At 37.9% G+C, this 121,896-nt stretch overlaps 4 protein-coding genes across 7 annotated transcripts; 1 reads left to right on the top strand and 3 right to left on the bottom strand.

The window, feature by feature from the left end:
* Positions 1-3,826: 3,826 nt before the first annotated feature.
* MSMO1 (methylsterol monooxygenase 1) lies at positions 3,827-14,837 on the bottom strand. Its single transcript, XM_087724685.1, has 6 exons — positions 14,701-14,837; positions 12,615-12,922; positions 9,144-9,292; positions 8,575-8,701; positions 7,721-7,875; positions 3,827-4,633 (listed from the first exon to the last, which is right to left on the bottom strand). Exons 2-6 carry the CDS (start codon positions 12,867-12,869, stop codon positions 4,426-4,428), a joined length of 894 nt encoding a protein of 297 aa, XP_087580811.1. The 5' UTR covers positions 12,870-12,922; positions 14,701-14,837; the 3' UTR covers positions 3,827-4,425.
* A 5,084-nt stretch (positions 14,838-19,921) lies between these two features.
* KLHL2 (kelch like family member 2) lies at positions 19,922-61,976 on the bottom strand. Of its 3 annotated transcripts, XM_087724684.1 has the most exons (16): positions 61,635-61,976; positions 61,341-61,429; positions 57,152-57,277; positions 53,471-53,577; positions 49,709-49,830; positions 41,753-41,915; positions 36,641-36,750; positions 33,965-34,081; positions 31,058-31,207; positions 30,262-30,379; positions 29,460-29,657; positions 28,639-28,740; positions 25,487-25,615; positions 24,726-24,866; positions 21,376-21,519; positions 19,922-20,869 (listed from the first exon to the last, which is right to left on the bottom strand). In XM_087724684.1, the coding sequence occupies exons 1-16, from the start codon at positions 61,728-61,730 to the stop codon at positions 20,841-20,843; spliced, it is 1,941 nt and encodes a 646-aa protein (XP_087580810.1). In that variant the 5' UTR covers positions 61,731-61,976; the 3' UTR covers positions 19,922-20,840. The 3 variants fall into 3 exon arrangements, with proteins under 3 accessions (XP_087580810.1, XP_087580808.1, XP_087580809.1); XM_087724682.1 differs by lacking the exon at positions 61,341-61,429 and having other exon boundaries at positions 61,635-61,974; XM_087724683.1 differs by lacking the exons at positions 29,460-29,657; positions 61,341-61,429 and having other exon boundaries at positions 61,635-61,974.
* An 8,588-nt stretch (positions 61,977-70,564) lies between these two features.
* TMEM192 (transmembrane protein 192) lies at positions 70,565-87,205 on the top strand. Of its 2 annotated transcripts, none has more exons than XM_087724679.1 (6): positions 70,565-70,693; positions 74,807-74,953; positions 76,851-77,115; positions 80,437-80,571; positions 85,457-85,559; positions 86,390-87,205. In XM_087724679.1, exons 1-6 carry the CDS (start codon positions 70,640-70,642, stop codon positions 86,511-86,513), a joined length of 828 nt encoding a protein of 275 aa, XP_087580805.1. In that variant the 5' UTR covers positions 70,565-70,639; the 3' UTR covers positions 86,514-87,205. The 2 variants fall into 2 exon arrangements, with proteins under 2 accessions (XP_087580805.1, XP_087580806.1); XM_087724680.1 differs by lacking the exon at positions 70,565-70,693 and adding an exon at positions 74,421-74,475.
* Positions 87,206-92,798: 5,593 nt separating this feature from the next.
* APELA (apelin receptor early endogenous ligand) lies at positions 92,799-106,752 on the bottom strand. The gene is made up of 3 exons (XM_014064488.2): positions 106,411-106,752; positions 101,873-101,962; positions 92,799-94,001 (listed from the first exon to the last, which is right to left on the bottom strand). The coding sequence occupies exons 1-2, from the start codon at positions 106,484-106,486 to the stop codon at positions 101,874-101,876; spliced, it is 165 nt and encodes a 54-aa protein (XP_013919963.1). The 5' UTR covers positions 106,487-106,752; the 3' UTR covers positions 92,799-94,001; position 101,873.
* Between the last annotated feature and the right edge of the window lie 15,144 nt (positions 106,753-121,896).

Below are 121,896 nucleotides of genomic sequence, written 5' to 3'. Positions count from 1 at the left end.
CAGCACACAAATGAAACCAGTGGCTCATTTTTATAATGCCTCGGTAAGGTCACACTTGGAATACTGCATTCAGTTCTGGTCACCACAATGTAGAAAGCAGGATGTGGAGACTCTAGAAAGAGTGCAGAAAACAGCAACAAAGAGGAGTAGGGGACTGGAGACTAAAACATATGAAGAACGGTTGCAGGAACTGGGTATGTCTAGCTTAATGAAAAGAAGGACTAGGGGAGACATGATAGCAGTGGTTAGGGTGCAGTACTGCAGGCCACTTCAGCTGACTGTTATCTGCAGTTCAGCGGTTCAAATCTCACCGGCTCAAGGTTGACTCAGCCTTCCATCCTTCCGAGGTGGGTGAAACGAGGACCCAGACTGTGGGGGCGATATGCTGACTCTGACTCTGTAAACCGCTTAGAGAGGGCTCAAAGCCCTATGAAGCGGTATATAAGTCTAACTGCTATTGCTATTGCTATAGCAGTGTTCCAATATCTCAGGGGTTGCCACAAAGAAGAGGGAGTCAAACTATTCTCCAAGGCACCTGAGGGTAGAACAAGAAGCAGTGGGTGGAAACTAATCAAGGAGAGAAGCAACTTAGAACTGAGAAGAAATTTCCTGACCGTTAGAACAATTAATCAGTGGAACAGCTTGCCTCCAGAAGTCGTGAATGCCCCAACACTACAAGTCTTTAAGAAGATGTTGGATAACCATCTGTCTGAAATGGTATAGAGTTTCCTGCCTAGGCAGGGGGTTGGACTAGAAGACCTCCAAGGTCCCTCCCAACTCTGCTATTGTATTGTATTGTAAACTTGTATGAGCTTGTTCTATGAAGACAGAATACTGCTATTCATTTGAAATTCAAGCCTGACCATTTCCAACAGCTGTTAATATTCTGCCTGCATCCTAAGTGCAGCTTTAGAAAGGAGTTGGCAAAAATCACTCTTAATGATTTAGTATGGACCAGAATATCCAAGCAAGCTAACCCTATTCCCAAAGCATACCACACACTGAACAGAAAGTGAAGGAGACTGAATTTTATTTAACTGAATTTATCTGAGTTGAAATTCATTATTTCTTTCAATACTGGGAATGTTTATCCTTATTTCTGTGAATTTTACATTGGTCCAGTCAACAAGAGTTTGTACACTTGGATTAAAATCTAACCAAATAATCAGCTGGTTATTTAACTTGGCCTGGAATTCTTCAAAGACTCAAGGTTCCCTGAGTCTAAACATTGCATTGCAACATTGACGATTGAAGATTGGTTGAAATTCATTTCATTTTAAGGGTGCCCAATTCCAAATGACCAAACTGTCAGTCCTAGAGGAGATCAACCCTATCTGCTCCTTAGAAGGCCAGATCCCGAAGATGAAACTCAAATACTTTGGCCACCTAATGAGAAGGAAGGACTCCCTGGAGAAGAGCCTAATGCTGGGAAAGATTGAGGGCAAAAGAAGAAGGGGACGACAGAGAATGAGGTGGCTGGATGGAGTCACTGAAGCAGTCGGCATGAGCTTAAATTGATGACAAAAGATGGTAGAGGACAGGAAGGACTGGAGGAACATTGTCATGGAGTCGCGATGGGTCGGACACGACTTCACAACTAATAACAAATTCCAAATGGCTCTGGGGACTTACACTTTAAAAAGTGAAGAATTATAAAATAAAGATCATACCCTATGAAAAAAAAACACAATGCACCAAAGAAAAAACTAACAGAGCTCAACAACCACCCACTCCCTGAGGTATCACGATTTTCAGAACATCATCAGAATGGGTGACATCCAGATTGCTGTGGGAGAGCCATTACCAATCTCTTGTTATATGAAACTGGCTTCCTCATTGACTTTGCTTGTCAGGAGGTCACAAAAGGTGATCACGTGATGCCGGGACACTCCAACTGCCATAAATATGAGTCAGTTGCCAAGCGTCTGAATTGTGATCACATGACCATTGGGATGCTGTCAGTTGTGTGAAAATTGCTCATAAGTTACTTCTTTCAGTGCCACTGTAACTTTGAATCAATGGTGGCCAGTTCGCACCTATTTGAGAGAACCGGTTCTTAACTTTCTAAGAGGTTCAGAGAACCGGTTGTTGGAAGAAATCTTCTTTTGGTTTTTTTTCCGCTTTACAGGGCTAATCCTGTAAGGAAGGCTGGAAGGAAACATTCTGGTGTTGTTTCTAGCTTAATCTTGATTGCCCTGCTTACAGAAACTGCCTCTCCGCTTAACCCTTATTACATTGTCACAGCTAAGGCAAGGTGCTCATCGACCTGAGTGATGTTGGGTTGGCCATGCCCACACGGTCACATGATCACTAAGCCCCGCCTACCTACCTGGTCATTAGGACAGAGAACCGTTTGTTAAATTATTTGAATCCCCCCACTGCTTTGAATGGTCACTAAATGAACTGTTGCAAATTGAGGATCACCTGTAGTGGCACAGAGGATTCATCTCAGTGAAATAAATTGGGTTACTCCTCCTATCTGACTAAATAGTCAAAGAAAAAATTAAAGAAAATTTAAATTAAAGAAAAAAAAGTCTAAAAGTTATGGTGGGATGGGCAGGAAGAGATAAGGAGGCTTGCAGCGGCATACTGCCATCGGGGGGGGGGGGGGGTGAGGTGGGGGGAGAGACATCTGTAAAAATAAATGACTCCTGCAAGGAAATAAGAGTTACCTCAGCCAATCCTTTTGTATTCAAAATATTCAGATTTAGATTTCTTTTTCCTTTGCTTTATTAGTGTAAACAAAATGCTTTTCCCAGCAGCTTTTTCCATATGCATATTATTTTAAACTATAAATCACATTTATTACATTCACGTAAAAAAAATAGAATAAGCATTGTTTTTGAGGGGACATCAGAAGGGGAAAACATAGGCACAAAAACACTGTTCAGTGCCCCCAAACCATACAGCTATACCCCACCCAATCTCTGCAGATGTAGATGTCTTTAAGGGAAAAAAACCCTCTATGGCTTTCTAAGATAAAATCCCGGTTAAGCAAGTTATACAATTTAGTGTTTTCCATAGTAACTCAGGAAGGCTGAGAAGTATTCAATATAATCTACATGTACATATTTAGGGATAGTTTTGACTGTAATATCTAAGGCATGGGCCCTCAAACTACGGCCCATGGGCCAGATACAGCCCACTGAAGCCATTAAGCCGGCCTACGCAGGATTACGAGGCTTGCCCCGCCCTCATCACCCCCGCCTACCCGCTAGCCCTCACCTGATTTCTGGAGGCTGAGGCAGCCAAAAACGGGACACACGGAGGCCTCTGGGGGAGACACACACACACACACATACAAGTCCCTCATATACATCCCAAGGGAGCCACATCCCTTCACTAATCTGCCTTCCACCCCCAGGAGCGTAACAAATTAAAAGTTTAATTTTTATGTATTGTTTGGACTGTTAAATTGGCCATGCCCACCCAGTCACATGACCACTTACCAACACCCCCCCAGCTTGTCTGCCCCCCCAACAGTCTGAAAGACCATGAATTGGCCCCCTGTTTAAAAAGTAGGAAGACCCCTAATCTAAAGTCTCCACTATCAAATTTCATATTCTGTTCTAATTATCAATACCTGCCATTGTGTATTAACAGAAAGTAAAATTGTTGCTACAAACATAGCACTTTTTCAATCCATGCAACTTTTAAGAAGGCTTGTATATTTACAATTATAGATGATTAAAGTTTAAGAGTAAATACCTGCAAAATTAGTAAGAAATTGTTCTTTTTGTTTTTGTTTTTAGGAACAAACCAAAAGGAACCAAGGAATTCCTTTTATTAGGAAAGGAACCTTTAAAAAAAAGAAACCAGGCAATAATAGCCTGAACCCACATATTATTTTTATTTGCTGTACAGAAAAATGACAAAGAAATCAACCACAGCTATTTTAAGACAAATTAGCTTAATAATCAAATTATCAATTTACAGTTATGTGTAATACAGATTACAATAAAAGTAATTAAAAACGAAGTAAAAAGATTTTTTTTTTTTTTTTTGGAAATTAAGATGGTTTCTTAAATCTTTTTTTTTACACCTAATTGGGAAAGAGGATTCCTGCAAACTTTTAATTGGTGAATTCAATATAGCTGTTCTTTCTAAACTTTAGGATTCCCGTTAATGCAAAAAAACCTCTCTTATTTTAATGTATATCTTTTTTACATAATTTCAATCGTTTGTTCATATTTAACATTTTTTTAAATATATACTGTATTTGTTTGAGATATCTATAAGAAAAAGCGCAATCATTTGGAAACTGAATCAGTGAATGTTTTTCCTGCGGCAAACCTAACCTTGGTTTGTTTGTTAAAAGCCACATTTTGCTTTCAATTGCAATACTTGTTAAGTTTTCTAGTTTTAAGCAAAAATAGGAGGCCTCTTCCCTCTTTGGTGCTCCAAAGAGTGTCGCAAATGGGAAATTTATTCCATCTTTTTTTCCACTGTGTCTTTCTGTTTCTTCATGTTGTCTTTGTAAGAAGTGTATTGTGAATCAGTTCCAAATAATTTATCCCACCATGTGAAGGTTGAAGCGTAGTTTCCAATGAAGTTCATATGATGGAAGTCATGAAAGCGAGACCCAGCATAAAAGGGCAGCAAATGTAAAGGATTCAGAGGAATATCATAGCCACTGAAAGGGAAAACAATGGAATGCACCTTTTAATAATATAATATTTCTCATATTTGATATGTAATTTGTTTAATGCTAAAGGTTTGAAATGGGATCCTGTATCTATTTGGAAATAGGTCCCTCTGAGTTTCATGTATGTATGTATGTATGTATGTATGTATGTGTATATATGTGTGTGTGTGTGTATATATATATATATGTGTGTGTGTGTGTGTGTGTGTGTATGTATGTATGTATGTGTGTATATATATATATATATATATGTGTGTGTGTGTGTGTGTGTGTGTGTGTGTGTTTCTTTTTGTGCTGATAAATAAATAGAGACTAGTATAGATCTATTTCAAGCTATTTAGCTCTCATCAGCTAGCCATACTCTTACTGGGATTCGAACCTGTGCTATATATATTCCAGAAAAATTATGTGTCTATTAAGACTGTTACGCTTATAACATGTAGAAAAAATAAAAAAATAATATACTAGTAAATTCTAATACAAGTTTCTATACGGTTGTTACATTCCATAAACCTAGTCAAGCAAGTTATTCATATTTTTCATTATCTCCCACAGTATCTGACAACCAATCTGATCTCGCAGGATTGGTGCACTTTTGAGTTCCATTGATTAAACGATAACATCTATCAGAACCCTAGAAAAATGCCTTTCTCTGTACCAACAACTGCCCTCTGGAATGTGGTTCCTCACAAGATTTGGATGGCCCAGCCACCTGATGTTTTCAAGGGCCCTGAAAATCTAGCTTTGTCCTGGCTTTTGGTGAGTGTAACTCAAGGCCCCTTTTCTTTGTTCCCATCCATGTCTGTTAACTCTTTGCTCTTTTTTAAAATTTGTTTTAAATGTTTTTAACGATCTGTAATCTGCCTAGATTTGTTGAGTGCCAGTGGCATATAAACTTAATATATCGTTATTATGGTTTGTCACACTATCAGCCAGTTGTTCAGACTGGATTTAGCATTTTTATCTGCCTAATGGTTTTAAAGATAACATCACAGAGTGTTAAGCCGCCCTAAACTAAAGTTGCCTTTTGCAATTGGTTGATTTGGTCATCACAGGGGGGTTAAGCCGCCCTAAACTAAAGTTGTCTTTTGCAATTGGTTGGTTTGGTCATCACAGAGTGTTAAGCCGCCCTAAACTAAAGTTGCCTTTTGCAATTGGTTGGTTTGGTCATGCCAAACCATGGTGCACCAGATGTTTTGGGATTACGCCCAATGGGCTATTATTATTGGTACTGTCATTACTTTATTTTGCCACAGTCCTTTGATTCTGATGTCTCTCAGTCTTTTTGTCTTTCTTATTAACAATTGTTAGATTTGGGGAGTTATATGGCAGATTCCCATCTGTTTGAAATCTAATGTTCTAGCGCAGGGATGTCAAACACATGGCTCGCGGGCTGCATACGGCCTGCACAGGCCACACCCATCTCAGCTCCGCAAATGCAAACACCACCCTGATATGGTCTGTGATGCAATCAGATTTGACACCCCTGTTCTAAAGCAATTTAGCTTCTTCATTATCTATTATTTTTTCTATTTTTTTCTATTCCCACCAATTCTTGCCTGCAAGCAAATAATATTTCTTGGAGATCTTCCAATTCACCATTGTTGCTCTTTTGTCATGCCATGACTTGTAATCAGTTTGGGCAAATTTTCTGCAGCAAACTAGGTGATCCACTGTTTCTACAGCTTCTTTGAAGAGGCAGCATTTGCTGACTGTTGGTGTCTCCTCCATTCCTGCTTTCTATGTGTTGAGAACCCAGATTGTTGGGGCAATATGCTGACTCTGTAAACTGCTTAGAGGGCTGTAAAGCACTATGAAGCGGTATATAAGTCTAAGTGCTGTTGCTATTGTTCTTAAGGTTAGGTCTTCTGCAACCAGAATTAGTTTCCCTCTGTCTCTTTCTTCAACTTTCTTGCTCTCAGCCATTGTCAGGTCTCTCTAATACTTAATAACCTTTCATAGTATACTAGCATCAATGCATCTTCTTCAGTCCAGATATACATCCAATAGTTTTGTTTTTTTTCAACTATCTTGCAACATTCTACATCTACCTATTTTCCTTGGTAAGTAGTCTGTCAACATTGCTGTTTGGATGAAGGGCATGGTTCATTGTCATTATTTTTCTGGTCTTCCTATCTAGGACATTTAGTTCTGCTTGACTCCAGTATGCCATTCCAGCTGTGTATCTAATAAGTACTAACTGCCTTTATGGTATCTCCTCCACTGAATTGGGACTTTAAAATTGTCTTCACTCTCATGATATAGTCACTTCTGACCTTTTTCTTGTTATCAAAGTGCTTGATGTTGTCAGCTTGAAGGATGCCCAGGTTTTAGTAGTGATCGTCTTCATCCAGACTCTTGATGGCATTTCCATAGAGCATCTTGATTGCTTCCCTTTTCACTATTTCCCCCTCCCCCCCCCCGCCCCCAGTTGATGGTGAGGCTGGCATGTTTACCCAGTTCAAATTCCATTGCAATATCTTGGCTGTATATAGGGACTGTCTTGAGAAGGAATTCTGTTTCAGATGGTGTTTTTTCATGCAGCCTCAGTTCATCTATGTAAAATAGGATAGCCTGGCAGAAGTCTTTGATGTTTGATAGCCATGACTTGATTTATTCAGTACTGTTGACAATAACAAGCAGTAGTGGCAATAGTGAATCTCCTTGAAATCTCTTTTAATATTAACGTCTCCTAGTCTATCACCACTGGACAAAATTGTATAACCTCAAATATTTACCAGTAACTATGTCTTCCATTGTGCATCTTTACACAAAACCTCTGGTGTTTGTCCTTGTTATTTCTAGGCTCCTGATTTTTCTTGTCTATTTCTATTTTTATTGCAAGTTCTTTCATTTCATCTTATGTTTTATTCTAATCCACTTTCTTTATCTAGGCTGCATTTTTGTATTTCTTTATGTAAAATACTTTTTTTGTATCTTTCATACTTCTTTCTCCTATTGGCATCTTAACTATTTGAAAAAATAACTATTTTTTTTCCAAATAGTTATGTTTATATAATGTTAAAATTTCTAAATCTGAACATAAAAAAGAATCATAAATAAGTAACAGATTACCTGTGAACATCAATGGTTTCTATCAAACGACAAATTAACCATGCCCATAGCAAAATTAGGTGATTGCATAAGATAATTATTCCAATGAAGAATCCAGCTCCAAGGACTACAGTTTCTAAAGGATGTGCATACTCAGCTTGCATCCCAAATGGTGCCTGAAGAAAAGTATACAGAAAAGGTTTGTGCATCTGTATCCATACTGAAGAAAAAATTTCATATATATGCTTTAATATGGCTATTTCAGGACATTTTCTTCCTTCATGTGCTAACCTTGAACTCAAACATTTTCAGGAAATTTAAGACTGAATAAATTGATCACATTTCTAAATGTAAGAATATTTGCTATTGCTAACTCCATTCAGCTCCTTAAAACAGCAGTCCCTTATATAACTGTGTGGATACTGTATGACTTAAAGACACACAAATAAGATTCTATAGATCAGTACACTTATGTATTCTATGAAGTTTTCCTCAATATTTTAAAAATATCATGCTAAAGAGGTTGCTTGAAACTAAATTTATTATTATTTTAGAAACAAAAATTAGTTATTCGAGTAAAATTGACAAATGTACAAATGTTGTACAAAAATATTGTTGGTTTACTGAAATGCAAACTCTTCACCTCTTGTAATCTTTCTGGCTCATATAGTAGGAAGAAGAGTAAATCAATCATATAGGTAAATAATAAACCTGCTGGTTTCTTCTCCCTATTTCTAAAAATAATAGCTAACACATGAAATTTTAAGGCTGCAATCATGTACTGAAACAGGTCCAGTGAGTTGCATGGAATGTTCTTATTGGTAACTGCATATACAACTAAACCATGTAAACCAAAAACTTAAGAAATTACATACAATAAATTCATGATGTACTTTGTGGATGTATTTATACAATCTCTTATGATGAAGTAGTCGATGCAGGAAATAATGCCAGGCATCTTCAATCACAGCACATCCAAAACACCGAGCAAGTATCTCAAACCTTTAAAAGAAAATGAGCTTTTGAGATGTATGCATATATGTATGTGCAATCTATCTAATGACCAATGCTAGAAACCTGACATATCAGACACAGAAATTTTAATAAAACATTTTTCCCTCTTGGAGCAACAAGCACAGCAAAATAAATTGCTGTTTGAGATAGTACATAGTTGTTACATAGATGTAGAATGTATAGAGATTAACAGACAATTAGGAATAACAGGCATTGCTTCCCTGCAACTAGTCTATGAAATTAAGGTTTCACTCTATTGTCATTTTTAATAAATTTGAAATTACTGAACCATAGATTCAAAAACATTTTTGGTCAAGCTTCTAGAAATTTCTCCAAAACCCAGTTCTTTATCAGCATACCAATATTTTTAATGTGTGGAAATATGTATTTTTAAGAAACAAATAATGAAAAATAGTTGAATATTGCTTACCATCTTGGCATCCTTTCCCAGTCATAAGGAATATTAAAATATTCTGTGAAATAAAAGGTACCACATATGAGAGGCAGCTGAATAAAAAATTGATTGAACAAAATTGTTCTGAAACATTTCCATTGTCCTGTCCATGTTTCTGGTTTATCCTATAACAGCAGCAAATAAACAAAAATAATTAAAATAGTGCATGTAGGAAACTGATTACATCTTACCCACTGGCTCTCTTTCCAACTACAATGCCAACATCAAAAAAGATCCTCATGTTCTGTACTTCTGTTGAAATGTCTCCTATTGGCACATATAAATATTTGAGGTTATACAATTTTGTCCTTGCCATCTACCCCATATGCATATATTTATTCCAAGTATTGAGACAGGAAAATTACTGCCCATTCATAGTGATTCAAGAGCCAAGGTGGCGCAGTGGTTAAATGCAGCACTGCAGGCTACTGCTAGATCAGCAGTTCAGCGGTTCAAATCTCACCGGCTCAGGGTTGACTCAGCCTTCCATCCTTCCGAGGTGGGTAAAATGAGGACCCAGATTGTTGGGGGCAATATGCTGACTCTCTGTAAACCGCTTAGAGAGGGCTGAAAGCCCTATGAAGCGGTATATAAGTCCACTGCTATTGCTATTGCTATTCTCTTAATTAAGAATACAATATTAGGCAAGTTTACTTACAGAGATAGCTGTCATTATGTTCAATGGTATTTTCTCCATAAATATGGATAGGACTGCAGCAAAGTAAGCTGCTTAACTTGAGTTCAAATATTGCACTGCAAAATGTGCATTCATGCGGTGATTTGAATATAAACCATCTGATTTTTTAAAAAATTAGAGAGGTTTTCTCTGATTATTTTTAATTTTGATTTTATTTGTCCTGCACTAAGATGTTGGCTAATAATTTCAGGTGAGATTTCTTCTGATGCACTTTAGTCAATGCAAATATTAGCGAGGATTCAATGAATAATTCACACATTATATGTTATAAATCAATTGGTATCATTTATAAACCTAGTTAAATCTCTGCTTCAAATAAAGTTTTCTGTAGGCAAGTATATGGCTGCCAATTAAAGGGCTGCCCGTAATTTCATGATAGTTTATGAATTTCATAAAGACTTCAGTCTTCTTCCATCAAATAATTTGCAGACACATTAACAACATGTTCTTCAACAGTGACTAGCTCCAAGCCTGACAGAAAAGCTGTTTGTTCTCATGATTTTTTTTTAAAGTTATATTTTCACAACTTGTTGAGTGTAATTATTGAAGCTTAGCATTTATTGCATCTCAGGCATATCTTTGAATAGATCATTGTGGTTAAGAGTAGCCAAATAATATCCCAGTAGGTAAATTTAATTTAATTTAATCATCAGAGTTTCAAGTCCTTTTTATTCATTTCTTTCAATACTACCAGACAGAACTGAAACTGGATACCATTTTTTTTTTGCAAAAGAACAAATGGACACAAATTTGACATTAGGACAACTCATAACAAGGATAAAGTAGTATCAGATCACTTTAACCTCCCAGGACACACTATGGTGGTCCGCGAAGTGACATCCAAAGGTTTCAGGCAATCACAGAAAATCTCAACAACCACAAAGGCTTTTAACACACTATAAATGTAATTACCATATAAGATGCACTTTTTCCTTCAAAAAAGAGGGTGAAAATCTGGATACGTCTTATACACTGAATACAGCATTTTTTGCCTCCCGAAACTCCGCCTCCTTCACTCTGTAAGCCTCCTAAAGGCTATTCATGCCTTTTGGGGGGGGGGGGGAAACAGGCTCATTTTTGCGCAAAATGGGCCGTTTTCAGGTTTGCAGAGTGCAAAAAATATATATTTTTTTAATTTGCCCGTTCAAAACCTTGGTGTCTTATACTCCTGTGCATCTTATACTCTGAAAAATATGGTATATGTAATTTATTTTATACGTAGTTTGTATTTGTATAACAATATTTCCTCTCCCTTCACTCCAATTTAAATCCTAAATGTAACCACTCTGTGCATCTAAAGAAATGAACTTCAATGGCATTTGATAATGACACAAAAACTGATACTTGACTAACAAAGATTAACCCAATGTCGTCAATATTTGCAATAGCAATAGCAATAGCAGTTAGACTTATATACCGCTTCATAGGGCTTTCAGCCCTCTCTAAGCGGTTTACAGAGTCAGCATATTGCCCCCAACAACAATCTGGGTCCTCATTTCACCCACCTCGGAAGGATGGAAGGCTGAGTCAACCCTGAGCCGGTGAGATTTGAACAGCTGAACTGCTGAACTAGCAGTCAGCTGAAGTGGCCTGCAGTACTGCACCCTAACCACTGCGCCACCTCGGCTCTCTATGAGAACACAGTGGTTCAGTCAGGTGGAATAGGAATCTTATCAAGAAACGGGCACAGGATGCATATCTTTTCTAATCCAATACAAACAACATATCATTCCTAATGGAATGAAATAACCTCTACAGTCTGAATACCAGAGTTGAAGGTCTTCTAGCTCAAACTGGAGACCCTATGCCATTTCAGACACATGGTTGCCCAATCTCCTCTTAAAAACTTCCAGTGTTGAAGCATTCACAACTTCGGGAGGCAAGTTGTTCCACTGGTTAATTGCTCTCACTGTCAGGAAATTTCTCCTTAGTTCTAGGTGGCTTCTCTACATTATTAGTTTCCACCCATTGCTTCTTGTCTTACCCTCAGGTTCTTTGGAGAATAGCTTGACTCCCTCTTCTTCATGGCAACCCCTAAGATATTGGAACACTGCTATCATGCCACCCCTAGTCCTTTCTTTTCATTAAACTCAAGAAAGCCAATTCCAGCAACCATTCTTTATGTTTTAGCCTCACGTCACCTAATCATTTTTGTTGCTCTTCTCTGCACTCTTGCTACGAGTCTCAACATCTTTTTTACATTGTGCCGACCAAAGCTAGATGCAGTATACTCAGTGTGGTCTTACCGAGGCATTATAAACAGGACTTTAAGTCCATCACTGAATGAGAGGTTGCTGAACATAAATGTTATTTATTTTTATCCTCCTTTTTTATAAGTAGCTCAAGACAGCAAACATACTTAAATGTTCTTCCTCCTATTCTCCCCACAACCCTGGGAGATGGTTGGGTTGAGAGACGACAAGCTCAAAGTAACTCGGATGGATGAACATATCTCTCAAAAATTTTAGCAATCTCAACAAACACGTTTTTAACATAATACAAATTCTGATATAATAGTAATCTATCTTACACATAAACTGCATTTCCCTAACCAATGGTCTTGCCCTCCTTACTCCCATCTCACCCCAATTTAAATCCTACATTAGTATGATAAAGTGAGTTGCATATCTAGTAAACATTTATACGTTTTAATGAATCCTTAGCTAAACAAAGTGCTACCAAATTCCTGCTAATGTTTTAGCACTATAAATTAAAACATAGCTCTCTACACGGTTAAAATTCCATCTTACCTTCTGTATTTTATATTTTTGCATATAAGGTATAAACTGAAATACAAAGCTAGGTAAGCATATTAAAAAATATAAAAGCTCATGAGCAAGAAGTGAACCCCAAGTCGCAATCTGGAATTTAGTGTAATTGTCCAGCATATAGTTCCAAGCATTTTTAAGTGGTTGCTGTACTGGATTCTCAGGCAGGAAAGAGTCAATGTATTCTACAGCAAAGTAGGCCGAATGCAGTATCTCAAAACTATTGTTATTCATCATCGTTCAGTTCTGGCACATCACACTGATAATTTCTTAACAAAGTTTCTATGAATCTGTAAAATGTCAAATTGAGAGAATTCGATTATTGGTAAACAGCAGTACAATATTAATATTTTTATTCTATATATCAACTCTTCAACCAGCACATATTACACAAACAGGTTTGTGATTGCTAGAACTTAAATTTGCAGATAGGTACGTTTTGAGAGTGGTTTCATCTAGAGCCCATGTAAAAATTCCACAAAGAATGAGATTCATAATTGTCCCCATTCTGAGCATACTGATTTGATTTGTATTTTGACTATGGTCTCATACCAGGTACCTGTAAAAACATACATGAAGAAGTCAAAACATACATGGCTCAGGGTCTTAGCCACCGCATCTCTATTATTTAATATAATTACCAGTAAAGGCATTTTGCATGATACAGCTGACCATAGAGCTGGAACAGCTCTCTACTTATTCTACCTGTTGCTTTCCAGAGGTGTGATACATCCTAATTGCTAACTGCTACACCTAAAAAATAACATCAGGTTGGGCAATGTTTGTCTAGAATATTTGATAAGGAACGGAAAACAAACATTTTAATCTCCACTCAAAAATCTTAAGCCATTGAATAACTCTGATCTGCACTGGAACTTTGGGGAAATATCATGGGGGACAGATACATTGCCTTGAGTGCCTTGGAAAAAAGTCCAGGACCAAGTTAGCTTTATTCAGATGTTTCCTTATTTTGCCACAACAGGCAATCATTATGAGTAAACCTACCCATCTGTTGGGAAATTATCAATTATCACCTCCCTTGCAGAAAACAAATCTTCCCTCCCTAATTCAGAAATCTGCTTTGTTTCTTGACAAAGAAATTTTATTTATTATTTTATTTGGTTTGTTAAGCATGTATAATAAAACAAGTATAAATATGAATATAACATAAACATATTAGTATACGCAGATGGATACAAATACATGGGAATATTAGGACAGGGAGAGAGCCAAGGTGGCGCAGTGGTTAAATGCAGCACTGCAGGCTACTGCTAGATCAGCAGTTCAAATCTCACCGGCTCAGGGTTGACTCAGCCTTCCATCCTTCCGAGGTGGGTAAAATGAGGACCCAGATTTTTGGGGGCAATATGCTGACTCTCGGTAAACCGCTTAGAGAGGGCTGAAAGCCCTATGAAGCGGTATATAAGTCTACTGCTATTGCTGGTGCGCTTATGGACGCCCTCTTAGGAATGTGGTGAGGTCCTTGGTAGACAGTTTAAGGTTAAAGTTTTGGGGGTTAGTTAAAAGATAATGCATTACAGCATTATTTTATTTATTACATGCCTACCGCCCGTGTCCTAATATTCTCTTGTATTCGTATTCATTTCATGTATTCATAATCATGTCTATACTAGGTATCTGTTACCTAATTCATACTTGACGAAATAAAAATTAAAAAAAAATGCTACCCTCCATCCCGCCCCGGCAAACACACACATTAATAAAACGGGGAAGAAATCACGCGCACGCAGACCAACAAACAAACATGCGGAGGGCATTTGTCATTCTTTGGGGATGTTTAATATGATAACATACTGAAAGGCAATGAAATTCATTTCGAAAGTGCCTGTGCCTGCATTACTATTAGGAATATAATGCAACGGTTGGGTTGGCAGTATATAAATCGTATAGCTGTACCCGATTTCAACGGGGAGCTTACTTGACCCTTTCCATCCTCCGCATGATGAGACCGGTTAATTTCGCTGCAAAAAAAAAACAAAAACGCGAAAAGGCACAGGGTCCACACAACCACGCAGTCACCCTAAAGCGAGGGACCCGGTTCACTTACCTGGCGCAGCTCTCTCCGCCAAGCAGAAGAAGAAGAAAAAACACATTCACCCTCAAGGAAATCAGAGACGCTCAAAGACGCTCCCCGGGAGAGCTAGGAAGGCTGCGCTGCTCCGATTGGCTAAAGCGCGAGGTGCCGTCACGATCAGGCGTGCGCTCGCTCGACAACACAGGAAGGGTTACGATTGGTGGGAGGAATGGAGTGAGATGGGTAGGTTTCTGGGGACAGCCTATAGGGAGCATCCCGTCAACAGTGAGGATAGGCGGGCTGTTATAGAAGATGTAGTTACCATGGAAACCGCAAGAGTTCCCTGTTCTGTTGTAGGTTTTGTGTGTTATTTGATAGAGGCCGGTTAAGGGAATGCAGGCTTTCAAGCCAATCCCGTCACGCAGGATTTCACTGCCATATCGAATAAAGTTACCTAAATAGCTTAAGCTACCTGGGCAAACGAAACATTTTGATTTTCTACACACGTAAAAAAACGAGGCTCCGTTACTGCTCTTTGTACTCCCAATCTGGGCTGCAAAACTAGCCTAAAGCAGTGTTTTTCAACCTTTTTTGTGCAAAGGCACACTTTTTTCATGAAAAAAATCACGAGGCACACCACCATTAGAAAATGTTAAAAAAATTTTAACTCTGTGCCTATATTGACTATATATAAAGTGTTTTTCCCACGGCACACCTTACACTATGTCACGGCACACTAGTGTGCCATGGCACAGTGGTTGAAAAACACTGGCCTAAAGACACACAATTCTCCCGAGTTTTGCAGCCCAGATGCGGCCAGTCAGTTATGAAATCTTACTGGCCAAGTTCTAACCTTTTTCCTACTTGAAGTGTGCTTTATTCAGCTAGCTAATTGTTCTTGTATCATATTTTCAAGGCGAAGGAGTGTATGAATCAATATTGGCGTCTGCTTATATTATTGCATTACTGTCAGAAATTAGTTTTTTTTCTAGCCTAGCAAACTGTAACCTTAATACTGGACTGCAAATGTTACCTCACTGCTGCATCTCGCTTTTATTCTTGGCTTCAAAGCTAGAGACATTCTTGAAAGCTAGTAGAAGAAATTGTTACACAGACAGCACAGATAAAGGAACCAAACTAGGGAGTTTTCCCGGCTCGTAAATCCTTAAAGCATTCTGCCAAAAAACAACTTGGCAAAGGAGGGGCAGCCACCCCCTACACAAGGCCATAGGAATACTCCATAGATAAAGTAGACAGAGACAGGAGCTTGAAGAAAAGAAAGCTTTAAAGATCACGGTTGGTAATGAATCTTTGTTTCTGATTGGTTTACCTTTGTTTCTATCTGCCTAAAATGTATACAATACTCTGAGCCACTCTTCCAGGGTGCGGCTATTCCTTACATGCATTTGTTCGTATGCTTTGAATATAGTTTTGTCACCCAGCTTTTGCTATGGCCATAAATACAAGCTGATACTTTTTTTGCAAATCTCGTCTCGAATCTTACTCTCTTTGGCATTTCAGTGCCTCAGGGAAACTGCTGGAACCTTACAAAGGATTGTAGGAAGTTATCACCCAGCCCTCTCCCAGAAAATGAAATATCCTAGGAAATATTGAAAAGGCAGAATATTTCTCTGGATATGAAAGGGAAGAAATATGTTTTAAAAGACAGAATAGCTCCCTGTAGCTTCCTGCCCATCCCTACTTTGTCAATGGGCCATTAAGAAGGCCAAGCCAATCTACTTTACATAATAAAGAGTTCTCCCCTTCAGCTCCAGGGAGATGGGATTAAGGCATGATAATATTGGCCCTTTACCCAACTCGCCACATGGCATCTGAGAACTCAACCATACCTGGATTCAAAACACCGCCTAGAGAGTTGCCCCTGCATGGCCCCATGGAAGTCTGACAGCCAATCAGAATACAAGCTCAAGATCAAAGGCCAGAGAGGGGATAAAACCAGGGACTCAGCATCTAAGTCGGCCCTTCTCTTTTCTCCACCAACATTGAAGCATGTGATCACCTTTTCTGTTCAGGACTCAAGCCATGTGGTCCTGTCCACCAATAAACCATCTTTCCAAGCAGCCTCCATGTCTCCAGTGTCTTTTTCCCGACTTGGAGCATTTCTTTCATCAATTGGAGACCCACAGATGGGACTCCAAGCTAGCCTAACCAATGGGTATGGCCCAGGTAAGCCTCCCATGCTGGCACAGACCCCATTAAGTCCGTGGGTGGCCTTAATCATTTGGATCTAGGTTTTAAAGGGGTTTTGAGTTTGAGCTCAAAGGCTGCCTGGAAAGAAAGTGAGTACCTCTAAATTTTAATTCTCTAAACTTTAATTTTAAAGCATGGCAAAGCATGGGAAATGTGTGTATGCCTGCATGCGTATGACTGATGGGATCCGTCTCCTGATCACAGCTGGATCTTGGTTCCTCTGTGTGTTTTATCAAGAGAGCCTGGAAAGTATTAGGGTCAGGCCAGAGCACAGGACCTTTTGTTAGGGAAAGGAGAGTGTGTGTGAAAATGGATGGAAAAGTGAATGGAAATTTTGTTGTTGTTGTTGCTTTTGTCCTGTGAAAGCAAAAAACCAAAGGCCCAAAAGAGTGGAAAACAGTAGAGGTGCCTGGTACTAACTGCAGAGGGTGCAGAGGTCCTTAAGGATTACGTTTTTGATCCTCAAAACCAGGTGATTCCCTGAGAGGAAGGGCCGAATACTTTGTGGGGGAATCAAAGTCCTTCCTAGAATTTTTTTCCCCTGAAACTTACGGTGTGTGGTCACCCGGCTTGGCCAAAGTGAGCCCTACATGTAAAGGGTCATGGGAAGCATTAGCCCTACATGTAAAGGGTCATGGGAAGCATTAGCCCTATATGTAAAGGGTCATGGTATGCATTAAGTACGGAGATTTCCTTAGATGCCAAGATTTTGGCTGAAAAAGAGAGCAAGGAAATTGTGTGAGAAATTGGCTTTGCTGAAAGATGATACAGGAAAAGTATTTTGGCTACATAAAGGTACATAAAAGAAAAGGGAAAATGTTGGGGTTTCTTTTTCTCTCTCTTGTCTGTCTGTCTTTCTCTGTCTTCTATACAACCATGTGGTTTGTTAAGATTTGTGCCTTCCCTAATTTAACAGATTTGTGCTGGGAATGACTAGGGTGTGTAACCCATAGACATCTCCCCCCCCCCAATCTTATTTTCTCCTTGTCCTCGTATAAATGTGTGTCTAAGTCTTTGTGCACCCTCGAGGTAATTGTAACTATAAAATGTCTCCAATCCACAAAAACAAGAATTTTAAAGTGTTCAAAGAAAGAAGAGAGTACTCTGGCAGAAATTGCCTTCGCTCAGTTTGTCGGGCCCAGAAAACTGAGTGAAGGGGAGGGGAGTTTTTACTGTATGTTTGTTTGGCCAACAAGAACAGAGTAAAGAGAAGTATTCTTCCTTCCTTATTTCCCTGTACCTTAAAGCAGTGTTTTTCAACCACTGTACCGCGGCACACTAGTGTGCCGTGACATAGTATAAAGTGTGCCATGGGAAAATTACTTTATATATAGTCAATATAGGCACAGAGTTACATTTTTTTAACATTTTCTAATGGTGGTGTGCCTCGTGATTTTTTTCATGAAAAAAGTGTGCCTTTGCACAAAAAAGGTTGAAAAACACTGCCTTAAAGTAACCACCCAGGAAATGTTTTCAGTTCATTTACCAGAAAAGTTTCATCCTTGCATTTATTGTGTTTAAATGATTTTACCTGTTTCTTTCTTTCCTGAAGCATGTGAATCCAGATCCCATTTCTCATCTGTGATATACCCATAATGTTACCAGTTTATCTGTTTAGTAACTGATGGCTTTATTTTTCAAATTCTGCCTGCAAGCTATCTACCCCCCCCCCACACCCCTCCCTTACCTCTAATCCCCCAACAATGCCTTTTCTGTGGGGGAGGGAACCTTGTTCTCATGTTTTTCAGCCCTGGAAGATTGTACTCTTCAGAAACAAAGGACTGCTAGCTCAAACCATAACTCTCGAATTGGCTGCTGGTGATTGCATCCTAATAAAACCTGACATGAGGAAAAAACTTAGCCAAGCCTGGGACAGACTCTGCCAAGCCTAACTGACCACTGTTACCAGCAAGCTAAACATAATGCCATCCAGCAGCAGTGATATCTCCCTTTTAATCCCATGGGGAAGGGTTAATTCTCCTCAGGCAATTCCCCCACTTGAAGAGTAGCAGAAAGGATCTTCAAAATCTGAGCCCTGACTGACTCAAAAATGATGCTGCCCCATTGCCCAGTAAAGCAGGATATGTTGCACTGGTGGTCTCATGAGTAGGAGTCCCCGGGCTCATTGTGTGTTATTTTAAAAATACTAAATAACCTGGATTGCATGCTAGCTAAACTCAATTTGGCCTCACTAAAATAAGAGCTAGGGCAGGTTCAAGAACCATCCCTCGAAATGGGCAGCCTGTAACTTAAAAGGGAAAGCATGGTTGTGAAGAATTTTGGGATTTCTGCTTGCTTCAAACCTGTCTGGAAGCTCACAGAAAGTGATATCTGATACTAATTGGCATGGAAAATTGGATACTGTAAATTTCTTTCCAGAAATTGTGCCCTGGTTGCTAGATCTTCATGGTTGAAAGCTCTCTGGGAGCCACTGAAAATATCCTTCTGCTGTCTCTCTCAATGCCTTTCCATTAGAAGAAGTAAGTTTCCCTGATCTGACCAATTTTAATCTTTTGTCAAGAACATGTGCGTTCCACTCATGTTTTGAAAAAAAAAGAGGAGGGATTGTAGGAAGTTATCACCATCTTTCCAAGCAGCCTCCATGTCTCCAGTGTCTTTTTCCACACTTGGAGCTGAACCCAGAAGGACATTTCTTTCATCAGGATAATGGTGTGTAAAGGTTCATTGCCTGTTTTACAATGTTTTAATTGACTGTAGTTAATTGACACTTCCCAGAATATAAACCTGAAACTTGGTACCATTTTAAAAGCAAGCAGTTATTCATTTAATTGAAGAATGCCTCTTCCCTAACATTCACTAACTTCTCAGTATTTTTTCCCCAAAATTAAGGAGTACAGCACTTCAGTGTAGTCCAAAGGTTCAAATACTATCACAGTACCAAATCATGCACTAGAAATAATATCAGCATATTATATTAACTAGTTAAATAATCTGTTTTTGGCATTGTTTCATGAGCTGATGAGACCGAAGCTATCTACCAATGAACAAGTAACCAGATAAAAAGCAACCCCAAACTTGAAAAAAACAAGTATGTAAATTTTTATTAAAGAAAGCAGATCAAAGTGACAATACTTTGGGTCAAATTTAACACATCCAGAGTTTAATACATTTCTTGTACAAATATGTTCACATACAATACAGTAATTAATAGTAGCTTACAGTTTTAAATAGTTACACAAATTTTTAAAATAGTTACACAGGAAGAGTTTTAAATGCCATGCAAGTAAAATAACCTCATACATTCATGTTATTCTATAATTATTACCATGCCCAATTACAATTAAGATAAATACATCAAAACATAACAAAGGGATCTTGTTGAATATGAACCACCAATATAAGTTAAAACACTTTTTAATTGAAAGGAATCAGTTTCATGGCATTAGGAAATATCAAAATATACACCTCTGTTTTACCAGGTAGTACTGGAATACCATGCTAGTTATAAATAAAATCAGTAAGTCCCTAACAAATATGAAGACAATTTATAAATGTGCAAACATTTGTAATGTAACCAAAGAGGAGTAAGAAAAATTAACGTGGGCATAAAACCTACTATTCATGGACATTTTACCCCCCCAAATCTTTATTTTTTAACTTTCACCAGAACACATTACTTTATGTTCTACTAGGGGAAAAATCTATAGTCAACCATATGGGAGACATGATTGGCTCTTAAGAAAATGAGGTTTGTCTAGAAATCCAGCAAATAAGATCCATACAGTTTTGTACATCTTCAGTAGATGCAGCCTACTGTGGAATAATGCTACACTTTGCTTCAACCTGGAATAATCTTCATTTTAAACCTTAATTGCAGTTTCCAACATGTCTCAGTGCACAGCTACAAGTTGAGAAGTGCTTGGATGCTTAATCACTTCAACACTACTTGTTAAAGCTTGCTTTTTAGGTGCAGAATCAAGAGGAAAAATATCTGCACCAATTCACAATGGTTTGTCAATAACAGTCACACCTAGAAAGAGAGATGCAAGAAATCAATTCTTTGTATGGGAACATTCCTAAATAATATTGGAAAAGGTTTGTTCACAAATGCTTCATATGCATGTAATACTTGTCATGAGTATCACCTTGCTGAGGGCAGGACACTGAACCTGTAAAAATACAAGCTAGCCAAAATCCACAGACTTCTCAACAAAATCTGATTGTGTCAAAATGAAAAATATGCACTGTGATATCACAATATGCCTTTTGTCATTTATCTCTCTCCTTGCCTGACCACAAGATCAATGGTTCCACAATTATTAACTTATTTTGCACCATATGCTACAACTAGTACTACAACTACTACAACTACATTTAAAAAGTAAAAATGTTGCTACCAGACTTCCGTCCATTCCCCAGATACTCAAAATAGTGGTGACGATTATGCTGCTGATGATAAAGTAATTCCTAAGCTGGAAAATATACCAATTTTTCTTTTAGAAGGGAACAGTATTTTCCACATTTATTTTTCAATACCTGCATAACTTCTTCCTGTACTCATACATGATGATCCAACTGTCCATTTATCTGTTGTCGGGTTATAATATTCCACTGTGGCCAAGTTACAGGAGCCGTCATCCCCTCCAATTACATATAAAAGTCCATTCACAGCAGCAACTCCTAATATGAAAAAAGAAATAAAACATCACTTGGTTGCTCACTAGCCAGGCAATATTTGCTACCGCAGTTTGGTTTTGGAAGAAAAACTGGAGGACCAAACAACAACTACAACAACAATAGAAATTCATTAAATTTATATTTCACCTCATTCCCAGCACCTTAGGGTGGTTTACAGTTTACAGCACAAAAACAGCACAAAATAACAATGATGACAAAGAAAACTAACCCAGAGGGAACTAGAAAAGAAAGAAAGGGGCATCAACTGTGCTAGCTAAATAATAATCTCTGCTGGGCTGATGATACTTCTTTGATAGCCAAAAATACAAAGGTTCTGGAAGTTTTAGTAATAAAAATTAAGGAGCAAGTAGGAACATTAATCTAAAAATAAATACAAAGATGAAATTATGATAACATGTACAACAAGTACCCTGCCTTAGAATTGAGACTGATAGCTTCCGCCTTTTAAGATCAACCAAAACCAGTAAAGGAACAGACATACAAACAAATGGATCATTGAACAAATTAACTCAGACTTCTCATAAGAGCCATAAATAATCAGGTTCAAATTATAGAGGGGTTAAAATTCTGTTAGGTTGATGGGTAAGATTAACAGTGCTAAAATGGTTACCATCCCATGCTCCCAATTGATTTGATATTTAATAGCATTCTCATATTAATTTCAAGTAGATATTTTATTAAGATTGATAAATTATTAGACATTTATATTTATACGAAATTATATGAAGAATTTCATTAGCTAAACTGGGATCATCTTTCAATGAAAGACAATCTTGGTTTGATTTTAACTGAATTTTAAATTTCAGATCCTTATTTACAGTTTTAATATTTTATAGTGCATTTTATTCAATGCCTGTAAGCTGCCTACGGTCACCTTTGGCGAGATGGGCGAGATGGGCAGCATGAAATTTGACTGACAAACAAACAAACAAATGGAAAGTTTATATTACCATCTATATTTATGCAAAATCAAAATTGAAGTTATAGGCTTCATTGGAATGCTTTTTTTCTTGTTAGATTTTTGGGTCAACATATAGCAAAAAGTGACCTTCATTTCCTAATTTGAGAGCAGCTACATATATTTGGGTCTTACTCTGAGACAGATTTCAATGGTGTATTCCAAAATTGGAAATTGTGACTAGATAATTATACTAAACTGGAAAAATACTATTACTTTAGATATTAAGAGTTCAAAAATAGGTCAGCATCAATTTTTAAGAAGGCCTTTTTTTCTACTAATCAAAATAAAACCTACAATACAATCTGTTTGGCCGAATACATAATACTTTACAAGAATAGATAAATCTTTGAGTAATTTTACAGATTATTATTAAACATGTGATATATTTAGAAAACTGTTATTAATTTAACATAATTTTTAGTTTTTTATTTTTATTTTCTTTTTTGCCATGGTGGCAGAATGGTTAGAATGCAGTACTGCAGGCTACTTCTATTGACCATCAATGGCCAATTGCCAGTAGTTTAGCTATTGTAATCTGTTTGTCAGGCCTGCAGTCATGTTATTCTGTTATTCAGTACTGGAGTCTATTTTTGCTGACTGCCGGCTGCCAGCAGTTCAGCAGTTTGATCCTTACTGGCTCAAGGTTGACTCAGCCTTCGATCCTTCCAAGGTCGGTAAAATGAGGATCCAGATTGTTAGGGGCAATAGGCTGTCTCTGTAAACCTCTTACAGAGAGTATAAAGCGGTATATGAATCTAAGTGCTATTGTTATTTTGGTAATGTAATTTAACAATTAATTAGGTTAGCTATTGGGCAAGTATCTATTATTGTTTTTCAATCTGCTTTGTTCATTGCTTTTTGTGTGTTTTTTGTAAAGAAAATTAAATTAAAAATATTCCATGAATACATTTAAGAAGTGCTTGAGTTCATGTTTGAAAGCCTCTCTGGGAGTAATTTTAATGGAAAATGCTTAAGCAAACAAATATGCAGATTACTTGAACAGTGTGCATATGCTTATTAAATTTATATAGTGTCACTTCTCACATACATGACACTGAGCAGCTAACAATTAAGACAAAATAAAAACAAATAAACATGACAAAAAAACAAGGGGTCAAAATTTACACCCCTCAGACAGGGTTCGCAACTTGGGAGTCCTCCTGGATCCACAGCTGACCTTTGATCACCACCTGTCGGCTGTGACCAGGGGGGCATTTGCCCAGGTTCGCCTGGTGCGCCAGTTGCGACCCTACCTGAATCGGGAGGCTCTCACAACAGTCACTCGCGCCCTCGTGACCTCTAGGCTGGAATACTGCAACGTGCTCTACATGGGACTGCCCTTGAAGAGCATCCGGCGGCTTCAGCTAGTCCAGAATGCGGCCGCGCGAGTGATCGTGGGTGCACCTCGGTTCGCCCACATAACACCTATCCTCCGCGAGCTGCACTGGCTACCTGTTGATCTCCGTGTGCGCTTCAAGGTGCTTCTTACTACCTATAAAGCCCTTCATGGTAGTGGATCTGCGTACTTGGGAGACCGCCTCCTGCCAATTACCTCCTCTCAACCCATAAGATCCCACAGATTAGGCCTCCTCCGAGTGCCATCTGCCAGCCAGTGCCGGCTGGCAACTACGCGGAGGAGAGCCTTTTCTGTAGCAGCTCCGACCCTCTGGAACGATCTCCCCGTGGAGATTCGTACCCTCACCACCCTTCAGACCTTCCGCACAGCCCTCAAGATCTGGCTATCCCGCTAGGCCTGGGGGTAAAGACTATAGTTTGCCCCCGCCCGAATGTTGAATGAATGTTGTTTGATCTTAGCTACATACTGTATTTTTATGTTATTGTACGTCTTCCCCTCCCATAAGTTGTTAGCCGCCCTGAGTCCCCTCAGGGAAAAGGGCGGCCTATAAATAAACGCAACTGAAACTGAAACTGACTAGTTTAGTCTTGATAGAACTATATCGTAACTGTTTTATTTTGTTTTCTGTCTTGTTTATGCGCTAATCTTGAAACAGTAGAAAGTATTCTATTCTTAAAATTGCTGCAAACTGCTGTAATATTGTCTGAGTGTATATCCATTAAGAAAATGAATCGATCCTATAACAAGCTACTCTTAACAGATTCCCTTGCCTTATTTATCATTGTATTGATGACTTTTTAAAATGGCATGAAAAGCAATGCTTTTTCAAATTGACTATTAAAAACTGCTTTATGACTTCAAATAATTTACCTGCATTTCTCCTACACATGTTCATATCTGCAACTTGTCTCCACAGATTGATGGTAGGATCATAAACTTCAACACTTTTTCTAACTAAAGGACCATCATGTCCTCCAACTGCATAGAGTAAGTTATTCAAAACCCCAACACCTGCAAAGAGAAAATAAAAAAGATTCAGAAATCAGTGAAAAGGGTCTATTGTTTTCTCAAATGCCATCAATTTTTTTAAAAAGTTAATGAATAATGGAGTGAATTGTTTCAATAAGATTTTGTTAAAAAGCCAGAGATCACATGACACAAATAGTTTTAAATATGAGAACATCATTTGTAAGCTATCCTCCAAGATCTTAAGTATAAAAATCCCAAAATTGCTGTCACATTGTGATGTTTAAATGCAAAATATATTAAATAGACTTAATAATTTTATATATTATGGATAAGCAGTCTGGTGGTATCTTTTCAGCCTAAGAAATGTTATGAAAAGGCTTAAGTTTTCATGAGCTACAAAGCTTATCCCTTGAAATAGAAAAATGCACTGCACATTTTAGCCTTTGGAATGCAAGGACTATGACTTTTATCTCTAAGTTGATATTATAAAACCGCAAGCCACCTTCAAGAGAAAAAAGGGGAGAGGTCTTCCTAATTTATGGTTAAGACAACATAACATTGATGACCAAAGCAGACTTCTGAAGTTAAAAGTGATTCAAAGGCAGAGAGAGGGGGAGGAGGGATTTTTTGTCACAAATATAATTTAAGTTCTGAATGCTTACCAGCTCCACTACGTCGAGTACTCATCTCTGCAACATAGGTCCACTCATTTGAATTATAATTATAGCATTCTACTTTACTAAGGCACTGACGCGATGCACCATCATAGCCACCAACTGCATACAACATACCTGGAAATAGGTTTAGAAGATGTGTATAAAATTTGCACATATTACATAGCTATACACACACAAACATATAGTGACAACCTATCAACTCACTAGATAGCATATTTAAAATATAAATATTTGTTTGGGAAGATTATTTGCATGGTTAATTTTATTTTATTTTTAAAAAGTTGGATTTCCTTTGTAAAATACCTAGGCAAGGAGCAATGAAATTGTATTTCTGTATCACAGCACATGGATACTGTGAAAACGATTTACAGTTCTAATCATCATTCATAATTCTATGGAATTTTAATTTTCATACAGGTTCCAGAGCTTTCATCATTTAGATCAGGGGCATCATAACATATTGTGACTTTTCCCCCTTCGCTAAACCAAGTATGGGAATGGCCAACACATGGCACATCCGGCCTGCAGACTGTGAGTTTGATAGCCCTGATCTAGATTAAACTGATGTACAACCACAGTGGTGCAGTGGCTAGAATGCAGTTCTGTAGACTACTTCTGCTGCCTGCCGACTGTCTGAAATTTGGTACTTCGAATCTCACCAGACTCAAGGTTGGCTCAGCCTTCCGTTCTTCTGAGGTTGGTAAAATAAGGACCCAGATTGTTGGGGGCAATATGCTGACTTTATAAATTGCTTAGAGAGGGCTGTAAAGCACTCTAAGTGCTATTGCTACCATGCCAGTAGAACCTAGTAAAAGGTTTAGGATAGAAAGATATAGATGTCTGTGTGTGTGTGTGTGTGTGTGTGTGTGTGTGTGTGTGTGTGTGTGTATGAATCTATGTATATTTTATTTATATATATAATCTTTTATATTGCTTTAATTGAAGGAATCACTGTGTTCCAAAAGCTAAGTAAAGCAATAATACCAACAAAATAGATATCGATATAATATTTAGTTATTCATTCATTCCATTCAATTTATATAGCCACCCATCTCATATTCATGACTCTCGACAGCTTACAATTAAAGCATAAACATCTCAGATGAATACTTGAAACAGTTTCAATCACTCTAAATCAGGGGTGTCAACTCGCTTCTCATGGGCTAGATGCATCATGTGCTGGCCACGTTAAGCATAGGGGAAAAGGTGCTGTGACAATGCGAGTTTGATACCCCTGCTCTAGATGAACAAATTCAGTTAAGGAATCTGGAACCAAACATAGTACCCAAATAGTCTCCTTGGATAAGTTGGGAGGCTATATAAATTTGATTAATAAAATAAATTAACAAATAACTCCTTTTATCTCTACTGAACAGATGGATATCACATTTGCATGTCATGTTGGGAACTTATGTGCTCCAGAGAGTTAAAATTGGTTTAGTTCCATCTCAAAATTAGCCAGAGACCCCAACATAAAATGAAACTTCAGCAGAAAAGTTTGCTCCCAGCTTGAGCAAAGTATTTATGAACAAATGAAAAGGTATGAACTTTAATTAAATCATCCTGATTTCAGTTTAATCAACCTTCCCTGCTGGGTGCTCCATTTATTTTCTCTCTGCAAGTGTTGCTAGTGGGAAGATGGCAAGGAGCACCAGCACCAGCAATCACATCCATTCCTTTTGGCTTCCCCATTGACTTTTGGGAAGCTACCAGGGAACACTGAAAATGAGGATCACATGACCACGGTGCCCTACCCCTAACACTGAAACGTAGCAGGGCAATAGTGCTGAAATGGTGGCAGCTTCCTTACATTCCATTCTCACAAGAGTCATAGGTCCCAACATCCTTTGAGTTACCTTGGTTCAATAATTGTTGCTTTACAACTTTCAATTTTGTCCAATTGAATATTACAAACAATCAAACAGACACAAGAGTTTTAGTGATATAGAGATTACCCATTCCTCAAACTGCAACTGAAAACATTGGCCCAGTTATGATGGCATGATGGGAAAGCATGTAAAGAAAAATGGGATTCCTCTATAATAAATTGGTAACAAAAGCTCAGTATACTCTAACAATGCTTTTTAATTTTGCAACGTTAAGATGTCTGGATATCAACTACCAGAATACTGGAATTCTGGGAATCCACATATTTTAAAATTGTCACGGTTGAAAAGCTTTGCTCTAAGAATATAGAACTTATTGCATGCCTAGTTTCCTTCAACAACTGGAATGTGGTGGTATCTCTGTGTTCTAGAATCAAAACATAAAGCTTAATTTTCTTTTATCCTTCCTTCAATTTCAAACAAAAGGAAGCCCAAATTCTGTTTTTTCCCTTCTTTTTAATACACAAATATAGAAAATGGTTAAGCTGTATTGCTAAACAATCCTATAATTATTATAATTGTACATTAACATTCAAATATATAGGGCAATTTCATAGGAGTTGTTAGAGAATTAACACTATTTTGTATCAACAAACTTGTTTCTTCCAATTTATTTGCTATAGCCTTGAATGAAAGTAAATGCTTCTTTAAATTGTAAGGACAAATGTACTCTTTTTACGTTAATAATTCAGCTGTAAACATTTTGAAAATTACAAGTACAACATTTATTCATTTAAAAAAAAATAGAAAAAGTACTGTGTTGTTTTAACGGCTTTTCAAATATATGGATTAAAGTATATATTATTCTGTTCATTCTATAAACTCACTTCCCTATTTTATGGGTCAAATATTTTTATGAATGAAAATAAAAATCTTTATCAGGCTGTTCACTCAAGAAGGAAGGAGTATTTATAATGTAAATCATTATCACATTTCAAATTCTTTTAGGTTTTTTTTTTTTTCAATAAAGCCTTCTATCTGAATAGGCAATTTCATAAAAGGAATAATTTTACTTTCTAGAATAAGCCAAGCAAATAGTGTCAGAGCCACAGCACAAAAAAAGGATAGGAGCTGACATAGTAGAGCAGAAATAGTGAAGCAGCATTCCTGGGTCTTCCATTCAGAATAAAGTTCCACTCTGCCTTCCTAACATTCTTAATGTGGTTTAAACAGTGTTTTTTCTTTGAATAGGCAGGGTCTTTGGGATTAGATGTCTTAAAAGATGAGTCATGCACAGAGAAAGTCAATTACCTCCAATTACACCTACTCCAACGCTACTTCTCCTTGTGTTCATTGGAGCTACATGAAACCATTCATCAGTATTCATATTATAAGCTTCTACTGAAGATAAACCTGTAATTAAGCATAAAGAAACCTAATCAAAATGAAGTATTATTAAATCTAGGGGTGGGGTTTCTTTTTGTTTTTGCAGTAAGTACCGGTAATAAACATATAAAAGCATACTTTTTTGCTACCCTTACAGATAACTGGCTAAAATACACTTCATAAATAAAAGTTCCTTTGGGCAGATTTTTCCTTCTGCCTTCTTTTAGGATCACTTTTTCGATTTCCCAAATTAAGCCTGCAGAATTCCCCCAATGATCTTGTATCCAGATCTTTAAACCAGATCCAATCTGACTTGGCCTGAAGCCCAAACTAAATCAGCTGGTAATGCTGCCACCTGCTGAAATAGCACATATAAGTGTTTGTGTGTGTGTGTGTATGTGTGTGTGCGCGTGCACGCCTGCTTGTCCCTCCCCCAAGATAGATTTAGCTCAAGTACGACTCTTCAGATGAAATGACACAAATGAGAAACAAGATATACTCAAGTCTAGAAAATAAAATTTCAAAAACTTTCTAAAGTATTCTACTACTAATGATATACATTTAAGATTTCAGTATGTTTGATAATGTTCTGTTTGGAATTTAAGAAAAGAGATGCCAAAATGTGTTTCAAAGAGGGAGGGGTGTAAAAAAGATGGTGAGAATGATTGCAACAAAAACACTCCACAATCTAGATGCCCTATACAAAGAAGGGCTGTATGGTGATGTCACTATATAAAATGATATACCTGTACTCCCATCAAAACCTCCTACAGCATATAGAAGCCCGTTCAATACAGCAGCGCCCAAAGTGCTTCTTCTTTCTTGCATACAAGCAATGCTTCTCCACTGGTCTTTTACTGGATCATAAGAATCCACAGTACGAACCCTCAAGGAGCCATTGAAGCCACCAACAGCGAAGACAAGGCCATTCATGTATACAACTCCTGGGGGGAAAAGGGGTTGTTCTAGAAGGGTCTTTTCATATATCATGGATTCCAGACCATGTTTTAAAAAGAGGAAATAGCTCTTCTTCTATTTTACTGTACCCTTTTTTAAAAACCATACTCTTTCATCTTCACCTTATCTTGCCTACCCTGTTTTCCTGAAAAGAAGACCTCCCTGGATAATAAGCCCAATCGGGCTTTTGAGCGCATGCGCTAAAATAAGCCCTCCCCTGAAAATAAGCCCTCCCAGAAAATAGTGCAACACAGCAGCAGCCATGAGGTGACCATGCTCGCCATCTCCTGCACCTCAAAAATAACAAGACCTCCCCGAAAATAAGACCACGTGCTTATTTGGGGGGTCAAAAGAAAATAAGACCCTTTTCTTATTTTGGGGGATCACAGTACTATGTTTTACTCTATTTTATCTCATTTTGCTGTATCATATCTCATTTTATTGCATTTTGCAGTGGCTGATGCTCCTGTTTGACATGGTCAATTGACTACTCAATCAAATACATTATATTATATCATAGAATAAAAAGGAAATAGCCGGCATAAATTTAAGCTTGCATGCAGGAAGCATCAATTTAAAGTGTTGGAGTACCTGCCCTGCATCTTCTGGAAGGCAGGTCAGCAACCTGGTACCATCTCTGTTCTTTAAAATCATAACACTCCACACTGCGGATAGCCTTTGGTGCTTGCCCTCCTACCACCACCATCACCTTAAACAGAAGCAACATCATAAATTTAGAGACACATTAAATGGGTGTGTGTGTGTGTGTGTTGGGGGGCAAACTGAACAGTCTTTGACAATGAACAAAAAAATCCTATCCACAGTACTATTCCATTTCTCAGAATGGCATTACTCAGGATGGGTTAAAAAGATTCAAGATATGAATACGGTGTAGCCTTTTTTGACTTGTCCCTGGGGGAAAAAACATGCTATACCCAAACAATTCCCACTAATGAAAAAATGAGAGGGTATCTTCCTTTGCCTACATAGGCTAACTTGGCTTAGTTAAGAGAGTTGTTTCTTTATGAATTGTAACTCTATTTAATGCCACACAATAGTTTTCAAATTTTCTTAAATAAAAGGTAAAGTCCTAGGTGAACAAGAATGTAGTCACAACTGAACAAGTATGCAGCTGAATACTGACAAGACTCTCTAGCTGCTTTATTAATTTTACTAGCTAGATTTAGGTATGCTTTAATCGAACAGGAAAGTAAGACTTGTTGATATAATGGCTCTTCCAATTCTATAACTTTCTACTTTATTTCAATTATTCCAATCATATACATATTTTAAAATAAAAAAAGCTCATGACTTAAATCACATACATTTTTTTTTCATACAGCGCAAGGCAATTCGAAAAGGAAGCACATATAAGTGACATGTTTACCTTTGGAAGACAGGAAGGTGTTCTTAACCTTGTTCGTGTGGACTTCATCAAAGCTCTTTGTTCAAGTGGCAACAAATGGTACTTCATTGCTTCAATCAGGTAATCTTTGCATGCACTGCTATTTTTAACAAGTATCTCTTCTTCAACTCTCTGTGAATTAGCCATATTGATGCAATCTTAGCAAGAAAGAACACACTGACTAATTGGCATGAATGTAGTTTTGATGTACTTATTAGTTTTGAATGGGTTCAGTGAAAACTTTAAAATAATTGTTTTTTTGCTCTTGCTTGTAATCTTTTGTGGATTGAGTGATTGTAATGCTTCCCTTTTTTCCGCTTGAGGTGAAGGGATCTTTTTTTCCCCCCTATTTACTTTTAACTTTTTTGGCTTAAACTAAAACTCTTTTTACTTTAATAAATTTCTTCTTCTACTTGTTGCAATATTATATTGGAGATACTTAAGGAAAGAGGTTTTAAAAGAATCGAATCTGCCACTTGGAACACAAGTCTGAAGCTTTTTTTCCTTTGCTGTTGTAACAATGTTTTCTTTGTTCACTCTTATCTGACTATACTGACTCTGCAACAAAAGGGTTTGGAACATCTCTTTAAAACCTGATAAAGACCCAAGATCACAAATAGTGGTGTGTGGAAAATATTTTGACAAGAATTGGAAAAGGAAAGAACATTTTTAGAACGCTTCTTCTTTGAAAACCATAAAAGAAAATTTGTCTAAAATAAAAATAGACATATTCTTCAAAATCTATGACAGGCTAAAGTGGTAGATAGTACCAAATTCTTCTTCTTGCTCTTTCTCTATATTTTTCCTTACTCTAAAAAATGGAGCAATACTCAGATGAAGAAAACTTGTTAATTCAAAACATTTTGGCTGGACTTCAAAACATCTCAGAAGGACTTGAGAGATTTGACAAGAAATGGGACAGACTATGGGATATTACAAAAAAAGATGATGGGGTTATAGCCCCATAAATTAAAGAAGTGAATGAAAATACAAAAAACATAAGAACTCAGATGAACTTATAAATGGAGTAAACGTGAGTGAAAGTGGAAAGAAGGGAAGCTGGAAAAGTGACTTTGATAATTTGGTGTTCCACCCCAAACTCCAAGATGTAGGAGAAAAAGAAAGAGCAAAAAAGATGGAGTTAATAAGACAATCTATTCAGAAACAAACCTGACAATCAAAGTTAAGCTTACATTAATAACAACTCAAGGGCAACAAAACCACATGAGAGATTGTTTAAGCTTCAATGTACGGAGATAAGTCTTAAACCCTGGAAAGGTTCTGGATATAGAATTGACACAACAACTGGCGAGAGATGAAAGACCATTTTGTTACTGGAAAGATACTGGTTAATAATGCCAATTGATGGAAAAAAGCTAGTTAATTTTTGATGATTATTAAGTAGAGATTTTAGTACCTTATAGACTGTTTTAAATTACTACTGAATGTTTATCCATTAACATAAATTTACTATGATATTAATAGAGAAATAATAACCCTAGTTAGGATAAATAAGCAGGCCACAGAAATGCTAATATACATTCTGGGTGATTGTCAAGTAGAAATGTTAATATTTCTTAGATTGTCTTAGATGTCTAATGTTTATTTTCTTAGCACGTAATTAACTAATTTGGGATTGAGGGAAAAGTCCTATAAATCTTATTAATAAATCATTGTTTAAAGATGGTTATAAAGTTATAATATTGTGTGGGCCTGGAGAGGAGAGATAATCAGTAAATAACCTTTAGTTAACTACAATAATAACAATGAAATGTTAATGGACAATATTTAACGATACATATGTGTGTGTTACTGGAGGGGGGAGAAATGCTTAGATATCTTAATTTTAGAACATGTCATAAAGGAGCAATGGTATTGGAGATCTATTGAAATTGCAAATGAACGCCAGTAGGTGGTGGTGTCTTCTAATATAAATGATTCTAGATAAAAACATGTTTAAAGAATGGTAACCAAATGAAAATTATGGTACAGGGATAGTAAAATATATAACTTTTCTTTCTTGACTTAAATGTACAACATGATTTGAATGAAGTATATGCAAGGACTGTGGAAGAAACGCACGGAATATATTTGTAACCAATCGATACACTTTCAACAAGATGGAATGAAAGATGATTTTTTTCCTTATTTTTTTTAACTAAAACAATAAAAAAATTTCTCAAAAAAAATTATATGCAATACTCCCATATTCCCTCACAACAACCCTATGAGGTAGATTGGGTCAAGGGAGTTGACTGCAGATGGAGTAGAAACTGAATCTCTCTGGTGTCAGTCAAATACGGGACAATTCAATAAATACACAAGATAAATTTTTGATAGAACTGTGGCCAATAAAAATAAAATGAAGAAAATCAATCAAGAAATACAACAGTATTATCTAGTACAGTGTTTCTCAACCTTGGCGACTTTAAGTCCTGTGGACTTCAATTCCCAGAATCCCCCTGGCTGGGGGATTCTGGGAGTTGAAGTCCACAGGACTTAAAGTCGCCAAGGTTGAGAAACACTGATCTAGTATCAACGAAAATGCAGTCACCAATAGTAAAAGTAACCAAATGAAATGATTAATAGAACAATTGAATTGTTGTGCGGTGAGTTGGCTATGGTGAGTTGGTTGCAGCAAATTGGCCTGGACCAGGGCTGTCAAACTCCCGATATCCACGGGCTGGATGCGTCACGTGCTGGCCACGTCCATGCCAGTTTAGCGAAGGGGGGAAAAAGTCCCGATACATCACATGACGCCGCCATGACGACTGAGTTTGACACCCCTGGCTTAGACCCTTTGCTATGTTTCTTCCATTGCACAAGCTTTTATCTTTCAGTATAACAAGGGGAAAAAAGACCATGAATGAAATGTTTCCAGTTAATTACCTGGAGCAAATATTCCTTTGACAGCAAAGGTAATCGAACATGTTCCATCAGACGTGCCATGAGTTCCTGCCTCACATCTTTGTCATAGTTAACCCAAGTAACCACTGCTTCGAAAACCTTATGTGAAGTAAAGACACATTATGAGTTCTGCATATGGTTTTCTTGACACCATAGAGATATGACAGAACTTAGAGATATAGAACTCTAAGATTTTGCTCATTTTATAATTCAAATTGAAAGAGAGGAAGAACATTTCCAACAACAGCCAGCTGGAACTGCCTTGTCTAATTCTCTGTTGTCTCCACCCATTCATCTCTTAGAAGTGAAGACATATTGGTTATATAAAGTTTTAACTTATCTAGACCAGATTAATGTGTTTTTTTAAATGTAACAATAACTAGCTAGTTTCGGCATTACAAAGAACACATCTCATTTCCCTTCCCCCTATGTGTTCTGACCTAGGCTTCCTGAGACAGTAAAAACCACATGGTTAGTCCCCAAAACCTCTTTTTATTTCAACGGTTGTGAATTATGTTCATTCACAGCTCATAATGAGTCACAAATAGTTTGTAAAAAGTCTGACAGACATCTGCCACAGTCTTTCGGTATAAGGCTGATAAGCACACACCTTTATCTCCCTTGAAATGCTGCCAAAGACCTAACTGCCAATTAGCTTTGCATGGCTACATGGAGCATAGAGTCAAAACAGAGCTCCAGAATTTAAACCAACCAGAACGAACGAAGTTGCTTCCTGCAAAGGCTCACGTGCCTTTGCTCCTCCTTTGTCTTATGGGAGGGGCCAATCATCTCCAAGCCTTACTCCCAAATTGCCCCTTTTGTCTTAACCCTTCTTGCCCTCTGGCACCTCTGTGCATGTGCACACTGGGAACAGGGGGAGCCTGTTTCTCTGCCTCACTGATGTCCAACTCTGGAGGCTCTAGAGGTAGCACATAACTCCCAGACAGCCCTGGCCCCCTCTCTGTCTCTGACACAGAGCCCTCATCCAAGCCTTCCCCAGACTCCAAGCCTGGCTCATGTTCCCCCCCAACCTCCTCACTGTCCGACTGCTGCCAGCTCCTCAGGCCGCCAGGGGACCACAACACTATGAACTCTTTTTCTGAATTAGCTGGAACTAGGATTTCCTATCAGTATTTATAATTTTAAGATCTTTTACATGTTTAGAAGTATTTGTATCGGTTCCACCACAAAACCGCGATGTCCTTATCCGCGCCGACATAAGTGCGGAGGCAAATCCGCGGCGTCCGAAGCGCTAAGAAAAAAACGACCCTACCGCCGCGATAACAGCGCGGTGACAGAAGGGCGTTCTACATGCTTCGTTCTTTGCCTCCAAAGGTAGCCCTCCTCCTCCAGCTGACAGCGGCAGCGGGCATGGGGCAAAGCGGGCTGCCCAGCAGCAGCAGCCCGTGGGAAGGGTCCAGCTCAGCCGCAGGGGGCAGCAGGAAGTGGAGGAGGACGCGGCAGCGGCGGCGGCTGAGGCTCTCCCGGGCCGGCGAAGCGCGCTTGCCCGGCGGAGGCAGGCTGCCCTCTTCTTCCTCAACAACATCTCCTTGGACGGGCGGCCTCCACCGCCGGCGCCTCCCCCGGAGGAAGAGGCAGGGCGGGCGGGCGGCGGCGGCTGAGGCTCTCCCGGGGCCGGCGAAGCAGGTTGCCCGGTGGCGGCGGCCGCCCATCCAAGGAGATGTTGTTGAGGAAGAAGAGGGCGGCCTGCCTCTGCCGGGCAAGCCCGCTTCGCCAGCCCCGGGAGAGCCTCAGCCGCCGCCGCCGCTGCGTCCTCCTCCGCCGTCGGCGGCCCTGCTCGGGCCCCCCGCGGGCTTCCTGCTGTCCCCCGTGGCTGTGCTGGACTCTTCCCGCAGGCTGCTGCTGCCGCTGTCAGCTGGAGGAGGAGGGCTACCTTTGGAGGCAAAGAACGAAGCATGTAGAACGCCCTTCTGTCACCGCGCTGTTGTCCCCGCGGTGATGACGCGCGATGATGACGTCGCGACTTTAGTGACGCGATTTAATCTCCGCTATTTTGCGTAGCGCGGTTTTGTCGTGCCACGATTTGTATCATATACAGTTTGACTCAGATTATATTTTCACAATTGGTTTTCCTTGAGGAGATAAATATTAGAACCTTCTACCAGTTTATTAATAGTTGGAGTTAACGTAGGAGACCCTGTTCTTCTTCTAAGCAAGAAAAGGGTCTCCTACATTATCACCAACTATATAATAATGTAGGTAAAAGAGTTTTCTTTGAGTTTCATAAATTCTTGCTTTGTTAATCACAATTGGAGAAAAAAATCTGAACGGACTAGAGTGAAAGTGAAAACACATTCAAAGATCTTTCTCCTATATCCTCCTATGAAGGTATATATTGTAAATGGATAAATATTTCAACAATGTTGTTCTAATCTAGTTCCCTGATTTTAAAGGTGGGCAAAAACTTTTGCATTACAAATATTTCAAAGCCAAATTTAGACACTTCTGACCTTACTGTGACCGTTCTTATATTGGAATATTTTTGGCAAAAAAAGACACAGCATCTGAGTATCAAATCAAAAAAGAACAGAACACTCCATTTCAAACTCTAATTTTAAACATTAGAATCTAAAACAGATTGCACAACTCTACTTTATTACATATCATAACATCTAAATAAGGAAGACATTACCTTACCTTTTCTTCTGATGCTACTGTTAATTTGTCACTGGATATTAAGCTGCACACCTGTTCTACACCAAGACTGAGAAATTCCTCACCTAGTACAACCTCAGTAAAGTTCTGTTCTATTTCAAGAAAAAAATGTAAACATATGGATTGCAGCAACAGAAGCAGCATGAAGGAAACATTTTATCCTTGTAGAGATTCAGGAAACACAACATAGTTTTCTTTCTAGTTATAATAGCTAGAATATACCGCTCATGTCTATGAAAAGAATAATGTCATTTAAAATGTGGAAATCTTATTTATAAAGCCAATTGGACTTTGTATATAACTACCAACATATTTTTAAAATAAGGCCACTACATTTGAAAATAAGACTGACAAGTAGATCTTCCTTTTGAAAGATGTAATACATAATAGGATTCAAAGATTGAAATCATGGCAGGATAAATCCCATTTTATATATAGTGTGTCCCAAAGTCTTATTACAGAACTATATTAAGACTTAGAACACCCTATCATTTTTGTTTCAGTACATTTGAGCATGTTACAAAGTGTGCATGATGTTATATACACCAAGAGCATATACAAACAAATATAAGCAAACATGATAGATGAATTCTACTATTACTAATAGTAAGTGAAACTAACAATTTAACCAGAGATGGGTTCCTACCAGTTCACACCTATTTGGTAGAACTGGTTCGTCAAATCTACCGAACCGGTTAGAAGAGGTTCCACCAGTGGACCCGGAAAGCAGGCCACACCTACAGAAGAGGTTCCAAAAATTTTTGAAACCCACCACTGGTCCTTGGATATGATTATTCTACACTATCATGCTCATATTTATAAAACTCAGTGCCTCTGTGAAAGGTAAGGATGACTACTGTGTTTGTGGTGGAATCAGAACATTGCGTGTGTTGAAGTTGTTTTAACGCAAACCAAAGATGCCTTTTAAAAAACAAGTTTACATCATATTCTTATGCATGCCAATGCTGTTTGGGAGGTAATTTAAGGTGGTACTGACAACTATCGTCGGCATCTTCATATCCGGTCACATGGGCGGCAAGCCATTCCCACAAAGGAGGCCTCACCCACAGAGTAGGTTCGAACAATTTTTGAAAGCCACCACTGAATTTAACCATGGATGCTGTAGGGTTATATTTGATATGTTTCTTTTTGTAAGCCATCCATAATCATCTGCATATAGTAGATAGCTATAAAATCAACTAAAATTATAAAATAAACGAATAAGGCAACATTATTTGAGAGGCAGTTTGGTTTAGTAGTTAAGGCACCAGGCTAGAAACTGGGAGATTGTGAGTTCCAGTCCTGCTTTAGTCATGAAAACCAAATGAGTGACTTTGGGCTAGTCACTCTTTCTTAGCCTAACTCTCTTCACGGGGTTGTTCTGGTGGAGAAAATAGGAGGAGGAAGATGTGTTGGATTAGAATATGGTATACCAAAATAACGACATCCAATTTAAAACAGATCTTCCAAACAAAATAAAGCTGATCACATATGGTAGTGCTTAAAAACTACTTTCCTCAATAAATATTGTAAACTACAGTAGTCTCAGGATCTGTTGAAGTAACAGTTCATGTTTTAGATCATATTTACGCATAAATATTGAAAATTCAAAAATGTTCACAAGCTTATGAGCACCATTCCATAGGTTGCTAGTTGATGTACAAAGATTTCAAATCATTGTTTAAACAAAGAAAGGAAAGGAGCTTGACAGATATCCAGTGGAAAATAATTCTACAATTCACCCTATTTCTGATTCCCCCTATTCCGAGGGAAGCGCTTCAAGCCAGCAGTAAACAGGCATCGCCCAGGCTGATGAAATTGGGATGCTCCGGAAGGAAGGAAGTGAAAAGAGAAAGTGAGTCCATCTGGTGAGGTATTTTTTCTATTTTGCGAAAGACTGCCCAAAGAATTTTTTTTTAAAGCCAAATTAGATCCTTAAGCAAAAGAATTGAGTGGCGAAATTAATCCTAATTGGATTGCTGTGGAAAGCTTTTTTTTTCTTTGTAACTATTCTTTGTGGATTGAAGTGCTCACAACGTTTCTCATTTCTCCTCTTAAAGTGAACAGATTGATTTTTTCTTCTTCTTTTTGTTGCTTTATTTTTTGACTTCTGGATTAAAAACTTCCTTCTTATTTTAACAATTCTTCCATTTACTTGTTATTAAATTTCACTAAAAGAAATCTAAAGAACTTTGTTTCCTATAAGCCAGAGATAAATATTAGAAAGTGAAAAGTAGCCCACTGCCACTCGGTCAGAGGCTGGGGTTTTTGAAACAACGTATCTCTTTTCTTTCCTTCTTTGACTTCACTGACTTTGTAGCTGAACGGTTTGCAACTTGTTTACAGAAACTGATTAAGAGCCAAGGGCATGAATTGTTTTCTCAGGTGCCTTTGAAAACTATTTTGGCAGGGGAAAGAAAGGGGGGGGGACAGAACCCTTCTCCTTTGAAGAGCATAAAATAACTTGTGTTCAAGTCAATCTAAAATAAAAAAATAAAAGAGGCCCTGAAGGCGAGAGTGGCAGGCTATTAGTTTTTCTCTTTCTTTCTTTCCTTTCTTCTTTCTTTCTTCTTTCTTTCTTTCTTTCTTTCTTTCTTTCTTTCTTTCTTTCTTTCTTTCTTTCTTTCTTTCTTTCTTTCTCTCTCTCTCTCTCTCTCTTATTCTCTCTCTCTCTCTTTCTTTCTTTCTTCTGTTTTGGAAACATGGATCAATATCCAGATGAGGAAACCTTAAAATTCCAAAATATCTTGGCTGGAATTCAAAATCTATTGGAAGGATATGGGAGAATTGAGAAGTTGGAAAAACTAGTCTTCCTCACAGCAAAAGATGATGGGGTTGGGGCCCCAAAAATTAAAGGGGAGAATGAAGATATAGAAGAGCTGAGGTGGCGCAATGGTTAGGGTGCAGTACTGCAGGAGACTTCAGCTGACTGTTATCTGCAGTTCAGCAGTTCTAATCTTACCGGCTCAAGGTTGACTCAGCCTTCCATCCTTCCGAGGTGGGTGAAATGAGGACCCAGACTGTGGGGGCGATATGCTGACTCTGTAAAACGCTTAGAGAGGTCTGAAAGCCCTATGAAGCGGTATATAAGTCTAACTGCTATTGCTATTGCTATATAGAAGATAAAGATAAGACTAGATGAATTTATTAATGGAGCAAATGTGGGTGAAAGTAGATAGAAGGGAATATGGAAAAGCAAATTCAACGAATTGGAGCTCTACCCCAGATTCCAGAACACAGAAGAAAAAAAATAGTAATGATGATGGACTTAAGAGAAATTTTTTCAGAAGCAAGATTGATAACCAAAGACAAGCTAATTTTAGTAGCAGCTGGTGGGCAATGAGATTACCTGAGAGATCCTTCAAGCAACAAAGTGCGGAGAGGTCTATAAAAACATTATAAAGGACATAAAAAGAAGACTGACACCACAATTGGCAAGAGAGATAAGACTGTTTTGTTACTGGAAAGATACAGGTTGACAATGAAAGTTGATAATAAACAATTAGTTGATTTTGGTGATTAATAAGTAGGAATTTAGTAACTTTTAGATTGTTATCAAATGTTTATTTGCTACCAATTAATTAACTATAATAACAATAATGAAATGATAATGGATACAGCTTAATGATATATACATGTACTGGCAATCTAGTAAAAGAAATTTGGATATAAATTGCAAATTGTGACTTGGGAAAAAGACCTATAAATTTTATTAACAAATTTTTATTTAGATCTTGTTATAAAGGTGTATGGTTTTTTGGGGGGGGAGGGGTGTCTGACGAGAGGAGATGGAACATAAATGGTAAATGATTTTTAGCCAATTATAATAACAACAAGGAAATGTCAATGGACAGTGTTTAACAATATATACATGCTATAGTATTGGCAAAAGTAATTTGGATATAAATTCTAAACAGTGAGTTGGGGGAAAAAGAGGAGGGGGAAAGGTTTAGAAACTTTATTAATTGGCTTTTACTTAAAAGATGTCATAAAGGTGTAATGTTATTGGAGGAGTTTTTTGAAATAGCTAATGAATGCCATTATGAGGTTGTGTCTTTAAGTATGAATGATTTAATAGCAATAGCAATAGCAGATAGACTTATATACTGCTTCATAGGGCTTTTAGCCCTCTCTAAGCGGTTTACAGATTGCCCCCAACAACAATCCGGGTCCTCATTTTACCCACCTTGGAAGGATGGAAGGCTGAGTCAACCCTGAGCCGGTGAGATTTGAACAGCCGAACTGCAGTCAGCTGAAGTAGCCTGCAGTGCTGCATTTAACCACTGCGCCACCTCGGTAAAAGCATGTTCAAATAATTGTAGTCAAATGAGAATTGCGGTACATTGATAGTAAGATATACAAAGATTTTTGATTCAAAGTGTATAATCTAATATGAACTATAAGTAATGACTGTGGAAGAAATGCACGAAAGTTATCTGTAACCAATCAACATGCTTTCTACAAGTTGTAATGAAGGATGGTTCTTTTTTTGTGTTTTTGTTCAATTAAAATAAAATAAAAACTTTTCAAAAAAAAAAAGAAAAAAAGAAATTGCTTTCCGGAAGGTAAACTCCACAGACGCAAGCATACATGTATGGTTAATACAAGTGGAATAATTCTCAACACAGACCCTTGATGATACAATGCAGAAGAGCATTTCTCAGAAATGGTAGGTGGTCAGATAAAAAACTAGTTGCTTTTGCTATATTATCACTATTATAGCTAAAGTATTCTGGGAAACTGAATTGCTGTCTATTGAATTGGCACATTAACAATAATTCTTTTCTTTATTCTGGCAAATTGAATCCTAGTATTGTATTACCACATTAATTGAGAAAGGGAAAAAGTGCCAGTTTTCAAAGATTTAATACTGCTTTGTTTAAATATATATTTTAATCTTAAAATTTAGTTTTTGAAATTTATTCAACCTCTTGGCTGCTTTGCTAATGTCAAATCATAAAACAATTTTTGTTTGTTATCGGTACAACTTTAATTTCTCTGTTGTAATTTACATTCTTTTTAATGTGAGCAATATGGCTTCTCCAAAGTTAAAAATACCACAATCCTCATATTTAGAATTGAACTTCCACTTACCTACGAATGTGTTGGCCTTGTTCAGAAGCTCAATGCAGGCATGCACATCAGCAAATGCTCGAATACCCAAACAGTTGACAGGATGAAGCTGAGTTTCCAAAAAATCACAGCAACTTTTTTTTACATCCTGCAGCTGCAACAAGCTGGCTGCTGGGAGTAGTACCTACAATAACCAAAATTAAAGGAGTCAGTATCATCAAGAAAAGTAAAAAAGGAATTTCTAAGTCTAAGACTGTCTGTAAGGGGTTAAGTAATTATATAACTAATAGGTAAATTCAATCTTAATTCTGTTTTGAACTTTTACTATTATGGATACTGATGAAGAATTGACAGAACAGGACAGCAGTGACACGGCTATTTAAATTGTACACTGTGTTTCGACAAATGAATCAGAATAGATCAGGATATACATGCTTTGCTTCTCTATAATTTCTTCATTTTAGTGAGTAGGGAGTCAGTCTAGGACAGGGATGTCAAATTGACGGCCCACGGGCGGGATGCATCACACCATGCCCACCCCAGCACCATGAAGGGGGAAAATATCATGAAACGTCATGTGAAGCAACGTAACACAGCAAGTTCGACACCCGTGGTCTAGGAAGTTTCTTCCATACTATATTTAAAACTTGTCAAAGGAGGTTAGGATTTGGAAGTCACATTTCCAGAAAAATATTTTTTATTTTTTGTTCTCTTACATAGCATTTTAAGTATACATTCACATAATTGTTATTCTTCTTTACATTTATCACTCTTATACATTTGTTATTTCATTTAATAGGTTATAATATACAGTTTGGGTTGCTTTATTTACCATCCCTTCCTCCTGTTGTAACACCACCTTATTTTCCCTTTCTTTTCTCCCTCCGTCCCTTCTCTACTTTCTTCCTTCTTCCTCTCTTTCCCCTTCCTTCTTCCCTTACCTTTCTCCTACTCCTACTCTTCCTCTTCCTACCCTCTGTCCTTCTCTTCCTCTCCCTTCCATCCTCCTTTCCTTACCTCTTCCTTCTTTCCCCCATTTTCTTTTCATTTTCTCCTCCTTTCTCTCTTTCTTTTCTGTTATTGTAGGTGTCTCTTTCAGATCTCAATTTATGTTTCCTTGAGATGGTATTTTTGTAAACCCAAATGTAATTTGATATCATTTCTTATTCCATTACCTTCCCTAATCTATCCTAACTATATTCCCCCACTTTTATATCTCGCTTTTGGATGTATACTTATATATTTAATATTTTCTTTTCTGTTTCCCCCTTCTCCCCCCCTCCCCTTTTCCATTTAACAGTGCCTCGTCTGGGTTCTATATCTTCTCCCTATTTTCTTTTCTAGTTTCCTTTCTCTAGCCAATCATAAAATCTTCCCATCTCTTGAAGTACTCAGATTCCTCTTTATCCTTTATTTTCATTGTCAACCTATTCATCACTGCACAATTAATATCTTTTTATTATCTCTTCATCTGTTGGTAGCTTATTTGATTTCCAATTTTGGGCAAATAGAACTCTTGCTGCTGTAATTGCATGTATAATCAAATAAGTATCCTCTTTCTTGGATTTCTCTGGGATAATATCTAATAAGAATATCTCTGGTCTAAATTCTATTTCTTGTTGTAACATTTTCTTTAAACATACTCTCATCTTAGTGCAATATTCCCTTGCTTCTGCACATGTCCACCACATATGATAATAAGAGCCTATTGCTTGTTGACACTTCCAACATTTCGCTGATTTGTCTTTAAACATCTTTGCTAATTTTCCCAGTGACATGTGCCATCTATAAAATATTTTGTATAAGTTTTCTTTATAAGCTGTTGACAGTCACAATTTCATGCTTATTTTGCTTTGTGAATAGCTACTGTAATAGTAAAAAAAAAAGCAACCAGCTATCAAATTTAGCAGTTTTCTCCCCTTAAAACAAGCAGCTATCAAATGTATTTTTTTTTCATTTTATGGCATGATATCCAGTAATGTCACTGACAGTGTCTTTATTACTATATTTGGATCCAATGATATAACTTACTTATCTAGGGGACAGAACAACTACAGATGTTCCAGCAGATTTATAAAAGATTAACATGCCATAGCATCACATATAATTTGCTTGCATTTGCTTAAGACAACTTCATTTTTTCCTTGTATTAAACTCTTTATGGCTTTCTACTGACTGAAGTATTTCTAAACCATATTTGAAAATCTGAATGTAACAAAACATTCTTATTTTAACATAAACACAACTGAGACAAATTGAGCTAGTTACTAAATCAGGATTCTAATTCATTCTTTCCTACATGACTAGATTAAAAAGAAATCAGATTTCCGTATGTTCATTGAACTGATACAAAGATACCGAGATGCTTCAAGAAAAAATACATGTGATTATACTTGTGAATGTCTTTCAAGAACATATGAGTCAGCATAAACTGCTGTAATGGTGGATGAGTGGGTGGCAGTAAAGAAAGCTAAAAATACGAATTGACATCTGTACCACAAAGCAGAAGGCTAATACATTACATTTCACACCAAAAGGCTATTAACATTGTTTTCAGATGTAAATGGTTTTAGAAACAATTTGTTGCACCCTGAGGTTCATTAGAAGATGAAATTTAAATTAACAACTAAACTTAACAGTTGACATTCAAATACAGTGTATAGACCAGTGGTGGGTTTCAAAAATTGTTGGAACCTACTCTGTGGGTGTGGCCTCCTTTGTGGGAGTGGCTTGCCACCCATGTGACCGGATGGGAGTGGCTTGCCACCCATGTGACCGGATATGAAATTATGAATTAGTACTTAGGTCGGTCCAAGTAGCTATTCAGAAACTCTGGCATTGAAGCATGCAAGTCTTAAAACTGTCAAGTTACAAGATCCTTGCCAGTGGTGGGTTTCAAAAATTTTTGGAACCTCTTCTGTAGGTGTGGCCTGCTTTCCGGGTCCACTGGTGGAACCTCTTCTAACCGGTTCAGTAGATTTGACGAACTGGTTCTACCGAATAGGTGTGAACTGGCAGGAACCCACCTCTGGTATAGACATACCGGTAATAGGTAGATTTATTTGAAATGCTCATTGTTCAGCAGCACTGAACCATTAAACGTCCAAGTGCCCATAGTAGCACTATCTAAAACACATACAGAGCACTATTTATTAATGAACCAAACTCTACTCGTAGTTTGAAAATTTTAAGTTGTCAACTTAAACAGACATTGTCTGCCCCTATACCTGTTTTTAAAGCAACCGGCCAATTGCGCATGTGCGCACAGTGTGTGGTGCCTGCACGAGCTCCGATAAGAAGCTGCGTGTCGCAGGGGTGGTGGAGTGTGCATGCATGTGCAGTGCACGTGCACAAACAGGACGTGCGGCCCCATGAGCAGCATACTGGTAGCGTCGCGGAGAGGAACCCACCACTGCAGATGCCATCATTAAATGAGGACTTCATGTGACTGAGGTTTCCCATGTTCTGCCAGCTTCTTTGACTTTGCTTGTCAGAAAGCTTCCTGGGAAGGTCACAAATTGCAACCACAAAACTTCGTGGATGCCGCAATGACTGGAACTCAAAGGACCAGGACTTGTTCAGTGGCATCACAAATCTGAATGGTTCCTGAATGAATGGTTGTTAAGTGAGGATCATCTGTGACAAGATTTCAGTCATATTTCTTTCTTGTAGGATAGTGGAACTAAAGAAGAAATCACATTTCATAGCAATTTTTAATAGGGTCTCATAGCACAGTAAAGTTGCAGTGTGATTTTAACAACCATTTTTGTTTCAAATGCATTTTGTTGATATAATCATGCAACAATTAATCATGGTGAACATAAAGGAACCATAGTTCACTGATCATTTAGCATGTGTTTCTTGCAAGGTTTGATCTCTGACACTTTGAATTAACCAGGCAAAAGGAGGATGTTGTGGAATATCAGCTGCTGGCAAAGTTCCTTCTGCAACCTGTTTTACTCTGGTCAAAGTGAATAAAGAAATTTATACATTGTCACATACCTTCCCTTATTAGTTTCATCTTGAATTTCCAAGACTGGTAGTTCTGGTTTGTCAAATTCACAAATGAAAACTTTGTTTCAGCTGTATTACTGGCCATTAGGTTTTATTCTGTTGCAGTCTTCTTTCTGTTGCTTTATCTTGCACTTATTTTCTGTAGCTGGATATGACTGGCTTGCTCTGTGCTGAACTTTATATTTCTCCTCTAATCTGGTCTTATACTGGGATTATGCTGAGTAAATATCTGGTTTATCTGGGCTGAAGCTGGCTTAATCTGGGTCCATAACTTATTAGAAATTCTGTTTTATTATATAGAAATGGTAGCTGTGGATTATTATACAGTGATACCAATTGGTAACAGACGATGGTTATATAGCCATACAGATCAAATAAATTGTACAGTGTACAGTCACCATGGGCTTTGCTGCTTAATGGTTTCAACTGTCACAGGAAACATAAAGAAACTATAGATTATAACTATAGATACAAACTAAACACTGCCATCTACTAGCTGAATAATTCTGAAGTTGTTGCAATACAAAATACATTCTAACATGTATTCCAACCAGGGGTGGGTTCCTGCCAGTTCTAACCTCTTCTATAGAAGAGGTTCCACAAATCTACTGTGCCATTTAGAACTGGTTCCAGCTCCCTCCCCCTGCCTGTCCACACCACACTTGCCCCACCCACCTTTCAGTGATTGGCTGGCTCACCAATCGCCCCGCCTGCCTCTTAGAATCCTATCTAAACCTTAAAGTCTTAAAGCTGTCAAGTTTGAACATCCCTGGGTTTTTTTTTCTAAAGGGTTAGAGGTGCAAGGGTCTTGTAACTTGACAGCTTTAAGACTTGGACACTTCAATGCCAGAGTTCCTGAGCCAACATTTTGGTTGCTAAGCAAGAGCGTTGTTAAGTGAGTTTCACCACATTTTACAAGTTGGCCACGCCCACCCAGTCACATAACTTCCAAGCCACTCCCACCCGGTCACATGTCTGGCAAGCAACTCCCACAAAGCTGGCCACACCTACAGAAAAGGTTCTAAATTTTTTTTGAAACCCACCACTGATTCCAACATTCTATAATCTCCCAGGACTTGAAATGGACATCTAACACTGGAAACATCATTTTAAAAAGCACAACAAAGAATATTCTTCTTGCGTCAACTCAGAAAGCTCAGACTGCCCAAGAAGTTGCTGATACAGTACTGCAGAGGAATTATTGAATATGTTATTTGCACTTCTATAACTGTCTGGTTTGGTACAGCAACAAAACAAGACAGGTACAGATGGATATAATTAGGACTGCAAAAAAAAAAAAAAAAAAACCCAATTGCAACCATCCTGATTTTCATTGAGGATCTGTATACTACATGAGTCAGAAAGAGAGCTAAGGAAATATCTATGGACCCCTCCCATCCTGGACATAAACGGTTTCAGTTCTCCCTTCAGGATGCCACTATAGGGCATTACATACTAGACAGAAAGACAGTTTCCCTCACCCCGTGCCATCACTCTGCTAAATATCTAATTTCCACACCAATAAACACATTTACCCATGTGGTAGGGCTGTTTTACTATTATCCTTCTCATCTTTCTTTCTCCTATTGATATCTTATATAACTTTGTTGTTTGTATCTACACTAAGAGTTTATGCACAAGAAAAAGGTGTCCAATCATTTTTGGCCAATAAAGAATATTTAGTTTAGGAGGCAATGTCAAACCTCAGTAAACTCTTACATTAGGAACCATCTACATGGTTTGCATTCCAAATAACATCTACTTGCCTCAACTAATGTAAAATAAAAACATTCCAAAAATAATTAAAACCTTGCAGTAACTGAACTTGAGCGACAACTGTTCTTCAAAGATACTCAAGCCAATTATCAACAGCACTCGACATATCTAATTGCTGACAACCAGAAACACATTAGACAAAATACATGCAGTGTGATCAAAGTTCTAAAAAACATAAAATGAATTGTCAAGAGTGAACCTTTGGCAGGCTACGTGCTTCTTTGTTTCAACTTCTTGTTAGCATAAGCGGGGTGGGGGGGGTGTTTGCTTTAGGATGGGTTAGATGGAGAAACGAAACCTCTATGATTCTGCTGAAGAACTTGAGAGCCTAAAACCTTTTCAAGGACATCGTAACATGTGTGGAACAGAAGCAGATAGTTCCCATAATAAAGGGAACTTGTTTATATGGACTGTATGAAGTTGTGGGTTTGGCTAGGGAAATTATTGTTTAATTCTATAAACCAGTATTTGTAACCTCAGAGTTAGTTTTGCTTCGACACTATCACGCAGTGTATTCAATAAACAATAAGATTTTTGTAACTGGAATGAACCTGGAATTTTATTTAGATTCTTGAGCTGGATGTTGACATTAATATTGTTCTAAAAAATTTCTTACTTTGGATTTTGTTTTGGCATCTGTTGTCATGAAAACATATGGCAAAAAATTAAGCCAAAATTACTATGTTGTTTGTCAAACCCAACTCCCATTAGAATAGTAATACAAAGTTGATATAAGATTTTCTCCTTTATATTTTACCACAATATGCATTGTGCTTTTGATTTTTAAGTTGGTGGTAACTGTGAAATTATCATTTTGCAATGTATTATTTGTTCTATACTAAAATTAGTATTTTATTTGATTAGCAACTTTTTCCTGCAAGGGTTCTGGTTGCGAAGATCTTGATTTCATTTTAAACTCTTGCTAAATAATATAGTATTTTAAAATTTACTTGAGTTCTACCACTCATACATTTTTCTCTGTAACTATAATTTCCCTTGAATGAACATATTTTTATGAGCATCTTAAAGATCCAGCTATTAATTTCCTTTCCTGAATATATATATAACTTGACAGTTCTCACAGAGGCTGTGGAGGACAGCATCCTCTACTGTGTTGATTTTAACAGACTATACACTGAGTAATATTTGGAATATGCACCTTATATGCCTTTACTTTGATTCTATGGGAAGAAAGGACTTGGATGAGGTTCCATCATTATATTGGGTGTGGTTTTCAAAAGTTGTTAACAGGTAATTTTAATGTGATAAAAATGAGACATTTTAAAATATGCAATTGCGGAGTACTCAAAAAATAAATTTCAAATGGAACTAAATTACACTTTATTTTTACCTGTTACCACTCACCAGTTTTTCAACTGTAGGACTATAGCTGTCAAAGGTGAATTATGGCTTTGGTCTAGAAAAATTATGCAGCCTGGTCATAGATTTTATTACTTTGTTTTAGTTACTAACAACTCCTAAAAATATTAACTATTACTTAAAATATGATTTTTTCCCAATTGATTGCTTAACCAACATGATTGTGTCCATTCCATTCTTTAAATTAAATCTGCCTAGCAATTTAAATGTTTTCTATGGCAAAAGAGAAATTGTGCTCAGAGGACTCATGATTAAGGACATACTTTTCTACAGTCGATTAAATTTAGAACCTTTTGGGCGCAATGATAAAAAATAAATAATAGGCACAGTAATATATTTTTTTCTGGTTTCACAAAGGATGCATAAGTGTGCACATAAATGTACCGTTTATTTATTTACTATGATATAAAATGTGTTCACTTTTGCACAAGGAAATTCTGTTATTGTAGATATAGGTATAGTCTTAAATGAAAATGACTAATATATATTCTTCAAACAATGGATTTGTTTAATTTTTCCAGGGTTTCTAACCCTAATCTTTTTTGTTACATTTGCTTGATATAATTAAGTGTATTTTGTCAAGGACTGTAAAACTCAGCAGGTCTTTTTAAAATGCAAGTACACGCAAGATGCTTATTGATTATTTTATGCTACAATAGAACAAGAAGACAACAGAAATATTGTTAAAAAGTGCACATTTTTCAGTCATATGCTAAGAAATAAATATTGCCTTCGCCAGAACCACAAAGAACAGGTTTGTCCTGCCATAAGTGTTTTATGATCAATAAATATAATCATCTCACTTACCTGTACATTTTCTTCTGTAACTGTAATTTCCCCTGTGTAAATATATTCAATGATCATCTTGAGGGTCCAACCATCAACTTCTTTGATTCGAACTTTCTTTGCTTGACTTTCACTCATTTCACCTTCAAAACAAATTTAATTCAAACATTGGCAAGTAGAATAAACATGCTACAAAGAGATCTTATAAGGGAGGGGAAAAAAGTAATTCCACAGTAATAAAACAGGATATGGCAATATAATACCACTTATGGGTATCAAAGTATCAGCCACGAAGTACTGAATGCTTTTCAGAATTTTTGACATCTTCCATAATTTCTAATTTTGTACAACCATAATTCAAAAGTACCAGGGACCAAAAAGGAAACTCTTTCTTTTCTTGAGGAAGAGAAATAAGCTGATTCTCAAGCATTATCCTACAAGGATAAACAATCTCAAAATTGAAATACTAAATAAATCTGGAATTAAAAAGCAGTAATCAAACTTAATTTACAACTTTTTCAAATTACATAAATATTTTGAATGGGTATGTTTCACTATTGTTCATAACTTGATTACTTGGAAGCTTAAGCACTGAGTTGGACATACATATTTATTTTATATTATGATATGTATGTATGTATGTATGTATGTATGTATGTATGTATGTATCAATCAATCAATCATATGGCATATCACACATGGACTAGCATTGTTGTCATGCGTTTTGAAAGCCAGGAAAATCTAGAGTAGTCTGGCTCCCAGCAACTGCTAGTTGTGATATATGATATATGATTCCATACAGATTTAGATTTATTTTATTTGTATGCCGCCCTTCTCCGGGAGGGACTCAGGACGGCAAACAACTCAAAAGGGGAAAAGGGGAACATAGAACACAATACAAGTAGTTAAAATAGCCAAGAATCACACAACCACACAAGTCGAGGGGGGAGGTGAGCTCATCAACCCCAGGCCTGCCGGCAAAGCCAGGTTTTGACGGCTTTTCGGAAGGCCTGGAGAGAGGTGAGGGTCCGAATCTCTGCGGAGAGTTCGTTCCAGAGGGCCGGAGCTGCCACAGAGAAGGCCTTCCCCCGGGTAGTAGCCAGGTGGCATTGGCTGGTAGACGGAACCCGGAGAGGCTGACCCTGTGTGATCTAATGGGTCTTTGGGAGGTAATTGGCAGCAGGCGGACTCTCATATATCATACAGTATATGAAAAAAAAACAGATTTTAATAAATAGTAGAATGTATACCAATTTGGTCAATTCATTTTATATGAATTGATTTTTTTTTAAAAAAAGATCAAAATAAGTTGCAAGCATTAATTGAGAGCATTAATAGTATCAGCATTTTGATTTATTGTAATATAAAACAATTTCATCTCTCTGCAAATGTAAAAAGACACATTTTCAATTCGTGAAGATTGGAATAGGACTACCTGTACTGCCAGAATGAATGTTTAGAAAAGAGAATTTAAAGCAAATCTCAGCTCTGAGGAGCATTTCTGATTTATATCCAAAATCTATTGGTTAACAATGGAAAATGCCTGTAATATCTAATGTGTTAAAAAAACAGCTTGAACTTCAAGCAATAATAAAGGAAACAAATCTAACAGATTCCTAACAAACCTAGCAGACAACTTTGTTTCCCAAAAGGTACAGAAGTGAACAAGGGAATCGGTCATATTGGACTTAATTCTCACTAACAGAAAGGAAATGATAGAAGGTGATAAAGCTACAGGAACCTCGGGGGGCAAGCGATCATGCAATAGTGGAATTCAACATTACACAAACACAAATAGTAGAACAAAGTCAAACTACAGTCACTCTCTTTAAGAGAGTGAATTTCAATAAACTTAGAGAGAGCTTGGGAAAGATTCCATGGATGAGAATCCTCAAGAGGAAAACAACTGCAGGGAGTTCTGTGGAAAAGCGGAGCCATTGTTTGTAGATATTTTAACATTCGTCGATAAGAGAGGTGAGATCACCCAAGCAGTTTTTCCTTATGGTTGGCCCTCATGAAAAAACTATACGATGACAGTTTCTGGAAAAGGTATAATTGGGAGACTGGGGGTTTTGCCATAATTACTCCAGCTGCAAACAGCTTTTTTTCAAAAGGACACCAAGTTTGTTCACTTCCTTTGCTAATAACCTCTGAATGTTGTCTATTAAAAGTTTCAAAGCAGTTACGAGTGACAAGGCTAGAAATATGGGTGAATGCAAACCTTAATATAAAAATATAAAGATCTATTTTTATAATCCTTAAGGCCTTTAAAAACAAAGAGCAAAACACAAAACAAAATAGAAATAAGGGCTCATAAAATGTTTAAACATTGGATATCAAGGCTTCAAAAATATTGTTAAAGAATGCATGTTTCTGGGGTGAAATGCTTTTCAGATTTAGGACATAGCAAGAGAAACTTATTATGGTATTTGGCGACATCTTTGAGGAATGCGATTTTCATAAACAATCTGATTCAATTATATCAGCTATGATTCGTCATCTCAGAAACAATCTGTTGCCAGAAGAAAACGTTACAGAACAAGATATGCAGCAAAATCTATCTAAGAAAAATATGAAGGAATCTCTGAATAAGACTGTGTCATGAGATAGAAAGCAAAACAACTATATGGAAAAGTCTTAACTTTTAAAGAAAAAGATAAAAATGATAGTTCCAGAGAGCAATTGGAATAATTTCATTTTGTTGGATTCTCACGAGAGATTGATTAAAGTACTGAAGAAATTTGCAATAAGAACTAATAACTAATAAGAACTACAAAGTCAGTTTATTTGATCAGGGATAAAATGGAACATGTTGTCATTATATGTGGCTTTCTTTGGATTTCCTGGTATCTTAACTAAAAAAATGTGATATCCTGGGTTTGCTTACACTTATACAGTGTTAAACATATATACATGTGGAAAAAACTTTATGTTAATAAATAAACAACACTTTTGTGTATGTTTATGTATATGTATGTTTATGTATCTTAGTTTTAGATAACTCCTTATTCAAAATAAGGAAGTTTGGTAAATTTTTCTCTTTGAAGGAGAAACTATTTTTCTGTTATACTAATTTTTAGATTTTTATATTAGAATGTTAAAATTTACATTTTTGACATGTAAATTTGTTGTAGTTTTGAAAAAGAAATGATGGTATAAATTTGTATTTCGCACAGGATTTTGGAATTGTTGGTGTTTGGAATGGGAACATATTCTGTATTGGAGCTTCTCTTTTGTAATGGAGAAATGGTCTATTTTTGTAATGTTAAACTTTGGTTTTATTTTATTGTATTTATATTAGCATAAAAGGACCATTTTATGCTTCTTAAATGGGATTTTGTTACAGTTAAGAGTCAGGATATGCATGTTTGTTTATGTATGTATGTATGTATGTATGTATGTATGTATGTATGTATGTATGTATGTATGTAATATTTTAGAACGGAAAAATTTACTGGTAATTTTATATTTGTTAACTAAGAGGAAGTGTGTGGTGTATATGTATGTATGTATGTATGTATGTATGTATGTATGTATGTATATGTACACACACACACACACACACACACACACACACACACAAACGGGGGAGGGGTTTTTTTTTTGCTGATAAATAAATGAAGGAAGACTATTTCAAGCTATTTAGCTCTCATCAGCTAGCCATACCCTTGATTTGAACTTGGGTTGGTAGTAATGGTGGAGGAAATAGCCATTATGCTTATGCCTTTCAAAATTGGCTAAGATAATTCAATCACAAGAGACAAGAAGAAGAAAAAAAGGTACCTGTAAACATTGCAAGGAAATATGGACTACAAGCTGCTAATACAACTCGATGAGCTGCAATTTCCATGTCTTCAGCAACTATTGTCACATCACATAATAGGTTTTGACTATAAAGAAAAACAGAACAAAAATCATTTTAGACAACAGGAAAGATAATCATTTCCTTTGTTAGTTAGCTATTGTGCATATTCACCAAGTTTAATAAAATAAGCAATTGATAATCAATATTCAGGTTCTTATCATTCTTCTTGTTAGTAGGACTATTGATCTTTTTTTTTTTTACTAAGGAAAGACCCTGCAATTATTTACAAAAAACCTGATCACACTTGTAAAGACAAAGTTTAAGTGCTATCAAAATTCACTTCAGGTTTGGACCCCCCTTTTTCTGTGCAATCTCCATTAGGTTTAGGAACCCATGATAGAAAGATTAAAATTTAACAATTAAAAGAGGAACATTATTTCTTGCCCAGTCTTATCCCTGATAAAAATAATTTCTTTTAATCATAAAAGGTAAATGTTCCCCTCGCACATATATGCTAGTCATTCCCAACTCTAGGGGGCAGTGCTCATCTCCGTTTCAAAGCCAAACAGCCAGCACTGTCCGAAGACATCTTCATGGTCATGTGGCCATGTTCCCTTCCCACCAAAGATGGTTCCTATTTTTCTACTTGCATTTTTACATGCTTTCGAACTTCTAGGTTGGCAGAAGCTGGGATAAGTAATGGGAGCTAACTCCATTACGCGGCACGAGGGATTCGAACCGCCAAACTGTTGACCTTTCTGATCTTTTAATCATAGGACAGATAAATAAATTTGTTTAGCATTATCAACAATATTAAAAAGCTTGAGAACCTTGCTTCTGTATACAATTCCCTCCCTCACATACTATTTTGACTTAATAAGATTACCACCTATTTACAGTAAATATTTAAGAACAAAAACAAAGACTTTTTCCAGAAATTAAGCAGAGTTTATTCTTGAACTCCATGATTATAAACTTGAATTATAATCTACAATATCTGTAACAAACAGCCACATGGAAATTGTAGTTCAATATTCTAAATAAGGAGTACAGTTTTCTCCACCAATAAAAGCTTCCTTTTGAAATTCTGCTATTTCAAGAGTTTGTGCTTCCTTGAACAGGGAAGAGAGACAGGACCTTACATTTACAGTATCCAAAAAGGAGGTTTACAATTTCATAGAAAACTTTTACTCCTTGATAATATACACTTACTCTTGAAACAATGCAATGCCAGGCCCATTAAGAAAGCCAATTTGCAACAAAATGTTAGGTTGTGAAATCATTTTGCTTAACATCATTTTTCTAATCATGTTCATTAGGAAGTAACTCAAAGAATTAGGGTTATTGATGTGATCAAAACTTGTTATGACTGAATAATAATCAAAAATGAAGTTAAACAGAAAATAGCTAAAATTTAGTTTGGTTTCTAATTGTAAAGCATAAATGGATATTCCATTCAGTATAATGAACAAATAAGACAGTTCCAGAACAGAGTATTTCACCACTGTGTTCTAAATAGTTTTGTGGAAGTAAATCTCTTCAGGATTTTGTACAAGTCCACATCTATTAACTTTGATGAATAGAAGTTCTTGGTATTATGTTTTCAAAAAAGTTATTAAAGACTGGTCAGGCCCCTGTCGGAGTCTGAAGACAGAAGATGAGCTGGCACAAGAAGTGACAGCAAGTGAAGGGCATCTCCATTGGCCTTGGGGGAAACTGGGGAAAGGCAGTCAGTCCAGACAAGGCTTTTCGGAATTAGTAAGGCCTGCAGGCAGGGAGGCAGGATGAACAGGAGAGACAGAGCTCAGACGAGGAGCAAGAACCATCCCCTCCTGATGCAAGAGCTCGGAGAGCGCAGAGAAGGCGTGATCAGTACAGACAGAGCAGGGTACTCGTGAGGAGAGTGCCCTGCCCATCTTCACCAGGCACACTTGGGGAATGAGACTTAAGGAGACCCTATGGGGAGGGGCATTTGTCGCGAACAAATGCTGAGTTCCTGAAGTGTTGTGTGCCGAAGTTTGAACTTTCCAAGTGTCTTTGCATTCCTTTTGGCGTTCTGGACTACTTACCTGGATCTTTTGCTCCTTAACTCCTTGATTTGTTCTTGTTTTACCAAATACATTTGGGATTTATTGCTGTGCAGCCTTAGTGCAGACAGCGCTGGGCTGGACTAATTGCAGCCAGAGACTGCTTAAGCTTTGTGTGGGGGTTTTTTCTCACTCTGCTCTGCTCAGAAATGTGGGAGCATTTGGGGAGATTTGGAGCAATAAAAGGGTGGTTTGAACTGCCAGCTCTGTGCCATGCCCTGGGTCATCACAAGATTACAATAAAAAGAATAAAAGCTAAATAAATTACAAAAATATTAAAAATGTAGAAAAAAAGAAGTCGCTTTCCTCTTCATTCCATCAAGTACATAACTTAAGTACAATGATTTCTGTAGTTTACTTGCAAGGAGCAGCTGTATGGAATCACACTGGCTATTTCAAAGATCCAGAATGAATTTCAACAGCCAGGATTCCGCATCCCTCTCTAATCTCCACTGCAACACCATCCTGCTACAAAACTGATGCCTATCTCACCATGGCTTTCACACAGAAGGTGCAATGTTAATTGGAGCCATTATTCTAATTTTTCAGAGAACCAAGTTGGAAGAATAGCATAAATCTTAACTAGTCAAGATCCAAGCACTCCAAGATTTTCATCCAATGCTCTAGATCCCTCTGAATAGGTTGAGTTGAATTTTCAAAAATCTAGACCAGAATGCCCAATACATTTTTAGAATAAACACTGGACAACAATTTTCAAACAATTTGCTTTCTGAAAAAGGTTTTGTGATTATGATATATATCATATGGGTGTGTACTTTATGCTATACTGCTCATACTTAGGTTTCCCTTCTCAGATATCCACAGCAATATAGGTGAATCTGGTGGCCAGCTCTCAACATATCAAAGCTATCAGCTTATCAATCATTAGGAAGGATTGCTAAAATAAATAGCATAAGAAAAAAATGACTATATTTCTTTCATCATATGCCAAAATAAGTGAAAGAGTGGGGGCAGAGGAGATATGAGAGACACAACGCCTATATTGTTCAAATTATGAAATCACAGGACAGTGAAGAAAAAGTAGGGGACCTAACCCAAAACAGCAGCAACACCAAAGCAGTGAACAGGAGCACAATTAGTGGAGTTATGACCCTATAGTGGTCCAGTAGTATTTTACCACTTTGTCCCTAAAGAAGAGACACCACACTAAAAGAAGAAAATCCTATCCTCAAAACCTAAGCCCCAAGGCACATATGTTATCCTCACAGGAATGCTTTCATAAGAAAGATAATTTTTCAGGTGTGGGGGAATGATATGGCATCCTTAATACACATCATATAACCACTATTAGCATTTGAAAACAGATTTGTCATTATTAATAAAGAGCTGAAATTTTCTGCTGCCCAGAAAAGTTGTATTAAGCAGCTCAAGTTTCCCCTTCAAAATCTTATTGACCAGCTCTGGAGGGGGGAAAAAAACCAATTATATAAAATGCAATGTCCAGACCAGCATCTTATTCAAATAATGCAATTTCATATTCAACATTGTATTCCAATAAGAGTAAAATCTGGAAAACTACCAAAGACACTGTCTGCTTTTCAAGAACAATACCTTCTTAATTCATTCAAAACTTTAAAAGCTTTTATGATGTGCCAAGGATTCACTGTAGCAGGACAGCGTTTTTCAGTATTATCATCTTTCAAATCCAGAGGTTTCTGCTGGCATACTTTGGCACATCTGAAAAAGAAAAAAGATTTCTTAACCATGAGAGTTTGCAACCAACTTAATTACTAATGCTAAACTGATTAGTTTATTTGTGCTTTTATTGTTCCACAACATCATTGTTATATAGCCTTATAAGTTGCTTTAGAGTCCTTGACTGAAGTGACACAAAAGCTTGTAATATTTACATTCACTTACAGTTCTGCAACTCAGCCAAGTAAAATGTGCTTTTAGTTTTGACTTGACTATGCCTTTAAGCTTTGGGATGAACAACCCAACTCCCAAGTGAAATTCAAACTAGGAAAAGCCCTAAATTTAAACATCAACAATAATTAAGTCATTGATAAGAGGCTAAAGTAGCTACAATTAAACACACATTGAAACACACTAAATGGAAGTTAGTGCTAACAGCATACAGGTGAAGCATCATTTGTCATTGCAAAGCTTATTAAAATAGCTTATTTATCAAATGGTTTCTGTAAATGAAACTATTAAGGAAAGAACTTTCCCAACTTGATGTATTCTATGTATTCAACTGTATCTTTCAGAATAGTCAGTTCACGTGATCATTGGCCATCGGCATGATGGGAAATACTGGAAATTTTAATTCAACATGCCTAAAAGTCATGGGTTTGGTGAAGATGTGATTAGAGCAAAAAGCAAACAAAAACATGATGCCCAAATTTGAGACATAAGACAAAAAAATCTCACAAAATAAACAATATCTTTGTATCTTATTAAAATATGTAGTTTCCCCATATATTGACCTTACATCTCTTCTTAAAATAATTCCATGGTTTTTAAAATGAAAACTAAAGCATAATTGGCAACCACTTCTCTATAAACTCACTCTTCTGGCCTGATAAACAAATCAACATTTACAGATTCTTTTTTTAAATAGCCAGCATTTTATCCTACTGATCCTATGTTCAGAATGAGCAAATTCCTTAAAATGAGACTAGAACTAATGCTAGAAGACAGCAACTATACATGTAAGTGGTGGACATGAGAAACATGCAAGAGCTTTACACAATTAGTTATGGGATTGCCCTTTGCTGCACCTCCAGTTCGATAATGCCGAGATACTGCACTAGACTGCCCAAGGTTCTAATACAGAAGTACTATTCTTTCATAATTCTCCAAACATGTTGATTATCCTAAACGTAAAAGATTGATATTATCATATATCACCACCTTTCACAGAAGACACTATGGTTTATGGTTTATGGTTTATTATTTATAGGCCGCCCTTTTCCCTGAGGGGACTCAGGGCGGCTTACAATTTATGGGGAGGGGAGTACAAGACAGTAAGACATAAAACAATACATAAGTAAAAATAGAACACAACATTCATTCATCATTCGGGTGGGGACGGATTACAATCTTTATCCCCAGGCCTGACGGGATAGCCAGGTCTTAAGGGCTGTGCGGAAGGTCTGGACGGTGGTGAGGGTACGAATCTCCACGGGGAGATCATTCCAAAGGGTCGGAGCTACTACTGAAAAGACTCTCCTCCGCGTAGTTGCCAGTCGACACTGACTGGCGGATGGAACTCGGAGGAGGCCTAATCTGTGTGATCTAATAGGTCGTAAGGAGGTAATTGGCAGGAGGCGGTCTCTCAAGTACTCAGATCCACTACCATGGAGGGCTTTATGGGTGGTAAGTAGCACCTTGAAGCGCACCCGGAGATCAACAGGTAGCCAGCGCAGCTCGCGGAGCTCACTACCAAAAACAAAACAAAACACTGGGACTGTTTTATCCCAGTTTAACATTTAATTTCAAATGTAATTTTCATAAACACTTTCAGTTTTCCTAGGAACCAAACTTGGACAGAGTCTTAAAATAAAAAATGAAGATCACAACTTTTTTTGCTAGTACAGGTGAAACTCAAAAAATTAAAATATATGCAAAAGTTCATTTATTTCAGTAATGCATCTTAAAAGGTGAAACTAATATATGAGCTAGACTCATTACATGCAAAGCAAGATAGTTCAAGCCGTGATTTGTCATAATTGTGATGATTATGGCTTACAGCTCATGAAAGCCCCAAATCCACAATCTCAGAAAATTAAAATATTGTGAAAAGGTGCAATATTCTAGGCTCAAAGTGTCCTGCTCTAATCAGCTAATTAAGCCATAACACCTGCAAAGAGTTCCTGACCCTTTAAATAGTCTCTCTGTTTGGTTCAGTAGGAATCACAATCATGGGAAAGTCTGCTGACCTGACAAGTTGTGCAGAAAACCATCATTGACACCCTCCATAAGGAGGGAAAGCCTCAAAAGGTAATTGCAAAAGAACGGATGTTCTCAAAGTGCTCTATCAAAGCACATTAATATAAAGTTATGTTGCAGGGAAAAGTGTGGAAGAAAAAGATGCCCAAGCAGCAGGGATGACTGCAGCCTGGAGAGTATTGTCAGGAAAAGGCCATTCAAAAGTGTTGGGAACTTTCACAAGGAGTGAACTGAGGCTGGAGTCAGTGCATCAAGAGCCACCACACACAGACGGATCCTGGACATGGGCTTCAAATGTCGTATTCCTCGTCAAGCCACTCCTGAACAACAAACAACGTCAGAAGCATTTCTTTCAAGTGAGAAAGGAGTGTCAGCATCTCCTTTCTCTACCTGTCACTGAAATGACCAGAACAATCCCTATTTTTCCCAAGCTTAATGCCTAACTAAGTGCCTATTATTCTAGTGTCACTGGTCATATGCTCCATATCTTATTGGAGTTACAATCTAATCTATTTGAGGAAAACCATGCTAGGGAAGGTTTTCCTAAACTTTTATAAAATTCATGTCATACCTGAAGCCAATAGAAAATGTGATTAGAATCAGAGGAAAAAAATAGTTTTGGAAAGGATTCCATGTAGGAAAAAAATATGACTATTTTATGCTCAATTTATGTCATAAAAATTATATAGCAGCAGAACAGTTACATGCAAATGGAAGACAAATTTGGAAGATTGTAGTAAAAGATTTATATGTTCAAAATTTGTTCTTTTTAAAGTACTGGAGTCTACAATAACTTTAATACATTGCCTCTAAAATGACACATCTTAAATAAGCAGCATTTGCAACAATAAAATATTTAAAAACAGCTTCAGGTTCACCAAATCATTTAACACCTGGACAAATAAGGCAAATTAGGTCAGGTGCTTAAATTTTAATAAGCATCTGAAAGAATTCTAATAAGAATCTGAAAGTATAATAAGTTAAGGTGCCATCACGTGGAAGTTCTTTTCCTTGCCATCCTCATCCAGTTAGTGTTGGCATAGACACCAAGAGAAAGCTTACTTTAAAAAAACTAAGTTAAAAGTAACATTACATGTACATGACTAAAGAGTTCTTTAGTCATGCATCTCCACTTTTTTCTAGAACTTTCTTAAAATTGAAAACTTTCCATGCAGAACTATTCACCTTTACTCTATTTAAAAGAATGGAAACACATCAGGTACTTTTGGCTTATTCGGCCACTGTAATCATTATTATTGGACAAAACCAAGAATGACAGATATTCCAGAGTAAATGACAGAATAAATTCATTTCAGCCAACAATTTTAAGCACAGTGTTAGCATTCCAACTGTCATTATTTGTTATTCAAATTGTGACTAGAATGAAAAAGTATTTTTCTCCATGCAAAGGAAAGTAGTGAACAAGGATTAATCAGCATTCTCTGGAACCTTCTTTTGTCAGCGAGTCTCGAGTTGACCCTTAGATTGCTTAGCACAAGGATAACCAAAGTAAAAACACCCTACCTAAAAGTTGCTCTTACTTAAACTACGTTGACAACTTTGGTTGGAGCAATCCAAAACTTCAACTAAGCCACAACTCACACAGAAGCTGTTTGGAATTTCAAGGCCCTGTTTTGGAATACAGTATGTGAAATGTGAAAGGAGTATCCTGACCGTTTGTTCTGTGGTTTTCTAACTTCAAGCCAACCACAGACAAACCCTAAAGATAACGGGGCTGGAAACAGCCCTTCCAGGCAGAGGGACAAAATTAGCCATCCCCAGAAACAAGATGTTTTATTATAGCTGCCCTAAAATATGAAATGCCCTTTGTAAATGTTCAGAATACGGTTGAATTATTGGGACGTAGGTTCCAATAACAAACGCGATATTCCAGTTTGGCAATAGGAACAAGGCCTGTTCGAAGATAATGATTTTCTGCAAATGGGGCAATTCTCTCCGGAAACCTTACATCAGGAGAGTGCAAGGTCCACATTCACTTATCTAGCAGTCCTCTTCAATTGAGAGTCCTCGGGGTGCTCAGGACTTCAACACCCACCACTTGCAGCAAGCGGGGGGGGGGGGAGCGATGGGCGTTGAATCTAACACATCCGGAAGAGATCAAACGGGGGCCGAGACTCACCCCAGCGGTTGCAGCAGCGGCATTTCCATCGCGGCTCCTCCGCTCGGGCTGCTCCCTCCGAAAAACGCAAGCACCGAACGCCGGCGCCAGCACCATTCCAGCCGCAAACGCTGGGACTCTCCCGGCAGAAAGCCCAGGGAGCGGCAAGACTTTCCTGGATTCAATCAGCCCAGCCTCTCCGTAGAATGCAGCCCCGGCGCAACCTATGATAGTTTCCTTCCTCCGCTCAAACGGAGCCAAATGTTAGCACCTACTCACGCCTCGCGGTCTCCTCCAGCCTGCCAAACCTCTATTTCCGGGGTCTGGACGGGCTTAACCTAATTTATCCTCTTCACCGAAGAATGTGACGTCAACACGTAACTTGGCGGGGGGGGGGTGTAGGACGTCTTCCCCCTCCTCCCGCTCTGCCTGTCTTAAGGGGCGCGCGAAAACAAGGTTTGCAATAGAAGCAGCTGGTGTTGGGGTGGTTACAGGGAGGGCAGAGGAGGGAAACACGGGAACCCTGTTTGATACTAAGCGTGGTTCTCTGCCGTTTTGAAATGACTGTTTGAAGGATGCGTCCTCGTCTTTTCCACATAGCGTCCATAGCTTTCTTCATAGCAGGTCCCTACAGACGTTTTAAGTAATTTCTAGCATTTACAATGACCAGGGATGGGCGTCCTGGAACTAGGGCAGCCAAGGTGATGGAGCATTTTAATTGCTGGGATAGTATCTAGAAAACCAAGCTCAAGTTCACCCTCAAACATGAAAGCTGATTGATTAAATTTGGACCATTTGCCCCCTTACATAAACCCATTGCATGTGTCAGGATTGTTTATAAACTTTCTTGAACTTATTCTTCAGCCATAAGTGGTGTAATGCCTTCATGCAGAAGTGTAGGCACTCCTTATCAAAGTGAATGTGTCAATCCCCAATAAACATAATATCTCAATGGTACCAGGCCATTGTGCCTAACAGTTGGCCGGAGGTTCTTCTTCACCCATTTTCTTCATAGGTACCTTTTCAAAATAGTTTTTTTATTACTTTATACTGTAGCACACAAAGAAAATACAAAAGTAAATAGTAGGGAAAATAGGGAAGGGAAAAGGGGAAGGAAATGTGAGGGGAAGCAAAGGGAAAAAAAGAAAAAAAAAGATTGACTTCCTACTCCCTTTGGTGCAGTGGAATAGGGCATTAACATCAAACCTCAACTTTTTACATAATATTAAGTAGCCATTTCTATAACAACAAATCTATCTAATCGGTAATACGCAAAATCAAAGTTTCTTCATAGGTATCTTAAGTGGTTGTAAATGATTTGAAAGAAAGAATGAAAGATTAGAAAATGACTTTTATGATGAGGTCCCCCATTCAGAGTGTAAGTAATGCTATACTTATCAGCTAAACTTTTCAGTCAACTTAAGTAGTTGCAGTGATCTATGGATTCTGTTATATGTTCCATCTATTGAGATCCACTAAAGGTTCAAATTGTTTTTAAAGATAGTTCCCATAGGAAGCATTGCACATAGTTCAACCAGATTTAAAGCCCTCAAGCTGGATTTGAATGTCTAATTTAGGACTGAACCCTATGAAGAGTAACCACATAATAATAATACTAATGTTATATAATTTACCTGGGATAGTTTGATCATTTTTGTATTCCAACAGAGCAAAGGGGAAATACAAGTAGCATTGATGCTTATCTGTATTAAAGCTGAAAGAAGATCCAGCTGTTAATGTGCCCAGAGGCAAAAAAATTCAAGTTGTTGGTTACTACTTATACCTATGTGGTATAGGAGCTGATTGCTAGAGGGGCCACTGTTGTATTTGCCAGCCAATTCAGTATGAGGATTGGCATGTTCCAGCACCTTTAATTAAACAATGCTATCTATTAGTACCCCAGTAGTTCATCTTCTCTGCAGCACTGTCTGAAATGTTGCATCCCTCCCCCCAATATTCAAACAGCCTCCATTCTGATGTTTTAAAAGGTCCTGAGGACCCAACTCTTCATCCAGCCTTTTTACGTATATGATTGAAGGCCCCTTTTCTTCTTTTTTATCATCTGGATTTGTTATCTATGGCATCTTTGTTTTCTTTCTACTGGTTTCTTGTTTTAAAATGTTTTTAACAATTTGTAAACCACCGGGTTTACAGGGCCAGGTACTATACATCCTAGCAGGCCTGTCTAACTGGTGGTCCGTGAGCCGGATGTGTCACGTGCAGGCCACGCCCACCCTAGCTCCGCAAAGGCAAAAAATATCACAATATGTCACACTACGTCATGTGATGCAGTTGAATTTGACACCCATGCACTAGAGTCAGGTGCTAAATATATTGAATAAATTATTCCTACAACAAAAGCAGGAATTGAAAAGACAGAAAACTGCCAACTGATTTCAATGCATTGTGCTAAGCGGTTAAATAGTTTGTCTGGTTTTGGCCTAATGTGAACCTACCTATTGTAGTTTAAAAATAATGGTTTATAGTTAAGGGTATTATGGCTTGCCTTCCTTGAAACCGCTGATTCCAATGAAACTGTGAGCTCTTTCATTGAAAGAATACTATTCCAAAAGATGGACATTTTGTGGTGTCAAATAAGTGATTAGTTATTTCCCATTAAACCAAAATTCAATAAGAAGCAAGATCAAAGGCAATAGGAAGATTCTGCTGTAACAGTCACTGATAAATAAGGGACAAAGTACATGATCCCAGCTTCCAAGATTCTCAAGCTTGACTAGCAACTTTATGACACTGACAATGTATCAAAACAGATATCGTACTAATTTATAGAAGATAGGAATCTTAAAGTTAGAAATAGCATTTTGAATAATGCGGAAAGTTCTTAGTGTATGAAATGAAGCAGGAGAAAGGTTAATAGAATTCTGAAAAGAAAATTAAATGTAAATATGAAATCTCTTCTTCCAATAATATAAAAGACAGCTATAAACAAAAGATAGGCAACAATGAAATCAAATTGAATATGTATTTTGCAATAAAGATGGAAAAGCTCAGTTCAGTCACCAAAAATAAAACCAGATGCTGAATGCAGATTTTTAGCTATTTTTTAAAATTTTAACTAAATTAATAAAATATTTTTAAAAATCAGACTAACAAGAAATGACCTCATCAATATTCGGTATGGTAAAGAATATATTATACAGATAATTTGTTAAAGTGTTTTAAAAACTCTAAACTGAAATATATTAGCACCATTAGAGATGTAACCAACAAAAATATCCTAAAATTCATCAACAGAAGGTGAAATAGCTTTCTGCCCACACAAAAATAGCTGAAGAAAAGTAGAAAGCAAAAGATAACAAAGGAAAATTTGCTCAATTAAGAACTGAGATGCAAAGAAGAGAAAGATATAAATAATACCAATACACTGAGAACAGTAGTGTATTTGGAAGGACAAAAAGTTCAAGTAAGAAAATGTAATGTGCTGGTACTCCAATTACCAGTCAAGAGCCATTAGGATTCAAAGGCAATAGTCTCAGATCAGATTGAAATGATAATAAGGATTATATTGAGTAAATATTAAAACAATTAATAAGAAAGATATGGCAATCTATATCCCTTCAATATGCTAGAAACCCTCCTGGGATTTTGAGTTTATGCTGAGATTCAAACTTTCTGGGACATTTGTCACTCTTTATATTTTGCTATGGTAGCCATTAAAAAAAGATGTCTTCCACTTGAAAGAAAGATATAGCAGATCTAGACAAATTATTTAAGATTGGAGACATCAAATTGACTATAAAGGTATACACATTATGAAGGCCAGTTTGCCCAATTGTAGCATATGACTGTGAATGGATACTAGAAACGCTGAACAAAGAATAACTATTGTTGAATAATACTGTTGAAAACAATTGTTGAGAATGTGATGGGCTGCAAGAACTAATTATTCAGTATTCAATGAAGTAACACTATTCATGGAAAGCACTAAAAAAGAAGCCAATGCTTAAATATTTTGGACATACTGTATAATTCAATCACTGTGTCTTAAAATTTGGACAAAACTCAGCAACACTTTTTCATGTGTCTGTTGACAAAAATAGGATTGCCAACATGATTGCCAACGTCCGATGACAGATATGGCACAAGAAGAAGTGTCTTAAAACAATTGTCCTTGGAACTGACAGAGAAGAAACAATATTAGATTTAATCTTTAATGGCGCTTGTAAAGTGGTATGAAATGTAAATGTTTGTAAGTGACAGAAAACAGTGGTTGCAATACTACTGTTCCACTTAACATACGTGTTATGTTATTGGGAAATTTCTAGCAGGATCCAACACAATCACATTTCACTATAAAAGAAAATTTCATAAATGAGGTGACTAGTAACAACAAGCTTTAAAGGAGACAAGAGAGCCAAATCTTTTTGTAATACCTAAATATTACATAAAATCTCAGAAATTCAGGCTCAACTCTGTATTCTAATGGCAGAAAAGGTCAACTAAGTCCAGAAGGAAGCCAGCATGGGCATTTTGTAGGTATCCAGTAAATCAAAAAAGTTAAAGCAGACTTCCTTTAGGAAATAAAAAGTCCTTTCTCATGAGAAAAATAAAACATGGCACAAAGCATGGAAGAAAAAAGTGTAAGGAAAGCAATAATGATAAAGACCATGAGGAATATACATTAAGAGGTATAATAAACTTGCTAATCTCTTACCTAACTAATTTATACCTCCATGTAGGCTCAATGCCAGAGAATTATTAACATGATTAACATGATTTCATGGGCTTGGGAGAGATCCGGGAAATTACAAGCCAATCAATGTAATGGCTGTTCCAGACAAATAGGTACAAAGTGATTACTATTACTAAAATATGGACACGAGGAACAAACTTCAATAAAGGTACATTCTGCTTCATTAATTTTATAGAGATTTTGTGAGAGTGCCAACAAGCATGTAAATACAGATGTCTATCAAGACTATATACTTGAATTTCCAAGTACCGGTACTTTTGACAAAATTCCTCATTAGGGTTCTTGAGCAAACTTAATAGTCATGAGATAAGAGGACCTTGCATTTTATGGATTGCTGTTTTTTTTTAAAGGAAACTTTTTTCAATGAAGGAAAGTTAAGAAGATAAATTTCTAGTAAATGTATTGGGATGAATGTTTTTTTAACATTAAATGATTTTGTGCTGCATGTTACATAAATAAGCACCTATGAGCCAATTTTGACCACTAAGATAAATGACAAAAAATAGATAAAGGAAATAATATAAAATAAAATAATGAACATTTATGAAGGCTTGTAGGTGTACCCTGCATCCAGGCCAACTATATTATGAACATTTTTCTTCTAATGGGTTCCTATGTTATTTATTTAGTATTTTAGTGTTTGCATAAGAATACATGGAACAAAGGCTCCTGCCAAATTGAAATTTCTAAAATCTTAACTTGGAGTAAGCAGATAGTCATGATTGGAAGGAGACAAATGGGTGGTAAAAATCAGTGATTGTGAAGCATTGTTTAGAGACAAATTATGCCTAAATTGAATGAATTACATTAAAATTAAACTAAGGGCTCCAGAAACATATCTCTAAATCAGGTATCAAACTCAGGGCCCGTGGGCTGGATCCACCCAGTGATGTGGTTGGACCCAGCCCGCAGGGCCATCCTGGTCTACCCAATGTGAAGAGGAAAGATTGGACCAGCGCGGCTTCGGCCCAGTCTACCCACTGCGAAGAGGAAAGATCAGGCCACTGTAGCTTTGGCCCGGTCTACCCAGTGTGAAGAGGAAACATGCCAGCAATTTGTAGAGTGGCATCAAGCTGGCCACGCCCATCCAGTCGGCCACTCCTGCCCAGCTGCCCAAGGTCAACCACAGCCCTGATGCAGCCCTCAATGAAATTGAGTGACATCCCTGCTCTAAATGGATAAATGATCAAATAAAAGAAAAATGTGATTCAATTTAAATATTATAAAAATGATATATTGTATATTGTGACAAAAAAAATTCCAACTTCATGTATATTAATGGAATCTCAACTGCCTAAAGACATCTTTGGATAGGGCAGACTCAGTATAAAGAAAACTAATTCCATGTCAAGGATCATTAGAAAAGAAACTTGAAAAGTTATTTTTCCTTCATACTATTTCTTTATATTTTTATAGTTGGTGTAGCTTTTATTCTTCTTATAATATTTAATAAAATTATTTGAATGCAGTATTACAGACAAATTCTGCCCATAGCCTAGAGTTCGATCCCAACAGGGCTCAAGGTTGATTTAGCCTTCCATCATTCTGAAGTTGGTAAAATGAGGAGCCAGACTGTTGGGGGCAACATGCGAACATTGTAAACTGCCCAGAGAATGCTGTAAATCACAGTAGGATGGTATATAAGTGTAAGTGCTGTTGCTATTGCTATTTGACAAAAAAGAAACTGAAAATAAATTTGTCAAAATTGTCATGCCCTTGTAAAATCTACTGTGCATTTGCATCTGGAATCACACTTGAAAACAGATATAAATGAAGGAAGAACAGAAAAGTGAAACCAAAATTATCAGAGAGCCCAAAGAATTTTCTTTATGAGAAAAGGATAAAACTTTTGAGACCTTTAGCTTCAAAGAAGAAGAAAAATTATAACTGAGGAACATATGTGGCTTGAAGAAAGTGGATTTTTTTTTTTTTTTTTTGCTGAACAAGACATATAATAGAGCTGATTTGGAAGACAAAAGGGAAATTACACAATTTAATTAGGAAACTCACTGCTACTAAACATAAAGGTGGCCTTTGACTTAAATTAGTTTTCGATTGAGTGCTTAATGATCTGTAAAGCACTTCTGGGCATTGTAAAATGTTTCCCCTCTGCAATTATGTAACTTCTAACTTTTTTTCCAGTTTCCAGCAAAAAAAAATAATGCCCATTTGGAAAAATGGGTTGGTTTAACAACCATGCTGTTTGCTTAGCAACCACTATGAAAAATATGTAAAAACAGGTCTGATCATATGGATGCATCAACATACAACAAATTAGAAATGGATTTCCAGTCCCAATTGTGGTTGTAAGTTGGGGACTACCTGTATTGAGAGCTTTAAAAAAGACTAAAGAAATTAGTGTCTTGATATGTCTATCAAGAATTATCTCAGTTCTATCACTACTCTATCAATTCTGTACATATTTACTTATTGTTAGGAATGTAGGCTAACAGTTGGGTTAGTGTGTGAGTGTGTGTTTGTAGAGGTGGTCTTCAACTTACAAAACTTCACTTAGTGACCATCTGAAATTACAATTGCACTGAAAAAAGTGACAGTTTTTCACAGCAGCATCCCCATGGTCACATGATTAAAGTTCAGACATTTGGCAGCTGACATATATTTATGGCGGTTGCAGTGTCCTGGGATCATGTGATCTCCTTTTGCAACCTTCTGAGAAGCAAAGTCCATGGAGAATCCTGATTCACTTAACAACTGTGTTACTAACTTGACAACTGCAGTGATTCACTTAACAACTCTGCCAAGAATGGTCATAAAATGGGGCTAAATTCACTTACAACTGTCTCGCTTAGCAATAGAAATTTGGGGCTCAATTATGGTCATAAGTCGAGGACTACCTGTATAATATACTTCTTGTTCTTTTTTAAAATTTGTGTAATTTTTCTTTTAATATTTTTTAGTTTAAAAATTGTTTGCATCACATTTTCTTTATCCTGGTCTATTACCATAATGATTAATACTTATAACTAAAGTACAATCAGCTTGGTAAGACTAATTGTGTGCCATATGAATTTGGATTATTTATTTATTTATTAGACTTATATACCGCTTCATAGGGCTTTCAGCCCTCTCTAAGCGTTTTACAAATTTTTTAGCAAATTGAGTCAGCAACTTGCCCCCACAGTCCGGGTCCTCATTTCACCCACCTCGGAAGGATGGAAGGCTGAGTCGACCTTGAGCCGGTGAGATTTGAACCGCTGAACTGCAGATCACAGTCAGCTAAAGTGGCCTGCAGTACTGCCCCCTAACCACTGCGCCACCTCGGCTCAACTCTATAGGACCATTGCTGTAATTAAAACACAACGAAATGCATATTTGTTTCCTAAAAAGCAAAATACCTAAACAAAACCGAAACCATAAAATGGCACTCCAGCATTCCAAACAAAAATCCCTAACCAGACAACTGTATTGTACCAAGCATAGTTTTAATCTTCCAACACCCAAGCATTACTTTATATAACATGCATGTGATTCATATAAACACTGATGACAAAAAGAATCACAAAATGCACATTATAAATAAATGACGTATCCGAGACAACTTCAACCAATGCAAAAACATCCCTAAAGGAATCAATAGAGGCACGCAGTCTTATGACAGCATGCCTGAGTGAAAAGCCACCTCTTGTAGGTAGAGTGGTCTTGCCTATCCAATTCTCAAATGCAATTTTTAAGGGGTCACGTTTGGCCAGATGCATAGGATCAGCAACTGCACTCATTGTGTTGTTCTCTTATCAGTGTTTCCCAACCTTAGCAACTTGAAGATGTCCGGACTTCAACTCCCAGAATTCCCCAGCCAGCGAATGCTGGCTGGGGAATTCTGGGAGTTGAAGTCCGGACATCTTCAGATTGCCAAGGTTGGGAAACACTGCTCTTAGTTATGACAAGACTAAGTTGTTGTGCTTTCAGAAACGCATTTTACCCCTTTCGTCAATTTTACCCTTCTGCCCTCCGTCGCTTCGGGCTTCCGCTGCCTGAAAATCGGAAGGAGCCCGTCCACCTCAAACGCGTAATCGGCAGGTAAAAAGAAGCTGTCCCTGAGGCAAAGCAAACGACCCTCAGGCAGAACAGCGTACTACGTTTGGGGTAGGCGGGTCCCTCGAGAGAGAGGCGGTTTTTTTTTAAGAGCCACGCGCCTCCAATAACAGCGCCAATAGAAAGTGGGCGGGGCTTTGGAGTGGACCCAAAAGTCGAGGTTGCGCAACGTCGCGCACGAGAAGCGAGGAGGCGGGTTGTTTCTTTTATTGCAACAAAGGGGGCGGGGCGCCGGAAGCAGCCGCGGGAACAGCCCACCATGGCGGGAGCTTCGGCTTCAGGTGGGCGGCGGCAGTTGCGTTCTCTGGATAACGTGAGTACCGGTGATGGGGATGCCCCTGGCGTGAATATAGTGTTTGTTAGGTTACTAGGGACGCTCCTATGGACTTGTGTCGGGAAAGAGGCGACGGTGCGGGGTTTGCACACAGTTAAGGGGGTTTAGACTCCCGAGGTTTTAGAGCAGTGTTTCCCAACCTTGGCAACTTGAAGATGTCCGGACTTCAACTCCCAGAATTCCCCAGCCAGCTGGCTGGGGAATTCTGGGAGTTGAAGTCCGGACATCTTCAAGTTGCCAAGATTGGGAAACACTGTCTTGGAACAATCGGCTTAGGCTCGCCCTGACACCCCCTCCCCTCGCTCGGTTATTGCCCTCAGCCCGACGCTCTGCAAACGAATCTGAGTGCGGCCGCTGTCGATGCCAACCAAATATAATGATCCTATTCTAGTTGAGGGATATACCGGGAGGGCTAGTCTCGGGTTTGGAGGCGTCTCGTCATCATCATGTGATGGCGCTGGTTTTCTTTCATTTCTCTTTGGAGGCAGAGAGGGTATATTTTGCTTGGCGAGATCTTGGGGTTAATTTTAGTAGGACTTTCCAGGTATTTTCACACGATCTAGTGAGCCAAACCCTGGACGTGTGAACTGAAGCATGTATGTGACGGGGATGAATTTGTGCCTGGCATAGTCAGGATAGAGCTGGAAGGGGCCTTGGAGGTCTTCTAGTCCAACTCCCCTCTACCATTTCAGACAAGTGACTGTCCTGTTTCTTCTTTAAAAGCCTCCAGTGATGAAGCAAGCACCTACAACCTCTGAAGTCAATCTATTTCATTGATTAATTGTCCTCATTGTTAGTTATAGTTATGCTTAATATCCTAGGTTTTCCTCTTCTGTTTCCTCCTTTCCCTATTTTGGCTTGAAATCCTTTTTACCAAAATGCTGATGTTAAAAGTGCCAGAAGCATTGTTAGGTAAATCAAGCTTTGTTTTATGTTCTACCAACATTTATAAAACTGGTCTTGAGCACACAAATCTAAAAGGTCAGGATTCACCACCACCCTACACACAAACACAAATATGAATTTGCACCTAGTTTGATAGGATTTCAGTAGAATCAATAATTGATTTAGAGACAGAAAGTTGCTTGAGATGATTCTGTTTGCCTATCTGCGATGGCTGATTTTGACATTGAAAATAAGTTCTGTGCAGGATGTTAACCTTTCTGTCAAAATAAGGGCTGCTTTCAGTGTCTTGCGCTAGCTTTCTAAAATTTAATTATGTATTTGAAAAACAATTTTGTACTTAAAAAATTAGAGTGTAATACATTGATTAAAGATACATTAGTCACCAGCTATTAGAATTGACTTTTCTTCATTATTGGTCATGTTGACTAGAACTGATTATCTTTCTTCCTTTGTCTGTCAGGAATGATAATTTGATCCCTTTCTCTATGGAAGGTGAAACATGTGAAATTAAGATGTATTATGTTTGAGCCTACATATAAATTTTATCCAATAGGATATACATTTCAATAAACATCTATACATTACCGTGACCCGTCAAAAGCGCGGAGGACAAAATCGCGCTCGACGAAAGTGCGCATGTGACGTCATCACAGCGCGACAAAAAAAATTAAAAATTGAAATAAAATTAAAATTAAAGCAAGCCGATTCACATAAAGGTAAGGGTTAGGGTTAGGTTAAGGGTTAGGGTTAGGTTTAGAGCGTTAGCATTAGGTTTAGCGTTAGGTTAAGGGTTAGCGTTAGGTTTAGCGTTACGTTAACGGTTAGGTTTAGGGTTAGGTTTAGGGTTAGGTTTAGGGGGGTTAGGGTAAGGTTTTAGCTTTATTTTTACATTTTTCGATCACAGCGCGATGTTTTCGTCGCGCTGTGATGACGTCAAATGCGCGCTTTCGTCAAGCGCGATTTTGTCCTCCGCGATTTTGTGGTGGAACCATACATTACATTCTGTGGTGGGTTCTAGAGCCTGGTGCAACCGGTATGGTGCAACGGGGCCGGGCATCCACCACATAAATGCGTGCAACACATGCGCGCAGCGCGTGCATGCATACTTACTGCCAGCACCTCTCCAGCTGCTCAGCGGAGCATCGCGCAGGTGCCATGCGTGTGCGTGGAAGCCCCAAACAGCTCAAATACAGGAAAGGAGCAAGAGGGGCAGGGGGCCCTCTGGAGCACCATAACGGAACAGTACCTGATGCTCCCAGCCAGGCACTGCTACGCCTGTACAGGTCGTATCCCACCACTGATTACATTGTTAGCACTCTTAAAACTGACTTCTTACTACTTCCCATTATTTTATTTAGTGTACAGCGATAGTACATTAGCTAGGAGACTAATACTGTGTTAATACAGAGTGGTTGTTTGACTGCCTAAGGCTGCTAATCTATTTGTTTCATGCTCATGCGCCATCCATAGTGCACCACAGTGAGCAACAAGCTTGGGGTCAGGCATTGCATTCAGACAAGGGTTGGATTTAGCACATTTAGCACAGTTTTTCCCCCACACCAAAGTGGTACTTATTTATTTGCATTTAGCATGCTTTCAAACTGCTAGGATGGCAGAAGCGGAGGCACATGACCCTGCCACAGGAAACGTTAGGTCTCAAACCATCACAGTCCTTCCCCTTTAAACTACTGAACCACTGTGCCTCCTACTTCCTGTTAATATTGAACTACAGAGTTGGTATATTCTTTTATAAAGTCTGAAATGTAAGGATGCCCCTGAAAACCAGACAGTTTTCCCAAATACTAACTACCTTGATTCTGAAGACCAGGCTGTTTCTCTTCAATAGTGATTGACTTGCTTTATTTGAAAATGTAACTTCCATGATACCTACATTCCAATTCAAAATGTTGTTGTTTTTATTAGAAACAAAATGTATTACTATAGCACAAATAGGAGAAATGGTTAAATGCTAGTAAATACTTTTTGTTTTAAAATCCTAAGATCATGGTTTTGTATTAATAAATTTAGAAAATACCTCCCTGGCCAACAGTATCTAAAATCTTTTTTAGTTTAAATATATTTATTCTGCCCAGAAGGAAATGAATTTGTTTGAGGTGGCTGCATAAAAATTAACAAATAATAAAGTAAATTTATGGGGATTTATTCACAGAAAAGCTTCAGTTATACTCAGCTATCTACTTGACATTTTTGCTTTGACTATTTCTGATCATTACCCATCAAATTGAATGGGAAAACTGAGCATGTTTTAAAGATCTTTTTGCTCCAGTTGAAAGAATATATTGAGAATGAAAAAAAAATGCTTGCAATTGTTAACGGTAAACAAATTTTAAAAAGATTTTATGTTGAAAAATATACACAAAAGTAGCATTTTCAGGTCTGTATTCCATTTAATGTGAAATGTACTGGCTTCCTTGTACAAAGATTATGTAGTTTGTTGTCAGCTGTTTGTTGAGATATTAGTATGTATTAGATGGATTTTTATTTATTTTTTGTCCAAGGTTATAAAACTTAAATTTTAAATAAGTTAATTAGAAGAAAATCCTAATTAGAAACACACCTAATTCTGTGTTTCAAAGGGAGGTTTGCAAAATTCAAAATAAAAGTATCATGAAAAGATGAGTCTCAAAGTTGGGGGGAAATGTATTTAATTAATGTTATACTTGAAGGATCTGAAAATGGTAAACATGCTTCTTAGTAAAAAGTTCCTAGTGTGTTAAAATATTATTATTTAGGTCACATATAGATTTAAATAAATCAAATTGCTTCTCGCAGGGAGGGATTATATACAGTGTAAAGAGTAAGGACGCCTGAGGATGTTATTAATGGATTCTGAGGTAAATATTTTATTTGGATTTATACTGTTTTTATAGCAACATTTTCTTGGGAAGGGAAGGTCTTTTTCTATACTCCAAACCTTCATTGCTGTAATCTGGGTAATTCTAAAATTACATGATAACTATAATTCTCTGTAGATGATGTTAAATCCTATTTAGCCTAATAGGGGGTATCTAAGTAATCACATAGGATTTTGTTGGAAATATTTTGCTTTTTGAAATGTACGGCTCTTTCTAATGTGAGACAACTTGTAGAAATAGCATAATTGATTTCTGCATACTATAAAAGTTATTTTGAATTTATGGTTTAAAAAAATATCATCTGTTTCAGGGGTCCTTGGAGGTAACACAGAGTATGGATGATGATCCTCTACTTGATGCACCACTTCTTCCACGCCATACATTACATTCCAGGCTTCATCCAGAGTTCCATGCTATACCTACAGTCTTTGTTGCCAATGTTTTATTGCTTTTGCATGTAAGTTGAAATAAAAATAATAAATGTGGAGTTATGCAAAAGATCAACTTAGCTTGCCTGAAGACCAGTGGTAAAGCGTGCCTATTTCACTTAGCTAACCAACAAATTAGGAATACCAACTTTTTTCTCTACCACCTAAATTGCTCTTTCCCCAGCAGAAAGACATTTATCTCGATGTTTTCTTCTTGGTCTTTTAAAAGTGGCACAGACATCTAATATCCTTTAAGAAAGTCTTGCCCCATCATTATTACAATGGTACCTCAGTATTCGACTGCTTCAGAACTTGTTGAATTTGGTACTCAGTGCATTTTGATGCGAAAATGTTGTCCTGGTACCCATTGTTTCGTTGGTATTCAGCACAGCAAAAGGAAGAGGGGGACTACCACAGAAGGTAGACAGGAAGTTGGCCATGCTAGGAAAAAGGACAAAGTTCTTTCCAGCTAAAACAAAGTGGGAAGTCACCTTGTTTGATTGACAGATTTTGTAGTAGTCAGTGTGCCTCTCAGAACCAATTTATGTTGAGCACTGAGATGCACTGTATTTACTGTTACAGTTTTGTCAACTTTCAGTGGGAATCATATCTCAACTGAGAAAATTAAACACAAAATGGAGTATGCAGAAGATTCCTATTTCTATTGCCATAAACTAATAAATCTAGCTTTTGTTGTTATTCCAGTAATGGGATCTGAATTGCCAGGTCTCCTTACTGACTAGTAACTATTAACAAAATGAAATAGAGCAATCAAAACAGTTTCGGGATATGCCAAGCAGTATTGTGGATGTAATAAAAGAGAGGTATGCTTCAGTGTATGTCTATGTATGGAGGGTCAGGGAAGGAAGAAAACATAACTCTGAAAGGTTGATGACAGAAGCAGTGACATGTATTAAAACCAGAATAAGTAACTCCCCGCTTTACAAGTGAATGAACATGGCCACTACCTTCATCATGTTCGGGACAGATTACAACAAGTGAAAAACATTATAAAGCAGAAACTGTATTTCCCCTTTTCTGAATGAGTTCCTATTTCCCTGAAGTGAAAGTTTCAATATTTCTAATATTTTGGCAAGACAGTTTTTGAATTCAAGTCATAAGTTGCAAGTCACCTAAATAGACTTTTTTGTTTTTAAAATGGATGCATATTTGCAAGTTAAATTTGTCAGTTGGATGTTAAGTATCACAAATGTCAATCTTCCCAAAGCTTTTTGATAACTATACCAGAATCTTGATGTTTTATTGCTAGTTTATGTTTTAATCCCTGTCTGTACACATGTACTGGCAGTAGTGTTGTGGTATACTTGAATACTGGAATGTTGACTGTAATAAACAATGTTGACTCTCAAAATTTATCATTAACTTACTGCTTCATGTTAGAATCTTTATATAGGAACTTTGGCCATACCATTTGCCAGAAACAGGCTGATGAAAACTGGCCCCATATGTACATCCAGACTTCCTGAACTGAGAAAAAATAACTCTGGTGTCTTGGAAAGTTTAATGAAATAGCATACCTTATCATAAGTTGGGGAGTTCCCATAATGCCCTTGTGCTATTTAAAGAGTGCATTGAACAACCCCAATCACTCCTTGAAGCAAGCCAAAGCTGAATCTTACGGACTTTTTTTATGACCCTTCAAGTTGTTATAAAGTGCCCTAAATCTGTGCACAACTATATCTTGGGGTGCCTATTTACATTATAACATTTTAGCATGCTTAGAATTGGGTTATAGTGATATTGTTCCCGAACCGGGAAATGCAGGCATTCCCAGTTGAAACAGTACAATAATACAGCTCACAACAAAAACAAAATAAAGATGCTTAATAGGAATAAATAGCTTGTATGAAACCTGACTGATACTTTATTAGTGCATATAATTATTTAATATCTTTCTTTCTTTAGGTTACTTTCGTTGTGTTGGCATTTGTGACAGGGGTGATTTGTTCTTATAATGATTCAGGTGAAGACACATGCCCTGAAAACTACACTTATCCTTTTAAAGTGCAGACTACTATAACGATTGCCAAGGTAATTCTCTGGATGCTTCATCTGTTTCTGGAACGATACATTCACTTTCATCACAGCAAAGCTAGAAGCAAAGGTTACCTCCGCATCTACCGAACCACAAGACATCTTAAAAGGGTTCCCCTATTAATTCAGTCAACAGGTAAGCCATAACATATTTGGTTATTTTACTTAAATAATGCTTAATTTAATTAAGAGCCGAGGTGGCGCAGTGGTTAGGGTGCAGTACTGCAGGCCACTTCAACTGACTCTTATCTGCAGTTCAGCGGTTCTAATCTCACCGGCTCAAGGTTGACTCAGCCTTCCATCCTTCCAAGGTGGGTGAAATGAGGACCCAGACTGTGGGGGCGATATGCTGACTCTGTAAACTGCTTAGAGAGGGCTGAAAGCCCTATGAAGCGGTATATAAGTCTAACTGCTATTGCTATTGCTAATTAAATTAATGTTTTCTATCTAAATTCAGGTATTTCAGTATGCAGTAATGAAGTTGCACATCTATGGTGGAAATTTTTGTGACTTTTATTTTTGTCCTGATATATCTCATTCTGATAAGTTGCAACTTTTCTTCTAGTAACCGAAACAAGTCACTCTTATAGCTATAATTAACCCATAGTATAAAAACCTACTCAGACTTTTTAAAAACTTTTTAAAATATGATTTTATTTTACACTGCAGCATACTTACAAACAGTAATGGTCACTTCTCCTGTAAAAAATGATAATGTGCTGTCTTAATTGTACCAGGCCCACTATGTGTAAATAATTCCATAGATATGAGTATCATGTCTGTATTTTTAACCTCTTTGCATGCATAGAAAATTTGCAGTAACACCAGCGGTCCTAATTCTCTAGAGCAGTGTTTTTCAACCTTTTTTGTGCAAAGGCACACTTTTTTCATGAAAAAAATCACGAGGCACACCACCATTAGAAAATGTTAAAAAATTTTAACTCTGTGCCTATATTGACTATATATAAAGTAATTTTCCCACGGCACACCTTACACTATGTCACGGCACACTAGTGTGCCGCGGCACAGTGGTTGAAAAACACTGCTCTAGAGATCAAGAATGTATCAAGGCACTTTTTCATTAGGACTGTGTCATCTGCTACAAAATAAATGTAAGATATTGTTTGAAACATCCCTTAAATTGGCTTTTGGCCTTGCTTTGAAGGATGAAAGTTTATCAACTTTTAATATACTCTAGTCTGGTTTCAAATAGTTTATACCGTGTTTCCCCAAAAATAAGACAGGGTCTTATTTTCTTTTGACCCTTGAAATAAGCACTTGGCTTTATTCTCGGGGCAGTCTTATTACTTTCGAGGTGCAGGAGGCAGCGAGCATGGTCACGTCATAGCTGCTGCTGCATTGCAATATTTTCAGGGAGAGCTTATTTTCGGGGGAGGGCTTATTTTAGCACATGCGCTCAAAAGTCCAATTGGGCTTATTATCAGGGGAAGTCTTATTTTCGGGGAAACAGGGTATTATCTAGATTAATATTTACTTGAAAGCTTTTATCTTGGGTCTATTGGTTTAGATCCTGTCCACTACAGTAAGACAGTAAGTCTAAGTCCACTCTTATCAGTTACCATATCTTAGTTTCATTGGCTTGTAGAAATAAGTAGTACATGTAGCATTTAGATGTAAAATGGCATGCACTCTGAACATAAAACAAATATTAAATTGGTATTAAATTAAAATATGCAATCTTATCCAAACGGAGAGATTATTTGTTCTTTTGGTAGTACCACGTATTTTCATTTTTAAATTTATGTTTCTAACTCAACCTTTAATTATATGTGTTACATTTCTATTCCTTGATTATCTAATTATGAAACAAGATAAGAATATTGTGGCTGCAGGTTTTCCCATTTTATATGATAATGCTGGGGATGACCATGTGGGAGGATGACTAACAGTCTGGGCAACATCTGATAAGAGTTTGTAGGTGGAGGGAAAAGGATGGGAAGCATTTCAGAAGGAACCAATAAGACAGAAGGGGAGGAATAGTTTCAGACTTGCAAAATTCTGTTCAATGGAACCTTGCAATAAATAAAAATGATCTGATGCTCCTGGTAGCATTTCTTCTCTGGACTAACACTTGCCACTGAGAGGTTTAAACTTGCTTAACTGGATAGAATAAAAAACCTATTCCCATACATTAAAAAGTAAGTTAATGAGTACTCTTTGAAAAGAAGTTTACTTATTCTGTAATGAAAAAAAATTTCTAAATTAAGCATCTGGCATTTCAGTATTTGTAACATTTTGTAATACCCAAATTGCAGTTTGAACCAATCAACAATCTACAGATTGATGCCTATCTGTAGTCATGTTAGATGTGCACCACTGGAATGGGGCCACTAGATAGAGCTCTAGTGATAGAAAAATTGACAAGATGGCCGATAACTATTTAAACAGATGATGCATTCTCTTGAAGATCTAGTGTTTGTGCATATGCTCCTATGGGGGAAAAAATATATTGTCCTTTTACGTAATGCTAATGATGATTTCACTTATAAATCCTTCTATGCTGTCTCATCCTTATGGGGTGGGTGTTCTTGAGAAGGATGGTAAGATACAGCCAGAGTGGGCTTTTTTCTCGCTACAGTCATCCCAAAATATAAAGGTCATCCCAGCAGCCCAGCTCAAACAAGCAGACACCTGTATAACAAGCAGACGCTGTACAATTCTGTATATATAAGGCAGAACTGATACAGGAAGGTCCTGGAGGGGGATAACAACAATATTTCACATTACACAAAATAATTCAGTGGTAATGTGCTCTTACATTTGGATACGGAGAGCAAATGATTATAGTGATTGTTAAAATCATCACATCCCTAAAAGGCCTAAAAGACCAAGATTTTTTTAAAAAACCATCCTAGAAAGAATTGAGCTATGGTTGCTGAAAGATACCATTGATTAGACAGTACCCAGTTAATCTGTATATTAATTTGACCCAGAATAGCCTTATTATATGTTCATAATATTACTCCTGAAAGCTGGTGTGGGACTGGCGTAAATCCAATCAAAATAAATAGTATATATCATTCCAGTAAGTCTAGCCCACTACTGTAAAGATTAATCTAGGACCTTTACACGGTTAATCAGTGGTGACTGAATTGTTCTGGAAGGCATAATGAAGGGGAGAATTGAATTCAAGCCCTAGCCCTGCAGACAGTTAATTCGTGTTCTGTTTGTTTCTATTTTGGGTCGAGTGAGCTGTGTATGGATTTATTTTAATGGTCTATTGATCAAGGTTATCTGTTGCATACAATCTGGTTTAAAGTTATTGCATCATTATTATTTAAATAGAAGGGTTAATTTGGAGCTATATTTGGAAAATTCTAGACTACCCTTCACTGTTTTAGTGGCCATCAGAAGATCTTGACTTTCAACCAATGTGGCTTTGTGGGAGAAACTGACCAGATTTCTGTTTCTAATGTGTCCTGTTTGTTTTTAATAGGAAATGTGGCTTTATTGCTGATAGTGTCACTGCAACATTCGTTTCCTAATCACAATAAAATGTATCTCTGCTTCATGCTGGGAATCTTGGCGATGGAATTGATATGTTCATTGATATGTCTGGTTGTCTACACAGGTGAGAATTGTTTCTTTGCCTTGTTAGGGTGATTAAGCCACCCACTCTCTTTTTGTTTTTAAAGTATTATTTTAACATGAATTTGATTTAAGAGGGCTGCAAAAAATTTACAAGCTGTCATCCTAATATTTATATTATCAGAAATCATGCCACTGGTCCTTTCAGTGTTATTCTATATGAGAAAAAGTATGTAATTTAATACATTTGGGGAAAAAATGGTTAACTTTAGACGAGGACAAAGATGCGGATGTTACTGAACTTAACTTTTGTGGTGGTGGAACTGCAAGCTGCAATTGTTTGCATGACACTTACATCTTTCAACTTTTACTCTGGTGTATCCCAAGGGCTTGGGGCAGTGTGCAGCACAAAAATAGAGCATACAAAATGCAGCTGTTGATAAAGAAATTCTTCCCTTGGCAGTGAGAGCCATCTTTTGTGGCAAAGCAGCTGCTTTGAGAAGCTTTTTGCCTGGCACTGATAAGCAGCTACATCTCTTCATGAATAGTTCAAGGCTCTTTATTTCTTACTGGGTACATGGAAGCTGAGGAAGGAAAGAGCAAAATACATATTGCAAGATATATTTGCACAATTCAGAGATTGTTAGAAAGACTCAAGCACAAGATGTAGTCCTATAAGAATAATAAAATTCTCTGGTCTTTTTCTTAGGATGAAAAAAGCTAAAACTGTCAAGAAAATGTAGCATTTGACAGTAAAGTAAGATAATTCTATAAGTTATTGCAGCAAAGAAGACAAAAATGACACCATGCTATTATTTTCAAGCCATGCTAGTGAATCTGTATTTTAAAGAGTTAAGGTGTATGTGAATAATCTGTAAACTACTGTTTCAAAGGAGTTGGCTTTCGAGTATTGTGGCTTTATATTGGACTTGCTGCTTTTTCTGTTTCTTTGACCCATACAGAGTCTCCCACTGTTTACAACGAAAGAAATAAAATTTAGAACCTAGAACAAAAAAGTATGTGACGGGTAATGTCTCATTTAATACACAATAGCAACATAAAGACAGATTTTAGCTAGCTTCTGAGGCATCTTTGTAAGTGTAATGGAGGCAAAATACCACTTTGAAGTAGCTAAATATATAGAGCGGGGCTTAGAAGCTTGTGAATCCTTTTGAATTTTCAATATTTCTGCATAAATATGATTTAAAACACGATCTTATCTCCACACAACTCCTAAAAGTATATATGAATCAAAAACATACTTGTTAATTTATTGAAGAAAATGATTCTCAACATTTAGGTCATATTTATGTAGAATTATTGAAAATTCAAAAGGGCTCACAAGAACCATGCTGGATATCCTGGCCCCTTAATGCTTTACTACTGTATATAATAAGTCTGTGCAGAAACCCAAATTCAAAAAGCAAAGTGGGGACCCCCTTTTGCCCTTTGAATCCAGACCTCCACATAACCATAGAACAGTGTTTCTCAACCTTGGCAACTTGAAGATGTCCGGACTTCAACACCCAGAATTCCCCAGCCAGCGAATGCTGGCTGGGGAATTCTGGGAGTTGAAGTCCGGACATCTTCAAGTTGCCAAGGTTGAGAAACACTGCCATAGAATCTATGTTGTTCAACTACACAGTTGTTTGTTTATTTTTTTACTTTCTTCTACTATTCTTCAATGTTTTCCTTTATTGTTTCCTGGTCAGTGATATTGATTTTCACTGGCAAAGTGCATGACAGCACACAAATCGCTGTAAATATGTAAGACAGTACATTAGCTAGTCTTCTATGTGCCACACAGTTCTTTAGTTCTGTTTGTCTGCAGTGGCATAGGATCTCCTGCTCGAGCAGGACAGTTGGAAGATCTCCAAGGTTCCTTCCAACTCTATTATTCTATGTTCAATTAAGAATCAATGGCTTTGACAAAATGGTGAAATGAGTGTCATGAATGCAGGTTCTATCCCTACACACGTATGTGCAATATAACAATACATAAATGAAGCAGGAGTTTTCCTCACAGTGCTTAATTCATCTTTTGTGCCCCAGCAGATGCTCACGATTCCACTCTCTCTACTTCTGTTCCTGAACATTGTTGTTAATCACCCTCCTCTGTCTCTTTATCTGATTTACAATCCTCTATTTCAGAAAAAAAATAGTTATATTATTTTTTAGATGGCACAATAAAATGCTTTGCTTTATTATCAAACCACTAGCTCACCCATCTTTTATGAGTCTGCTCCACTGGCTACCTTTAGGCACCTCTTAAATGACAATTGTTTCGAATGTGTACTTTGGGGTAATCTGATCTACGCTTTGATACCTGAATTCTAAGGCACCTTGAGAGCTAAATGCATCTAAAGCTTTTTACAGCTTTGTAGACACACCTGCTTTAAATATTCCTCTGATCAGTCATGCAGCCCTCTTCCTACATAGCAGGTGGCCTAGTAAAGCAATTCCAGTAGAGATAGGAAGAGTTTTTCTGTTCACACAGAGCTGTTGATTGAGTAGATGAGAATGAGGCATTGTGTTGATGTGGGACCAATAAATAAATAAAAACAATCTTCTCCAGTATGTTTGCTAACCCTTTTTTGGCTAAAGGCTAAGGAGTATTCAAGCATTCATTCTGAACACATATTTGCAGAACCAAATATTGGGTGTGAATGATGATAATTTTATACAGTTTTTCCTAACCAGATCTTCCCTACCCTTCCCACAATGTATGGGAATACATTACCCATCAACTCAGCAAGCATATCTGCTTTAATTCACACCACACAGCATTTTAATGCTCCTTTCAAAAAATAAAAGGAATTAAATAGGAGCCCAATCTTTGATTTAGAGTAAGAATGGTACATAAGCCGCATCTCCTTATTTCCTTACAAAATATCCCATCACACAAATAATTGACAAGGGTTTTCTCTGCATTAACAAATGAGCACTTAGCTTGCTATGAAGTATAAAAATAGCTGAAATGGAGACATGATCTTTCCCTGTTAATACATGTCTCCATTTTCTTTTTCTTTTTTCACTGAATTTCCTGGTAGATAATCATATATTATGGTTGTATCCACATGTCAAATTACCTAGCGATCCCCTTGCTCAGCCAGTTCACCCATTTCTGCTCACTGATAACAAATAAGCTTTGTTTGGTTGTTTGTTTTCTTATTGGCACAAAGCAGGCTGGAAGATTTTGCTTATGGGTTCCCATTTCCCCTATTATTTTCTGGAGCAGAGGGGAAAGATAGTGATGGCACTGTTTTCAGCTCCCCCTTCCTTTTTATCTGATGGGGAAGAAAACTGATGAAATGCCAAAACAGGCCCTGTTCTCTTGAGTGTCAAACTCATGCTATCACGTAACGTATTGCAACGTTTTCTCCCTTCACAGAGCTGGGGTGAGCATGACACATCCAGCCTGTGGGCTGCCAGTTTGACCCCCCTGCTCTAGAGTCATCCAAAAGATGTATTCCACATTCACCCAGAATCATCATCATCATCATCATCATCATTTTAGCCATTGTCTATCCACTTCAGGATGAAGGCCTCTTACACATGTTTCAAAACCAATACGGTCCTGAGCTTTTTTTTGCCAGTTGGGCCCACAATACTGGCTGATGTCATTGATGCATCTTGTTTTTAGGCCTCTTTCATGGACACTTCCTTGATCCATTCTACGTCTGCCATCCATTCTTACTATGTGACCAGCCCATTTCCATTTCAATTCTTTTATTCTCTTGATGATATTGTATACTTTGTTTTGTTCTTGAATCCGTGCGCAGGTCTTTCTATCTTGTCTTGCAATGCCGAGCATGCATCTTTCCATGGCTCTTTGCGCCATTTGCATCTTTTGTATCGATTGTGAGGTTAGTGTCCAAGTTTCACTGGCATATGTTAAAGCAAGTAGCACAGACTGATTGAAAACTTGTGACTTCAGGCATGCGTAGGGGGGAGGTTCAATTTCCTTTATTGTATAAATAAAAATTATCCCAGTTTTGCAGTTGTTATAACTCATCAATACCTTTTCCTTATAAACATGCCATGAAAAAGCCGAGGTGGCGCAGTGGTTAGAGTGCAGTACTGCAGGCCACTTCAGCTGACTGTTAGCTGCAGTTCGGCGGTTCAAATCTCACCGGCTCAAGGTTAACTCAGTCTTCCATCCTTCCGAGGTGGGTAAAATGAGGACCCAGACTGTGGGGGCAATATGCTGACTCTGTAAACCGCTTAGAGAGGGCTGAAAGCCCTATGAAGCGGTATATAAGTCTAACTGCTATTGCTATTGATAAAAAAGGATCATGATTGCATTCTATAAAGACAAAATAACCACGCAATTGTAGAGTTTCTTTTTCCCTGCCCCTAAGATGGCATGTTTTGACTTAAGCCAACTATTCTTAGCCCATGCAGGTTGTTGTTGTTTAGAGAAAAGCTAAAGAAAAAAAACCTTCCTATTCTCTTGCTTGTATTGGGGTATATTCTAGAATTGCTAAATTGTTTGCATTGGGTTACTAAACATCTTGAGATAAACCTTTCTGATGAACTATTTCCATCCATGTGAATATTTAGCTTCTTGTGATTTTTTTTTCCATAACTAATTACCTTCAGAGACACATTTAATGAAATATGTGCAGGGATTTTTATCTTTGGAAGCAGAATATTTATTTATGCTACAAGAGTTCAAAATTCCTTTTAAATCAACTTTGGATTCTGTCATTTTATTTAACTTTATCGTTTGGGCTCCGATTTTTCTCTGGGTCTGAATAATAAGAAAACTCATTTTTATATGCTTCTTGTTTTATACTTAAATGCTTTGAACAGTTCCATTTTGTAGAGGAAACAGAATAGATTTTTTTCTATAAATGAAGTTTGTTTTTAATTGAATATAGTTCGATAATAGCAGAATACATTTGATCTTTTCTTTGTTTTCAAAGTGAAGGTAAGCAACTTTAACCGAGCAAAGCCAAGACCTGATATAATAGAAGAAGAGAAGATGTATTCTTATCCTAATCAAGTTACCTCAGAAGTTGGATTTAGGTACTTGTATACAATTTGCTGAACTTGAATAAATCCTTGGGGTTCACTGACAAATGCGCGCTCGACAAAAGCACGCCGACGAAACTGCTCCAAGAAAACCACGAGGTTGAAATCGCGCCAATGAATGAGCGCAGAAGCACGCCGACAACAGCGCGCCGACAAAAGCACGCCTTCAACAAAGAACTAATAACAACCCAATAACCCTAAACCTAACCCTGAACCTAACCATAAACCTAACCCTAAACATAACCCTGAACCTAACCCTAACCCTTACCTTAACTTAAATCGCGCTTCCCTTACCTTAACTTAAATCGCGCTTCCCTTACCTTAACTTAAATTGTGCTTTTGTGGGAGCGGTTTTGTTGGTGCGTTGTTGTGGGCGCGTTTATGATGTCACAGTTTTTGCGCTGCGGTTTCATCGGCGCGCTTTTGTCGTGCGCGCATTTGTCAGGTCACGAATCCTTGGCACTGACTCCTGTGTTTTTTAAGCCCTGATAGTTTGATACATTAATCTCATGATTCATTATTCTAGAGCAGGAGTGTCAAACTCACATTGTCACAGCGGCATCACATGACATATCGGGACTACCCCCCCCCTTTCATTAAACTGGGCGTGGGCATGGCCAGTACGTGACACATCCAGCCAACGGGCCAGGAATTTGACAGCCCTCTTTTAGAGCAGGGGTGGGGAACTATGTGGACTTCAACTCCCAGAATTTCTGAGCCAGCATGACTCTGGCAAGAACAACCTTTTTGAAATAAGTTAAAACAGCAAAAGAAAATGTAATTAGGATGATGGTGTGATTTTATTTTATATTTTTGCTTTTCAGAGAAATCTCAAGTTTGGAAGAAGTAGTTGAAAAACAAGGTGATGTGATTGAATACCTTCAACGACACAATGCTCTGCTTAGCAAGAGACTATTGGCATTAATGCCCGAGCAGAACAGAAGCTAGTGGTATTCAAGACTGCAATGTAGAAGAAAAACTTTTCCAGCACTGATTTATTCTCTAAAATGCAAGTTGTACTGAAAAAGCCCACTCCACGTTTTGAATAGCAGTTGGTTCACTTCTGGATTACTGGAAAAGCTTTTTTTTTTTAAAGGATATATATTTTTAAATGGTTGTCTCTACTAAAAGTTTTTGCAGTGCAGGAAGTGGACCTTAGATAGGAAAAATTTCTCTTTCTATGTCAGTCGCAGATTGTTCTTCCAAAGTGCCAAAGATTTCTATGGTAGTTCAGGATTTAGTTCTTTTCAAAAATACAACAAGGAAAACTTCTTCATTTAAGGGTCATTTCTCCTTACATCTGGGTTATCAGTTAAACTATTGGATACATTTATAAAAGAATATATTAGTATTAGGCTATTAGTATCTCTGGTTCCTCCGAGATAAATAAAGTTACTATAGTAATAGTGAAGAATCATCTGGAAAATTGTTTAATACCTTTAAAAAAAACTGCAGTCACTGAGATTCCATTTCTGCAGACATAGTGATAAAAGAATAGAATCCTACATGAAAGGAATATCCGAAAGAGGAAAATTGGGGTATTCTACATAAACTGGAAAGACCATGGGGATATAATATGGGAAATATAAATTGAACCTTTTAAAATCATGGATATCAAAATAAAGCTAATATTGCCTTTCTACCTTGCTTATGTGTACAATCAAATGAACAAGAATGGAAAAGTATGTGAAAATATTTTTTAAATGTGTGGGTGTATTAACAGCTGTAAGTAAGTCTTTATCTATCTTTATCCTAGAGGTTTATGGTATGGTATTGTTTATAATGTGAAGAAACATTAGTTTCTGGCTTTTATGTCCTTCTTAAGATCTACTTCTTTATTTTGAAAAGCTACTTCTTTAATCACTGCATATGGGATTAAAGTCCACCTCCTCTGCCCTTTAAACCTGTCATAATTGTTGAAAATACTCAGGCCTACCATACTTACTGATGTCTCCCCCCTGAAAGCTGTTGCACAAAATATGTAGATAAAAGTGTGTGGATCCTATTGAATTCAGTGAAAATTAGTTGCTGGGATCTGCTTGACTAAAGTTTTTAATTTCCTTTTTCTCTGTTAATAGTTAATTGCCTGCTCTGTCTTTTTGCTGCCAATGAAGAGTAATTTTTGTGTATTCTGTAGTCAGAAAGGCATACTTTTCCACAAATTGGATAATTCTGTGATTTTGTCTGGGGAAGAACAAACGTGTACCAACAATCCTGCTATAAATTATACAAACTAATTGTCCATCCACTGCTTACTGAAATATATGTATGCATGTATAATGCACGAAATAACTTAATATTGCAACTGATTGCTTCTAACACTAATTCCTTCATGCCTTTTAGGCTGTGGATTAAGCACAGGTAAGATTTTATATATAAGACGAGCTTTCCTTTTAAAGGTTACTTAGATTTCATCATAGTTTGTATGTAATTTGTTCTACCTTTTGTATTAAATGTGATAAATGAATAAATGCAATAAATCCTAATCTATTGCAAACTGTAACTATATTAATATGCCTGTGAAAAAAATTATGTCTAGCAGATCAAGTTGCCTACCTATGTTATCAAATGTGATTGGTAGCAGGAAAGTGCTACCTCTAAGGTCCCTTCCAATTCTGATATTCTTTTTTTTAACAGTTTATTTATGCATTTTCATTTAACATACATAAGTGCTTTGTATAGTGCATTGTCTGAGTTAATTTGCTTACACCAGCTCCTAATTTCTACCGCTATTATTGCACTATTTATAAACTCTGATATTCTATGATTCTATTAATGTCAACAGGAATTTAAAAACAATTCTAGTCTAGAATATTAGATATCTATATAAATACTTGTGCATTAATTTAAGCCAATAATTAGTTAAATTGCAAGGAAACGCTTGTTATTATTTTTGTTATGGCTCTTTCAGTTGCAGCTCTTACTGGGTTTGAACATTTAGAACAGTGGTGCTTTTTTTTTAACTTGGCAACTTTTAGTTGTGCAGACTTCAACATCTAGAATTCCCCAGCCATTCCCCTTAAAAAGTCACCAAGTTTCAAAAGCTACTGGTGGCATTCCAGCTGCACAACAGTGATTTTCATCTGTTGTTGTTTTCACCCCAAAATGCTAATGTTGCTTGAAGTTGTGGACCATCTGGTAAATGCCAAAGATTGTAACCTCTGTTTTGTTTCTTTTTTTTTACCAATCATAAAGCTTCCATCCTTCCAGTTCAGCTATGATTATTTTATTTTATTTTCACAATATCCATCCTTTGGTCAAGATATGTTTTCCCATTTAATTTCCTTTGTAACTTATTATCTAAGCAAACTTAGATTTGCTAATTTGTGCAATATCTATGAGCTGAGTCACAGATCAATGCTTTTAATACACTCCCTGTTTCAAGTGCACCCTCTGTTACACTTCAAATTGCCTCTACTCCATCTCAAGTTCATATTTTATCAAAGAGTTCATATCTTTACTGGCTCAGGGCACCTAGTAAATTCCACTTTTGGATAAGGGTCTTAAGTGCATTACAAAATACCTTTAGATTCATTTAAAAGACTGGCTGCTTTAGACTGAGTCCCCAGACATACATTGAACTATAATCTCCCAGAATTACCAAATTCCCAGTGAGAGGAATGCTGCTCTAATAAAATTAAAAGGCTCAAGCCATATAAAAAGTCTCTTTCTTAAAATTGAATGCTTCCTTTGTATTTGCTTCCTTTATATCTGCTGATCTGTTCACAGAATAATACTCCAATAACTGAACCAGAGTGGGGATAAGCTGGCAAAAATCTATCTATCTATCTATCTATCTATCTATCTATCTATCTATCTATCTATCTATCTATCTATCTATCTATCTATCTATCTACCTACCTACCTACCTACCTACCTACCTACCTATCTATCTATCATCTATCTATCTATCTATCTATCTATCTATCTATCTATCTATCTATCTATCTATCTAATCTATCTCTCTCTATCTATCTATCTATCTATCTATCTATCTATCTATCTATCTATCTATCTATCTATCTATCTATCTATCTATCTATCATCTATGATGTATGTATGTATGTTCCAGCATAACTCTGGAATATCTCAAACAATTTTGACCAAACTTGGTACGCAGATGACTTACCCTCCGGAGACAAACACTGTGGGGGTAAGACACCCCTGGGTGTCGGAGTGTTTTTGTTCCAGCATAACTCTGGAAAGCCTCGGCCTTTAAGGAGAGCAAGTGTGGCATACTAGAGTGGCAATTGTTCGTGATGTCATGGGAGGGAGAAGGGAGCCTGATTAGGCCAGTACAGAGGCCTTTGATTGAGCGTGACATGGCCTAAGCAGATTGTCCACCCCTACCTCACTGTGGTGGCTTGCTCTCGCAGGAAACAGCTTTGGCTTGTGTTCCCAGGATCATCCTTCACCCCTACTCAGGTCTAGCCCTCCCTCACACAGTAGGCCTATGAAGGGAGCCTGATTAGGCCAGGTCAGAGGCCTTTGATTGACCATGCTCCCTCACACAGTGGGCCTATGGAGTGCCAGGATCATAGACAGGACGGGAAAGAGGAGTGCATGGGAGGGGGAAGGGAGAGGGCAGGGATCACATAACTTGGAACAGACTATATGTAGGGGTCCAGGGAGCCATCACTACTCTGGCATTTGGGAAGATCAATGGCTTATGTTATGAAGCTACCAATATATAAAAAAAGAATTTCAATTTTATCTTTTAAAAAGGAATAAATTATTTGAATTGGAAATAATTTCTTCCACTGTTTACCATGTTGTTGATTGTCAGTAATTCAGTTGTTTCTAATTATTCATGATCTATTACAGGGGTCTCCAACCTTGGCAACTTTAAGACTTTTGGACTTCAACTCCCAGAATTCCACAAGTCTTAAAGTTGCCAAGATTGGAGACCCCTGATCTATTGGGTTACAATTCCCCAGGACTGTCAATGACTTTTTTTAAAGTTCTAAACTCAAGCTCATGATACCAGTGATAGTATTCAACCATCTTGTCTCCTACTGCTCTCTTTCTAAGGTTAGGACAAGCTTCATTCCTCCTAACCACATTGATTCACCGATGCCAACAAGGTGGCCACAGTTTGCTATTTTTTCCTAGTTTCCCAATCTCGTCTTAAGACTCAGGCTCTTGGGATGATTTCCTACCTAATATTTTAGGGAATCAGTGAAGTTCTGTTACATGCTGTTACTTGTCATGACTCTCACCAAAGCATGTATTGATAAAGAGGTACTGGACACATGAGTTTTGTGCATCAGTGGAAAGGCTTATAGCAGGAATTATCTCAAAAATCAAATATGTTGCAAAGCCTCCATCTGACGCTGCATAAATGGACATTTTCCATTACCCTATGACACAGGGGTCAAACTCTTATTTCATTGAGAGCTGCATCAGGGTTGTGTTTGACCTCGGGGCCCAGGGTGGGTGTGGCAAGAGTGGGCATGGCCAGCTTGACGTCACTTGTGTCGCCAGCATCTATGGTGGCCCAAGTGCTCTGCCAGCGAAAATGGGCTCTCGAGCTCAGTTTCCAGCTGCGACGGCCTCCTGCCGCCATCTTTTTTTTCTTGGAAATACCAGATAAAGAGATCTTACGATCTTGCATATTTGTACCATGAAATGTAAGTAAAGGAAAAAGAATATTTTCAGTACGTATCCTATAGCAAGGCTATTTATAGCTCCTTTTAAAAGAGGTAAGTAGTGCTGAAAGTATAAGGTTTGATATATATATTTTTCCACAGTGTTTCTGGACTGCTTTTAATTCCTCTTCCCCACCCCCCTATGAATTTTCTAATTTATGTTAACTGAATCAACTTCCCATAAACATTTAATGCTGGAAATAATATGAATGAAATGTACATGAAAAGAAACATCAGAGTCAACCCTTCTTTTCACCGCGTTAGGTAATTAAAGGCAAAAGCAGTCTGGCTGGATAATACTATCAACAACCTAATCCTGAGATAACTGTTTCCCACAGTGACTGTCCTTTTATGTTGACTGGTTAAAGTGTCTCTGATGCATAACAATGTGTTTGGAGACAGAACTGGGCTACAAATTGTTCTGCTGTCCCAGTGTGTAAATATTATACAATGGGAAATCCTTAATCGGTATGCAAATGGGAGCAAATATCAATTGCTTTTTCCAATATGTAAAGTTTTCCTTCCCACATCTGGCTGTTTGGACTGCGGTTGGCACTAAACTACAATGTACACAGTCCCTTTGACCCTAGTTTTTTTTCCCCAAGCACTTGTACATTAGTTGATTTACAGAGGTCACTGAACTAGATTGGAATCAGGCTGGATGTGCTATACTTTAAAAAAAAAAGTGGGGGTGTCTTGAACATTAAATATGTTTAAAGTCTTTGCTGAACCTGAAGATGTTTTTTCAATGAGTCCACTCCATCTTTTGCTCAGGGGAATTCAGGTTTTCCTTTCTCTGTGTCCCCCAAGCCCCCTCCTCCTTCCCTGCAATATATTTACTGCCTCAGTCTGGGAGCAGACATTAAGCCATGTACACAGTTCAAATATAGAATGCAGTGATTCTATGCCATTCATAACGATTAATTGTATTTAATAGAAAGGGTCCAAAAATTACTCATGCTTTAACACAGAATCAATTGGAAAAGCCAGATTTTTACAAGACTTCCGAAAAGTCCATGAGAAGAATGGGAAGCATCCTCAATTGGGGAGGGGGGCTATTCCAAAAGAGGGGAGCCTCTATAGAGACAACTCACTCTTAAGCCCATTCCCATGGCATCACAAAATAGAGGGATTGTCAGCAACTCTCCTTAGTTTCTCAATTTCTCAGCAGAATCTATCTGGGCAAAGGAGAATCTAAGAACCCAATGCCAAATATCAGACAAAGTAATACAAGATAATAAAAACTACATATAAATATTTCTTACCTGGAACAATGGTTTAGTAGGAAGAAGCAAATCATTAGTGGCAACTATCTTAGTTGCAATAAAGGTTTGGAAGCAACATGAAGGCTAAGTCATTTCACATATCACTTAAAGTATTTGATACCTATTTTTCCCTAAAGAACTTCAAACTATTTTGTTTCCTCACTCCCATTCCTATTTGCTTTGGAAGGAACCTATATGTTTTGAATGCCTTTGATTGATGTTTAATTATTTGCACACTTGAAAATGTATCCCTTTGACTTATTTGAAGCTTTAATAATTATTAAATTGTTGTAATCGGAACACAACATAAAACACTGATATTTAAAAATATTGATCTTTAATTTCAGTATTTCTCTCCAAAGAAAGATGTATAATTCTTATTCTGCTAGAACTGGAAATCTACAATTTCTTTAATGTGCCATTATCTGATTAAATTCTGATAATAGTTTTGGCTTAACATTTTTTTAAAAATGGTTTAATGTATATTTTACTTAGGTACATTTATCATTACTGTTTATATTGATACCTTATGAAAATTAAAAAGAAAAGAAGCAAAGATTTCACATCTCTGTGAAAGTGGATGATTTCAATATACAGCATACAAAAATGTGAAAAGATACATGAATATTTAATGTGACAGTACTATTTGAAATACATTTTGTACAACATATACAGTTACAAACATGCTTTAAGAAATTATTGAATCACAATATATAATCTAAATTGATTGTAGTGTTAAATTGCTACAAAGGTATCAAGGACTACTTTATGGCAAGATATACATTACAATATTGATAAGTACTTGATCATACAAAGCCTTATCACGCAGTGCATTTCCACTGATGTAAGTGATTTTTTTAAAGGCTCAAACATGCTTGTAAGCCTTTTCTGTTAATTTTAGTTAATATTTGAGGATTTCCTCTTTCAAAAATAGCCAGATTATCTAACCTGGCCTTTGTTGACATGCTGCGGTTGAAAATTCTGGAATAGTAGGCCAAGACACTAAGAAGTGATGTTCTGAGAAATTTTTGGACGCAAAAGGAGTAAAAGAAAGTAACATGGTCTTCAAGCAACAGTGAAACTAAATGTGACTTTAAGCAGGCCTACTGTTTTATCAAATACTAATTTCATTCTTGCATATTTTTTAATAAGAGTGTTAAAAGATACATGAGTAAGAGACACTTAATACAGCAAAAGCTTTTTTGAGGACATAATTCGTCTAACATTGCAGTGTTTGCTTTCTGGCTACTAGATTGCTATGTTGACATGCCAAGAAAAGTTGTGAGTATACTGCAACAATGATTCTCCAGTGCTTCTAGATAAGATCTTTTGGTTGATAATTGTTTCTTCCTTCTTAAAGAATCCCCAAATTCCAGGAAAACCTGCTCCAACAGTTTTCTCTTATGATTTCTCTGTTTCCTGATGATGGCTTATGGGAGATCTCTGTAGATTATAACTGTGCCGTTATCAAAATGTCATCTGGATTTCTGTGCCTATTTCTTTTTCTCGGCATTTTGAAGAAACTATTTTATAGAGAAAAGAGAACCAGACTGGAGTTAAAATTGTCACACTGATGGTCCATAAAAATATTATTAACATTAAATTTATGCAACTGCCAATGTAGTCAGGTCATGATAATAAATCATCGAGAAAGGCATACTTCAGGAACACAACATTTGTTTATAGATTTGTAGCGGATAATTTTTCCCTCCTTTTGAAAAAAGAAACCTAGTAATATAGTAAAGATGAATCAATATAAAATATGGGATTGTAGAGTTACTTAGACCATAGCAGAATAAGAAAACACCATGAGCAAATTTTACACATCAGCTGACAAAGTTACATGAAATTCAGGGAAGAATTTGGGATTTATTGCAAAATCTTAATAGATTGATTTAACTCTGGTAATGGGGAAAAAGTTCGATTGTAGATCAGATTCATCACTAAGTACCCTACTAAATCATCTATGGAGATTCACAGCCACCCAAGTCGTGGTTAGGTGCTTTTTCAAAAGACGACAGAACTTTTTTTTCATTTTCTGTTTCTCATCCAAGAAGCTTCTTCAGTTCAGAACTGAAGAAGCTTCTTGAATGAGAAATTAAAGAAAGCCAAGTTGACTTTTGAAAAAGTAGCTTTTGGGATATTCTACCAAATCTGCTTGTTTGGAAATGTTAGGGAAAATATATAGATGGGAGATTAGATGCTACTCCAGGTGTTTTCATTGTTTTAAGATGTGTTTTGCACAATCTTGCATTTTGTATCTTATTGCTGTGTAAAAAAAATAGCTAAGAGATAAAAGTGGTCACTCAATTGTACTGTCATCTGGAAAGCTGATTCCTGTGGGTGGAGCTGTGATCCACCTGTTTCCTTGGACCAAGTGATTAAAACTGAGCAAACAGGATACATTTGCCTCAGTGTGTTTAGCCAGTAGTTAAATTGGTACTTTAGTCAAACAGTATTTTCTTTTTGTGGATGCTCAAGAGGAGCCTACAAGTCTAGCTGTGCTGAAGTGAGAGCCTTGGAAGGGTAATACTAAATAAATATGTAAACTGCAGTATGTCCAGAAGACTTTGCTTGTTTGTTGGGAAGAAAAGATGCATTTGGAGCCCTGTGTGATTCTAACATCTTACCACTTCTGCTCTGACTTAATTTCCTGACTATAAAACTCATACCACAGATTTATCCTTACAAGAAATATATTCTTTATACATGGTCAGCTAAATTGTTCTCTACCCAATGACATACAACTTTATTCTCCAGTGGGAATTCCATCATTTAACAAAAGAACTGGGCAAAACGGAGAAGATGATTGGAGCACATTTTGGTGCTCTGGTGTATGGCGCTTAGAATAAATTTAGCCACCTGAAATTCAGAACCCACTTTAAAACCCAAATATGAAACAAAAATAGCATTTTTACATGCATATATGCTCTCCCTATCCTTGTTTCTGCCATTGCAGTCAGACGATGGAAAACATAAATGGTGGATGTCTTTTTCTTTGTCTGCTGAATCTTGTTTCATATGCATTGTAGCATAACCTTTCTGTATTATACCACTGTTTACTTTATGCATTTTAAAACAAATTTATTGACAACTTCCATCCTAGGAGATTCTTGATCCTATGCAAAATATAAAAATCTGGTATTATATAATGCTAATATTATGAACTTCATTTTTTTTTAAAAAAAAACATTGTAAAGGGATGGTCTGGTGGAATCAATGGAACTGTGTTGATCTTCCTGCCCAATAAGCATTTTACATTATATGTAAAACATATAGAGAAAATATAGGATGGCAGGTATACAGTGGTTTGGTAAAAATATAATTTATTGGATTTCAGTTCCTTGTTAAGGAGCAGAGGGGAATCTATTTGTATTAGACTGCCAATCAGGATTTTTAAGACATGATAAATCTGCTGTAGTAAAAATGTCTACCAGGGAAACATCTAAATTCTTAAAATGAGGCCAGTGCAATAAATGAATACATTACAGCTCAACTGGATTTCTTTTCTCATTAAATTTTAAATATTTTCCTTAGACAGAGAATGATCAAAGTACACTAAAAGATGTTCCTTGTTATTAAACTAGTCTAAATTAGATTCAGTCTCAATAACTTTTATGTAGACGTGTAACATCTTTCTTCCCCCAAAACTCCCATTGCATTTCTTTTATTTCTAAGTACTTAATAAGAAATATAGCCCAGAACTACATGAACTGTCATTGGAAATGGGATACAATAAATATATATTAATTCTCTTAACAACCAACTTTAAATGTATGTTACTTTTGTGTATAGTCTTACCCTTCCTTCCAGTTATACTCAGCTACAGCCCAGCCAGTGTGAGCGTTGCTGTCTTAACACATCAGGATTGCTGTAGTCTGGGAACTGGGAAAGTTTACTGTAATAGCCTTAGGAAACAACAGTAATACCCTAATGGTCAGTTTTAAACCATATAAACAGATTTTGTGAATGTTGTACTGTATGTCTACAACAGAGGTGGGTTCCTACCAGTTCGCACCTATTCGGTAGAACCGGTTTGTCAAATCTACCGAACTGGTTAGAAGAGGTTCCACCAGTGGACCTGGAAAGCAAGCCACACCTACAGAAGAGGTTCCAAAATTTTTGGAAACCCACCACTGGTCCTTGGATATGATTATTCTACACTATCATGCTCCTATTTATAAAACTCAGTGCCTCTGTGAAAGGTAAGGATGACTACTGCGTTTGTGGTGCAATCAGAACATTGCGTGTGTTGAAGTTGTTTTAACGCAAACCAAAGATGCCTTTTAAAAAACAACTTTACATCATATTCTTATGCATGCCAGTGCTGTGTGTGAGGTAATTTAAGGTGGTTCTGACAAGTGTCGTCAGCATCTTTATATCCGGTCACATGGGCGGCAAGCCACTCCCATCTGGTCACATGGGTGGCAAGCCACTCCCACAAAGGATGCCACACCCACAGAGTAGGTTCGAACAATTTTTGAAACCCACCACTGGTCTACAATACAGATTAAAAAAATAATTTATAAGATCTGCGATGGTGCAGTGGTTAGAGTGCAGTACTGCAGGCTACTTCTGCTGATCGGTTTGGCAGTTCGAATCTCACCAGGTTCAAGGTTGACTCAGCCTTCCATCTTTCCGAGGTCAGTAAAATGGGGACCCATATTGTTGGGGGCAATATGCTGACTCTGTAAACCGCTTAGAGAGGGCTGTAAAGCACTGTGAAGCGGTATATACGTCTAAGTGCTGTTGCTATTGCTAATTTAAATAATTTAATTAAAAAGATATCTCACCTAGAACTAAGAAATTTCCTGATAGTGAGAACAATTAATCAGTAGCTTTCCTCTAGAACTTGTGTGGGTGTTGGTTTCAAGACGAGACTGGAGAGCTATTTTTCAGGAATGGTATACTATCTCCTGCCATGGGCATAGGGTTGGACTAGAAGACTTCTAGAGCTCCTTCCAACCTTATTCTCTTTTCTAGGTTCTACAAATGATTCCCAATACAGCTCATCTCCTTGCTATATATTATTGATGGCGAAACTGTGGCACGTGGAGCCATTTGTTAGGGCGAGGCGTTGCCCTGTCAGCTCCAGTATGCTGGCCAGCTGACTTTGGCCTTCTTTTAGGGCCGTTTTTTGCCTTCTGGAGGCTTCCTTGAAGCTTCCGGAGTGTGAAAAAATGGCCCTATGGGCAAACTGGAAGTTCGGGAACTGACTTCTGGTTTCCTCATAGGGCTGTTTTTCGCCCTACAGAGTCTTCAGGATGCTTCCCTGAAGGCTCCAGAAGGCGAAAAAGGGCCCTACGGAGAAATCGGAAGTCACTGTTTCTGAATGTTTGGGTTCCCCATAGGTCTGTTTTTCGCCCTCCGGAGGGTTCAGGGAAGCTCTTTGATTGCGCACACATGCGTGCGGGGGTAGGTGGGCATGCACGCATGCTGGGGTTGCACGCATATTATTATAGATGTGGCACACCAGTCCACGACCTCCCTGCGCTCCTCCTGCTTTTGGCACTCGATCTAAAAAAAGTTAGCCATCACTGCTATATATGGTTTACTTATATCTTCTAATTTCAAGGGCTACCAAAACATGGAATGGGACAACTGGACACAGCCAACTCATCATAGCCAAATTGCCATGGGTCAGCTTAACAATTCAATTGTTTAAAATAATTAAGAAATGACTTTAATTTTTGTCATTCGTATTTCATTTTGTCCCTCCTTTGCCTTCTTTCTTTAATGATTCTATTCCACCATTTATTTGATATTAGTGTTACTCTTGTCCCATGGTGAATTGGCCACAGTGAGTTGGCTGTGGGAGAGGTTGGCTGCAGCAAGTTGGCCACGGCAAGTTGGCTGTGGCGAGTTGACAAGTTGTCCTAGACCCACCAAAATGGGGATCAAACCATAACTAGCTGTAGTGTCTCGGGCTGCCTTTCACTGGTTTACAACAGAGAGAATTTAGAAATACATTAGAAACATTGACTCTATTAAATCCTCCCTTCAATTGATATACCACATACAAAGTGATAGTTAAGAGCATGTACTTCTGCTCCCTGCCTCTTGTTACAAGCAAGCAGCTCCATAAATGGAACCAGCTACAAGTTTTCAGTTTTACAAATAGCTATTCTATAAATGGGTATGTAAGGAAGGAGGGGGGGAATCCACCTAAGTGCATTTTTATCACCCAGGTCTTTAACAGTAACATGCATTATATTTCAATGGACATTAAAGACTTCAGGAAGTGCTGGATGTGCAGGAAAGAGATGACTGAATCACTTTTGCAGGAATGGCCGAAGGCTTCTCCTTCCATCTAAATTCCACAACGTGACTACATTTTATGTGGTGAGTGAACAGATGTAATTTCTTTGGCTGGATATTCTTCTGCTGACACCACCAGTCTCCTAATCTGCCACGAGTTGAATTTAACCCCAAGATAAGCCTAAACCCTAATTGCTTTGTTTGATCTCCTACCATTTAAACTCTAATGGTCTAACTAAACTGGATCATGGAAAAAGTAATGGACAGTGCAGAGGCAGCTTTGAAATATATTTCTTATTCCCACTCTAGGACATGATGAACAAACCTTTACATATGATAAATTAATTTTTTAATAAGGTATTCATGTTTTACTTTCTTGGGGAAAGAGCTCCCACTGGGGTTTGGTTTGGAACAGAAGAAATATCCATTTCCTGCCTTAATCCAAACATTTATATTGTATCAGTTAATAGGGTATACAAGAGGTAAATCAATTATCTGATTTGCTTGGGTAGGGCTACTGAAACATTGATGGCATATCATGTTTTGTGATCTCACAGTGATTTTAGGCACATAGGAGCAAGAAGCAGTTCTCAGCTTTCTTCATCATGGACAACACTGGCTGGAGCTGCTGGAAACTGTAGTTCAGCAACTTCTGCAATACCCCAGATTACTTGCTACTTGAACCCATATCATGCAAGAAGCAGCTTGCATTACCAGATCTGGGTTTAAATAACCTATACAACTGCTAGATGACACCCAGGAGCTAACATTCCCTGAATCATTTTGCTGCCATTTATGGACTCTTACCTCCAAGATCTAGAATCTCATTTCCCTCTAAGGCAGAAAAGTGATTCACTAATTCTGCCGTGCAAATAGATAAGAAAAAACGAACAAACAAACCATGTAAAATCACATATGTACTCAGGAGGTACCATACCAGAGGTTTCTGCCAGGCCATTTTCTCCCAGCCCTGTGAATTTAGCATTGGCTAAATTCAGTGCTTGTTTTTTATTTGCCTAGAAAAAGCAAACATTCCTTTAAAGATAACTTAAAACCACTTAAAACTACTCGGAGGTGGGTCTTACTGGTTCTAAAGAGCCTTTAGGAGAAGTGACAGGGATTACAACCCCTGTAATTTTTTTTTTAAAAAAATTATTTATTACAGCTAGAGTATCAAAGGCTGTGTAGTTGCCTACATATAACAAAAGAAGTTTCCAGATGCAAAGTGTTTGACCACATGTTTTATTCATCTGTAAATGGGATGCTTCCTTGAGAAAAAGAACTTAGCATTCTTTTGATCCTTGCTCTAGTATGTCTTAATTCTATCCTTCTGGACTGTTTGCATTTATATGCTGTCACAGAATGCAGTCCTGCTCCTCTGCACTTTCCATTATTTAAGCTGCAGGACCCCAACTGGGTTCGTGAGTTTAGCCCTTAGACATTGCTGGAATGCAATCTAAAATTTAAAGTGCTCCCAGGTCCTCATGGCAACAGCTTGCCAGTGACCTCTCTGAACAAAATGCCTCGTGAGCACAGCTGTCACGGGCCACAAAGAGTTGACACCTAAATTAAATCTGTGTCTAAGTTCTGGGGACTTAGATTAGATATTAAATTTAAGTACCACTTAGCTAAATTCATAGCGCTATCCAGATCTATAGTTTCAGTCCTACAGACATTGTCATAAAATTGAAACTTTGAGTAGGTGAACATCAGCAAATTTCAGCTTTTCTGGAACTAAAATCTGTAATGATCCAGATGTTCCTGAACTTCAAATTTCAGCATCCCTCACAATCAGCATAGTGAGTGGGAGTTGTAGTTTAGCAATATCTACCGAGCAAAGATTCCCAGTCTTTAAATAAAAAATGAATGTCACTTTGATTTTGACAATCTAGTATAAGGGAATTAATTAGATGAAGGATTTGCTGTAAGAGTATTTCCATTGACATAGTCCATGTGTTGAGGCACTTAGACACAATTAGGAAAAACAACTCTAGGAAGTGGATGAAAAGAAGCTCCATCAATATTGTTTTGCATGATTTGCTAAATAACACCTAAATGTGTTAAATTGCCATTCAATAACTAGTACGATATTGGTTTAACTACTTGGCTTGTTAGCACCTGTGCATTCCAGGTTCCTCCATTAGTGATTTAAGATTTTAAATAAAGCTTTTCATCCCAAAATTTGTTTCCCAAACTGGGGGACTCCAAATGAAATTCACTGACCAACTAGGAAAAGAAATCTACTTCTGCTTGTGATTTTTCATTTAGTATCTGTTTAGAAACATTATTCAATAAGATTGACCTTTAAAACTGCAGAGATTGTATGTACTACGAAGCTGGAAATATTGGCTGCTATATTTGTATGGCCTGAAGTTAAAGCACGAAACGATTCTGTCCTTTCCAATGATATTCCTCTCAAGCTAGCATTTCATCTGTACGGGTTTACATATGCATCCTGCTCTAAGCGACAGGAATCAAACATTTGGACATTTTTCCAATATCCATGTAAACCAATGCTATTATTAAAAAAATCTTTAAATAACCGATATGTGAGAAATGTGTATTTCTGCATTAACAGGGGGATGAGATAGTTGCAATTTCATTGGAAGAGGAAATATTGGCCTTTGGTGAGCAGAAAGCTTCAACAAGACAGCAGGGTTTCGAATGAGTCTCTTTCTCTGTACAGCTTCAGAGAGTGAAATAATTGACAGAGAGCCCAGTGCTACTCAATCATTTGGAACCATGCCCAGGGCTTCACATAAAACAAGTACTTTTATTGTTCTGTTCCTCCCTTTAGTTTATTCCCATCCCCACCCTACCCCCAGTACTCCCTCTTCCTTACTCTATTTTCAGAGCAAATAAAAACACAATGGGAGCAGCCCAAAGGAAATTGTTTGTGGTTTGGGGGTCAATTAAATCTCATCTCCCCCCAAACTTCGTAAACATAAAGTTTGGAAAAAAGAAATGTAATTTGCAAAGAAGAATATTCTGGGGACCCAGCCGGCCACCCAGCCCTTCCGAGTTGCAACATGAGAGGAGCAGACTTTGATGGCTGCACCCTTATGGCACCTGGTTTCATTACCAAATCGGTGTTGATTGTTCCTTGTCTAAATTTAACCCCATCCCTGGGAAATACCTCAAGGGAAGGGCACTCTGGAATGAAGGGGCATGCATCTCCTGTGGGAACAGTGATGTCTGTGTAGTTTTCGTCTGTTGGCCAAGTTTGCTGGAAGACAGGAAAGAAAATATGGAGATATCAGTATTATGATATTAGGATTAGTACAATATAGATGCAAGTGTGACTTTCAGCTTGCTATCAGAAGTGTTTTAGAAGGAACATAGAAAATACTACTTCAGCAACAGAGTGGTCAATGTCTGGAATGCTCTACCCAACTCCATTGTTACAGCCTCAAACCCTCACAGCTTCAACCTTAAACTGTCTACTGTGGACCTCACCCCATTCTTAAGAGGTCCATAAAGGGGGCGTGCATAAGCGCATCAGCATGTCTACTGTCCCTGTTTTACAGCGTGACCCGACAAATGCGTGAACGACAAAACCGTGCCGACAAAACCGCGGCGCTAAAACCGTGATGTCATCAACGCGCCAACAGCGTGCCAACAACAGCCGCTGACAGAAGCGCGATTTAAGTTAAGGTAAGGGTTAGGTTTAGGTTTAGGTTTAGGGTTAGGTTTAGGGTTAGGTTTAGGGTTAGGGTTACAGCGCGCTTCTGTCGGCGCGCTGTTGTCGGCATGCTTCAGCGCTCATTCGTCGGCGCGCTTTAGAACTCGCGGTTTTGTCACCGCGGTTTAGTCAGGCGCGATTTTGTCGTTCGCGCATTTGTGGGTGAACCGTTTTACAGTCCCCATTTATCTGTATTTACTTCCTTTGTTCATATTTATGTTCATATCTATACTTATTATCTTGTACATGTTTGACAAGCAAGCAAACAAACAAACAAATATGCCTGCCTGCTTGTTCCAAGTCCAAAGACAAGTTTCCTGTAAAGATAATAGGCTATCTGTAGCAAAACTCCCCTTTCAAAAGTATGGGGTTGCGTGTGTTTTATAAATACTTACATTTAATAAACCATTGGTTAAGACTGGTATAATATATAAATCCATCAGCTGTTTAAAAACATGAGCCAGAAAGCAGCTTATTATATAATTAATGCCTGGAAACACCAAAGTATGTCCCATGGTGTTCAGCTCCCACATAATTTGTACATGATGTGTAACAAAAACTTTAAAGAGTAAACAGCCAGCATAATGCAATGGGATTAGCTTTAGAGGATGTCATGTGTGGCTGGATTGTGTTCTTTGGTTTTATTGCATGAATGAAAAAAACAACACTGTGTATTCAAATATTTTTTTGAAAATATAAATGGCTTAAGCCTGCTAATTGTTTTGGCTTAGTTTCTAAACTACAAGCTTTTCCAGTTTGATCCCTTCCCAGAGTGTTAGACTGCAACTCTATTAATCTCAGCCAGTATTCTGTTTGTGGATGACAGGGGATGAAATCTAATGTATGTTGGAAAGATCCAGAATGGGAAATGTTGGATTATATCCTGAGGCACGAACAGCTTCTCATCTCAATGCAGTTGGAAAAGTATTGAGCAGACAGTTGTTCACAGTTGGAAAAGCAATGAGCAGACAGTTGTTCATTCTTTCTGCTTCAGCCCCCTCATAATAATGGTCTGCCTCAGAGAGGTTTTTTTTGCAAAGCTTATCTGAACATTTATGAAGAATAATTAAGAAATGCTGGTGTACCATTGAAAGTGGAAAGCAAAATTCATTGCAAAGTGCTAAAAATCTTGTATGAAGGCAGAAATATGCCCAGTTTTGCCTGGATGATCATAAACGGCTAACTTCTCCTCTCTCAAGATAATTGTGTAATTAAAATGTTTCTTTATCTTTATATAAATAATTAAGCAAAGTAAGTTTCTCTTAGGAAAACTTTATTCCTTTTGATTACACCATTATGGGTTTTTTTTGGCACTAATATGGAAACGTTTTGCCATTTCTTTTGATAAATTATTCCTGGGATCTCTTAGTGGTCTTCCTTCCAACAGACTAGCCACATCTGACTTGTTAGCAATTTTTAGATGGCCAACATCAAATTAGATGCTGTTGCCTGCTGTGCCATGTTATTCAAAGAAAAGCTTAAATCCAAATGCAATTGTTTTCCTAAAGCCATTGGACATATGAGCTGAGGTGGCGCAGTGGTTAGAGTGCAGCACTGCAGGCTACTTCAGCTGACTGCAGTTCTGCAGTTCGGCTGTTCAAATCTCACCAGCTCAAGGTTGACTCAGCCTTCCATCCTTCTGAGGTGGGTAAAATGAGGACCCGGATTGTTGGGGGCAATATGCTGACTCTGTAAACCACTTAGAGAGGGCTGAAAGCCCTATGAAGCGGTATATAAGTCTAACTGCTATTGCTATTGCTATACCATACTTTCAGTGATGTAAAGATGTGTGAACAATTGCTTGAACTTTTAAATATTTTTTCTAGGCTTGAAACTAAACCAAGAATAATTCCATCACAACATAATCAATCATTCTTCAAATGCTAGCTAGGCTATACAAATAGTGTGGCAATTTGATCCAACATCCTGTAGAACAGGGGTGTCCAGGATCGTCACGTGATGTATTGGGACTTTTTCCCTCTTTGCTAAACTGGGCATGGGTGTATCCAGCATGTGACACATTCAGCCTGTGGGTCGGGAGTTTGACAGTCCTGCTGTAGAATATGAATCCACACCACATTTGCTGTTCTGGTCTTCGTAGGTTTTCCCTGTATCCAGAGTGTCTGCAGGGTCCATGATGCCCTTAAAAAAATAGGCACAGCTACTATTGCACTTTTGTGGCTGCCATCCTGAGCAACGGTGGCACGGTGGTTAGAGTGCAGTACTGCAGGCTATTTCTGCTGACTGCCGGCTGCCTGCAATTTGGCAGTTCAAATCTCACCAAGTCAAGGTTGACTCAGCCTTCCGAGGTGGATAAAATGAGGACCCAGATTTTTAGAGGCAATATGCTGATTCTGTAAACCGCTTAGAGAGGGCTCTAAAGCACTGTGAAGCAGTATATAAGTCTAAGTGCTACTTCTATTGCGATCTTACTGGTTTTTTGATCACATTCTGAGGACAGCAACAGAGCCACTGTTATAATTCTTCAAACCCCTGGACAGTTACAGATGCAGTGATATAGGTGCCAGATGAATGTTTGTCTATTATCTGTAATTGTATCTACATTTTCTCTCTCTCTGTACACACACACACACACACACACACACACACAGAGAGAGAGAGAGAGAGAGAGACAGACAGACAGACTGACTGACTGACTAATGGGCTCTTTTCTCTCCTCTTACCCATTAAGGGAACTGCTTTGCTGAATCAGACTACCCAATGATTTATAGATCATATGCTCCTTTGAAAAACACGGAAAAGTTTTGTGAAATCCCATAATCATTTACACCTACTGCTACCTAATAATTTTGTGGAGCACAGACCACTTCATCAGATCTATGGAAAACTATTTTAAAAGAAGATTATGCATACCTGGCTCTGCTTTTTTTCTGTAGAAAAATAAAACGAACTTGGTTCACCTGCAATGCTTTTAATGTTTGCATGAAATGGGGGGGGGGGAATAATAGCTAAATATCCCTTCCCGACTCCCAGTTCCAGCCTTGTTGCTGTTTTCTCTTTCAACCAAAGAGAACTGGAAATGTAAGTTATCACCAGCTGGCATTAAAGGAGTCGTGTCTCCCTGCAGCCTCAAGGGTGCAACTTCAAACTGTTTTATTTAGAGTTTATGAGACCCTGCCTAGACTCAGTGCTGTAGGATTGTTACACTCCCTTCTGAAAAGTCAATTGACTGTTGATTTTTTTTTTTAAGCTGGAAAGTCAGCCCAGGGCTAGAGAGCTGTTATTCTGTCAGACAATCCATATATCTGAACCATGTTACCTTTTCTGTTGTTTTTTTTAATTGCTTGGATGAGATGAGAGCAATAGAAATCAAGACAGTGTCCGTGAATTTGAAAAAAGCAAAATCAAATATAAAATAAAAGGCTCAAATCAAGACAGGTCTCACTGTGATATTGGCCAGCCTAATAGGGTTAAGCAGTCCTGGGAGAGATTATCTGAAGATATTATCTAGGTAATTTCTAATCAATGTTAGAAAGCTCGCAAAACATCAGGGACTTCGGATATAGATTTGCATGCACTTTAAAAAAAAACATGAAAATTTATATAGGTTCCCCTTAAGGGTTCTGGGCAGAAAATCGCTTATGTAGATTGCCATTAACGTAACTATTTTCTTAAAAGCTCTATTTTAATAAGATAGCAGCCGAGCTTAAAGATGAGCAGAGGATGTAAACCCTACCGTTTCCAGTTCTGGTGTGACTTTATTTCGATAGAGACACAAAATTAACCAGGCTAAGGAAATCTAACCTCTGGTACTTAAACCCCGCCAGGCAGGTACGCGCGGAAGGTATCAGAGGTGGTGGCCGATGTGCTCGGGACGGTTTCTAAATTTGCCACCGTCCAGCCAGCAGAAGCGGACAGTAGGCGCTGTGCCGGAGCGCAGAAGGAGCACTGACTACAGTCTCAGCTTATTCTCCCGTTGACCGGGGAAAGCCAGGCAAGAAACACACACACACACCCCGCGCAAGACTTACCTGGCCTCTGTCCATGGACCAGAAGCAACCCCGTCAGCAGCAAAACCCAGCTCAAAAGGAGCTGCGGGAATCTCATCTCGGCGGATGGGCGCAACGCAAGGGGGACCCGCGTTCTTTTAATCCCACTTCGCCGCGAAGGAGCCGCTTGCCGGAAACGTGTCTGCAGTGGGTCTTTCTGGCGTGGCTCACATTCTCTGAATGGCAAGCCTTGCCGTGGAGCTTTCCCTGCCTTTCCCAGCAAGGTTAATGACCGCGGGAGGCAAGGCTACTGGTTGGGCACGTTGTGGTCAGTGCCTTCCTCCCCAGGTCCCCCCCTGCCCTGCCTCTTCCTTTTATCACTCCCCCTTCGATTCCCTAAGCAAACAACAGGAAGGAAAACCTGGGTGGAACTGGAGATCCCCCCCCTCCAGCAACCATCCAAACTTCCTTCCCGAGTCAGTCCAGGAAGAATAAATATATGCCCCCCCCCCCCTCACTCTCCAGCTACTGGTTTCCTCCTCCCATTTGCAGCTGTTTGCGCTTTTGCTATTTTGCCCATCTCTGTCCCATATGCAAACAAGGCAGGGAAGTGATGGAAAGTCCTGTCTTTTGTTTGGCTCTGAAAGGCAAGGCTTAAGATCCCCCCAAAAAGAATGGTGGGCCCCTCCGCTACCCCAACCCCCCAATCCTGATCAACTAGCTGCAAAGTGCTGAAGCTGTGCCTTTTGTGACAGCAAGGTGTTTTTTTTTTAAGGAGCTGAAAGCCCTTGAGTTTTATTAAATGTATTATTTCTGAGACTGACAAGATTTAAAAATGAGTATTGCGTTGAGCGATGGAAAGAACAAAGAATGCACTTTAATTCAGCTTAAACATGAAATGCATTTATTAGGGCTTTTATATTAATGAGTCAACCAGTCTAAAGTTCTTAAAAATTCAGGAGATACTCATGAGATGTATCTGCCTTGAAAGTATCCCATCTGGAACTGTATAACACTGTCAAACATCAGGAGTTGACCTGCTGAATTGTGTGTTTTCATGATTGTAGTGAATACGGTGGTTTGATAAGTAAGCTTGCTCAGAGTCACCTTGAACCCCGTGATGGACAGCAAATAAATTTGACAGACAGACAAGCAAGCAAGGGCTTTTAACTGGAATTCCTACAGATTGTTTTGTAGGTTAAAGATGTTTACCTGGGAAGAAAACTGAGAGTCAGGTGTTTCCAGCCATATTTATCCTTCAAGATACAAAGCTGCATCTCAGAAGCAACTTGTATGGTGTTCTGGGTGTGGCATTCCATTTGATGAGGAAGTAACGGAGAGCCATTAGTGTGTTGTGAGATGATGGAGGTCAAGAGAGATAAATGGCTGAGAAACAGAGTTGGCTGTAAGACAAGAAAAAGTGTATCAGGACAGATGTTGGAATTGGAAGAAGACAAGCCAATGTCACTGTGGACATGGAATGTGGTGCGTCAAATGCTTCTGCTCAAAAATCAAAGGTTTTTTAAAAGTAGAAATAGGAAAAATCAAGTAAGGCTTTTTATTTTTCTTGGAATGAGTGAGACCAGAGTTTCCTTGTGCTGCAGTCAAGAGAGGGTTACTTTGAACATTCAATATAGTTTCTAGAACATAGAAGTTAGAAGGGACCTTCTAGTCCAACTGCTTGCTCGAGCAGCAAACCATATACCATTTCAGACAAATGGTTATCAACTCTCTTTTTGAAAGCCTCCAGTGATGGAGCACCCACATTTTTGGAAGGCAAGCTGTTCCACTGGTTAAGTGTTACCACTGTTAGGAAAATTCTCCTTAGTTCTAGGTTTCTTCTCACCTTGGTTAGTTTCCATCCATTGGTTTTGCCTTGCCTTTTGATGCTTTGGAAAATTGGTTGGCCCCTTTACATTTGTGGTAGCCCAGAGGTGGGTTCCTACCAGTTCGCACCTATTTGGTAGAACCGGTTCATCAAATCTACCGAACCAGTTAGAAGAGATTCCACCAGTGGACCTGGAAAGCAGGCCACTCCTACAGAAGAGGTTCCAAAAATTTTTGAAACCCACCAGTGTGGTAGCCCTTCAAATAGTGGAACACTGCTACCATGACTCCCCTCGTTCCTCTCTTCATTAGATTAGATATGCCCAATTTCTGTAACCATTTTGTATTTTTTAGCCCACAGCCCTCTAATCATCTTAACTGATCTTCTCTGAACTCTTCCAGAGTCTCAACATCTTTTTTTTCTATATTGTGATGACTAGAACTTGATGCAGTCTTCCAAGCATGGTCTTACTAAGGCTTCGTAAGAGGTACTAGAACTTCATGTGGTCTATTAATGCAGCCTAGGATTACATTGGCTTTCTTGGCTGCTACTGCACACTCCTGGGTCATATTTAAGGGATCGTCCACTCTGACTCCAAGATCCCTTTCACAGTTACTGCTGTTGAGTCAAGTTTACCTAGTTTGTACCTGTACTTTTGGTTTTTCTTACCTAAGTGTAAAAACTTACTTTTCTCTACATTGACTTTCATTTTGTTAGAGAGGGCCCACTTTTCAAGTCTGTCAAGATCTTTTTGGATCTGGATCTGGATTTGGATCTTTTGGCTGTTGTGTTGTCTTCTTGTTTGCAATCTGTGTTTCAGAGAGCTGTCTGCCATTTCTACTCTTATTCATTGATCAAAGCACAATGTGGCTCTCTATATGGGACAATGGCATTCAAAACATGAAAACAAAACATTTTTTGCTCATCTTGATCCTACAATGGAACATATACATAGGACAGTAAAGCCAGTAACATCCATCTGTTTTAAATCACACATGCATATTAATTTGGCTATTAAAAGTATTTACAGGTACTTTTAATAGCCTAAACTAAGGCAACTCCTAAACTAAGGCAACATGGAATAGAAAAAGGTGGGGGAAAGGCCAGTTAAGCTTCTGAACATAATTTAGTGTTCAGCACCCAGTGAATTAATGAAGCAGAGATATTTGTTTGGCATTTGGAGCAGCATAGTACCTGACTTATTTATTTTAGCTTTTGTTTTAACTGAAGGTTGCATAAGACTGGGCATGGGGGGTGAGGGAGGGGAAATCACATTCAGACCATCCATGATAATGCACAAGCTAATAGAGAAACACAGACACACATATCAAACCATTAAATCCACCTATAATTCCTTCCCCCTCCAAGTTTAAACATAAAAACATAAATATTGCAAAGTTTATTAAGCTGCTGAATTATCTATAATTGGCTAGATTCACATATCATTTTAAACCCCAAACCTTTGTTTACATGGGTTCACAGACCATAAATCAAAGTGCAGCTAGTTACTTTACTTCTACTCCCTAGGCATTTTTGTACTACTGAAATGTAACATCTGTTATATGATCTTGACAGCAATTCAAGTGCCCACTGTCTAGAAGGCCAGGATAAGGGTTGTTTTAACAAAGTGCCACAAAGCATTGTAATACTATAAGATGCAAGTCTTCTTTTCGAAATAAAACCAAGTAGTTTTAGACAGAAATAAGATTCATTTAGTAGATGAGAAACTGCATGTTTTCTCTATTTACATAATCATAATCTATGCATAACCACTTGAATTAAACATAGGTGACTGCTGCAGAGGTAGGTTCCTATCAATTCGCACCTATTCGGTAGAACCGGTTCATCAAATCTACTGAACCGGTTAGAAGAGGTTCCACCAGTGGACCCGGAAAGCAGGCCACACCTACAGAAGAGGTTCCAAATTTTTTTGAAACCCACCACTGGTGGGTGTGTAATGTCCCGCAGTTATCTACGTGTTAATAATGATCTAGTCATATTTACTTATACATTTTAGGGACCTTTCCTTACATAATTGGTGTTTTCTTTCATACTTTTGGATTTCTAATGTCTGTTTCCGTTAGTTGGCAATTGCTAAAACCAATCCCATGTGAAAAAATATTCAAAGCCTTCTTGATTTTAATTGTCAATTTATTTATTCCTGCACATTGTAATATTTATTCATTTACATATCTCTGTTTTTTCACTGTTGTGCAAACACAGTTCCAGCAGCTGCTAACATGTGTAAAATTAAATATATATTATACTCCCTTTCAAATAGCCAACAAACTATTTCTGGTTTTAATTCCATATCTTGCTTTACAATTTCTTCTAACCACTAACTTCTGAATAGCTACTTGGACCAACCTAAGTACTAATTTATAATTTCATATCTGGTCACATGGGCAGCAAGCCACTCCCATCCAGTCACACGGGTGTCAAGCCACTCCCACAAAGGAGGCCACACCCACAGAGTAGGTTCCAACAATTTTTGAAACCCACCACTGGACTGCTGCTAGAAAACTGCAAGTTAAAAAGTACAAGGAAAGCCAAATGGTGAAATCACTCCCCCTCCCCCACTTTTTACAGACTGTCGGAGCTTATTTTGCTGCAGTAACTGTCTTTAAAGAAAATATAACGTGACTTGCTAATACTGGCTTTCTGAAACATGCTTTTATCAGTTTTCTACCCAAAAATTCAAACAATCCTTTTCATAATTAACAGGCAACCAGGGACAGCTTGCTGAATTTCAGCCACCATGCAGCAAGAGAAGGTGGCTGTTATGTTTGGAGTGAGAAATATTTCATTCACACTAACAGCAAAAATAATGCTACAAAAGTTCAGGGACAAGCTCTTACCTAAATAAGCATACACACAGTGACTGGCTTTCTAGATAGAGAAGCAATAAGCCATGAAACATGTTGTTTTGTGAATCATAAATGCAGGTCTCCATGATATCTAATAATAAAGTTGTTTTTGTGCTGTATTAAGATGCTGGTTAATATTAATTATTAATATTATTATGTATTGTTTTAACCTTGTTTAAAATACAGAATAATTGGCTACACGGAGTGAAGCTTGCGTGTATGCATGCTTGCATGCATACATAAATAAAACATGGCAGGCCAACCAGGAATCAGTAAGAAGAGCTGCACAATTGATGCCAGCATCCTTTTAGGCCCACTCATAAACAGAGGATAGCACTTTAATGTTACTGCCTGGTGGTATCCATAATGTAATTACCAGGTCAGCAAGTTATAGGCTGTAAAACTCTGTGAAAACAACTAAATGACACTAACTAAACTTTTCTGTATGAAGATTTTTGCAGCCCAGATATGGGAGCCTTAGCTATACTATATCAGGCAAAGCTGAGTTTGCACAAAATGTACAATATGAACACAACCAGTGTGATTAATTTATATTTCAGTACAGTTGAACTAAACCAACTGATTTAGCTGAGATTGACTTAGCTAAGTAAATCACGGGGTAGTGTTCTATGTATTTATTTGTATTTGTATTTGTATTTATTTGTCTTGTATGCCGCCCACTCCCGAAGGACTCCGGGCGGCTCACAATAGACAAGGAAAGGGGAAATAAATAGACAAAGACAACACTTAAAAAAATATGCAACAGTCACAGTTTCCGTGGGACTGGATGTTTCACAAGCCCCCTCACCTGGTGGAGCAGCCAGGACTTGGTGGCTTTGCGGAAGGCCGGGAGAGTAGTCAGGGTCCGGATCTCCACGGGGAGGTCATTCCAGAGGGCTGGAGCTGCAACAGAGAAGGCTCTCCCTTGGGGAGTCGCCAGCCGACATTGGCTGGCGGATGGAATCCGGAGGAGACCTAATCTGTGAGATCTAATCGGTCTATGGGAGGTAATCGGCAGGAGGCGGTCTCTCAGGTACCCAGGTCCGATGCCATGTAGGGCTTTATAGGTAGCGACCAGCACCTTGAAGCGAATCCAGAGACTAATGGGTAGCCAGTGCAGCTTGTGGAGGATAGGTGTGACATGGGTGTACTGGGTGCACCCACAATCGCTCGCGCGGCTGCGTTCTGGACCAACTGTAGTCTTCAAACACTCTTCAAGGGCAGCCCCATGTAGAGCGCGTTACAATAATCCAGTCTTGTAATGACAGGCATTCTTGGCTACCTGATTTCTCTCCTTCAAGTGATCACATAGCTTTTGTTTTTCCTATTAGGTTAAAACACCTTGTGGGGAAGTGGTGGCTCAGGGGCTAAGATGCTGAGTTTGTCAATCAGAAGGTCAGCAGTTCAGCGGTTCGAATCCATAGTGCAGTGTAATAGAGTGAGCTCCCGTTATTTGTCCCAGCTTCTGCCAACCTAGCAGTTCGAAAGCACGTAAAAATGTAGAAAAATAGGAACCACCTTTGGTGGGAAGGTAACAGCATTCCATGCACCTACAGTGTTTAGTCATGCCGGCCACATGACCACGGAGATGTTTTCGGACAGCACTGGCTCTTCGGCTTTGGAACGGAGATGAGCACTGCCCCCTAGAATCAGGAACGATTGGCACGCAGGTGCAGGGAAACCTTTACTTTTACCTTTAAAACACCTTAGGAATGACATGATATACATACAACCTCTAGAAAATCTTTTTCTTGGAAACTCTGCAATCAGTGTCCTAATCCAGCTGAAAAGCAGCCATGATGGATAAAGTGTCGTGATTCTATAAAATGTTTGTAACTTAGTTTATCACCTAATCCTAAACTATTAGGTGACAGTTTTAGATGATAGTAAAAACAGTTTTATTCCCTTCTCTTCCAATTAGTTCTTTAGGAAACGTGCAATAAGCACATGGGGAGACACATTGCATTTCCTTCCCCCAGCTTTATAGCTTCCATAATTCCTTTCAACTAACCAGAAGGTTAAAACTCTTGCAGACTTATAAAAATCGGGTCATTAATTTTAGCAGACTCCGGACCAGAATGCTTCAAGCAGAGATAAGGTTTAGAGGGGAATAGGAAGCCTTCATCTTTTCCTGCTCCTGACTGAAATACAAAATAACATTTTGACACTGTGAGGTATGCATGAAAGCAGAGAATGATTTATATTTTGTCTAAAAAGGAACATTAATGGTGTCTGCTGGGATAATTGGAATATTTGTACATCTCTTGGAATTTTCTCTTGAGGTTAAAACTTGTTCTTTTAATTCAAGTATAATTGTTGCTTGCTAAGGATCAGGAAATAATATCTATGGTTGTAGGACTGTATGTCTTATCCGTATCAACTTGTATTGATTCTAAACCAAAAACTAGCAACAACATCAACAATTACCATCCACCCTCATCAAATACATTTTACATAAGAATCATTCTTTTAGGTTGACTGGAAGTGCCCTGATGGCTTTCTCTGTTGAGCTGAGCTTTCTATAAAAAGTTGTCTGGGCAGAGAGGAAAGGAGCCATTTCAAGGTACCTCTGGCTCCTGTCTTTTTAGACCTACTGCTGAGTGTTTCTCCACTCAGTTTGAATTTTTGGTCCACCCTGAATGATACCATTGTTAGAGGAGAAACGAAGTAAAGGCACCAGAGAATTATAAAACTTTGATCCTCTATTAAATCTCCATGTTTCAAAAATCTGAGGAAGAATAATTCACTTGATCTAGCCATGTGGGTCACACATCACTCATTTCCTAAACTTCAGCAAAAGTGCTTCAAAATATTTCATAGTGTTTCTCATGCAGTGCCATGCAGTAAGTCTTACAATCCTTTACAACAGACAAATTTACAATGCAAAAAGCTCTCCCTTTTTATATTAACAGGAAATCAAAACGGAATAGGTGTGCCTGGGCCAAGATTACCTAATTTTGTCAGAAATTTAAGAAGTGATTGAAGGTTACATATTTATAGCTCAGTTATTTCACAACTTTAATACAAACTTTCACCCACCAGCTCATCCCAATCCCTCTCTTCATTATCTTTCTAGCTCTTGGCTTTGAATTCTCCTAATCCTAACATATCTAGAAGATGCCAAGTTGGAACAAACTACTCTATTGTGGTCTTTTCCAACCACTGAAGTGCTGGCTGGAACTCTTAGAATTAGTGTCCCATTTGGGGCAGCTGCTCTACTTAAAAGGAACCGAGGAATGAAAATCAGTGATAAAGCACATGCCATGCATTCAGATGGCATTGGGTATAGAGATATCCTAAGTCTGCTGAACTGGCTCTACTCTGAGAAAATTTATATCACAAGTAGCAATTGCTTATAAAAAACCATCACATTATTGGCAAGCATTTCTGCAGCCGACTAAAAAAAACATATTCCATCAGATGTGAAGTGCTAGTACCACTTTATACTGCCTTGGTAAGATACACATGGAATATTGCATCCAGTTTTGGTTACCATGATATATAAAAAAGATGTTGAGACTCTAGAAAGAGTGCAAAGAAGAGAAACAAAGATTAGGGGATTGGAGGCTAAAACATATGGAGAATGTTTGCAGGAATTGGGTGTCTGGTTTAATGAAAAGAAGGACCAGGGATGACATGATAGCAGTATTCCAATGTTTGAGGGGCTGCCACAAAGAAGTGTGGGGGTGGGAGGTCAATCTATTCTCCAAAGCACATGGAGGCAGGACAAAAAGCATGGCATGGAAACTAATCAAAGAGAGAAGCAGCCTAGAACTAAGGAGAAATTTCCTGACAGTTAGGACAATTAATCAGTGGAACAATTTGCCTCATGAAGTTGTGAATGCCCCAACACTGGAAGTCTTTAAGAAGATGTTGGATAGCCATTTGTCTGGAATGGTATAGAGCTTTCTGCTTGAGCAGGGGGCTGGGCTAGAAGACCTCCAAGGTTCCTTCCAACTCTGTTATTCCATTATTCTATGTTTCATGAAGGCGCCAAGTTATGTTCTCTGTGGTATTAGTTGTTGGTACTGCATTTTACCTAATAATGGTTATGGAGAAGTGTATGTACTGTACTTAACAAAGTGATATTAATGAAAGACAAGGTATCAGCAATTTTGTTTTGCATTAGATATTCTTCCCTTCTTTGAATGGACCTGGAAGTCATTGAAGCTTGGCTTTATAAAATTCTGCAAATAAAATCAGGCCTTTTCATTTTACTTTCTTAGTCTCAAAGAAAAATGCAGTTCTGCTTCTCCCCCTCCACTCCCTCCATGTTTTCCTCTCTCCTTTATAGGCATTCTTAAAGCAAGTATTTGTCCTGAATGTATATAGCAGAATATATTCTGATGTTTTAGCGTTCAAGAGTGAAATGGTATCAGATTGTGGTGGTAGTCTTTAGTCTGCTGTTGTGGCCCAGCAGGAGCCATTGGAGCTGCCACCAGACTCCGACAGCGAGGGGCCCTATGAGTCGGCTCTGGAGAATGTGGAGGACCCTGGACAGGGTTCCTAATCCGAGCAGGGCGCAAAGAGACTGATTGGCCACCGGGTGGCGCCTGAGCCTTGGACCAGTGGAGAGGAGACAAGGGAGAGTGATCCAGAAGCCAGCAGTGAGTTGTTCCTGGATGCATGCCATCAAAGAGCTACTTGGCGGTCAGAAACAATTATGCAATTACAGGAAGTAATTGCGCTCAGCTGGTGGTCATTAGGCTCCTCTCCAGACTATAAAAAGACTACTTGTGCACACACCCTTCTTGCAGAAGTCAACACATTGACTAAAGAGAATGTAACTAACTTGGCAGGCTGGATTGCTGCCAAGGTTTGTCTGAATTGCTGCCAAGGTTTGTCTGAATTGCTGCCAAGGTTTGTCTGACTTTCTGCTAAAGTCTTATCTGTTTGTTTGCTTGGCTTTCAGCCACCGAGATTTTGGTCTTGCTAATTGAAGTACATTCCAGTTAAGCTTGTCTCGGCATTCGTTACTGGACGGAGGAGGGGGTCAGAACAGTCTGCCATATGGTATTGGATAAAGGTAAGGTTTCTCACAAGTCAGGCTCAATGTTTAGTGATTTCATGGGCATTTCATGTCATGCAATTTTCTTGACAAAGATACTCTTTCAGTATAAAGGTAAAGATTCCCCTCGCACGTATGTGCTAGACATTCCCGACTCTAGGGGGCGATGCTCATCTCTGTTTCAAAGCTGAAGAATCAGCGTTGTCCGAAGACGTCCTCGTGGTCATGTGGCCAGCATGACTAAACACTGAAGGTGCATGGAATGCTGTTACCTTCTCACCAAAGGTGGTTCCTATTTTTCTACATTTTTACATGCTTTCGAACTGCTAGGCTGACAGCAGCTGGGACAAGCAATGGGAGCTCACCTTGTTACGCGGTGCTAGGGATTTGAACCGCTGAACTGCCAACCTTTCTGATCAACAAGCTCAGCGTCTTAGCCACTGAGCCACTGCATCCCTTTCAGTATACACTCTTGCAGTATAGCTTACAGCAAAAGTGCTCCCTGATGCAGCTTATCTTCTCAAGATCAGCCAACATCAAATAGGCTCAGCCACATAGCCAAGCTTGGTACTGGATATATATGGGGCAAACAAAATGTCTTCCCAAAATGCTACTAACACCAGGAATTGTTTGTTTGGAAATTTCCCAGATTGCTTTCATTCTCAGTTACTTCATTTTCCGAGATTAGTGCCATGGTTTATAATAAATATATTGCAGAAATCTTAGAATAAATTATCTTAAAAGAAGTTATAAACATGTTTTAAAAAGAACAGAGAAGGATATTTATATTAAGCAGTATGTATTTACAATTCATTCAAGAGTTATGTAAAATAGCCCTATTGGACAAGGTCAAAACAATTCATATTTGAAAATTGTGCTGGTCTAGACTTCGGACACGGCAGAAGTGGAAAGAATCTGGGATTTTGGGATTTAAAACATATTTGCAAATAAGCATTATAGGCTCTGTAAAATCACTCTTATGCCTTTGAATCTTTCCAGATGTCCTATATGGACAATCTAAAGCAATTACTGTAATGCAATATAAACTGAAAAAAATGCTTATGTTCCCCTTAAAATTTTGCCAGTTTTGTCTTTTCTATTTATATATTTATTTGTACCGCAATGTAACCAAAGCAGAATTTGTGGATTCTGAGTGGGAGGGAGGATGGGAATTACTTAGAGAGGCTTTGGCCTCTCGAAAGCATGTAAAAATGTAGAAAACTTTGGCATTGTGCTTTCGTTTCCTGGTTTATAACCACTTGGAAGCCAATTAGTTGGTGTCTGTTTACCATGATAAGCTCCTTGCCTGAGTACATTTTTTAATGCATTTTCCAAAATAAATATATTTTTCTTGTCAAATACAAGCAACATTTTAAAAAAAAACAGGTACTTCATTAGATGTCTGGAAACATAACAAGGCAGACACCTCTTAAGAGCTGTTTTCCTTGGGATGTCTTAATGAAGCTGTTAGAAGCTATTCATGCTACAGAACTCATGTATTCTTGTTTTTAATGAATCAAGAAACTCAGCATTCCTGTACATCCAATGGAACTTTTAACAATGTGGTAAGAGATATCCTGTGTTCTAGCCAGGTGGATAACTATGACCTTTTCTTTTAATAAAACAACAACCCAATTCCATTCCCTTTTGTTTTCTTGCTTGATTTCCTTTTCCATGATCAATGAGCGTTCTTAATCCTGTCTGCCTTCCCTCCCACAGCACAGTTTCTTTTCTCTATAAGCATTATTTTTGGCTTTTTGAACTTTTGGGTTCTGAGTTTCTGATAATTTCTCTAGGTTGTGCGGCTTTTGACTACATACGGCTCTCTTCTAGGCTCATGAATATGGCCAAAGTACAGTTCCACAAAACTTTGCAAAGTTAAGAAGAATTTGGGCAAAATGAAAAGGGTTCTGTGAAAGGCAATAAACATGATTAGAAGAGTATATAATTCTTTATTAGCCAAATGTGATTAGACCCACAAGGAATTTGTCTTTGGTGCATATGCTCTCAGTGTACATAAGGAGAATAAAATACATTCATCTAGAATAAAAAGATACAACACTTAGTGATAGTCAAGGTTACTAAAAAGCTATCAAATCGTACTAGGAATCAAATAAAACAATATAAATTGAAAAATACAAGCAACATGATTATAGTCATAAGTGGGAAGAGCATACTAGCAATACTAGCAAGGAAGAGAAGAATAATAGTAATACAGTCTTAGTAAATTACTTGACAGTGTTGTGAGAGTTAGTTGTTAAGCAGAGTGATGGCATTCATTCTTTGTGTCTAGTTGTTCTGGTTTGCAGTGTCCTATAGCTTGTTTTGACGGCAGAAGGTGAAACAGTTTATGTCCAGGATGTGAGGGGTCTGTATATATTTTCACAGCCCTCTTTTTGAATCGTGCAGTATACAGATCCTCAACGGAAGGCAGGTTGGTAGAAATTGTTTTTTCTGCAGTTGAAATTATCCATTGAAGTCTACGTTTGTCTTGTTTGGGTGCAGAGCCAAACCCGACAGTTATGGAGGCGCAGATGACAGACTCAATAATTCCTCTGTAGAACAGAATCAGCAGCTCTTTGGGCAGTTTGAGCTTTTTGAGTTGGCGCAGAGAATTTAGGAACTAGGAATTGATTTTAACTTCAGAAGGCTGAGCGGTGGGGGATATAATCGTATTATTTAGCTGTTGGAAAAATAACTCCCTGAAGAAGGCCATTATTTACTCTATGTTGTTTCAAAATACAAAACACGAAACTGTAGCACTGGGTTTTGGAAGACAACATATAACATTTCAGTAGTGGGTAGGCAGTAAAATCCACTTGGCTAAATATGTTCAAGTAGAGATTAGGCAACAAGCTATGAGGAATTATTTCATTTGCACTGTTGTATCGATAAGGGGTTGGAGTTGATGGCCTAAGTGATTCCTTTCAATTTAATATTCTATGCACAATTGTGAAAGCTTAGAGTTTTTCTTAGGTTGCCTAAACTGAAGTATGCATGTTTGTGTGTGTGTGTGTGTGTGTGTGTGTGTGTGTGTGTGTGTGTGTATAAATAAAAATAATATTTATTTATTTCTGGGAAGTGCATTCTTATTCAAGAAACTATTTCAGCATATTTATCTGCCATTGTAATAGGAGTAGATTTTTGAATAATACACTTTTAAATATATATTACAATAAGATCAGTTAGAAAGGAAATTATAAAATTGTAAATAATCATATTTGGAATATTACAAATGGTAATACTGAAATGGTTGTAATACCCCATCAATGTACAGATGGTGTTACATCTGAATATCCAATCTATTAGATACCTCATTATGATTCATCATCACCCTAGTAGAATGAATTGAATTACGACTTGGCAAATGATATTCTGTACATGCTTTCATTTCATCTTGACATCCTCTATTATTCTAATAAATAAACTAGAATTCTCACATACCCAGCCGTATGTGCTCCCAGGATAGCTAAGAGTCAGCTAAGTGGAGATTCCTAAATATTTCAAAACTTATCATGTGCAGGCAATGGTAGAATCCCAAAGGGCTCTGATTTAAGGTAAGAAATTTTCAACAAGGGAGAAAAACAGAAGCTGCGGGAAGACAGCCATCAGAAACCTCACACCCAGTGTAGGTCTAGAATCCATTTTTTTCAGTTTGAGGCCCTATTACACTGCTCAAATTACAGAGATGGAGGCGGGGGAGGGCTTGCTTCTACAGATCTTGCTTTTTAACTACTCTTTTTATAAAACAGAAGGGTACTACTGGCTAGAATTTGGAGGAAGGGGCCTAGACATTTGAATCTCCTCCTTTCTCATTACCCCTTCCCAACACTCACATTTTCCAGATGGTATCTATTATGTTTGCTAAATAGATTGTTACGTATAACTTGTTTGGAGTGAGACTTGGGCCCCCAGAGAGGGCAAAACTATGAGATAGATTATCACTGAGACACAGTGCCCTTTAGAACATATTGAATACAGTAAAAAGTCAGCCAGTGAAAGTGGGAACAGCTTATTAAAATTAGAAAACTGCCATTGGTTTTGTAGCTGTCAACAAATCACACTTTATTTCTATGTGGCAGCATAAGTTAACCCGTGCAAATCTGTGTAATTCTTCTGAATTTTTCAAAATGTAAAGGTCTGTATGAAATTAGTGCTTTCACTGTGAAGCAATAAATAATGGTAATAATTTTTTTTCTTTATGAAAGTCCTTTTTGATGTTAAAATCACAAAAGCTTATATTTCATGAAAAAGAAATGGTATCTATACCTATATCTATAGATCATGATTGCAGCATTGAACTTTTATTATTATTATTTTGCTGGTTTTGTGGACCAAAAGCATTTGGCTGCAGTTATGAGCTGTTGATAACCTGATGAAAAATTCTAGTTACATATTAACTAACAAGAATGATAACCACAATGAAGGCACTCAACACCCTGACCTGAACTGCAGAGACCTTATAATATTAATGCAAAATTTCACAACTTCTGCTATATTGACTCAGACTTACAGTTTACTTAAACTATAAGCAAGTTTGTGCCCACTTTCCATTGGTAAGATGATTGGCTAATCTAAGGTGAATACAATTTTGAAGCAAGAAGACCTTGTTTGCTCAGTAATAAATTAACCGTGATTAAGTGGGGCTCAAATAAAAGATATCAACACCTGTGTGATGCTTATTAGTAATGAATGAGCCACAGGCCTTGGGCAATGAATGGCCATCAACACCACTTTGTGGTTTTCTGAACCCTTTTGGATCATGCTGCAAGAGTTCAGTAGCAAAACATGAAACTGTAGTAGTACAAATGTTGACATTTTGAAACGCCAAACTGTTGGAAACAGAAATTCCCCTAAGACCTTTTCCTTTAAAATAAAATTTAAAAACAAAACTCTATGATACCACAGTGCTTTATATACCTTCTGAAACTGCCAGATGATGATGATGATGATGATGATTGCATAACACTACCCATCTGTAACCGTTGCCCACCACTGCCTACTTGGATTGATATAAGAGACTAATGAAACTTGAGTTATCATACATAAAAAGGTCTTTTAATATGTCACCTGCTTGGTTCATTTTCCATCCTGGCATTATAAATGCACAGTTTTTTACACAGTATTCATAACTTTTTAGGACTGCATCAACACAAATTTAAGTGACCTATGAGACTGCACTTCAGTAGCTAATAAATCTGTCTGTCGAATTGTCCCCTGTGTAAATAAGGAATAAGAATGTGGTATTAGAACGTATTGCCAACCTGGCCTTTTTGGAGTGTCTAATTTTGTGGTCTGGGAAATAGGAATACAGTCTTCAGTCTGCTCCACAGGAATGCTTTGAATGGTCAGTGGGTTTGTTCAAAGTGGGGGGGTGTTAAAACTTGACAGTCAGTTGTTCTCGGAATCTGGCCACCCAAGTACTAAACAAGTTTGTATACATATATAAATAAAGAACGACTGGGTGATCAAGACCACATTGTTGATTGTTGGCTTTAAAAATATTGGAGATGCCTGCCTCAGTGGCATAACTTCTGCTTTGCTTAAGGAAGATCTCCGATTGAAGAAGCGCCATAGTCTTTAGATAAGCTAAAAGAAAAGAAACTCCGCAGAGCTGCTTCAAGCCAATGTCAACAATTCTGGGGGGGGGGGATGAATAAAAAGGACAGGCTAAAAAGAAAGAGCCTCTTATGTTGCTAATGACTGAGATATTAACATAGATCTTCCTTTTCCAAATCAATAATAAATGGTAGCTAATCATTTGCATCAGCTTAAAAAGACCTCCCAAATGTTTAATTTTTATCTCATTTCTTCAGATTTCTTAG

Source organism: Thamnophis sirtalis, unplaced genomic scaffold, assembly GCF_051295495.1.
Source record: "Thamnophis sirtalis isolate CommonGarterSnake01/CBP01778 unplaced genomic scaffold, rThaSir2_p1.2 scaffold_10, whole genome shotgun sequence".
Classification (NCBI taxonomy): Eukaryota; Metazoa; Chordata; class Lepidosauria; order Squamata; family Natricidae; genus Thamnophis; species Thamnophis sirtalis.
The sequence above is the reverse complement of the archived record's forward strand: the minus strand, read 5'-3'. Positions and strand labels throughout refer to the sequence as shown.

Excerpts from the sequence above, each read along its gene's own strand:
- MSMO1 (XM_087724685.1), bottom strand. The coding sequence starts at position 12,869 with ATGATGAATAACAATAGTTTTGAGATACTGCATTCGGCCTACTTTGCT. Across the intron at positions 7,876-8,574 it reads AAGTACATCATGAATTTATT|GCACCATTTGGGATGCAAGC; the intron begins GTATGTAATTTC and ends ACTTTTCTTCAG. Across the intron at positions 4,634-7,720 it reads GAAACCATTGATGTTCACAG|TGGCTATGATATTCCTCTGA; the intron begins GTAATCTGTTAC and ends TTTCCCTTTCAG.
- APELA (XM_014064488.2), bottom strand. The coding sequence starts at position 106,486 with ATGAGATTCCCGCAGCTCCTTTTGAGCTGGGTTTTGCTGCTGACGGGG. Across the intron at positions 101,963-106,410 it reads GGTCCATGGACAGAGGCCAG|CAAACTTGGCCAACAGACGA; the intron begins GTAAGTCTTGCG and ends CCTGTCTTCCAG.
- KLHL2 (XM_087724684.1), bottom strand. The coding sequence starts at position 61,730 with ATGGTGCTGGCGCCGGCGTTCGGTGCTTGCGTTTTTCGGAGGGAGCAG. Across the intron at positions 29,658-30,261 it reads TTCCAGAAGATGCAGGGCAG|GAGTTGTATACATGAATGGC; the intron begins GTACTCCAACAC and ends TTTTCCCCCCAG. Across the intron at positions 20,870-21,375 it reads TACAGGAAGAAGTTATGCAG|GTGTGACTGTTATTGACAAA; the intron begins GTATTGAAAAAT and ends CTCTCTTTCTAG.
- TMEM192 (XM_087724679.1), top strand. The coding sequence starts at position 70,640 with ATGGCGGGAGCTTCGGCTTCAGGTGGGCGGCGGCAGTTGCGTTCTCTG. Across the intron at positions 70,694-74,806 it reads AGTTGCGTTCTCTGGATAAC|GGGTCCTTGGAGGTAACACA; the intron begins GTGAGTACCGGT and ends CATCTGTTTCAG. Across the intron at positions 85,560-86,389 it reads ACCTCAGAAGTTGGATTTAG|AGAAATCTCAAGTTTGGAAG; the intron begins GTACTTGTATAC and ends TTTGCTTTTCAG.